Source organism: Neovison vison, chromosome 1 (genome assembly GCF_020171115.1).
Source record: "Neovison vison isolate M4711 chromosome 1, ASM_NN_V1, whole genome shotgun sequence".
NCBI classification, from domain to species: domain Eukaryota; kingdom Metazoa; phylum Chordata; class Mammalia; order Carnivora; family Mustelidae; genus Neogale; species Neogale vison.
This window is the reverse complement of record NC_058091.1, coordinates 105,825,805-105,940,876: the sequence shown is the minus strand read 5'-3', so window position 1 is coordinate 105,940,876 and position 115,072 is coordinate 105,825,805. Positions and strand designations below refer to the sequence as shown.

Below are 115,072 nucleotides of genomic sequence, written 5' to 3'. Positions count from 1 at the left end.
GTGCACTGTGTTGGGTTGTTGTTATAAACCTTACAGACTGACTTGACCTTTTAAACCAGGTACTTCTGTAACTCATCAAATATAAAACAAAACTTTATTTACACTTAACTTTGAAGTCTAGAGTTCTCACAATTGGGCATAAAGCAGGTTCTGAATAATGCCATTGATTCTCTCTGTACCACTAAAAGCATAACTTGTGAAAGTCCACTTTACCCAACCACCATTTATTAATATACTTGTGAATAGAATTTTCTCTCCCCACCCCACTCCACCACTGCGGATGGGGAAAGTAGTTATTGCTGTTGTTGTTTAGGATTTTGAGAGTTTAGTATTTGTGACAATTTGGCCACCAAGAAAGCAATGGAAACCACCAATGACACAATGCACTAATAGGTAGGACTATGTGGAGAAAAAAAAAAAAAGATCTTAATAAGCAACCTGTAGACTTTTGAAAGGAAAAGTACGTAATTTTCTTTTTAAATGGCGAAGAGAGTTTACAAAAAGGACTGGTGCATGGTTAACTTCTCAATGCTTTTAAGCAGGATCTGCCTCTGCAAGTTCCAGTCTGTACAAAGAAACCAGGTAAGCAATTTATCATTTGAAGGATTTTAGATTTGGGGGGCAGGGGTTGTTTTTGCCACACCATTGCAATCAGAAAGCTGTAAATGCCCTTGGAGGGCCCAAGAACTAAAGTGAAGAATTTTGGCACCGTTCAGTGGGACACAAATTGTCCCCAAGTATATTAACATTAGAAAACGTGTGTAAACAAAGATAATGTAAAACTGCAGAATGTCTAAATATTGATCCAAAGTAGTTTTTTTTTTTTAACAAAAACCATGCAAGAAAACTGCCCAGTGTTTGCTGAAAAATTGTGACCTAAATTTGTTTTGCATTGTACCATTTAACTTTGCTGATATCAAGATAATGACACATGTTCTTAAATTGTTTTGATGGCTGATAATTAGATCTAACTTCAAAGATATACATTTTATGGGGGCGCCTGGGTGGCTCAGTGAGTTAAGCCGCTGCCTTCAGCTCAGGTCATGATCTCAGGGTCCTGGGATCGAGTCCCACATCGGGCTCTCTGCTCAGCAGGGGGCCTGCTTTCCTTCCTCTCTCTGCCTGCCTCTCTGCCTACTTGTCCTACTTGTGATTTCTCTGTCAAATAAATAAATAAAATCTTAAAAAAAAAAAAAGATATACATTTTATGTATACAGGTAAGAAAGCTGTTCTGTGTAAGGCTACCAAAGCTTCAATGAACCACACCTCCGTCACAGTAGGCCACGTATTCCCTCAAAATAAATGCAGAGTACTACCCTTAAAGCAGCCCTTCCCCGTAAGTTTTCTGGGGATCCCCAGAGTACTTCTTTTCTCAATGACAATTCCATGCGAAGTCAGATTTTCTTCATGTATTTCAAACAAACAACATATTGCACAACACTGAATGCAGAGGCATGTATGGGAATCCAGCTGTGTTAAGTCAGACTATGGAGATGTGCAAAAGTGAAAACAATGACATTCTTACTGAGATTAGTGTGAGTTATTTTTCATACAAATGTTATATTAACATAACAGGATTATTGTTAAATATTTTTAAAATTGTAACATTTAATTTCTAAATTGCTTAATGATATAATCCATATTTGGGGTTCTCAGTAGTTTTGTAAAGTAAAGAGTTCCTGAAACCAAAGTATGAGAGTTACTGCTTTAGAGCTGCTTCTGACAGCTGCAATTTTACATTAAGATGTGACCACTTGTCTTCTATACCACACGGCAAGCTCCAAGAGATAGGAGGCCAGCTAACGGTACTGCTCACCACTGAATTCCAAAAATCTAGCACAAATTAAGAATCTAAAACAATTCCCTGTAGGTTAAAATGATTTGGTGAAAAAAAAAGTTTACCTTTAAAATCTAAAATATCATGTGATGAATTATCACCATTATTCATTTTTGCTATTATTGGGATGACAGTGTTTAAGATTTCCTGTGATATGCTTTTTCAACACAAAATAAAAATTGATACAGAAACCCTTTAAGATAACCTTACTATAAATGTTAAAATGCCTCTGAAACAGTGTTGAATGTGAACATGTTTTAAAGTAAAGGTGAATTAACTACTAAGCCAGGTGGTGGCCATGTTTACCTTTTTATTTTTTAATTTATTTGAGAGAGAGCACACCAGTATGGGTAGCGGCAGGCAGCAGTAAAGAGAAGAGCAGGAAGCCCGTGGTGGGCTCAATCCCAAAACCCTAGGATCATGACCTGGGCCCAAGGCAGATGCTTAACCAACGGAGCCACCCAGGTGTCCCATTGTTCACCTTTTTGAAAATCTTAAGATTTGTGTATTAGAGAGAGCCCAAGGGGTGGGGAAGGACAGAGAGAGAATCCCAGCAGATTCCCCACTGAGCACCTGCCTACTGTGTGGGCTCAACATGGGGCTCCATCTCCCAAGAGCATACCTGAGCCCAAACCAGGAGTCTAACGCTTAACCAAATGAGCCACCCAGGCACCCCTTAAAGATTCCTTTTAAAGAAGGTGCTGCAAAAAATCATTACTTTGCAGGATCAAGTATTCTTTTTTAAAATAAGGAATATTTTAAAAAAACAACCTGGACAGATATATCCATACACACTGAATTATTTCCCAGAAAAAGCAAAGGCGCTTGGGGATAATTGTAGTTACTGAACTCACTGCTTTAAGTATATATGTTGGAGTTTCCCCTAACTCTTCTCAATCTGTAGACTCACGTTTTCAAGAAACCTTTAAGCTATAAACCTAGTATTGCTTTATACATGAATTACTTAAATTCTTAATGAAGCAGGAATCAAAGAATCAGGGTTGGCACCTTTTTAAAAGAAGTAACCAATTCTATTCATGATTTGCTTGGGAGACAAAGGTCAGTAGTTGATCATGTATATTGCCCTTTGTTGTCATTAGTTAAGTGGTAACCTGACCAATGCTTTAAAGGGATCTGAGGCTGAAATAGTGCAAATGGCATATTTAAATGCTAAAATTAAGTAAACTAAATTAATAATTAGTTCCATTAGCTGATTCATTAGCTCTCCTAATGCATTTAATTCATATTTATCTTTAAAACACAGCTACTGGGACATTTTGTGGTGGGGTGCACAGTAGGTCAAGCATCTGCCTTTGGCTCAGGTCATGATCCCAAGGACCCTAGGATCCAGTCCCACATTAGAGCCTGCTTCTCCCTCTGCTTGTGTGCTCTCTCACTCTGTCAAATAAATAAAATCTTAAAAAAGAAAAAACTAAAAACATGATTTTAAACTTACCAGTTAACAGTTTTCTATAACACATAAACACAACCGGTGCCAAGTGGCTAAACTGTCAATTCCATTTTGTTCTCTGTTACTGATATTTTTCTTAACGCTTAGACATATTTACTATGGCTTGAGATCTGTTAAAACTCCAAAAACTTAGTACACCCACAAATAAGCTGTAATTAAAAAGTCAGTAATTGTTAAGTAGACTAGCCCCTCAAAGTTGCTTACATCCTAATCCCTGGAACCTGTAAATAGGTTATATGGCAAAAAGGAATGGAGGTCACAGACGGCATTTAGGTTGCTTATCCGTGGATCTTAAAATAGGAAGGTTATCTTGGATTATCTGGGTGGGCCCAATGTGATCACAAGACCCCTTAAGAGTGGAAGAGGGAATCAAACAATTGGAGGTGGCAACATGAGAAAGACTGAGCCCATATTGTTGGGTTTGAAGATGATGGAAGGGGCCATGAGGCAAGGAAAGTAGGTGGCCTCTAGAACCTGGAAAAGGCAAGGGGGATGGATTTTCCCCTAACACTTCCAGAAAAGTGATGCACTCTTCTGACCCCTTGATCTCAGCCTGCTGAGAGCTGCTTCAGACTTCTGATCTACAGAAATGTACAATAAATTTGTGTGATTTTAAGCCACTAGGTTTTGAATAATTTGTCACAGCAGCAATAGAAAACAAGCAATAGCAAATAAGACTTGGGAATTAGGATTTGAAGAGAATATAAACTGCAAATCTATACAAGGGAATCACACAGGTTTTTTGTGTCTTCTGTTCACTTTGAGGAGTTGGGTTGTTCAGTAAAGGGTTTCAGACAGGTTGGTGGAGTAGAGAGGAAAGGGGATATGAAAGGGATATACAGTAATCAGGCTCTCGTCTCTCTCTCTCCTGTTCTCAATTCTCATACAGCAGACATGCACATAGACCCTGGAGAAGAATTCAGAGAAACTGAGATAGAATTCAGTTCTGATAGTAGCAGTCTAACCTCGGGCAAGTTTTAAAACTTGTGTTAAGTACAAATTTCCTCAAGAGACCTCTAAGGTAAGTCTTCTTCACCTTTCAGGATGACCAAAGCTTATATAACCTGCCCCAACACAAGGTCTGACATGCAGAGGGTTCACAGAGGCTTTCTTATTGCCAGAAGAATTACAAAAGGTGGACTTTTTAAGTACCGAGACACCCTGGTACGTTTTACTTAACAGAGGTATATATAAACCATCTTAGGATGGATCTAAATTTATTTAAAAAGCATCAAATTGTTTTTAAAGAGCAAGTTTTCCTTAAGACGGGATAAATAAAGATGAACTTTATTTAACTCACATTTAAGTAAGGCTAGTTACAGGTGAGACTTAAAGACTGAGAATGTCTTTGGATCTACTCATCGAAAACCTTTTTCCCTTTTTCCTCGTAAGTTAAAATCCGTCAATATGCCTATACTTTGCCCACTCTCCACAATATTTCAGTCATCGAGGGATCAATAGACTTGGATCTAACACTTAGACCTGTAATCCCAGAAGATGGCCACCACTACTAATAGGGGCCTCTGGAATGTAACATGTTCCAGTGATATATAAAGAACTTTAAAGCAAGCACTGCAACAATATATACAAGAAACTACTACGAAGTAATCAAAAACTAACTTAATGACTTTCTTCCATTGCTTAACCCATTCTTCTTTACTTGTACCTTTAAAAAATAAATAAATAAAATTCAGTGTCTGTCTGCTCAACCCCACAACCGGCTAAATCAGAGAAAGCAGACTTACTAACAACATACATCTGTGAAATCAAAAGGCTAACTTCTGGTTTGAGGTTTTTTTTTTTTTTTCAAAGTAAAACCCTGAAAATAATTTCATAATAGTGCAGAAGATGACTTTAGGTTTTATTTACAAACTGACTAGTTTTTTAACAAGTTAATTCTCAAAAGAAAAGTAGACCAAACTTAAACACACTTTATTTAAATACAAGTCCCCTATTTCAGAACTTTTATGATGATTAATTTCAGAGGATAAGAATAACCAAAAAAAGGGCTGCAAATTATTGCAAATTAGACAAAGTATCTGGTTTTGAATTTACACTCTTTTCTCTCCAGCGAGACTAGCAAAGCTGATTAAATTTCAAAAGCTATATTTAACTGTAATCTTTAGACTTTTTAAGAAAACAAACTTTATCTTTTTTAATCTTTTTAATTTTGTGAAGTGATTTATATTTTTTTCCATTAATATAGATGAGCAAAAACACTGTTTTCCCCCCTCTTTTTTGCTCTCAAGTGTTAGCATTGCTTTAAATTATAGCAATATAGTAGGTAATTTAGAGTGTGAATAAACTTAAATTTGGATTAACAATAGCCTCTGTGTGCTATTTCAAGCAAAATTAGCATTCAGAACTATAATTACCCCTGTCTCCACCAACAAATTAGAGTTAAATACACAACTTACAGAGATTCACACCATGTTTCTTTTAAAGTTCTGTAATGATTAGTGTACCAAAAATTTTGATGTTATACAAGTTTTCAGAAACGTACCTATACGCTGGGTTATACCTACACACTTTTTCATTGGTAGTTCTCAATTCTAACCTCTTTAGAACCCTATGATTTATCTCAATAGCCTGTAATCCATGACACAGAATTGTTTTTCACCTCATCTACTACTGCCTAACGTAGAGAACTATTATCTGTGTGTACTTGGCAGAAAAAGAGTTTAGTATCTGATAAAGCTTTAAAGAAGAAATACTTTTACTACTGAATTTCAAATCACACACACAAAATAGGTGAGAAATTCTTTTATCATATTTAGAATCAAAATATCCCTTAAAATATTTACATTTTACAGTAAAAAGGATAGCAAAACACAAGATCATGTACAAGCTTAAGTATTCAAGTTTCCAAAGAGCCAAAAATGAAAAGGAAAAAAATGGACTACCACAAAGTTGTAGTATATGGTAATAAATGCCTTCAATGAGTGCAGATTAAAGCAATAAATGTATTCCTTGGGCGTCTGATTCTTAGTCAAAAACTGCTCAACTAAATGATTAATATAATCTGATTATGAAGTTGCTTGGCTTTCTGTTGCTCCTCTACAGTTTCTTTAAAAACAGTGCAATTTAAAACAAACTTACAGAGCACACATTACTCTCAAATTAGTCATTATATAAAGGACATTCACTAGAGGCAGTAAATATATTCCATAGTTAACCATATTTACCAAGTAAGGAATAAAACTAAAATTTCTAAGCCTTTATTGCATATTAATAAAACAAATCTTTGAATATACAGCAATGTAAAACTTTTAAAAATATTAAATTCCTAGAACTAGGGACAGTTGGTATGAAGAAAGGATGATGGGCACCGGTACAGAGAACACTCTGCACCAACACACAGATTTCATTGTTCTGCAAACCACCAGTATTAAAAATTTAAAAGATGGCACAATCCTAGCAGGCATTCAAAGTTTTTAAGATACAACATTTCAGTTATTTAAATGTAATCTTGAAGCAGCCTGCAAATTTTACCTTTTGCTTTTAGCTCTGTCAGTGTGGTCCCTATCTTTATGGTACCTATCTCTGTCCTTTTCTCCTTCTCTATGTTTATTTTTCTCTCGTTCTTTGTCCTTTTCATGGTCTTCACTTTTAGGTTTATCTGGTTTCTTGTCTACATTCCTACTATCCCGGCTTGCTTTTCCATCTGCTCCTCGATCACCATGTGATAACCGTGCCCTCTCTTTATCTTTGTGCCCTTCCTCCCTGCTTCTTCTGTCTCGGTCCTTGTCTTGGGTTCTGTCTCTGCGTCTATGCCTTTCAGAGTCTTGCTCCCATTCTTTTTCATGTCGCTCTCTTTTCAAATGGTGTGAATCACTATAAAATCTCTGTCGATCTCCTTTACCCCTATTAAATGGCCTATCCAGTTGCTGTTGATCTGGCCTACCCCAAGGGTCACTATGGCGCCTTTCTGGTCTTCTAATGTCTTTAACCTGGTAAAAATTTTGTGGACCTATATACCTTGATGTTTGTGAAAGGGGACCCATCATACGTTGTGGCTGGCCTGTCAGATGAACAACAGGTGGCCAGGGAACCATGGGATTTTGAGCAAAGCCAAACCCTGGAGGGGGAAGTAAAGGGGGTGGTAAATGTGGTGGAAATCCAAACATGCTTTGTGGGGGAAAATTAGGAGGCCCCGGAAATGGAAATCCAGGGGGGCTAGACTTGAGATGCTGAAGGTTGGGCTGCTGTGGCCTCATGGGTGAAAAGTTTGCACTTGTTCTGGGGCTGGTGCTTCTGGAAGTAAAGTTGATGCTTTTAGAAGGAAATTCTGATTGACAAGTGTTTCCAACTTCAAAATGAGATGATGCTGCTGTTGATCCTCTTCGAAATGGGTGCACGGTTTCAATATTTTGCATTAAAATATCTTCCTGTAAAGGCTTTGCTTGTTCTGTTTGAGAAGTGTGTGTGTTTTCTACTGGCGATGAGTTTTGTGCAACCCCTGAATTATCACCCTGCTGAACACATGAGTTTTTCTCCACAGAAGACAACTTTTCCTCTACATTGCTTTGTTCTGTTAAGTGCTCCTTGTGTGACAGACCAGGCAGGGTGTGTTTCTCTCCATTACGGCAATTATCTCCATCTTTGCTTTCTGAAGCAGTTACATGCTGACTTCGCCCTGCTGCTTGTCTAGGATCCCGTTTCAGGTTGATAAACTGTGGGGATCTTGTTGTATTAGCAACAGGGTTTTCACTGCAGCTGACATTACTGTCTATGTTTCCTTTTCCTACATTAGACCTGCCTGGAGAACTAGTATTTGAAGTCCGATTATCTTGCAAATTATTCTCTTGATCTTGCAGCAGCTGTCTTTTTAATGTTCTCTCTTTATTCTCCACAGTTTCTTCCTGCTTTGACTGAATTGATAAATTTGTTAAGAATGCTTCTGTAGAAACATCTGGTGGCTTACCTCTGAGGCTAAGACTTGTCAAAGGTCCAGGAGAAATGGAAGAAGACCCCATTACTGATGTTTCTTCTCCTACTACTACTGAATTACCTGTAGATTCTGAAAGATCATCTGCTTTAACCTTTACCTCCTTGGCATCACCATCAGTCGCTTCCACTTTATCTATTTTCTCTGCTTTGGGGTCAGCCTGCTCATTTATAAACGGAATTTCTTTGAGTGTGTTCTGTTCTATCACTGACTGAGTCTGTTCATATACCTGACCAGTAGTGCCCAAAAGGCTCTGAAGTATATCGTCCACAGGAAGAGGTTTATTTGCTAATTCCAGAGTAGAAGGCTGATTTTCCCAGCCAATCAATACCCCAGGAAGGAATCTTAGAGGTTTTGGTGGCTCCTGTTTGGTGACTTCCACTAAAGGTTCAATTACTGTTGGAAGGTCTTCCTGAAGAGTTTGCTGAGGCTTATTTCTCTGCTTATGCAAAACAGTTGTAAAAGAATTAAAAAAGTCATTTTCTTCCTCTGGTGTTTCTTCTGTGGAAACATCTATTTTACTTTTTTTATCAGGTGGCAAAGCCACTGGTACACTTTCAGAAGTCTCAGCCATATGACTAGTACTAGCAGTGGCACTATGTTGCCGCTTCAGTTTCTGACGGATAATTAAGCCCAACAATAGATTAGGTCTATGCAGTTCAAGCCCTGTGTGAAATAAAAAACACCAATTAATAGTCACTTTCAGAGCACCTGGGTAGCTCACTCAGTTAAGCCTTCGGCTCATGTCATGATCCCAGGGTCCTGGGATTGAGCTCCATGCTGGGCTCCCTCCTAGGCTGGGAGACTGCCTCTTCCTCTCCCTGCCACACCCCTTTCCCTGTCCACCCTGCTTTTGTGTGCGTGCGCACCATGTTAACTAAATGTTCAAAAAAAAAAAAAATTTTTTTTAAAGTCATTTTCAACCATTAATAATGGTACATTTTAGCATCGAGCTTATTACAGCCTATTGCATAGGGCTTGCCCCTGTCAAGTCAGCTCTAGAGGGCTGGAACCTGAGAAAGAAAGCAGAGTCCATTTTGTTGCTCTGGTCTCACCTCCCACTTTATTTTATTCATACTCTATTACTAAAATGTGTACCTACCAGGTCCATCAAAAGGCACAAGAGGGTGTGGAATTTTATCTGCAGCACCCAAAGGGATAAGGTACATATCTTTAACCTGCTTCATGTTGTTCGCAGCTACTCCATAGCGCTTTCTGCTACTGAAGTATGCAAACAGCAAAGTATAAGAAATTTGATCTTCTTCAGTTACAGGTGTGAAGCGAACCACACAAATTTCCTATTCAAGAAAATAATAAATGATTACTGAAAACAATAACCTGAAGAACAGCTTGGTTTTAAATATCATTTCCCAATTAGTAATAGTCTAGTAAACTGTATAATGATGATTACCAAATAACACGATTTATACCAACTTAAATGCAGATAAAAATAGTAAAGAGAAGCAACTCTTGGGAAAAGATCTTTGGTGATCCACTGATACATCTGTTTCATCTGAAGGTGTCCCATAAGACACTGAGTCCCAAGGTAATTAATTTGCTCAAGGTGACACAATTTTCAGTGATAGAAAACATATTTAAACCCAAGTCTTTCAGTGTCTACACTATCTCCTCATTTATGTTTTTAGATTTATAAGTTACAACCTTCACAAAGGGCTGCCCGTGTTTTCAACATACTGAAAATTAATATCACTTACCACTACCATCCTGCCATGTACACAAAAACACTCAGATCCACTGAGAATCCCACTTATAGGGACTGGATTTAGAAACAGAAGAGGCTGGGTGACAGAACTCAAATACGCAAAGGCCATAAATTTTGCTGACTCATTTGGCTTACTTGGGACCTTATCTGTGTGCCTCTAGGTTCTAGGTTTTGTTTCATGAAGGTTTTGTTCATGAAGGAGAGAACCAGAAGTGCTACAAAGCCTAAATTGATTCAAGTTCCTAAAGGAAACGTGCAAATGAGCTAAACTACAGCTCTGTCTCTTATAAAAGGTCATCTAAACTGTCCTCTTTTAGAGGTACCAACTATTATAGTGTTTCAATCAGTTCAGGAAGGAGGCGTACTATAAAATGCTAGGCAGAAATATATGGGTAGATCAAGAGCGATTCCCAAAACAGCCAAGGGTAACACCTTCCGAATGCTTTCCCAGGACTTTTACTATCATGAGAAAGTAATAGCAAATAAATATTATAACACTTTAATAGTGCTTCAAAGTTTATTTGTATACTAACACTGTATCAAATTAAATTCTAAAATCAGTTATTGAAAAATATATACTCTTTTTAGCTTGAGATCATCCATTTTGAATTATTTCTAATCTTACTAAACACATTTAATCTTAAGAAAAAGATAAAAATTAATGTTCCCTTATTTAATTTTTTGAATGCCTGGTAACTATCATCCATGGAGGGAAAAAGAATTTCTTCTAACATAAATTTTTCTGCGTACTACTATTCTACGAAGTTCAAGAAATGATTAAAAAATAGAAAAGAAAAAAATATTGTGATAGAGGCTACTAATTATCACCAACTATCTATTCTCTTTGTTTCCTCCTATCACAAAAAGACGACTTTTAGCTGGGCACAACACCATCTAATAGACACAACATGTCCAGAGATTACATTTCCCAGCCTCCTAAGCAGCTTACGTAAAGTTACGTTACTAAAAAGTTCTTGCCCATGGAATTTAGAGGAAGTGAAATGGTAACAAGAATTTCCAGGTCTTGCTTTTAAAACAACTAGACAGGCATTCTTCATTCTTCCACTTGAGGTTGATTAAGTCAGCTTTGACCACGTTTGACCAATAAGGGTAACACTCTTGGAAACAACCAAGCAATAAGAGCCTGGTCCGCAAATGATCCTATAGAACCAGAGCCCGGAACTACTCTGAACCACTGACCTATTAAAAAATAAACTTCTGGGGCACCTGAGTGGCTCAGTGGGTTAAGCCTCTGCCTCCAGCTCAGGTCATGATCTCAGGGTCCTGGGACTGAGCCCTGCATCAGGCTCTCTGCTCAGCAGGAAGCCTGCTTCCTCCCCCTGCCCCCCGCCTCACTGTCTGCCTCTCTGCCTAGTGATCTCTCTCTCTCTCTCTCTCTGTCAAATAAATAAAATCTTTAAATAAATAAATAAATAATAAATAATTCTTTGAGCCACTATACTTTTAGGGTCTCTTTTTGCAGCAACTTAGTCTATACCCTAAGTAAACAAATGTCTATAATCAAAGCAAGGAAAAATTCGAGGAGTAATCTCAATACTTAATTCTAAAACCTTTCCTCCAGAACACTGACAAAGATATCACTAAGAAAGCATACCAGAAAGGAAGAAAAACCCACAAAAGGAATGCTGGGCTGTTTTGAGCCTTAGCAAATGGGTTTAGTTCAGTTATGTTAGGTGTAATATGTAGATTTAGAATTTGTATTGGCTCCTTTCCCCAGGGTACCCTGTATAAAGAACTCTCAGTGATTTACTTTTCAAATATTCTCTCATGCTAGTATAACTTAAGACATTTTCCTTACCTTGGTTCCTGATGCTTTAATTTTTTCAACATAATCCCAAACTGTCTGAGGTGATATCCTGCCACCTACTTGAATACTATCTGGTAGATCCTACAGTAAAAAAATGAAGTTAAGCAACATATACAGAATATAAGAGTCATCATTCATTTAAATTTAGCTCTAAGACTAATTTGAAATGGTAATAAAAAACAATAAAAAAATTTGTATCACAGAACATAAAGTACAGGGGTAGCAATCAGGCTTTACCTCAAATGTCAACTCCAAATAACTAAAGTGGGTACCCAAGATACCACCGAGATTGAATCTGAGGTCATGTCAGTTCTCAGCAGGAAAGACAGGTACCATAATGGGGTAGTGGCAAGCATATGACAAACTGACAATCCAGAAAGGATACAACAGATATCAGAATATTAGAGATATTGTTTTTCTTCTCAAACTTCCTCCTATCCTGCCCCTCTTCTTGGTGATAATGGGCAAGGACATCATTTAATCATTAACAGCTGGATTTCAGAAGTTATTAAATTTAATTATAGAGCATATTTTTACACAGTAGAGAATAACACTGTAATAATGCAAATTCATTTTTTAAACGGTAGAATCTTTCTGAAAATAGATGACTATACATAAAAATCAATTAACTGTGTAATTGAAAATATTTAAAACTAATCAGTAAATTTCTATTTTTCTAAGAAGCTGAGAAAATTCATAAAAAGCACAATTAATTGATATTAAATTCAATTACATTTAAATTATTAATTGCTTTAAATGTTTATTTGGGATTTTAGTCCTAAACTAAAAATAAGCAGAAAGCAGAGGTAGAATTCGGGAAAGCAACCACATAGAAACTGGCTCAGAAAGGTGAATAGTTTTGTTTAAAATCAAATTCCATTGTTTAGGACTTCTTCTTCTTCTTTTTAAAAGGATTTTATTCATTTATTTGACAAAGAGAAACACAGCGAGAGAAGGAACACAAGCAGGGGGAGTGAGAGAGGGAGAAGCAGGTTGCCCCCTAAGAGGGAGCTCAATACAGGGCTTGATCCCTGGACCTGATCATGACCTGAGCTGAAGGCAGATGCCTAACAACTGAGCCACCCACTTGCCCAGAGACAACATTTCTAAATAGATTTGTTCAAAAAGAACAACATGGGTCCATTTAATTTTCCTCTTATAAAAATCAATTGTTTCTAAAATACTACTTGCCAAGCAAACTATATATAAAAGTAGTAAGTTAGGTTGTTTAATAAAACATAAGGCTAAACAAATAAACCGGTCAGCATTAGCTAAGCCACATTCCATGTAAACTAATTTCAGCCTAGGGGCACCTGGGTGGCTCAATTCCTTATTTGGCTCAAGTCATGATCTCAGTGTCCTGGGATGGAGTCTGTGCTCAAGGGGAGTCTGCTTCTCCCTCTCCCTCTGTCACTCTTCGGCTTGTGCTTTCTCTCGCTAATAAATATTTATATATTAATTATTTTTTAAATTTAAAAATGTACTTTCTCTAATAAATAATAATTTATTAAATAAATATTAAAAAAATGAAAATTTTTAAAAAACTAATTTCAGCCAAATACAAAGAAAATTAAAGTTTACGTCAGTCTTAAAAAACAAAAACAAGGGCGCCTGGGTGGCTCAGTGGGTTGAGCCGCCGCCTTCGGCGCGGGTCATGATCTCAGGGTCCTGGGATCGAGTCCCGCATCGGGCTCTCTGCTCAGCGGGGAGCCTGCTTCCTCCTCTCTCTCTGCCTGCCTCTCTGCCTACTTGTGACCTCTCTCTGTCAAATAAATAAAATCTTAAAAAAAAAACAGGTATATAATACAATTTAGGCTTTTGGAAAAAAGAATTTTTTGTGTTTAAATTTTTGCTTTCATGGTCAGCAGACTGAGAATGAATGGGAAAAGTTAATGTTAGATACGAACGTAAAGAAAATATAACCTCAGCAAAAATATAGTACACATGACTTATTTTCCTTCTGCATAAACACAGAAAAACACTTTCTTCAAAATAGTTTAAAAATGTCGTATTTTTCTAATTTATCATAATATAATAGTCCAACTGCTTATTTTCCATAAATATTATGTAACAGTTCCTTCCTATTCCTTCAGGTATAAACCCAGGGTACCTGCAGGATCAAAAGTCATTGGTCTCATGAGACTGTCAACTTGCTATAATGTTTCAACTATAACCTGTATATCATTCACAGAAAGAGACAGTAAGAACTGTAGTCATGCAGTTGGGGAAACATAAGCAACAGGAGAATAAGAACTATCCACAAGGAAAAATCTTCCTGACAGGCTAACACTCAAGACCATATTAAGTAGTCAATATTTTATCACATCTATATTTAAAGAAATACTCAAGTAATCCAAGTAGACGTCTAGCTCATTAGTTTTTAATTCTTTTACAAAGGAAAGCACATTTTAGAGTACAGGGCATGTGGGTTTAAAACTTTCAGAACATAGTTATCTACAGTTCATAAACTCTATCTATGAACTCACAGTTCCATTAATTGAACGGTTTAAGAATCACTGTCAAAAAAAAAAAAAAAAAAGAATCACTGTCATCTATTAACAATATTTTTCTTATGAATGAAAATAAATTTATCATTTAGTATCTTTATTATTTGTAGTAATATTTTCTCTCCTACTGCTTTTAGAAACACATACACCAGTCCGAGCAGAAAAGGGCAGAAAAGTTCACAGTACCTCTGTCAAATACTCGGGGGAACCAGACACTGGGTAGGCTTTGGTAACAAATTTTGCCACAGAAGGCATGTTGATAAAACCTTTCCAGATGAAGTTCAATCGAGCCAGGAAGGTAGACTCAACTTCAACAGTTCCAGGCATCTCTGGACTAAAACATGACATTAAAAAATTTCAGCCTTAAAGATCTGCTCATGAATAAATCCATTTTCTACTAAGTCATCAATTATTTCTATTTTAGCATGTCAAGAAAGCCAAAATATGTAAGACTATTTGATTAAAGAGTTTAGATTTTCACTTTTTATAAAAAATTACATTCATATTTACCTTACATGGTTGCATTTTCAAAATCATCCTTCACGGGTTGGCTTAGATGAAGGTACAGAGAAGTACAAGTAACTTTTCTTAAATTGCTATCTCCTGCCTCTTGGGACCAACATTAATTAAACAGAATTTAATGTCAAGTCCCCACATACAGACTCAAATCTCTAAACTAATTTTAGGTCTTATTCTTTTATCTCAATTAGTTTACTGTTTAAGAAGGTGTAGTTACTATCTCAAAAGAAAGATTCCTAAGAAATAAGTTACCTTTTTATTTTTGAAGATCTCCAAGTATAATCTGGCAAAGATCTATAATGATGATTATAGAAATTGTGGCTAAGAGAAAATTACCGTGGAGCAGGAGAGAATGTTGACTTGGGAGACTCTTGTTTCTCTTCTTCAAAGAATTCAGAAGCCAAAATATTCGAGGTTGAAGACAATGCATCTGCTATACTTTCTGCTTCATTATCTGAATGTTTACGAGATACTCCAACAACAACTTTAACTTTTTTTGGAGAAAGATCATCTACAGGTGGTGCCATTCGACCTAACACAAGACGAAACGAAAATAAACCAAATTTGTAAATTGAAATTTCTATATCATCATCCATTTTGCTTCTAACATTACTGTTTTTCTGACTGAATTGTTGCATAACCTTAGATTTCCTGGGGTAATTTTTAACTATCATCTTTCAAACTGCATTGTAGTACACCTCTCTAATTGATGTGAAAATTAAGAAAAGATGATGTTAAGTAACTTAAATAAGCTGAAATGGAAACTTTATAACTAAAACCTAAAGTCAGTTTCTTGATTCCCTAGTAATTTTTAACTAAACTATACCAAATTCCAGGTCTTGAGAAGAACTGAATAAAACCACTCTGTATCCTACTTTGTGTTACATATAGCAGCAGCTCATGACATACATGCATACTGCAGTGCTTACTAAACATGTTACTAAATGTGGAAAATATGAGTAAAGTTTAAAAATGACATTGGTTTTAGGCTATAGCATTAAGAAGGAAAAAAAATCACTCAAACTTTCTCAAAATAGGTTAGGTCTAGTAGTGTTTAACAAGTATTTTTGTGTGCTACCATTAAATTTACCGAAATATTACCACAGAAATGATTAAAATTAATAGAAATAACTAAGAATATTTTTAAAGACATAACTAAATGGGTGTACTTAAAAATACTACTACACCATGGATGATTTTCTTTACGAATAACGAAGTCTAAAAATATTCTGCCCTTTAAGTCTTTACCACTGTACAGATTATAAAATATGTTAACACAATTTTGAAAAAGTAGGATTACTTTTATTATAGGGAAATTGCTTAATTTGTGATACATTTCATCTAGCCTCTACTCCAATGATGGAGGACAGCAAAGAGATTAAGCTAAGAATTTTTCATGCTACCGAATAAGGTGTGTATCATTCCTTAGCATACAACAGTAAAAAAAAATAAATAAAAATTGAGAGCCACATCTCCAGAGTTTACAAAACTCTTGATACTCTAATTTTTAATAAACTGAATATAATTTAAATTCTTTATTACATCCCCATTTTTTATGCCCTAAATGTAGTCAACCTCCAAAACCTACTGATAATACCTAATGTGAGTATCTCAAAAGCCTCCACTTACTTCTATCTCCAATGACCACTCTAATCAAAACTATCTTCATCTCCCATTTGGACTAGCACAAAGGGTTCCTATGGAGTTTCTCTCCTTCCTCTCCTGGGTTCTCCCACTGTAATTCTTCTCAAAGTCAGAGATATCTTCATAAAATACCAATCTGATCACCTCATTCCCTTGCTGAAAAACCCCTTAGTCACTGTCCACTGCTCTTAGATAAAAGACCAAAATCTTCAATGCAGCTACAAAAGATTTTCAGCATTTCTGATCATGATCTGGTAAAGTTGTATTTTATCTCATGATCCATTACTTAAATACACACACTCACGTGTATCTCTGTGGGTTTGTGTGTGCATGTGTATGTATACATGTGTATATGTATTTTTATGATAAAAGTAAATGGAACTAAAGTCTCATAAAATGGTAATCATCTTTATAAGTGCAGTTCACTGTGGTACTTTCTATTTTGTTTTTGTTTTTGAAATGCTAGTGAACTACTTACTAAATTGATTTCACTACTACGAAGAAGTCACAACTGAAGTCTGAAAGGCAAAAAGGTATAACAAGATGTGATCTCCAAATCTCTCTTCAAACAACTCATATTCCTCTCTTCTCTTCTCGAATTCACTTCAAAGCTCATGCCATTCCTAGTATTCAGAATGATGTTCCCCTGTCTTTTCAACCTTCATGACTCAGCTTAAATGTCGATTCCTCAGCCCAGTCTCCCCAATGCCCCAGTCTAGACTGGATCTTGTTAGCTAAATACATTTGTAAATACTTCTGTAACCCAAATCATCACCTGCCTGTCTTTCTCACTAGGCTACAGTTTCTCTTAAAGCCTGGATAAGATCTGACTTTTTCATCACTATATTCCCTGCACCATAAAGTGCTCAGCAAGAACTCAATAAATATTTATTGAATGAATGACCAAATAGAAGAATACTAGAGAAAAGGTATTTTGGGATTTGTTCCATTTTTTATAGATGATAATAAGACATGAATGCTATTTTATTCCTTCACTTAATAAATGACAGTACCACCATGAATGCCCAACATTTCTGATGCCTACTCTAATGCTTAAATTTTAGTCTTTTGCCCTAAGGTTGTTAAGATCAGATCTTACATAGTACAATTAATTCTAGATCATAAAGTATACCACAGTATCAAACTATACCTCAACTCTGAAGACCAGTCACTCAAAAACCGTGCTACTCCTCAATGAGAGTGAGCAGATACTTCATCCCCAATTAACAGAAAACAAAAGCCTATTTAAATTACAAATACAAGTATCTCTCTTCCAAAACGAAAGCAACATTTCAGAATGAAAAATTTCCAATTACCTATGCAAATTTTACAGTTTAGATCAAAAAGATGTTGTCTGTGCTGACTAGTGGTATCTTTGGACATAGAATCAATCTCTTCTTTTTGTTTTTCAGCTCCTTCCGCCTTTTCCAAGGACTTGTTAGCTGTAGGTTCCTTAAAAAAAAAAAAAAAGGTAAAAAGTTTCAGCAAATTTGGCCCCAATTATTAAATTCAACTTCTATTTCATACTGATTTTTTTCTAAAATGAAAACTGTTCCATTCATACGTTTTCCAATACATTTTTTAAAAGATTTTATTTATTTATTTATTTAAAGCAAGCAAGCAAACAGGGGGAAAGTGAGGGAGAGAGAATCTCAAGCAGACTCTACACTGAGCACAGAGCTTGACGCAACACTCAATTTCACAACCCTGAGACCACCTGAGCAAATCAGAGTTAGCTGCTTAACCAATGCAACACCCATGTGCACCCCCCATCACTGTTATCTTTAAAAAATAAATGCGAGGTATTAATTATTACTTAAAGTAGAGCAAAACCTCAGACATTCCTCATTCTTTAAGGCCTCTAACAAGATTCTGTATTATTTCTTCACTGATATTTGAAAATCAGAAAAGCTGTACCAAGCTCTCACACCAGTCTACCTAAGAAGCACTTACTTAGGCCTACTAAAGAATTCACCAAGCCACAGAGACCCCAGGAATCTACAATTTAACAAATGTTTAACAGGTGCTTGTGATGCACGTAGTCTGCACACTACATCCAGATAAAGAGTATTGTTAAACACTCTCAAAAAACCATGGGACCAATAAAATGAACTTTGAAACATATACATTTTTTTTAAAAAATTCTTCTTTCACCTTTAAGAACATTTTCGACAAATCAACCTTTCCTTAATCTTCATGTTTTGAGCACTGCAGAACATGGCATTTTTATTATTTTTACCTGAATCTCCATGGCTGCTTCCTGTTCTTTCATTGGGGCATCACTCTCAATTTCAATTTCACCTTTATGAGTTATTTTTGTGATCGGTCGTCTTTCCACTTCTCTCTGCTCTTTCTCAATCATTTCTATGGTCTAAATGAAATATTTTAAAGAAACACTTCACAACTAAAATATACATATTTCCAAATGTACAGCTTTAAACAATAAGAGCTTATCTAAAAGTGAAAACACCACAGATGATTTTTAATTTTTTTTAAAAGATTTTATTTATTTATTTGACAGATCACAAGTAGGCAGAGAGGCAAGCAGGGAGAGAGAGGAGGAAGCAGGCTCCCTGCTGAGCAGAGAGCCTGATGCGGTACTCAATCCCAGGACCCTGAGATCATGACCCGAGCTGAAGGAAGAGGCTTTAACCCACTGAGCCACCCAGGCGCCCCAATTTTTAATTTTTAGATTTTTGGTCTCTCAAACAAAAAACACATACTGAGTACTTACAAATGCCAGAGACTATTTTAAGTGCTGGGGTTATAAGTCCTGAGAAGTTCTATGTAAATTAATGAGGCAGGCAACTGAAGTGCAATGTAATTTGCAAAGGGTTGAAACATGGTATTTATGGCTTTCTGATTTGGTTTTTTACCAGCTGCCACCAGGGAAATGAGAATTATCTTCTTTAGATTCCTAACTTGATGTTCTTAACATCCCCCTCAAATAATGGAAGTTTATTCAAACACCAGAAATTATCAGGTAGACCCTATCAATTGTCTCTTAAGCATTACTTTGTGACAATGATAATTTAGTTGAACAAATTTGACAAAAAAAAAAAAATATTAAGCAAGTGTAGCAAGAACTAGTGAAAAGTAGTGAGGAGTGCAATGGGTTAAGAAATGTAAGGATGGGTCTAGTCATTAAGCTTGCCTTTGTGAAGTGCAAATCATCCTTTAAAAAAGGAAATCAGATTAAGGCCTAAAGAAAGAACAAGCTGGTTTCCAAAGCAGATGGTACTTGCAGCCACAGTTCCAAAGCAGAAGAGAGGCATATTTGGGATACGGAGGGAAAAAAGATGAGGTGATACTATTTTCACCATAAAAGGAAAAATTACACAGGGTGAAAGCAGAAGAAATATCTGAATATCAAATCAAGGCCTTGTACTTCAAATTAGTTTTGGCAAAAGACTTACATGAAGCTTAATGTCTGAGATGCAAGTATTATGGAAAAAAGAATCAGGTAAATAATGCAGAGTTCATATGAACTATTAGTGACCAGTATCTCCTAGACAAAAAGCTAATATTCTAAGGCTGCTATAATCAAAATAGTGGATAACGTGGTCATCTCACTGTCACAATAACCCTAAGCCACATAGTCACTTAATTTTTAAGGTATTTCAAAGTTCAGAACCCCCAAATTAAAACTCGTGGCATTGGTTACTTTCAGAATTTTTTAGTGGTAAAAATGGACTATGGTACACATACTATTTAAGTTACATAACACCTCAGTTTAGCAGGGATTGAGCTATTTAAGCCCACAACATTTCTGTAGATATGAACATTCATACATGCCAATTTGGATCAGGTTTTATCAATAAACAAGGGAAAGAAAACCTTGTTTTTCTGAGCTTTTGGCATCTGAAACTTTTGAATAATAAGGGATTACACACCTATAAAATTTTCATTCTGACTTAATCTAGTGCTACAAATTACCAATATTCATAACACCTTCAAATGCTATTTTTGAAAAGTACAGATATGATTAAGATGTGCCTATTTTCCCATCTTTCTGATGTACAAGACAAAACAAAATACAAGTTTATTATGTAATCTGATAACTGGAAAAAAATGAGAAAAAAGCAGCAGAGATAAAGAAAAACAAGATTTAAGAACTCAGTTAATAGGGATATGTAATTTATGGAACAAGAAGTTTGTATTACTGCGCATTCTGTGTCTAATTACCTCTGTGTTTATTTCCCCTATGGCTGAAAAATATAGGTTCTGATATAGTCAAACCCATAGTCATAGATAATCTTACATGTCTGTTTTCTCTCCGTCTCCATGCAGCTAACTCTTTAGAAGCCAACTCTTCCGGACTCATTCTTATAAGATGATCAGGGGTTACTTCTCCTTTCAGTACTTTTTTAAATAAAATCTGGATATATTTAAAGATGAGAATTAAGAGGGAGAAAAAGATTTTTAAAATAAAGAAGACATATTGTATAAAAACTTGTAATAAATAAAGATGTAATTTCAAAACCTGATTTACAAATGTTTAATGATTTATACATTATCTACCACAGAGAAATTTAATGACAGCCTTGTATTCTAGGAACCTATCATCTAAGGCAGCAAAATTTATCTTTCATATGAAAATCAACACATAGTGGAGAAGTGTGTATAGTAGAACCATTACATCTATCCAAAAATTCTATTGAGACGGTTACCCACTCCCCGCTTCCCCCAAAATCGACATTTCAGAATATTCCCAGTAATCTCAAGGAAACACACTATCACAATAGCCAACCTATAGTATAGCAATGTACTGCATAAAAAAACTTTACTGAATGTGTTATGGTTCATATTTTTAAGATTTCATATCTTAAATCTTTTCATATCTTTGATTTCTAACCGGCTTAGAGGGGACTTCAGAGCAAAGAACCCACTGCACGAAAGAAACCTAAAGGAAATAAACGTTTACTTACTGAAAAAAAAGCTTCCAGACTATATATTCAAGAAGTATCTGACCCCCTGGACAATAATGACAGACTGCATAACCTAGATTTTTCTTAAGTAGCTGTTAGTATACCTCAAATCACGTTCTATCTATTGCAAATATCGTTACACAAATTGACAAACTGTTATCAATTATATGAAAATCTTATAAAACTTAAGCAAATATACAAGTAGTTTGTATTTACACATACACAGCTTTTAAATATCCTCTAAGACCCAAACAAGAAATGCAGGAAACGATTAACAGTTCAAGTAATGTTCGCTTCCCTGCTAAAGGGTATTTAGAATTAAAATCATATTTAAATTAACAAAATATTTTAAAATAGTATTCTTTTTTACCTAAATGTAACTTATTTTCTTAAGGAGTGTTACTCCATTTTTGGATTTAAATCAGAAGTACCAATACAGTGCTTATTATGAATTTTGGTTTAACAGCAATTTTAAAGAATACATATGAATGAATTTTTTTTAAAAGATTTTATTTATTTATTTGACAGAGATCACAAGTAGGCAGAGAAGCAGGCAGAGAGAGAGAGGAAAGCAGGATCCCCGCTAAGCGGACAGCCTGACATGGGTCTCAATCCCAGGACGCTGGGATCATGAACTAAGCGGAAGGCAGAGGCTTTAACCCGTTGAGCCACCCAGGCACCCCCATATGAATGAATTTTTAATAAACTGGATTAAATAAGGGACAAAAAGAAAAGTCCCATAAATCAGGTTAAGATAGACTTAGTATTTTACATTTTAATACGCTCATTATATAACACTAGCCACCACTATGCAGAATTCATAATCTCAGTTCTGTAGAGAAAGACTATTAAAATGACCATCTCAACTGAAGAAATAAATTACAGATCTATTGTATTATAATCTTAAATTCCAATGTATACAGGAAAGCTGGAAGCATAAATATCTATAGACATGAACAAAATATACTTACATTGTTTTTAGGATCTTTCAGATTGAACATCAAACTTCTGTATTTATTCTTATATTTAGCATCTGTGTCCCGAAAAAAAGAGAAAAGCTCTTTTTCAATTTTTGTGGCAACTTTTGCTGCTTTTTCCTCTGGCACCTTCAAATTTGAGTCTGTAAGTCTTAAAATTAGAATAATTCAATTATTCTTCAAATACATGAAGCATATATTATTCAATCTTCTATATAATAATGTGTGTTACCTTTTCATAAGAATGTCTTTGAGAGAATGTCTGACACTTTGTCTGATCTGATCTGCAGAAGGCTTGGAAGTAGAAGTAGCAGGAGGATGCATATTAGGCATTCCCTTTTCAATTTTCTTCTTTTTTATCTCTTGCTTCTCATGAGCCCCTAATTTAAACAATCATCAAAACTCATTGTTTTTAAAGACATCTTCCTTTTTAATGCATAATATAAGTTTACACACAAAACTGATTAAAAATCACTATTTAGAAATAAGATCAGAACCCATATTCCATACTTAAGTATTTGACTTTTTAAATTCTAATCTGTGTATGGTGACAGATGTTAACTAGACTTACTGTGATCATTTTCCAATATATACAAACATCCAATCGTTGTCATACACCTGAAACTAACAATGTTATATACCAATTATACCTCAATTTAAAAAAGAGAAATTCTAATTTAAATGAATTTTAATGACAAATTAAGTGACTAAAAAATGGCCTAAAGCTATGAAACGCATATGCACTTTTCCCATTTTATTTTTTTCCCATTTTTAAAAAGTTTTATTTATTGTAGTAATCTCTACACCCCACATGGGGCTCCGACTCACAATCCCGATATCAAGAATCACGTGTTCTTCTGACTGGGCCAGCCAGACACTACTCCCCTAACTCACCCCCCACTGACCCATCAATTCTTAAATCTATCATTTTTATAATTCATGTCCTCATTTTCCCACATAAGCAACTCTGATCAGACAGTACAACATTATTACCATACCCTTGCATACTAAACACTTTTATCCTCTCTCCTTTAAAACACCTGCATTTGCAAAACCACAAATCCAATAAAAGCCAACTTTATCCTTCACCCAAATAGCCTACAAACAGCTGAAGGCAACTGGAGAAAAATAAACACTGATGCTAACAGATCTCACTTTAAATTTATAATCACAAATCTGAGGTAGATAACAATCTGCTGTCCTAATCTTATTAAGTTTTCTTAGTAAATTTGCTCTCCCAGTCTCAAAACATCTATTTTACAATTTTTTCCTTTCTTGTCAAACCAACAATATCTCCTTCCCCAACTTCAACCTCATTTGATTTTTTCACTTCATTATTTCACTAAGAAAACAAGAAAATGACAGCTATCACATCTTCCCATCACCAAATCTAGCCTACCTGCATCTATCTGCCCTCCTACCATATACAATCATCTTCCCTACTATTAAAATGGGTAAGCTGTCCTTGTTTATGAGTAACCCTTCTTTTCCCATTACATTCAGAATAAAATATAAACTCTATCAGGCCCTCAAAGTTCCTACATAATTTTCTCTGAACTCATCTTGACCCTTATTCTATCTCATCCCCTCTTGTTTTTTCATGGATTTTGAAGCCCTCAACTACATCACCAAATTCTCTCTACTGGATCATTCCCATAGTCTTCCAAACATGCTATATCTCCCTTAAAAAATTCTGTACCTCACATATCCCTTTAACTACCACACCACTTCTGTTCCCTTTAAAAGCAAAATTCTTTAAAACAGTAATCTCTGATTCCTCACTTTCCATTCCTCCATAAACCACTAGAACTGGCTTTCATCCCTAGTGCTCCACCAAAACCATTCTAGTCAAGGTCACCAATGATTTCCATTTCACTAAATCACATATGATCTGTGCTCCTTATTAGATGTCCAGACAACACTGAACACAACTGACCATTCCCTCCTTCTTGAAACTTCATCATGGTCCCTTAGTTCTCTTACCTCACAGACCAGCTTTTAGTCTCTTTTGTGGAACCTCTTGTCTTCTCAACTTCCAAATGCTGACATGACCCCCAAGTACTGTGCTTCTGCCTCTTCATTATCAAACTCTTTAATAGATGTTTCTAAGTATGTGATTTTAAATAACTATGCACTGATAAATCTCTTGTTTGTATACAACCCCTTGAAGTCTTCTCTAAGCTCTAGACTTATGTCAAACATCCTTACCTGGGTATCTTAAAGGCAACTCAAAGTTAAAACACCCACACATAATTTTTCAATTTTCCTCCCCTAATCTGTTTTTCTCAATAAATGGCACCAACATTTAGTTAATCCTCTGCTAAGACTCTACCTACCTACCCACCTACAACTAATCCAATTGCCAATTCTACTATAAAATTTATCAGAATCTGACCATTTTTCATTCCTCCACTGTATCTCTGTTCTAAGCTAGCATCCTTTTTTCCCTAGGATACTGTTATAGACTCCTAACTACCCTCATTTTTTCCTATTCTCCTACAATCCAACTTTCACAGAAAAACAGGAGTAAACCCATCGTGCCCTTGGTACAAAATCCTCTGAAGTTTTCCCATTACATTCAGAATAAAATATAAACTCTATCAGGCCCTCAAAGTTCCTACATAATTTTCTCTGAACTCATCTTGACCCTTATTCTATCCCATGTATTACCCTAACCATTCCACTGTGGCTCTCGTGCTCCTCAAATACCAAGCTTGTTTCTACCTTGAAACCTTTAGACTATACGCTACCCAGTCCTCCAAAAAAAAGTTCCTATCACTTTAAATTATACCTCACAAGTTACCTCCTCCATGCTATCTAAAACAAACTCTCACCACTCTCCTCAAATGTGACTCTTAACTCCACTTACTTTTCTTCACAGTGCTTAAACGCTGTAAAAAATGGCACACCATTTTATTTGTCTACTTAATGTCTGTCTCCTACTAGTGTTTGAGTGCCATGAAGCTGGGATCTTATTAAGTTCATTAGCCCCTCCCAGAATTTAGAGCAATAGTTATTAATTTCAAGAAAGATCACCTGAACTATTTTTATTGCCATCAAGTTATTAAAATGGTTAAATTTCCCTAAAATATACTAATTGATAGTGTATGAAATATAACTTTATTAGTACATAGGATTTTTATGAATCTTACTACCTGGTTTGGAACCTTTTTCTCCTGTGCAAATAACAGTTGTAGTCTCTTTTGGTATTTTTTCACTTTTTTCTTCTGAGGATCTCCGAGGTAAAACTGGTTGTCCCATCTTTCGAAGAGGAGCTAGCTGCCATTTTTTTATTTCACTATCTCTACAGTCTGATGAGCTTTTGCCTTCACCAGATTCCTTGGAAAAAATATTATTTAATTCATTAGAATAAAAACTACTAAAGCAAGGCTCAAGAGTATGTGGATGAAAAAGATTAAACCTAATTAGTATTATACTCTAGTAAGATAGCAAACATTATATTCTTTAGCCCAATAAATATTTGCTTTTTTAAAAAGATGTACAAAAATAACTCTCAATTAATAACAAAAAGGAGATTCATGCTCTCATTCAAAATCCATTTGTTAAGCACCTATTTTGCAGAACACATAACAGCCTAAAAAGGAGAACTAAAAAACCTGAATACCATTTTCCCATTAATGATATTAGAAAAAAAATTAGATAAAAGATAGTAAGAGTTGTTTTAGCTGGCTACAGACATGGAAAAAAGAGGGAGAGATTATGGAGAAATAGGTATCTATGTTTTTCACTATTTTCTAAAACAAATGAAATCATACCCACCTCTAAGTTTATCAATTAAATTCTCACTGTATCAACTGGCAGTTTTAACTTCTATATAGTAGAACAATCCATCAGGATACCTGCTACTCTCATCCTAATTATAACCAACGAAAAACTAGTGAACTAGAATTCTAAGACCCTTTAAAATAATTAATCACTTCATGGTAATGTTTGAAAGACAGGGAGAAGTTTATCCATAGGTGGTGGAGAAGTAGGAGACCTTAGTTTCATCTGGTCCCAGGAATTCAGCTAGACAACTATCAAGTCATTCCAAACACTTGCAAACTCAATTTGAGGTCTAAGAAAAGAATTAGATGCAACTCTACAAATAGAAAAGCAACCACTTTCTGCAAGGTAGATATGGAGAAGTGAATCTGAGGTGATACATGGGAAGATGAACCACAGCAGGAGGGAGCCTCCGCCATCCAGCACCAGAAGTGATATAGCAGTGGAGCACAAAATCAGAACTTTCAGCAGGCTGCTCCAGTGAGGGACATTCCTGCCTGAAATGCACCTGGTGGCTAAGTAGGTTGGAATCCTAGGTGGGATACTATGGTTCCAGGATCCCTGGGGTCACAGCAAGACTGGGGGTGCCTGAGTGTGGCAGAGTTCCCCAGCATCAGTGTGGGGAAGCTGGCTGCACTCAGCGAGCCCAAGAGTGGGCTCTCAGCACAGGGTTGCCATATACCCTGAACTGTGGTCCATCAGAGTGACTGCTTCTGAGCATGGGCCCAGCAAGCAGCAGAACCACCCCAAGACCTCCTCCTTCCCTCCCCCTGGAAGCTGGGGATGGGGGGCGCAAGTGCACATCACAGGAGTCTGCAGGTTTTGAAGAATCAAAACGGGGTCACATGCCATGAGACAGAATCAGTGGTCACAGTCTGGGTGATTGCAGGGTACAGCCAGAGACCAGGGAGACAGGAGTGATTGACTGCTTTTCTCTGAGGGTGCACTAAGGAGTGCCCCCCAACCTCTAAGCTCCCCCAACCCCAACCCCAAGCTCTAAGCTCTAGGGCTGGAAACTGGGAAGCCGCCATCTTCATTCTCATCCTCTAAAGCAGGGCAGAAAACCGTAAGGAAACATAAAAGTCACAGAGAGTAATCCAGAGCCACTTACTTAGCCTGGCCCCTGACAAGGGTGGTACAATTCTGCACAGAGCATAGATACCTGAGAATCAGCCCAACAGGCCCTTCCCCCAGAAGATGATCAAGAACATCCAGCTAATACCAAATTTACTGACCACAGAGAAATACAAAACTTGAGTACTAGGTAAAATAATATATAGAATTCATGGTTTTCCCCCCACAATTCTTTAGTCTTTTAATTATAATGTTTTTCTCTTTCTTCTCTCAATTATTTTATCAACTTTTAAAAACCTTTTTTAATTTTCATTTTTACACTTACATTGCATCCTTTCATTGTATTTATTTTTGTATATATGGAAGTTTTTCTTTCTTTATAATTTCAGGATGCAGTTTCTTCTAACAAACACGAGAATACACCCAGAATCTATTGTACGGCTCTGTTCTCTTCACCTGTCTGATCATTTTCTCTCCTTTTTTTCTTCTTTTTGTTAAACTCTTTTTAAATTTTCATCTTCAGTAACGTTGTAGCCTTTCATTGTATTTAATTTTATTTTTCTATAGATAAATACATTTTTCTTTCCTTACAACTCTGGGATGTAGTTTCTTCTAACAAAGAGACAAAAATACACTCAGGATATAGTGTACTGCTCTGTTCTGTTCACCTGTTTGTTTATATTCCTTCTTTTTTCTCTTTTGCCTTTTTTATAGTTACATTCTATTCTTTCAATGCATTTAATTTCATTTTTGTAAATATGTAAAGTTTTTCTTTCTTTAAAATTTTGGGGCCTAGTGTTTTAACAGACCAAAATACACACAGGACCAGTCTATTGCTGTTTTCTGTTCACCTCTATTATCCCTTTTTTCCCCCCCCTCATTTCCAGTCTCTTGTGACCCCACTTCTCTGGGGTCATTGTTGCCATTTTAGTATTTTGTTCTCTCATTCATCTATTCTCTGGACAGATGACAAGACAGAAAAGCCTTAAAAAAGACAACAAGAGGCAGTACCAACTGCCAGGGATCCAAGCAGTTTGGATATAAGATGTCAAAACTAGAGTTCAGAATAACGATTATAAAGATACGAGCTGAGCTTGAAAAAAGCATAGAAGACACTAGAGAATACCTTTCTGGAGAAATAAAAGAAATAAAATCGAATCATGTAGAAGCCAAAAAGGCTATTAATGAGATGCAATAAAAAATGGAGATTCTAACTGCTAGGATAAATGAGGCAGAAGAGAGAATTAGTGATACAGAAGACAAAAGGATAGAGAATAAAGAAGCTGAGAAAGAGATACACTACTGGATCAAGAGAGCAGAATTTGAGATATCAATGATACCATAAAACAAAACAGTATTAGAATAACTGAGATCCTAGAAGAGGAAAAAAAGAGAGATAGAAGGTATACTGGAGCAAAATACAGTGGAGAACTTCCCTAATCTGGGAACGGAAGAAGGCATTCAAGTCCAGAGAAAGGCACAGAGAAACGCCCCTCCCCCAAATCAACAAAAATTGGTCAACACCTAAACATATAATAGTGACACTTGCAAGTTGAAACAAAAGATCCATAACCTACAAGGGTAGAAACATTAGGCTGGCAGCACACCTATCCAGAGACCTAGAAGCCCAGGAAGCACTGGCATGATATATTCAGAATGCTAAATGAGAAAAATATGCAGCCAAGAATACTTTAATTTATCCAAAGGATATCATTCAAAATAGGGCAGATAAAATACTTCCCGAACAAAGAAAAACTAAAAGAATTTGTGACTGTAAGAAACATTAAAGGGGATCCTTTAAGTAAAGGCAGAGCCCAAAAGTAACAGACCAGAAAGGAACAGAGAGAATATACTCTGTACAGGTAATACAACAGCACTAAATTAATATCTTTCGATAGTTAAACTCTGAATGTAAATGAGCTAAAATGTCCCAACCGAAAAACAAAGAGTGTCAGCTTGGATAAAAAGGCAAGACCCAGGGGCACCTGGGTGGCTGAGTTGGTTAAGCACCTACTTTCAGTTCAGGTCATGACCCTGTGGTCCTAGATTGAGCCCCATATCGAGCTCTGCTTAGTAGGGAGCCTGCCTCTCTCTCCCTCTGCATGCTTCTCTGCCTACTTGTCTCTCTCTCTCTGTCAAATAAATAAATAAAATCTTAAAAAAAAAAAAAAAAGCAAGATCCACCAATATGCTGCCTCCAAGAGGCGCATTTTAGACCCAAAGACACCTCCAAATTGAAAGTGAGGGGTTAGAAAACCATTTATGACGCTAATGGACATTAAAAGAAAGCTAGGGTAGTAATCCTTGTATCAAATTAGATTTTAAACCAAAGATTGTAAGAAAAAATGAGGAAGGACAATATATCATAATTAAAGGGTCTATCCACCAAGATCTAACAACTGTAAATATTTATGCCCCTAACATGGGAGCAGTAAATTATATGAACCAATTAATAACAAAATTAAATTAGTATTTTACCTCTAGGAATGCAAACACATTGATAATACAATAGCACGGACTTTAACACCCTACTACTCACTGCAATGGACATGTCATCTAAGCAGAAGATCAACAAGGAACAAGGGCTTTGAATGACATACTGGACCAGATGGGATTTTACAGATATATTCAGAGCATTCCATCCTAAAGCAACAGAATACACATTCCTTCCAGTGCACATGGAACATTCTCTAGAACAAATTACATACTGGTTCACAAATCAGGTCTCAAGTGAAACCAAAAGACTGGGATCACTCCCTGCATATTTTCAGCACAATGCTTTGAAACTGAAACTCAAAAGAGGAAATTTGAAAAGAACTCAAATATATAGAGGTTAAAGAGCATACTATTAAAGAATGAATGCATCAACCAGGAAATTGAAGAAGAATTTTAAAAATCAATGAGAACAAATAAAAAATGAACACACAACTGTTCAAAACCTCTAGGATACAGCAAAGGTGGTCCTAAGAGGCAGGTATATAGCAATACAAGCCTTTCTCAAGAAACAAGAAAGGTCTCCAATATACAACCTAACTTTACACCTAAAGGAGTTGGGAGAAAGAACAGCAAATAAAGCTTAATCCAGCAAGAACAGAAATAAAAGAGATCAGAGCAGAAATCAATGAAATACTAACCAAAAGAACAGCAGAACAGAGCAAGGAAACTAGGAGCTGGTTCTTTGAAAGAATTAATAAAATCGATAAAACCCTGGCCAGACTTGTCAAAAAGAAGAGAAAGGACCCAAATAAAATCACAATCTCCCCTTCAGTACAACTGTAAGAACACAGTATAAACAACTATATGACACCAAATTAGGCAATCTGGAAGAAATGTATGCATTCCTAGAGATGTTTAAACCACCAAAACTGAACCAGGAAGATATAGAAAACCTGAACAGACCCATAACCAGCAAGGAAATTGAAGCAATAATCAAAAATCTCCAAACAAGAGCCCAGGCCCTGATGGCTTCCCAGGGGAATTCTATCAAACATTTAAAGAAGTAGTAATACCTACCCTTCTGAAGTTGTTTCAAAAAACAGAAATGGAACAAAAACTTCCAAACTCATCTCGGAGGCCAGCATTACCTTGATCCTCAAACCAGACAAAGACCCCACCAAAAAGGAGAATTATAGACCAACATTCCTGATGAACATGGATGCAAAAATTCTCACCAAAATACTAGCCAATAGGATCCAACAACACATTAAAAGGATTATTCACCATGAATAATGGGATTTATTCCTGGGCTTCGAGGATGGCTCAACAACCACAAATCAATCAACATGATACACGACATTCATAAAATAAAGGAAAAGAACGATATGATCCTCTCATGCAGAAAAAGTACAGCATCCCTTCTTGATCAATACTCTCCATAGTGTAGGGATAGAGGGAACATACCTCAATATCATAAAAGCCACATATGGAAAGCCCACAGTGAACAACATTCTCAATGGGAAAAACTGAAAGCTTTTCCCCTAAAGTCAGGAACATGACAAGGATGCCCACTATGACCACTATTCTTCAACACAGTACTAGAAGTCCTAGCCTCAGCAATCAGACAATAAAAGGAAATAAAAGGCATCAGAATCAGCCAAGAGTATGTCAAACTCTCACTCTTTGCAGATGACATGATACTCTGTGGAAAACCCAAAGGACTGTAGCCCAAAATTGCTAGAACTCATAAAGGAATTCAAGTGGCAGGATCAATACACATAAAATCAATGTACAGAAATCAGCTGTATTTCTATACACTAGCAATGAGACAGAAGAAAGAGACACTAAGGAGTTGATCCCATTTACAACTGCCCAAATACCGTAAGATACCTAAGAATAAACCTAACCAAAGAGGCAAAGTATCTGTACTCAAAAAACTACAGAACACTCATGAAGAAATTGAAGAAGACACAAAGAAATAGAGAAACATTTCATACATAAAATGTCTATGCTACCTAGAACAATCTATACATTCAATGCAGTCCCCATCAACATACCATCAACTTTTTTCACAGAGCTGGAACAAATAATCCTAAGATTTGTATGGAACCAGATTAGACCTGAAAGAGCCAAAGGAATACTTAAAAAGAAAACCAAAGCTGGTAGCATCACAATCCCAGACTTCAAGCTGTTTTACTAAGCTGTAATCTTCAGGACAGCATTATACTGGCACAAAAACAGACACAGAGATCAATGGAACAGAATAGAGAACCCAGAAATGGACCCTCAACCCTTTGGCCAACTAATCTTTAATAAAGCAGGAAAGAAGATCCAATGGAAAAAAGATAGTCTCTTCAACAAACAGTTTTGGGAAAACTGGACAGCCACATACAGAAGAATGAAACTGGACCATTTCCTTACACCATAAACCACAACAGACTCAAAATGGATCAAAGACCTAAATGTGAGACAGGACTGTATCAAAATCCTAGAGGAGAACATAGGCACCAAACTCTGTGACCCACGCCACAGCAACTTCTTGCTAGACATTTCTTCAAGGGCAAGGGAAACAAAGGCAAAAATGAACTATTGGGACTTCATCAAGATAAAAAGCTTTTGCACAGCAAAGAAACAGTCGACAAAACTGAAAGACAACTGAGAGACCGGCAGAAGATATTTGTAAATGACATATCAAATAAAGGGCTAGTATCCAAAATCTATAAAGAACTTACCAAACTCAACACCCAAAGAATAAGCCAATCAAGAAATGGGCAGAAGACATGAACAGACATTTCTCCAAAGAAGACATATAAATGGCCAGACATGAAAAAAATGTCCACCTACTCATCATCAGGGAAACACAAATCAAAACCACAATGAATATCACCTTACATCAATCGGAATGGCTACAATCAACAAGTCAGGAAACGAAAGATGTTGGCAAGGAATCAAGAGAAAGGGAAACCCTCTTAGGATGTTGGTGGGAATGCAAACTAGTGCAGCCACTCTGGAAAACAGTATGGAAATTCCTCAGAAACTTGAAAATAGAGCTACCCTATAACCCAGCAATTGCAGTACTAGGGATTTACCCCAAAGACACAAATGTAGTGATCAAAGGTGCACCTGCACCCCAATGTTTATAGCAGCAACGTCCACAATAGCCAAATTATGGGAAGAGCCCAGATGTCCATCGACAGATGAATGGATGAAGAAGATATGGACATATATACAATGGCATACTACTCAGCCACAAAAAAAAAAAAACCCTGAAATCTTGCCATTTGAACCATGTGTTGGAACTAGAGGGTATTACGCTAAGTGACATAAGTCAATCAAAAAAAGGCAATTATCATATGATCTCACTCATATGTGGAATTTAAGAAAAACAGAGGATCACTGGGGAAGAGAGAGAAAAAATAAAGCAAGACGAAACCAAAGAGGGAGACAAACCATAAGAGACTCTTAATCATAGGGAAAAAACTGAAGGCTGCTTGGGGGAAAGGGGTGGAGGGATGGGGTAAGTGGGTGATGGACATTAGGCATGTGATGTAATGAGTACTGGGTATTATATAAGACTGATGAATCGTTGACTCCTACCTCTGAAACAAATATTACATATTAATTGAATTTAAATAGAAAAATGAAAATTAAAAAAAAGGAAGAATGACAGGGAAAAGAACACTATAATATTTAATCATAGGTTTTGATAGGCTTTAAGAAGACAGAGTTTTTGGAAAAAACTGATTTTCTCTAGACTACAAATCCTCTAATTTTTTATTTACTTATTTTCTATCTCTCCAACTAGATTTACTTGAGAACAGAAACCTATTTCAATCAGTGCTAGATACCCAAGTCTGGTACCATGTTTGGCAGACAACAGAAACTTAAGAAATGGTTCAACATAAAATCTAGGAATAAGAAGTGATATTTAAAAAGCAGATTCTAGGGGCGCCTGGGTGGCTCAGTCAGTTAAGTGTCTGCCTTTCGCTCAGGTCATGATCCTGGAATCCAGCCCCGTATCCAGTTCCCTGCTTGGCGGGAAGCCCCCTTCTCTTCCTCCTACTCCCCCTGCTTCTCTGTCAAATAAATAAATAAAACCTTTAAAAAAATAAAAAATAAAACAAAAAACAGATTCCATAAACTAGTATCAGCAGAGTCCAAATAAGATTCAGCAGTTCACCATCAAAAAGAAAAGGAAGCAGTAATCACTTGGGTTTTTTAAGTACATTTACTTACAAAATCAGACTTACTTCAATTTCTTTTCTGATACAGAGAATGTATAGTGGTTTCTTAAAACACTTAATGTTTCACATGTCTCCTATCTTTTTAGACAAGATGAAGACAACTTAGCTAAATGACAAAACAATGAGCTATATTTCTGAATGGCCAACATATTACATCCAAAACTGATGATTAACAAAGTTTTCCTAAGATGTGCTTTAAGCTCTTCTCAGTGCAGCTCTCAGCTCTATACCAATTACTTTGGTGCTAATCAAATCAACAGAAAAAAGGAAAAGCAAATGTCAGAAGGGCATAATCTGATTCTCAAAATGTATGGGCAGCCAGAAAATGCTGAATGCTACTGTAACTTAATCCAGATTTGTAATATAAGGAGTGTGCCGAAGAACGGAGTTTATAAATAATGACGATTTCGGAGAAAAGATGCTTATGTTCCTCAATCTCAATGGTTGGATTAAAAGATTTCCATGGTTCTTCTAACACTCCAACTCATGTTCATTGTCTTTTGCATTATTACACTTGACTATCCCCATATATTTGTTGCCATTGTTATCCCTTTCCTACCAATTATAAGAACAACAAAATAGAAAAATCATAGGTAAAAAAAACATAGATAATGAAAATTATCAAAACTTAAATCAGATAAAACACTGAATACATCTCTCCTGTAACTGACTAAATATCTTGAAATTTCTATTTAGAAAATACATTTAGAAATTAGTTAAAAATGTAAGGTAAGGGAAAACCGACTTTTTTAAGAGAGAAAGTATGAAGTGAATGTTCCAAGCAAACACTGGACAAAAATCAAAAGAATTAAGTCTACTTTTCTTTAAAGATACAACTCTTCTACCTGAAAATAATGTCAAATGTGGTTCATGAATTAGCAGACAGTTATGGACTGAAGTTTTACCACCTTATCAGCAAGCACAATGAATAGCTCAGTACTACTTTAATACCACAAGATCACACATACATCCTATCAAAGAAAATCCAACTACCAACTACAGACTAGAAACTGTATAAAATTCTGTAAGAAATAAGATACATATATTTTGGAAGATTTCACTACCTGATTTCACCAAGACTGCCAAAATATTTTAATAAAAATCCATTCATTTTTACAGAAAAATACATTTGGAAATGTACACTTTGAACAATGAAACCCAAAGAGAAATTTCATATTGTCAGACCATACAAAGTTCTTAAATAAAAAGAATGCATTAATAAGCTTACCCGTTTTAAAATTTTGACCTTGTGCTTCACTGTATCCTCTATATATTTGGTTTTATCATTTGTTGGTGTGTGCTTTGATAACCCAAGCTTTTCATATTCCATTGTTCTATCTTCACTGTGGACTTCAACTTTAGCCTGGTTTTCCAAAATATCTGAATCTATTATTTCAGTCTTTTTATCTTCTTCAGCACAACATTTCACACACACGTATTCTTTGTCTTCTTCTCCCATTTGTTGTGCTTGACAAAGACTTAAACCAACACAATCACCATGAAACCAGTCATCACATCTCCCACAGCCAACCATAAACCTGGGAAGAAGGGAAAAAACTTTAATACACTTAAAAAAATGTTAAAAGTGAACCTAAATTAACTTTTTAATCATTTTCTGATATTTGTTTTCTGTCTTTACCCATCCTATTGGTTTAACATGGAGCAAGTCTTCAAAGAATATTCTATGAAGACAGAAATTTTAAGTCAAATATATCCCCTCTAGTATGAATGAGAAAATACAAAAAACCATAACGGTAAAATAAAGAGCACCTGATCTTTGTCAGCATACTGCATAGAATAACAAAGTATAAAATTTCTCCACTGAGAAGGTGGGTTAAGAGCTGTGATAATCTGATCAGAGACAATCCGTCAGTTACAGTAACACTTACCCCACACCCCCAAACTCCTACCTAAAAGAGAATCACACATTTGATGAATAATTTTGAATAACAAAAGATCAGAGCAACAGTGCAACTCAAAAACAAAATGGAGACTTGGATTATTTATTAACCATTTTAACTATGTCACTATTCTTTGAGTTCAAAATATTCTGGCTCATGGTGTCACAGTGATTATGCTGAAGAATCTTTTTATGTGCTTTTGAGAGCAGACTTCCGTACTGACCATGGTTTAGATAATAAAATTGTATCTCTGAATAAAGATTATACATGAAGATCCTAATAATTCAGGCTGAATTTTTTTAAATTTCCGATCTCTTCATAAAAGTTTTCCTTTACTAAATTTTATCTAAAAAACTTCACTAACAATGAAAAAAAAATCAATGGATACAAGATTTAGGAGTCTAAAAACCTTCTTTTTCTAACTTTAAAGTATCTGGAATTACTTTTGAATAAAATGGTAAATCAGATGTACAAACAGCAATTTGAGGGACGTTATTTTAATTTTAACCCATTGTTAGGTAGAGAGCTCACTTAATCATGTCTTTTTTCTTTCTTCTTCAGGTAATTCATAATTATGCTTGGAAGGTTAAAATAAGAGATTTACGTATATTCTTCAATGAATTAAAGACTTACTGCTGATTTTGTTAAGAGTGGTACCAACAATGCCAAAACTCATTTTAAGGTAATACAATGAGTGGTATGGCCAACTCTTTTGTACCAGAGGTTTTGAGGCTGAAGTTATAAAAATCACACTCAATCCTTACAAATCTCGAAAAAAAAGTCACAGCACTCATTCCTCAACAGCAGCAAATTTTTTTCTTCCTCTTGTGTCTTTTTATTGTATATCAAACTACTGCTGTCCATTGAGGAAGGTTGACTTCACGTTTATAATTTACCATTCTTCACCCTAATTAGTAATGCCTATGCTAGTTTTATCAAGTAAGTCTTCATTTCTCCAAACTGATGGGGGAAAAAACAGAAACAAGACAACCTGTCTTATGTAAAAACAAAGCAAAACACAATGTTTTGGATTCATAATCCAGCAAGAAAACTTTCAAACAATGTGGTATTTGTTTGCAAGTTAGAATGGTCTATCTAGGCTTGGGGAGATTTAGATGGGTCCATGTTTCAATGATACAGATCTTCCAACCAACAAAATAATTTTGAAAAACCTAAGTGCACAGTTTCTCTATTTCAGGTTGCAAAGTTGTAAGAACTATTTCTTGAAAGAAAGCGGGTAATATGAATGTCTTTGAAATACTGAAGGAAAGCTGGCAGTCATTTCCCTTTACTTCTACCATCAGGGCTATGACTTCTTCAAATCAAAGTCTAGACCAGTTTCAGCAAGACACTACTTAAAAACCTACACACTATGACCATGGCTATGCTGTTACTCCACATTCAACCCTAAGCATCAAATTATAAAGCATATATTTAAATATTTCAAATTCTTATTTAACCAGGGAAGAGTTGTTTTATGATGACAAACCTAAATATTTCATCATGCTTCATTTTAAGCTTACTTTGGAAATGTCTCCTGAAACTTGACATTCTGAAAAGCAAATGTCTAATGCCATCTACAGAGATATTTTAATAGTTTAGGATTTTATATAAAAGATATTGCAGTTAAATAAAATCATTGACAAAAATAATTTTCACATGTCCTAGGGAAAAAACAGAACTAATTCACTTGAAAATCAAACTGATTTTGCAAAAATGTAAATATAAATCATTTTTAGGTCTGAAAGTTAGAAGTACTACAAATTTTATGAACCATATGGGGGGGAAGGCCTATCACGAAAAGAGAGTATTATTTTCTTCCCTTTTTGTATGATTCCTCATGGTTTAAAAATGTTGGGGGGGGAATAGCTGTATGAATCATACAGCTAACAGAATTATTCCCCCTTTTCTGCTGTGGCCATGAATTTCTGATTACTAATAGGCAAAATTACTTACAGAAAAGACTATAACCTGGATGTTAAATATTTCACTAAAAAAAAGGAGTTTACCACTGGACCAGTTAAGTAAACCAGACAGTCATGAATCAGTTAAATAGAAGAGTTTGAAATATTTGTTGTATTCTTTTACTGTTAAATATTCATGCACAAAATTTAAAAGAAACTAAATTAGAGTTGTAAGACAAAAAATAAAATTCTAATCTTTTTGGTAGAAGCCTTTTAAAATATACTCTTAGAAAACTTTCAAGTTTCTTCAAAGTAAATCACAAAGGCAAGCAACATTTGAGAACGCCTTTTCTTAGTATATTTATGTTATAATTACTAACAGTGGACCTGTTACAAGATGGGTGTTCAATTCTTGTTAAGTGTGTGACCACTTACACCATATCACTGTGAATGTTTATCACTCTTCTAAAATGATCTTTTCCACATAAACATTAAATCACTGTTTTTATCACTAACAATCTAATCTGCAGACAAAATACGTATCTGTCAAACTCTTAAAATCTTGAGGAAAATTGAAGAAAATTTCTTCTCAGAAAAATATTTCTTATTTGAGTATAAAGCTATGAATCCGTCCTGCTATGGAGATTTTGTTTTCAAATTTCATCCAATATACTATCATCTACAGCTGGGGCCAGAAACTGCAGTACAAACTAAAAATATAAACACCTTCTGGAGAGGTAGGGAAATACTAGAAAACTGCAAGATAGGCAATATGAAAAGACTCACACTTTTTCCTTCCAAAATGCTAACTGGCATCTGTAAATATGACTCCAAAAATCATTTTTTAAAAATGAGTATTAAGTAGTCCACTTTTTAAAATAATGTATATATTTTTATTACAAGGCTGAATGAAGAAATTAATGGAAGCACAAACAAAAGCTATTGTTAGAGTCCATACCTACTGTCCTTAGGATATGTATAGAAGTTACTTATGGTCAAATATTACATTTGACGATGCCATGAACAAATCTGTATATGAATAAATCTGTATTTAAAAATGTAATTTCCAGCTGGAAGCACAGACAGGAAACTAACTTCAGTTGTAATATACGTAAAATGCTGAAGTTATAAAATTAGTCCTTACACAAGCAAAGCTGTCACAAGTGTTAGAAAATGTGATACTAACAAATAGCTTTCCATATGGCTAGTGCATGACATGAATGAAAATTATTTCTAGATATACCCTTCCTAATAAATTCATAAACTTACACATGGATTAAAATAGGAAAATTACATGCAGTATAACAGGTACTGAGTAAGTTTTCTGAGTAAGCTCAATGTATACAAGCACAATACATCAAAAAAGTAGTGAAGGCTAGTTAATATGTAAAGAAAAAAAACAATCAATTACTTGGGCTTCTTTATTTACAAAACGAAGTAATGTGAAATGTTACTTCCCAAATTGATTATTTCCAATATCATTATGTATTACTCATGTTAATTACATTGGGTAAACTCAAAATACCTACATATCTAATAGTCTAAGTCGTTTTCCACAACGAGGCAAAGAACTCTAGGTTTTATAAAGCAGATACAAAAGGTGGCATTAGGGGGCGGGGGGAACCACAATGGGACTTAAAATTTATTTTAGGAAAGTAACTGATGTTGGTAAAGTGAGCCATGGTCAAAAAGCCTGGGCAAACTCCTACAGACTGGGCCATAAGAAGAGCAGCTTATCTGCAACAAAACTACATGGTAACATACCTAACATGACTTCCAATTCTAGGCTTAAGTTTCATTTCAGAAATTCATTCAAGTTAAGCTTCCTATTCCATTACTCTGACCTATGTCAGTGTAATGATTTTTAAGAAGATTCTGGCAGAAAAAAAGTGTTGGCTTAAAAGAACACTCAGAAGCACCACCCAGCCCTTAATTTTGAAAATTTAGCAGGCCCACTTTATCTGTTTAAGTTGTTTAAAGACAACAACAAAACCTTAAAAGAGCACATATGTGAGGACATTTGTAGCACTATATTTAAATAAATACATTTAAAACTGGAATATGTTGTTATAAAGAGTAACAACTGACTAAAAATAGGACATGGACTGAATCAAAAGAAGACATAAAATTTTGTTATGTCTTTGACAGAAAAATTGACATAAAACTTACTTTTTTATAGAACAGCCCCACGAACTTCCACCCACTCTCCCCAACCAGCTCCCACACAAAGTAATTACACAACATATTTTACTAAATTGTCCCTACCTAAAAAGTTCCAAATTTTTATGTAATTGACAGTACTGGGAAGTCACTCTAATATTTACTTGCATGAGTAAGGATAATACTAAAATGTGTAAGCTATAATGTTCTTTTATCATGTCAATGTTGATAGAAGTTCCTACAGCAATCTCAACATTTGAACAGGACAATCTTATAGCTGCAAAATCCACTTCATCTCCTTTTCCTTTTCTTAAAAAGTTAGCAAATAAAAAAAAAAGTGGGGGAGGGCCAGGCAGTGTCAAAAAGCTATAAAACACTGAATCCTAAAATCATTTAAAAGATTAGAATTCATAAGAAATCATTTCAATCACTAAAACATTCAAAAAAGAAACACAGGTTTTCTATTCTGTGTTACATACACAGTTCACTTGGATAATTTAAGTCGTTTTTTGCTACCAAACTTCATTCCAAGGTTGTTTGGTAATTATGAAGTGATGGTATCAAGTCATGGTAAGTGTGCTTCAATTCAAAAAAGAAAAAATTTTTCTTTAAATCTTTGAAAGAAAAATAGAATTTCCATTATGCCCTTTACACTTTATTACTAGCTCTTCAAGCCAAATAAAATAATATATAACTTACAGACCCAAAATAATTTCCTGATTAGCAGCAAGCTTTTTTTCCTCTTTCAGATGCTCTAACTAAATCACACTCTAACTGGTTACAATCACGAAACACATCAATATATACCACCCATTGGTCAGACTATTCTTTTTTATATGTTCTGGGATAATATATTTATAAATTCAGTGGCTCCATCTTTCTATCAATTTATCCAGGACTGATGAGGGGTTTTTTTGTTTCTGCAAAAGTCTTTAAGTTTTTTATTAAAAAAAGTTCTCACATAACCCCACCCTAAAAATCAATTTCTCTTTAATGCACATCACACACACACACACGCACGCACACAAACACACACACCTGTTGCCATGTGGTTTTTTGCAAAAACCACACTGCTTGCTGGGAGTCCACATATATTTGCTTTCAAATGGAGAGCTATGATCTGAGCCTTCTCTTTTTATAGTAGCTATGTTGTCCGGAATGAACAATGGTGGCTCATCCAAAGAAAAACTTTTGCTGCTTCTTCTTTGGCGGGGTTGTAGGTTCTTCTCAGGTTTTTTTAGCTTCAGTTTATCCTCCTCCTTAAAATGCTCTACACCACCTGTATGTTCAAGCTCTTCCTTCACGTGACTATTGGTTTTCACTGCTGCAGCCAGCTGCTGGGGCTTATGGCATTGTTTCTGGCTGGAATGTAATGAATGTCCAGTTTGTGCAGGATGATGGGGTTCTTTAGAACAACCAGGGTGACCATAAGGCTTATCACTCAAAGAATGAGTTAAGGGTTTGGAAACCTGTACCAAATTTTGATCCTGTGATGTTTTTTTCAATATAAAATGAGCTTGATTTTTCACAGATTTAACACCAGAATTGCAACTCTGAATTTTTGAATCCTTCTCAACTTGTTTTTTTCTCACTTTGACTGGTCTATGAAAATTTTGCTGAGATTCTGGTTCATCAACATTTCGTTTCACACTTTTGACATTAACTTTAGTTTTGTTATGCATTAATTCATGTTTTGCTACAACAACTTTTTTCAGAGTATCTGCGGTTATGTTTTGCTTAGAATGAATTATAGGTTTTGTTTGTTTGGACTTTATGGTTTTTGACTCTAAGCAAGAAACACTACTTAACTGGCTGTTTCTGGCATCCTGAAGGTTTGCTATTTCATGAGACTCCAGTTTAATACTTTCAACAATATTCAACTGTTCTGAATTTTGGTCAGGTGCATCACAAATAGCATTTTCTAAAATATTACTTTCTGGTTCAAAAGCATTAGTATCAACCATCTCTAAGTTTGAGTTATTTAATTCTGTGCTCTGCAACTGCTTATCATTAGATTCTGTGTCTTTACAGTAACCCAATGGTTCTATTTCATTTCTTTGAAGGGAGTTCTTAGCTTTATCAGCAACTTCCATGGTATTCTTCAATTCCAAATTACATTCATTCACTTCATCCACAGAACAAGACAAACCTACAAGGTTCTTTTCAGTCTTATTTGGATTTGTACAAGCAGCAGCATCAGAGAGAGAGGCAGAAGATGCAGCTTCCTCAGTAATTTGGTCATCTTCATGGGATAATTTTATTGTCTCATTTGATTCTTGTTCAACTTTCCCCTTTTCCCTTGCTTCTTCAACAACAGTGCCATCTGTTTTATCTGCAACAGAATCATTCTGTTCTTTATCTGAAAACTTAAACTGTGGGCTACTAACAGTCTCGACTTTACATTCCATCAGAGCTTCATTTTTCTTTTCTTCAATACTAACACAAGTCTCTGAAAGGAGTGAACAATTTAATTCATGAGATGGCACATCCGCTTCTCCCTGATTATTACACTTCTGCTTAGAATCTAATCCAGCTTCATCCTTCATTTCAAGACAAGATGACACTGAAGAATGACTTGAAGACACTGATACTTCTGGTACCACTTCAATTTGTCCACTATGTCGGCTGCTCCTTCTGCTCTCTTTATGGTACTCAGGTTTTGGTGACACAGAAACTTCTTTAATCTGACACTTTTCTGGATGTTTCACTCCTGCTTTAGGGGCAGATACAGTCTTCCCAGATGCCTTTTTTGTGCTATTTAAAGGTACTGCATTTGAACGCTTGGCAATAGTGCTTTGTCGCAAACTTCTTACTTGTTCTATCAGAAGGAAAAAAAAAAAACTTAGCTATTTTGCCATTGTTTTTATTTTAATACAATTTAGAATATATTACTTCTTAACTGAGTTATAGGTTTGCTCATTTCAATGAAAATGTACTGAACAGTTACTCATGATAATGATCACATATATATATATATATACACGTATATATGCATATATACACATATATACCCATGTTAAGTTTTAGATTTATCAAAGTTCTATAAATTCTGGCAGGAGAAAAAAACTACAGAATTCAGACTGATATACTTTACTACAAAACAAGAATGTTTACATCAAGTTTCTTTTATATGGTAAGTAAGCTGGGAGTAAAATAAGTAAAATGAGCTTCCTTCACATTAATGCCCATCAAAAAGCAAGACTCTCATACAGTTTTAATCACCAAATGTCTTTTTTTTTTTTACATTAAATATCTTTAAATAGATAATACCAATTAAGTTCAGGTTTCAGCAAAATATAAACTAGACCACCTATGACAAACAGAATTGTGTGAGTTTGAAAAACACCTCATACGAACTCTAACTCCCTTTTATGAATGTCCTTCACTTGTATCACCATTTTAGCATACAAGCTATTCCTAAGAAATGAAGCACACGCTAGGGTACTAAACACAGATAAAGAGAAAATACAGCCAAAGAAATTTAAGCCAAGAAAACATATCATGAAAGAAAATGGCAAAAATATGAAAATAATTTAGTAAAACTTCCCACCTTTAACAATATTCCTAACAAAGAATACAAACTTTTCCTCTTTTCCCTATCTGGATACACCCTCCAGAAGGACAAAGTATGGAGTGAAAAGAAACCAGAAGGAAAGAGAACTAAAGGAGATTAATTAGAAAAACCCACAAACTGAAATACAAAATAAGCTATTTCCAAGCCTACGCATATCCAATGCCTCCAAATAAACTCACATGAAAACCGAATACTATCAATTATTTAAAAAAAAAAAAAAGCCTCCTTTCCTTCAATGCAAAACCCTACTATGAACCAATACTTGAAAGAGTTCCTTATTTGTCATATACCATGAAACTCTTAAGGAAGGTATCATGTGTCTTCATTTGTCTGTAACAGTCCTAGGTGACACATACAGTCTTGATGTGATTATTAATAGCACTCTTTTACTCTCAAAAGTGTCCCAGTTTGAAAAAAAAAATTATTCAATCAACCTTGTCTTAAGAGACCCTTTCTAATTCCCCCAGAATATGACACAGTATTTCATCATTAAATAAGCACCCAACAACTTTTTAAAATTAATACTAAGTGTGGATTATTAACTATTTATCACATGTTCAGATATATGACATTTTAAAATAACTAAAAATGTAATGGTTCATTATCAGTATCTGAAAATTTTTATATACTTTAATGATATTTTTATATATTTTAAGTTTTAAAGACAGCCTGAAATAATTTACAGCTCTTTTTCTGCCTTGAAATAAAATAAATGAACTTTATTACCCATTACCCAGGCATTGATAAAAATAAAAAATGAACAGCATATTCAACTATAAAAGCAATTAAGATGACAAAAAAAAGTTTTCCAATAGTAACTGATTATTGAGCCAAAGATCAAGTTGTTTTTCTTCCTCTAAATATAAATGAATATGAATCCTGCCTGAACAGGCCAAATGTCCATAATGTTCATCCTATTATTTTCATTACTCAAAGTCACAAGTATTATCAAATAACAGATTTAAAAACCTGATAAAAAAACATAAACTGACAGTAGGGAGACTGGGTGTCTCACCTGGTTCAGCATCTACTCTTGGTTTCAGCTCAAGTCATAATGTGAGGGTCCTGAGATCAAGCCCCGTATCAGGCTCCACACTCAGAGTCTGCTTGAGATTCTTTCCCCCTCCCTCTTCCTGCCCCCTCCGTGACACTGCACTCACTCTAAAATAAATAAAATCTTCATATATATATATACACACACACACACACACACACACACACAAACACATATAAATTGAGGAAAAGATAATAAAGTAAATACATGCATCTAACTTAATCCACTTCTGAAAACCCCACACTAAAGCTATACAAAAGATATAAATCTAAAATGAAAGGAAGAGGGACACCTGGATGGCTCAGTCTGTTGAGTGTCTGCCTTCAGCTCAGGTCATGATCTCAGATTCCTGGGATCAAGCCCTGCATGGGGCTCTCTGCTCAGTGGGGACCCTGCTTCTCCTCTCCCTTTGCCTGCTACTCTGCCTACTTGTGCTCGCTCCCTTGCTCTATCAAATAAATAAATAAAATCTTTTATGAAAATAAAATTAAAAATAAATAAATAATAAATTGAATGAAAGGAAGAACAGGAGAAAACAGTGACAATTCTGGAAGTCAAACAAGAGATGCTCAAGAAGTAAATGGTTTAGGAGACCCAAAAAAGATAAACCCTAAGACGGCAATATTGGTTCTTGCCAATTAGTACAATTAATACTTCAAAAGGGCTAGGAACTGGTAATCCCAGATGATTCTAAAGTGTGGATGAAGGGAGACAGTTAAAATGAAGATGAGATGAAAACTATTTTTAGATCTCTAGCTCCCTCTCCCCCACTCCATCTGCCAGGTAACTGCCTTTTCCTGGTCCTAATCTAAGACTGGAGGCTTGCTCTCTGGAAGAGTATAAAACATGGTTTCTAGATTAGGGAACATCAGGCACAGAAAAATGTGGCAGTAAAGTACAGTGAAATTCGTGACATTAAATGAATTTACATACTGAAAGCTGAGACACCCTGTCAGCTTCCCTGAAAGGTTCCCATAACATGCTACCAATTTAATGAGCCTAAAGGCATAAATAACCTCAATTCTGACATCAGGGATTCCTCGACAAACAAACAAACAAAAACAAACAAAAAACCCTGCATGAACAGAGAACCATACAGTGAAGCTCACAGCAGACAAAATCCAACCCACCCACTCTTTCAAGTGCTAACCTTTTATACAGTTTTAGTTCCTACTCTTAAACATGAGCAAACAATCATTTTAGAAAAGTCTCCAGCAGGAAAAATGAAGAAGGAGAAAGCGAGAGAGACAGGCAGACAACATGGAGAAAACAGAAACTATAACTATGTGAATAAAACACTTTTTAAAATGTTAAGTACTTTGTGAAAGACAGAAGATATTGTGTCCATGAAACAAGCCCACAGTACTACAAAAAGTACTACTCCCAAAACAAACAAACAAAAAAGAATATTCAGAAATTAGAAATGTAAAATTTGATGGGAAAAGTTGGAGGATAAACATGAAAAAATTTCACCACGTAGAGAAAAAGACACAGAGGTACAAAGTAGGCAACATAAAGAAAATGGAAAGGCCAGTCCTTCCTACCTAACACCTGAATAATGAGTTCCAGAAATCAAGAGCTGAGAAAATAAAGAGAGGAATTACCAATGAGATAAAACAAAAAATTTCCCCAGAGCTGAATAATACTCTTCAGACTAACAGGACCTACGGAGTAGCCAGAATTCAATACTTAAAATACACTTACAACAAGATACATTATCAGAAATACAAAACACTGGGCGCCTGGGTGGCTCAGTGGATTAAGTCGCTGCCTTCGGCTCAGGTCATGATCTCAGTGTCCTGGGATGGAGCCCCGCATGGGGCTCTCTGCTCAGCAGGGAGCCTGCTTCCCCCTCTGTCTCTGCCTGCCTCTCTGCCTACTTGTGATCTCTCTCTCTGTCAAATAAAATAAATAAAATCTTCAAAAAAAAAAAAAAGAAATACAAAACACTTAAGCTTAAGAGGAAGATTCCATAAACTTCCAGAAGAAAGTAACATATCAAAAAAGAAAAAAAAGGAATCAGAATAAACTTCTCAACAATACTGAAGTTAGAAGAAAACAGAGGAACACTATCAAGTTTCTGAGGGAAAATTATGTCTAACCTTGAATTCTATGTTCAACCAGACTATAATTCCAATGTGAGGCCAGATTAAATATATTTACAAACACACAGTTTTAAAATAACACATCTCCATGTTCCTTTTTCACAGCAAACTACAAGAAGTGTCACAAAAATGAAGAAGCTAAGCCAAAAGAGAAAATAAGAGCTACACCACCAAAGAGAATCATCAGAAGAATAATAAAGGGAGATCCCTACATACTAGCTATGCATCAGGTTTATACAAGGCCAACAACTATTACACATAGGAGCAGATCAGAAAGCTCCAAGGGACTTCTTCAATAAAATGGAAATGACAGAGTATCTGATATGCACACATATTTTTTTTTTTTGCACACGTATTTTTAGGAAAGATTTAGACAATCAGTAGAGTAGTTGAGGTGTTAATACTGATATGTACAAAGAAACCTGTGTGTACAAATGTACAAATGTACAAAACGGTAAGCAAATAAACAACAAAACAATTACTAAAACAGAAAGACAAAAAGTTGTATAGGAAAAAAGTAACCTTAGTTTACTAAAATCAATCATCTCTAACAGCAAACATAGTCACAATAACAAACAATTACTACTGACCTAACAAAATTACTTTTAAGAAGATGAGAAAATATATTTTTGTGAGATGAGGACAAGAAGACAAACACTAAACTCAGACCTGGAGTGGGAAATCAATAAATACCTACACATATGAATAATCAAAAAGTCTCTGTTACTCAGAGACATGGAAGTAAATACCAAAAACAGTAAAACCAGCTGAGAAAGCTATTAATGATTTCCTCTATGAAAAAGAAAATAGACATTACAAACTTACAGAATCAGTCAATCCTTCAAATTTTATAAATACATAGTTTCAATAAAAATTTTTAAAGATTATACCAACAAACTGATATAGTCTCAAAATTCATTATTATCAAAATACTCAGATTAGCAAACATGATGAAAATACGGTCTCTGCTTAGTGAGTTTACAAACTATCACATCTATTCTTAGCTAGATTTTCTAGCTCAACCTCTCTGGAAGATTACCTTGTGCCATTAAACGAGGTGATTTTCTTGGTGATCTCACTGAATTTTCTTCTACTTTGTCCCTCAAGTTCCTGTTGGGTAAAATCAGTTCTTCTTCATCAATGGTATCATTGCCACTTTCTTTAACAACTCCTTCATCCATAATATCGTCAAGACCAACAACTAGAGAAAATACAAAAACAAGAAAATTAATTTTTAAAAATACTGAGTATCTTAAGTATTTAAAGGCAGTTACAGAAAACACTGTGAGACATTTTAATGCAATACTAATACTACACAGTCTTGAAAATCTAGGTCTATTTCTATTATGTGATACTGCCACTACCAAGCTCCCAATTCAGATTTACAAACTTTTACCTTATGAGGTAACTAGTCAAAGAGTAGATTAGCTATAATTGTTCTTGATTTGACCTCCACTGTCATTCTCACTTATTATTCAATGAACCTCTGTGAACACTGTAAGCAACTATACCTGAAATACTCAATTATCCCAATTTTAGTTAAAGTAGTATAAAATTTTAATACCCAGAAAAACTTGTAATTCTAAGTACATGCTAGACCCCAAAGATTCCAGTTCGAAGTATAATTCTATTACTTAAAGACTTTATACTACATGTATAGAAAGTAATACAGGTACACCTTAAGCAATAGCAAAAAAAAATATACACAGAGAGAAATGAAAAACGTTTAACTTCCCCCTCTCCCAAATGCCAGGTAAAATGGTAGGTGTATAGCTATATAATTAAGTGACCTTCTAGTCAAAAGAGAGAGCATTTCATTTAATGGGGAGGGGGAGATATGGAAAAGGATTGGGGGATGTTGAAGAAAATATAAATATCGTATTTATACTGTCATTGGGTTTATTTCTGTATATAAAAAATTTATTTTACTTAACTAGCTGACATATAGCAATTCTAAATGTGCAGCTGTATGAAATCTTGTAAAGGGATTCTGATTATTTAGATCAGAAGGCCTGGATTCAAATCCCAGCTAAAACACTTAAATAAAACTTGACCAAGTCACTTAACCTCTCTTTCAGTTTACCTCTAAAATGAGAATAACAATACCTGTCCTACCTACCTCACAGAGCTGTTGTGAGGATCAAGTGAGATGATGTATGAGAACTCACTTTGTAAACTTTAGAGCACTATACAAATGTTAGTTATTATCTTCATCCTAGGGGTTAGAAGGAACCTCAAGAAGTTATCTAGTCCTCATCTTTGTATCCAAGAAGAACTTCAATTAAAAGAGCTCAACAAGATAGTGGTCTATCCTAAAATTTAAAGAGAACAAAATTCTTTATAAATATACTTTCAAATAGTACAATCTTTTTGAAGAGCACTTTGACAACAAACAGAATAATGAAACTACTTATATACTTTGACCAATAAATTATAAATAGAATAAATTATGGAAAAAAGTTGGCCAGAAAACACACTGTGATCTGTTAGTAAAAAACAAAATGCATGTGTATGTACATTTAGACAAACAGAAAAAAAGATTAGCAGGAAATAGATGAAAATTATAATAGCTATTCTATAAAAGATAATATACTTGTTTCCTGTTTTCCAGATTTCCTGCTATATTCATGTATTACTCTCAAGAATAGTCTATACTTCAATCACTAACCTACGCACTAAAAGCTCAGAGAAGAATGTATTTAAGGAAAATTCATCAGGACTCACTTAAGATATAATTAGGAGAAAATGGGTGGAAGTTCAATTAGAAGGCTATTTTGCCATGATGAAATACTTATGCTGTCACACATTCACACACATTCTCAAAAAATTTTTAATATTCATTTAAAAAAGTAAAATTTAAGACTACTTTTCATCCCAATTTTATATAAAAGCATATATACAATGTATGTACTACAAATATGCACAGAAAGAAACGGACAGGGAAAAAAAGGACTGGAGTGTTATCAGTGATTATCTCTAGTGGTAAGGTAGATAAGGAATTCAGGTTTTCTACATTATTGTTATACTGTCTCTGTGTTTTCCAACTTTTTTTACAATCAGCATGTATTCTGTATTGTAATCAGGAGAGAAAGGAAAAACTCAAAAGAGGAAAATAGTCCAGAAGAAGGGTAATTAAAGCCTAATCAACAGTGTTGGCAGGGAGTGAAAAGGTATTGTCTGGATTTGAGGGCTACACTGCAAAGCAAAAATCAATGGGATTTAGCAAGCCAAATCCAAAGGTCAATTATTAGGTTACTCCCTGTCCTAGTAGCCTCTGACATAGCTGACCCATTTCTCCTTTCTGAATCCCTTTCTCCTCACTTAGCTTTTGAACATCACACATCTTCTTCTCTCCAGCTACTTCTCAGTATCCTTTGATACAGCTTTCTTTTCTTGCAGAGGTCTACACAATGGAGGACTTAAAGGTTCAATCCTTCCATCTCTTTCTTATCTATACTCAAACCCCACTAAGTGATCTCATCCAGTACCACCTATACTTGGACAACTCCCAAAATTATTTTCTCCAGGCCCAAGCTCATATCTAACCTTTGGAAGAATATAATTTAATATCTCCACGAGGTCTAACAGGTATTTCAAGCTTAACATACTGAAAATAAACACTGCTTCTACCCATCCCTCCTCAATAAAACTGTCCCTCATAAGGTATTCCTGGTCATGGGACCTCCATTCACCCACCTGTTCAAACCTAAAACTCTAGAACTATCCTTAGCTTCTCTCTCTTCATGTACCACATCCAAGTGATCAGCATATCCTGCTAGTTCTATCGAAAAACATAATCACTCAGGGTACCTGGGTGCCTCAGTCAGTTAAGCAGACCAGCTCTTGATTTCGGCTCAAGTCATGATCTCAGGGTCCTGGGATGGAGCCCCGCACTGGACTCTGCTTGAGGATTCTCTCTCCCCCTCCCACAGCTCATGCACACAAACTCTCCATCCTCTAAAATAAATAAATCTTGGGGTGCCTGGGTGGCTCAGTTGATGAAGCACCTGCCTTCAGCTCAGGTCATGAACCCAGGGTCCTGCTTCTCCCTCATCTGTTCCCCCTCCTTGTGCTCTGTCTCTCTGTCAAATAAACAAATAGAATCTTTTTTAAAAAAATAAAAATAAATAAATCTTTATAAATATAAAATCTATCACTTCTGACCATTTACCACATTCACAGCTAACATTCTACTATAAATTACCATCATCTCAACTATACCATAATAGCGTCCCAGGTTCTTCTACTGACATACCCCACATACACACCTCACATACACTATGATCCTTCTAAAATATTAAGTCCTATCTTGTTACCATTTTTCTGTTCAAGACCCTCCAAACTCGACTACTACACTTATATTTATATCCAAAATCCTAGCCAGGGCCCACAGGATCCTAAGATCTTCCCCAGCCAACTTTTCTGACTTTTCACCTACCGATTTATGACTCACTCTACTCTAGTCACACTGGCCTTTCCTGATATGGGAGAGGCAAAGATTATCTCAGGGTCTTTGTCCTTGCTAGTCTCTCTGCTTGGGGTGCTCTTCTCCCACATTTCCAGGTGGCTCACTCTCTTTAAGATTTACCCAAATATCACCTTCTCAGATAAACTTTTCATAACAATCTTACCCAAAACAGCACATATTCCCATCACTGCCTACTGATGCTCAGTGTACTTTATTCTTTAAAACATGTTTCACACTACCTGATTTAAGTATCTGTTTAACTATCTTCTCCAGCAGAACGTAAGCTCTACGAGTCAGAACTCTATCTCTTTATTTGTTGCTGAAACTCCAGAACCTAGAATAAGGACCTGGTAATACAGGAAGCACTCCAGAATTATTTGCTGAGCAAAAGAATGAGGGAAAAGAAAGGGTCAGGAAAATTTAAATGTTGATGAGTGAGAGAAAAATGTTTTCAATAACAGAAAGAGATAAGTTGGAAAGAACAAACTTGGAAGTGAGGTGCTGACTTTACCTTTTGGATATATACTGATGATACAAAGAAAAAGAGCAGGCAAAAGAAGCATCAAGATAATACAGTATCACACACAAAAAAAGGGTAAGGAAAATTTCAGTGAAGTAGAATCAGGAAGGTTAATGCTACAAGAGAAAACAATGGAGAAAAAATCCACTAATTTGACACAGAGAAGCAGAGAATCAGATGACAAGAGGTTCATTCTGCTTGAGTAAAGAATGACAACTACAGTCTCTTTTATTTTTAAGACGTTTAATGGTAAAAGACAGAACGGGGGGGGGAATCAATTAAAGAAGTTAAGAGGGACAAAAGGTGATTTTTCTATATAAGTGACAAATGGGAAAGGGGAAATAGAAGGAGGTGTGGTAGGGAGAATCACCTCTACCAAAAGAAAGATGAGGGAATGGGAATGGGAAGGGAGAGAGAATGTGGCAAAAAAACAGTGAGGGGCAGGAGGTAGAGAGAGGAAAGGGGAAGAAGGGAAAATCAAAAAAGACCCCAGCATGTTTGTGTGTGCTGGAAAGTAACTTTGAAGGTAAGTGATGTTTTGAGGTCCCATCATCATACAAAAACCTCCTATGTCAACCTACAATTAGAATACCTCAGACTTCATCTGAGCTATTTCTGAGTTGAGATTTCCAAGAACACAAGAACACAGCCTTTTTTGTACTCCTGCTCTACCTGGCAACACATACATTTCCTTCACCTCAAAAGCCCAGCTTTATATTAAATCAAGCTCTACATGGTCTCTAACATTTCCAGGGCTCATGTGAACAAGTGCCCCAACAAGTAAAGCACCTACTTAACCTCTCTGTGCCTCAATGTGCCTCAAATTCTTCAATAAAATGGAGAAAATACTAGTGGGTCAGAGGGCTACTGTGATGATTAAAGTAATATGTATAAAAGGCTTGGAACAGTATCTGGCACTTAGAAAGCCCTATATTTACTGTTTACTTCTGTTTCAGTCTCTCCCCATCCCATGTACCCACCATAAAAATTATGTATTCCCTCTCCCTCACTGCTTTTCTTCAACTACCCTTAGAACAAATAAAATTTTAAAAAGTATCTGATATTTCTTCTGAAATAAATTTCATTCATCTGACTAAAGTAATTCACAGTGCAGAATGAATACTCTAGGGCAAACCCCTCCCAATCAGGTATTCATATTTTTTAAAGAGTTTGATCCAACTAGTTCTGCTAAGAAAATAAATATAAATAAAGGAGAATCTGGACTTTTTTCAGAACACTGCCTATTCTCAGGGACCTCCCATACTTCCCCCTCCTTCCGCCACAAGGCCAACCAAGATTCAGCATCTGATATCCAGCTCTTTAAATTCACTAAAATGGGAACTTTGAGTTACCAAAATAATGTAATGAGCTGGATTCTTTAGGACAGAGGTGTATGGTCATGGCATACAGAAAGAAACTATATACTTTTTCCTCCCTCCCAGATTCCAGAATTAGATGTCACTCTCATTTTGAAATTTTGGCATAAAATCTATCATCATACTCAGAAATCCTTGAGCTTGAATTCAGATCACATTAAAATTCCTCCCATCCCTATCCACACATGGGCCTAATTAAATCTGCTGAGTTCTTGGCACCAGTCAAGTCTATGTAAAGTCCTCCTGACACTAATATTACTTTATTCCAAATTATTTCCAATCTATCTTTCTGGGAAGAGGAGTTAAATGAAATAAAGAAAATAAAACCAAATGATTTGGAGTTAAACTTACTGAATTTCTCAACAACCAGGATTAGTTTAAATCACTTTAATACCATATTAAAAAAAAAAATACCACACACAAATACAGTAGGAAATTCTTCACATCTGACATCCCTTAATTCACACTGGCAGTACAAAGGCCAAACTCTACTGTTTTATCTCCTCAACTACAATTATTTCCTCTATTATAAAAGTTGGCATTAAATATCAGACCTGAGATAAACCTAAAGAGCAAGCATGATGTTGCAACGTTCCAATAACGGTTAGGTATCTATTTACAGGACTTGCGTTTGAAGTAGAAAAAGAAATTATATGGTTATATTCTCCTAACAGAGGCACCAGAGCTTTTTCCTCTAATATTGCAGAATACCACGCAGCCTCTACTTAAGACTCCCTTCAGTGAGAGTTCTTTCCTTCATGGATGATTCATCCACTCACTCCTAGAAGTGGTGGTGTGATATACATCAAGTTGTATGTTACATAAAATGAACCATTTTGATGCACTTATCATTTTAGATATTAGATGTTCCTAATGTGAAAAATATAAATATTGCTATCATGCACACATATCTTTTTTCCTCTTCAATTCTTTCTTTATAATAAACTTTAAAACTATTTTATATATCTCATGTTATGTTTTTCCATAAAGATTATAAAGAATTTTGACAGCACAAAGAGCTTTGTGTTAATAAACCTCACTGGCATTGAGTTCCAGATTTTCAAAAGAAACAATTACTTAAAAAACCCTGAACACTTCAGATGTGTATACTGTCTTTTTGTATTTCTTTATCTCTGCTTACTCCCCCACTCAGATGTGGGGTTTTTCTCTCCAATGTATATGAATTCTTCCTGTAATATCTATGTTACCTATTTGATACAAGTATTTTCCCTTGTTTACCTTATTTTATTATTATTTGGTGTCACTTTAAGCTAATTTTCCTCAGAATGTTATCTTCATTTACTCCAATACTATCAAATTATGCATCCTTTCAGCTGTAATTTAACACTCTGAAGTTTTATATTTAAGTGTGCACAAATATTTCAACTTTTGCAAAACTCAACTTCATACTGTGGGTTAAACTTATCAGTATGTCTTGGAAAGGAGATTGTCTATCAAGTATGTATAAAAGACACTGGGTTAAAGCAAATTGGAAGAGTTTTTTCACTGCAGATCTTCAGACCTCAATATGCTAAACAGGCATTAAATGAGGGAAAGAACCATATGTGGTATGGCTGTCTTCCAAGCTTTATATTCAAATTCACATTCACTCTCTCTCTTTCTCACACACACACACACCAAAAAGCTAATAATGGTTATTTCAGAGATTTTCCCCTTTCTTCTTTTTTACATTTTCTAATCCATCTCACAAAAAATAGTTCTAGAAAAAGAAACTAGAAAGACACACACTAAACAAATGTTTTCTATGTAGAGGTTAGTAGTATTGGTGCCTCTTTATATTTTTCTTTTTTATCAAAGTTATACATCCAAATGGTTTTACAAAGTTGTCTCTACTTTTATAAAGTTTGTTAATAAAAACATTAATGCCCAGGAACCACCTCTCCCACTAAACTTCAAAAACTTGGGGCATCTGGGTGGCTCAGTGGGTTGGGGCCTCTGCCTTTGACTCAGGTCATGATCCCAGGGTCTTGGGATCAAGTCCTGCATCAGGCTCTTTGCTCAGCAGGGAGCCTGCTTCCTCCTCTCTCTCTGCCTACTTGTGATCTCTCTCTGTCAAATAAATAAATAAAATCTTTTTAAAAATAAATAAATAAACTTCAAAAACTCACTGGGAAAATGAAGACATTGAACCCCGCACTGAAAGGTTGCTGTGAAAACTGAACTAACATGACTTCTAATACAGTGTTTGGTGTGCAAATAATATCTTAAATGGTAACAATTATTAATGAATTTTGGCAGATTTTTTCAAATAACTTTCTGTAGTCCTAAGCACCCTGCATCTGACCCCCTCTCAACTGTCTAAATAATTTATTTTCAATTAACATTCTATCAAACTAATGTAAAAGTGAGATCATAATCATTCCCTAAAAATTTTTAATTCCATCCTAGAATATTATAAATTACTTACCTTCCTGTTAATTCCTTTAAAAACATTTACTTAGTACCTACTATATGTCACTTGTTGGCCTAGATTATTCTAGATTATCAATGATACAGAATACTTAAAATGAAATGACCTGGTTTCCTCAAATAAATATCAAGAAAGGGGATGAGAGGGAACTTACATAGACTGATATATACTTACATACTAACCAACTTAATATATTGACCTTATTTCAATTCCAATTCATACTTTTAAAAAAATATTTAGGGAACTGGGTAAAACTGAAAGCTGATGGACTGCACACTTGAAAATATTAAGAACTATCTTTAAACATTTTAGGCTGGGTAATATTATTGTGGCTATTTTTTAAAAATAAAGACCTCTTTTTTTTTTTTAAGATTTTCTTTATTTGAGAGAGAAAGAGAACACAGTTTGGGGGGGTGGCACAAAAGGAGAGGGAGAAGCAGACTACACAATGAGCAGGGAACACGATATGGGGTTCAATTCCAGTACCCTAGGATCACGACCTGCGCCAAAGGCAGATGCTTAACCAACTGAGCATCTCAGGCACCCCAAGAATTCTTATATTTTAAAGATACATACAGAAATACTTACAGATGAAATTATACGACTTCTGGGAGGTGCTTCAAATAATCTTGGAGCAGAGGGGTAGGTAAGGAGAAGCAAGTAGGGTATAAATGAATGAAATAAAACCAACTATTAACTATTTAAGCTAAGTAACAGGTACATGTAGGTTCATTACACTATTCTTACTGCTTTGCTCTTTTCCATAAATTACAAAATTTTTAGGGTGCCTGGGTGGCTCGGTTAAGCGTCTGCCTTCAGCTCAGGCCATGATCTCAGGGTTCCAGGATCAAGTCCAGGACTGGGCTCCTTGCTCAGCCGGGGACCTGCTTCTCCCTCTCCCTCTGCCTGGCACTCCCCCTGCTTGTGCTCTGTCAAATGAATAAATAAAATCTTTTTTTTTTTTAAAAGATTTTGTTTATTTATTTGACAGAGATCACAAGTAGTCAGAGAGGCAGGCAGAGAGAGTGAGGGAAGCAGGCTCCCCGCCGAGCAGAGAGCCCGATGCGGGGCTCGATCCCAGGACCCTGAGATCATGACCTGAGCTGAAGGCAGAGGCTTTAACCCACTAAGACACCCAGGTGCCCCAATAAATAAAATCTTTAAAAAAATTTTTTTAAAACGGTTTCCATGAAATGGAAACTTCATTTTAATGAGAGTGAGACAAGCATACATCCTGTTAGATAAGTCTTAACACTTAAAAGGAAAAAGTAATACAGAGTATGGAGAGGGGAACGAAGGATGGTTTGTAATTTTAAACAGAATAGCCAGGGAAAGCCAAGGATAGCCAAGGATACTTGTATTGGTTGTTTCTTCACAATAGCTTCGGGGCCAAAGGAAAAGTAAAGACTGATATCCAGGCCCCTGTCTGCTCTCCAAGTCTTTTTTTAATTCCCAAAATAACACTGTATAGTCTAGAATGGGCCAGGGGACAACAATGCTGAGATGATTTTGCAGCAAATACCTGAACAAGTTGCGGAAACAGCTATCTAGAAGCATATTCAAATACCTGGATTCTGAAGAAGGTACATGCCTAGGATGTCAGAACAGAATGAACGGTGGTCTGTGTGGCTACATCAGGGAAAGTGAGGAGGAAAATAGCAGATAAAACTGCAAAGGTATCAGGGGAAACTAAGAAGGGTCTAGGCCACAAGGACTTTAGCTTTTTTTCTCTGTGTGAAATAGAAAGTTACCAGAGCACTATGAACACAAGGGTGATATGACCTAACGTTGTAAAGGATTACTTTTGGTGCTCTTTTCAGAACAGACTGTAACAAATCCCCAAGGGCAGAAGCTGGAAAGCCACTTATAGGCTAATGGGATAATCCAGGTGAGAGATGGTAATGGCTTAAGACCACAGTGGTAGTGAGAATATGAGAAATCTAAGTAGTCAGATTCTGGATATATCCTAAAAATAAGGTCAACAAAATCTGCTGACCAACTGAATATCAAAATGTGAAAGAAAAGGATAGGTAAATAACGACTCCCAAATGTTTTGCCATGCAACTCAGAGAGATGTTATTTACAGAGATAGGAAAGACTATTGAAGAAGTGGTACTAGGAGAACTGGTGAGGGGGAATGAAAAAGAAAATGACAAAGAAAGCATTAACAGTTCAGTTTTAGATATTAAGCTTAAGATGACCGATAGACATCCAAGTTTAAGTTGAGACTAAAAATATAGATAAATACATAGAAAGATACAGATATTATATAAGCTTAATTATAAAGAGTATGTTTTTAAGATTTTAATCTCTACACCCTACGTGGGACTTGAATTTAGAACCAAGTTCAAGAGTCACATGCTCTGCCAACTGAGCAAGCCAGGCACCCCATGCAGAGTTTTTTAAGTTATAAAACTGGATAAAACTAGCACAACAAGAAGTAGGAAGAGAGAAGATACTTAAAATCTGAACCCTGAGATACTCCAGTGTTAAGGTCAGGAAAATGACTAGGAGTATCAAAAGAAACAGAGAAAGAAGACAGGAAGGCAACAGAATAAGGAAGGAAGCTATAAACCAATCAAGTGAATAGATCATTTCAAAAGGCTGAGATCAACTGAGTTAAATACCACTGGCAGAACAATGGCCTTGGAAGAGTGACAGTAATTATAAACCTGTGGATTAGGTAGAGCAAAATCAGATTTTGGAGGAAAGATACTGGAGATAGCACAGAAAATTCTTTCCACGAGTTTTGTGCAAACAAAGAGCAAAAGAAGAGGATAATGTAAATATATGACAAATATGAAAATGTACATAAAATGAACTTCCATGTTGTGTGATAACAATGAAATTCAATTGTAACGACAGGCATGCCTTGGTGGCTCAGGTCATGATCCCAGCCCACATGCTGTTCCTTGCTCAGCAGGAGCCTGCTTCTCCCTCTCCCTCTGCCTACTGCTCCCCCTGCTTAGACTCGCTTGCTGTCAAATAAATAAAATCTAAAAAAAAAAGACTTTGACAGAGTGTGTGTATGTATATATGTATATATGTATATATATATATGCATGCCCTTTTTAGACTTCAATTCTACCAAGCACAAATAAAACAAAAACTACAGTGGATACCCCATCATGTTACCTACAAATCATGCCTATGGAAAAAGAAAATAAAAACCTATGTTTCAAAACATGAAAATCTAATTTCATAAATATCTAAATATAGGATATAAGGACTAAAATCATACCAAAGGTTTTTCTTTTTTTTTTTTTTTGAAACTAACCAGGAAATATTTATTATGAAATTAAGGAAAATAGCAAAATGCATGTAACAGGGACACCTGGGTGACTCAATCTGTTAAGCGTCTGCCTTTGGATCAGGTCATAATCCAGGGTCCTGGGATTTAGTCCTTCATCAGGCTCCTTGATCAGGTGGGAGCCTGCTTCTCCCTCTGCCTGCCACTCCCAGGGCTTGTGCCTACTCATGCTCTCTTTATAACAAATAAACCTTTGCGGGGGAGGGAATGCACATAGCAAATTTTCACATGGATTAGATTAGCTCCATCCCATTCTTCTAAACACAAGTGAAGAGAAGAAAGCAACTTGCAGCCCACACCTAACCCTGGTAAACTTAGTGACCATGTAAACACTGTTAATATGAGCTTGAGTGTTTAGGGAATACTGGGGAGTATTTAGTTGCTTAAGAATTGCTTCTGATTATCTAAATTTTGTTTTTATTTCTTAGCTTCTTTTTTTCTTTTTTGGTGGGACAGTACAGGGGGAAATCTGTGTTTCACTGTTCATCTGTATATTCTATCAAATAGAGACACACCTCAGTGAAAAACTAAGTGCGAATGTAATCAATCATGTAATCACAATCTAAGGGGATACTAGAGTTACTTATTAACAGTGGATTACTTTAATCTGACAAAAGGACTGACTAATCGCCACTTAAATTAATGAATACTTTTCATTTGCTCTTTCTCTACATGGATGTATTTCGCTTACTCAGGAACCCAGGAACTTCAAAGGCTGGCCACTACCAAGTCTCTAAGAATGCTGCTTCTTTAATGTTACCTCCACACTGAGACCTCTGACCAGCCCAACTCAAACCGTGGCCTCCAGCACCAAACAACCAGATATTTTCTATTATATATTACACTTTTTGTAAGCTCCATGAGGACAGGGGCTTTATTTGTCTCAGACAAAACTGTACTCCCCAGCAGTGAAAACAGTCTGGTACCTGATAGATATGCAATAAATATTTATTAAATAAACAGAGAGTACCAATCATTTTTATGCCAAAGCAAATCATTATACCTCACACTATGGATTATGCCATAAGCTCCTGATGCCCGGAATACTATTTAATGAGATTCCATAAAACAAAACTTTTTTGAAAAAAATGTGATTTAACCATCCTGTAATATGTGTCTTACCATTATTAACTGAGTTTCCCATTTCAATGAATCAGATTCCAGTTATGCACTTTGTTCTATTACATTTGGTTTGCTTTTAGTCATATATAAGAGAAAGCCAAAGATAAACGAAGCCGAGAAAAAGTTCTTAAAGGATTATGTATCTTTCAGTAGGTAACACTTAAACAATTAATATTTCTGATCTGTAACGGCCCAAAGAAGACTTTTAATGACATTATAAATAATATAAAATAAAATGTAAATTCCATGAGAGCAGGAATTTGTCATGCTTTCTAATATATCCCTCATTCCTAGAACACACCTGAACATAGTGTTCAACCTTAAACACAGTTTGAATGAACTACATAAAAACATCATTGTTCCCAAGTTTCCATCTCAAGAGATTAGAACCTCCACCTTAAACAAGACTCTCATCAGGAAATTACCCTTAGCAAGCAGAGAAACAGAAAAGAACACCTCTACTTCAGCACAGTAGTGTTGATTGACACCTTGCACTGTGACCCCTTGCAGGACTCAGAGTAAGAATGCTAACAGTTTAAAAAACAATAATCAGAAATATCCCACCATGGAACAACCAAACAACAACAAAAACCTACTCACTCAAAAAGATACAATTAGTAGCTTTTTTTCCAGGATGTATGCATAGGAACTAATTCCCCTGAAGAGTAGAACTGATGGAGTCTCTAAAAGGAACTTTGGCCATGTATATTACTTACAGATTAAAGACATAACCTTCCATTTACAACTGCTTTTTGAAGCAGTTGTACAATACAATACTTAGGAATAAGTTTAACAAAGGAGGTAAAAGATCTGTACACTGAAAACTGTAAGACACTAATGGAAAAAAGGAAGAAGACACAAATAAATGGATAGATGTTCCATCATGGATTAGAAGAATTAATGTTAGGGGTGCCTGCATGGCTCAGTCAGTTAAGCGTAAGACTCTTGATCTCAGGGTCATGAGCTCAAGCCCTGTGTTGGGCTCCATAAAAAGAATTAATGTTAAAATTTCCAAACTACCCAAAGCAATCTACAGAGTCAATGTAAGCCCTATCAAAATTCCAATGGCATTTTTCACAGAAATAGAACAAACAATCCTAAAATTCCTTCGGAACATAAAAGACCCCAAATAACCAAAACCACCTTGAGAAAAAAGGACAAAGCTAGAGGCATCACACTCCCTGATTTCAAGCTACATTACAAAGCTATGGCAATCAAAACAATATGGTACTGGCAAAAAAAACTACACACAGATAAATGGAACAGAATAGAGAGCCCAGAAATAAACCCATGCATATATAATTTATTTGCATGATTTATCTGCATAATTAATTAATGCAATTAATTTAGGACAACAGAGCCAAGAATATATAATGGAGAAAGGATAGTCTCTTCAATAGATAGTGTTGGGAAAATTGGATAGCCACATGCAAAAGAATAAAAGTGGACCTCTGAGATCTCACACCACATACAAAAATCACCTCAAAATTAATTCAACACTGGCTCATAAGACATGAAATCATAAAACTCCTGGAAGAAAATATAGAGGGTAGATTCCTCATATAAGCCTTAGCAATACTTTTTTCAATTTGACACCAATCAGAAGGGCAACAAGAGCAAAAATATATAAGGGGAACTACATCAAACTAAAAAGTTTCTGCACAACAAAGAAAACCATCCACAAAATGAAACAGCAACCTACAGAATGGGAGAAAATATCTGTATATCATATATCTAAAAAGGGACTAATATCTAAGGTATATAAAGAACTCACACAATAGCAAAAACAATCCAATGAAATAACAGGCAGAGGAACTGAATAAACATTTTTCCAAAGAAGACATACAAATAAATAGGTATATGAAGAAAAGGTGTTCAACACCCCTAATCATCAGAGTAATGCAAATCAAAACCATGATAAATTACCACCTCACATCTGTTAGAATGACTGTCTTCAAAAAGACAAAAAATAACAAGTGTTAGTGAGGATGTGGAGAAAAGGTAACACTTGTTCACTGTTGGTATGAACATAAACTGGTATAGGCACTATGGAAAACAGTACAGAAAATCTTCAAAATACTAAAAATACATATCCAAACCAAACAAAAACAGGATATCAAAGAAATATCTGCCCTCCCATGTTTGCAGCATTATTCGCAATAGCTAAGATACACAAACTGAAGTGTCCATCAATGAATGGATAAAGATGTGGTGTCTATCTATTTAGATAGTGTGGTATGTAGATATAAAGATAGATAGACAGGAACGCAACAAAATATTATACAGCCATGAGAAAAGAAGGAGATCCTGACATTGGAGATTACATGGATGGACCCTGAATACTATACTAAGTGAATTAAGTCAAGAGAAAGAGAAAGACAAATACTACATGGTATCACTAATATGTAGAGTCAAAAAAAAAAAAAAAGTCAAACTTATAGAAACAGACTGTAAAAATGTGGATGCTGGTGCGTGGGGGAAATAGGGAGAGGTTGAGCTTGGTAAAGGGTACAAACTTCCAGTTATAAAATGAATATGATCTGAGGATCTAATGTAAAACACAAGGTCTATAATTGATACTTTATTCCATAACTGAAACTTAATAAGAGAGATAAAATGTTCTTATCAAAAAAAATGTATGAACATGAATATATCAGGTGATGATGTATTAATTAACGAGATGGGGAATCCTTTCACAAAGTATACATATATCCAATTACCATGATATACATTCTATATGTCTTACAATTTTATATGCCAATTATAACTTAATAACACTGAAAATTTTTTAAAAATACATGACTTAAAAAAAACCTGTCAACTCTGCAATGAATTTAGAATACATAAGAGAATTATTACGACTTGAAAAACACGAGAAAAAAACATGAAAATACCCGCCAAGCTTAAATATACCTAGGTAAAGGTCTTGACTTAATGAGCAAAACATGAATACTGTATGTATTTAGTCTTCAAGCAACTGTATATATAGTAAAACATATATTACATTTGATAATGTAGGTTGAAAGGTCAGTACACACTTTCTGTCATTTCAGTAAGTCTCCCATACTCTTACAAATAAACTGGACTGGGGGAGTCCTGATCAAGTTCATTTCAGTTAAGGTTCTAATTCTAGAGCCCTTCCTAAGGAAAAGTAAATAGCAGGCATCAGTGAAAAACTTAAAGTTTATTTTTGTCTGTGTTACATACATGCACCTTTATTTACAAGCATGCACCCCATACTTTTATTTCATGTATTTTTAATCTCATTTCCCTAAGATTTAAAAAAATCCAAAGTTCCAAAGGCATTATTTAAAAAGGAGAAGTAAATCATTAAAAAGAGTTTGTTCCCCAAGTATATTTGTCTTAGGTCCAATTAATGAAGGGACCAAAAGCCCTACCTACTAAAACAGTACCTAAGGATACCCCTAATACTGAATGATGTAATAATTTGTTTCCTAAGATAACTCAATCAACAGTTACTAAATTCATGTTCGCTACATTGATATTAAAAAAAAAAAAGTTATGTAACATATTTTAGAAAATGACCCACTCAAAATAGTTTTTTAAAAAATAATTTTAAGGGGCACCTGGGTGGCTCAGTGGGTTAAAGCCTCTGCCTTCGGCTCAGGTCATGATATTAGGTCCTGGGATTGAGCCCCGCATTGGGCTCTCTGCTCATCGGGGAGCCTGCTTCCTCCTCTCTCTCTGCCTGCCTCTCTGCCTACTTGTGATCTTTGTCTGTCAAATGGATAGATGGAATCTTTAAAAAAAAAAAAAATCATTTTAAAACTACCTCTTTCTTGGGGACTACCTTACATGGGATAATTACTTTCATAAAACATCATCACATTGGTATTTCTCTATTAAAGTCAGTATCGGGGTGCCTGGGTGGTTCAGTCCATTAAGCATCTGTCTTCAGCTGAGGTCATGATTCTGAGGTCCTGGGATCAAGCCCTGTGTCAGGCTCCCTGCTCAGCAGCGAATCTACTTCTCCCTCTCCTTCAGCCCCTCCCCCCACTTGCGCTCTCCCTCAAATAAATGAATAAAATCTTTAAAAAAGGTATTTTGAAAAAGTCAATATTGCTTGTCCATTAGTCAAGCTCATTTATTTGACAATTCTGTGACCAAAGTGTATCAAATTTATTTAAAGAATTTCTATCTATGTTAAACCTTAAACCTAGATAAATTTTTCCATCAACAGATCACCTATCAAGATGACTTTTTACACATTAGATACACTTTTGTAAAGCTGCTTATTAGGAAATCTTTCATCAAGAAATTAACTATAATTACACATGTAAAAGAGGAAAATATGGTCCTAAGGCCAAAATTTAAATAATATTTAACTTCAGAATAAAAAAGGAAATCAGTAAGTACTTTAAGAAGCACTATACCTCTGTAACAAAGCCCAAGTATGTAAATTCTCCCTACAAAAATGTATACAACTGGACATCAATACATACATTTAAAAAGTATTCCATCTCCCTGATTACATCTAGGGCAATCTGAGCATATGAAATAAAAAGGACAATTTGAGCATCAAAAAAAGTGTAGGGGCGCCTAGGTGGCTCAGTTAGCTGAGTGTCTACCTTCAGCTCAGGTCATGATCCCAGCCAGGATCCTGGGATTGAGTCCCACTGTCAGGCTCCCTGTTTGGCCAGGAGTCTGCTTCTCCTTCTCCTTCTGCCTGAATGCATGCTCTCTCTCTTTGTGTGTGTCAAATAAATAAAATCTTTAAAAAAAATAAAAAGGGGGTAACACATTTAAGGCAATTTTTTAAAATCTGTGTACCCATTAAGACAACCTAAAAGGAAAGATCCAAAAAAACAATCGGCCACCTTTGACACTGGATGTGATCTAGGAACTGAAATCAAATGTTCATTCTTTCCCTTCAATCTGCCTCTTCAGGAGAAACTGCAGTTCAGAATAACCAGATAATAAGGGAAAACTTTCCTTTGCCAGAATGCCAACAAATAAATGTAAAAGAAAATATAGAATTAGAAAATCATCACTTTACTACAAATGATTCTACCAAGTATCATCAATGGCTGCATAAAACCATTAGAGGAAAAGTTAATAAAGAACTAATATTTAATGTTGCCAAAGTTCTATCCCTACAGATCACTCGCTATCTTAAGTATTTAGGAAGCACAGTGTTGGCTATTGCCAAACCCAGTAACTGAATTTAACAACACAATGAAACACTGTAAGACTTCTTAATTTGATATAATATTAACTAAACAGCTTCACCTATGACGGAATCTTGCCAAAGTGTTTAACCTGAATCTGATCAAGCTTTTAATCCTAACCTCCAACTTGCAGGAAATAAAAGGAACAGAAAAAGCTAACTAACATCACAAAGGAACAATATTAAAAATCTAAAGCCTGAAGCATTCCTAAGAAATACCTGGTCTTATTTCTTCAAAAAGTCAGTATCTCTGGAAAAGAAAGTGTTTCTCTCCAGAAACAGAATTAAATAGAACACTTAAATCCCTTGATTATATCTTGATTTGAACAAACCAAATGAAAATGATTATTTTGTGGACAAATGGCATACTTGAATGTGGACAGGATATTTTAGAGAATTATCTATTTTTTAGGTGTGCTTATGACACTGTCATGTAGAAATACTTTTTTTGTAGATGCATGATGAAGTTACAAACTGATTAGATGGAAGGAGTGGGTACACACTGATAAATGGAAGTAGCCTTTACACAGAACAGTAATAGTTGAATCTTAGTGATGATGCATGTGTGTATACATTCTTCCTGTTTCAGTATGTTTTAAATTTTATGTTTCAAACTTATGGTTAAAATTTTAAATAAAGTTTTAGATTAGATTAAATAAATTTTTATAAAAAAAGAAAAGCTGAGGACACCTGGCTGGCTTCAGCTGGTAGGCAGGGCATGTGACTCTTGTTCTTGAGGTTCTAAGTTTGAGCCCCATGTTGGGTACAGAGATTACTTAAAAATAAAATCTTTAGAGGCACCTGGGTGGCTCAGTCATTAAGCATCTATCTACCTTTGGCTCAAGTCATGATCCCAGGGTCCTAGGATTGAGCCCTACATTGAGCCCCCTGTTCTGCAGAAAGCCTGCTTCTCCCTCTCCCACTCCCCCGCTTGTGTTCCCTCTCTCGCTGTGTCTCTCTCTGTCAAATAAATAAAGTCTTTAAAAAAATAATAAAATAAAATATTCAAAAAGAAAAAAAAAAGCTCAAAATAAAATATATCTTTAATCAGGTTATCTGAACAGCATATATTTGATTTATAGCCCATTTTGCTCCAAAACAGATTTAAAGTGGTCTTATAAAAGATAAACAAGATAATATTTAAAAGGAAAAAAAAAAACTAAACAAAAAAAAGTAAGAAACTAAGATAAAGTCAAGGATGATGTAAGTACCTAGAATGAGTTACATATATTCACATTTTCTGAAGCTTAAAAGTCAAAGTTTGTCAGGTATTTATAAAAAACTCTTTAAAAAGAAGAATATGAAAAAATGGTCAGCATACATTAAAAGGTGCTGCCTCTAAATAAAATACCGTTTCAATAGATAGCCTTTTAACAACTTCCATGAAACTTCAAGTATATACTAAACAAATGGTCTCTTGAGGTATAGAAAGCTAAAGGCACGAACACAAAATATCTGGCCAGGAATGAAGAATTACTGTGTATACTGTTATCTAAAAACAAACAAGAAATTGAACTTCATCAATATTTAATCAAGCTGACACTAGTATCCCTGCTGAATTGTCAGTCACAACTGAAGACAGATAACCTAAGAGTGAGAATTCCATAAAGTGGTGGAGTTGGCACCCTTAAACCACTTGTTTGCCTTCAACATTCTGCAATTATAGGATGTCATCAACACAGTTCTTTTAATATTTAAAAAAGAAAACCCTTTATAAGGGTGGACTGTTTACAGTAAGTTTCATAAGATAGGAAAGTACTATTAAAATCTTTCTACTATAGAGAGATTCTCCATTAATTCACAGCTAAGTCCTTAAGAAATGTTATACTTAAGGGTTAAGGGTAAGTTATACATTCTTAGACTAATGTTTTATAAATGAGACAAATTACAAGCCTCTTCTATTATAAGCAGCTGAAAGGGATAGGTCATATAAAAAAATAAGCACCCTTAATCTGTGCTTTTTAGATAAAGGTGACGTTTTTAGTAATGAGTAAGAAATTGTCAAAAAGAAACTTGGACTAACAGACTTATCTTAACTGTAGAGAACAGACCGACGATTACTAGAGGGGAGGTGGGCAGGAGAAATGGGTGAAATAGGTGATGGGGATTAAGGAATGCACCTGTCATGATGAGTACTGGGTGATATATGGAATTACTGAATCACTATATTGAATACCTGAAACTAACATAATACTGTATGTTGTTAACTGTAACAGAATTAAAAGAAGAAGAAGAAGAAAAACAACTTGGGCTAAGAAAACTGATGTTTAGAAATGCTTCCATCATGATTTGTAACTAAAAATGAAATTTGGTACCTACAAAAAAAAAACTTACTAGACACTTTAGATTTTATTTATTTATTTATTTGAGAGAGAAAGAGAGTACAGACAGGAGGAGACGTAGAAGGGGAGGGACAAGGGGAAAAAATCTCAAGCAGACTCTGTGACAAGCGTAGAGCCTCATTTCAGGACCCTGATCATGACCTGAGCAGAAACCAAGAACCAGACACTTAATGGACTGAGCCACCCAGGCACCCCTCTTACTGGACACTTTAAAATTTTTCCAAATAAAAAGGTTTTGTGAGCTCAAATGATAAAAGGTAAAAACTTCCTGTTGGTTTAAAAGAATAACACACTGAAAATGGCAGAAATGTTCCAGTTTAGCTGCAATAAAAGTCTCTGTATACCTGATAGGAACAAAAACCTAGGATTATAATCTGTTTTGTAGAGCCTACAGTGAATTTCTTCCACTTAAATATACGTATCTTGGGGAACCTGGGTGGCTCAGTGGGTTAAAGCCTCTGCCTTTGGCTCAGGTCATGATTTCAGGGTCCTGGAAACAAGTCCCACATCAGGCTCTCTGCTCAGCGGGGAGCCTGCTTCCCTCCCTCTCTCTGCCTGGCTCTCTGCCTACATGTGATCTCTGTCTGTCAAATAAATAAGTAAAATCTTCTAAATATACATATCTTCCTTGAGTTATGGCTTTCATCCATGAGTGCCATTAAAATTAAGCATCAAAATAAACTCCCCTTGGAACCAAACTGTATCAAAATAACAAGATGTAATTTTCAAAAATAAGTATAATTAATCAAACTGCACTCCAAAAAAGCTCTTGTACAATCGATAATCGAGACATAAAATAATGTCTCTATTTTAAAAGACAATTCAGTCACAGTCTTTTAAAATATCTTCATAAAAATGTTATATGTTATATAATGGACATTAATATATTAGTACAGTAGGACAAGTATATCAATACACGTACAAGTACTGATGAACACTCCAAAATGTCTAATAAACATGTATAGTCAAAAAAGTTTAGACATCATTATCTTAATGAAATAAAGCCTCAGATATACAAGGAGCAATTCTGATACCCACCCCTCAGAGTGAAGCAATATAAGAATTCAATCTCTCTTGGAATTTTTGAAATAAGCAGAAAACATGATCTATGAACAGAGACCAGAAATTTTATGAACTGAGACCCGAGTTCTATTAGTTGGGGGTCAAAGATAGATATGCAACCTTGGAAAATCTCTGGTGAGTGAAGCAGAATCAACTATGAAAATAAGCCAAGTATTCAAACCTCCCAGGATAACCTATATGCTGAGGCCAGCTTACCAAGAAAAAGATCCTGATCTTACCCTCTCCAGAGTAATCTACAGAATCTGTGCTTGCAAGGGCTGGCCAACTATTGCCCAGTATCTGTTCATCCACCCTTCCTCATGGAGAATTTCAGTTTTTTAGCTGAGTATAGTCACCCAAAATAAAGACTATACTTTTCAATCTACCTTACTGCTAGATATGGCCACTAAGTTATGGCCATTGGAATGAAAGGAGAAATGGTATATGCAACTTTCAGGATACAATCATAAAAGAAGTAGGCAATACCTTCCCTTTCCCCTTTTCTCTTTTACTGACTTGAATCCAGCTTCATAACTGGAGGAGCCATCTCAAACTATGGGGAGAACCTGGAATTAGGGCTCATATATGATTGCACAAGGTAGAAGGAGCTTAGGTCCTTTACACTGTAAAGCTCCTTCCTCTGGCTACTATATAATAAAATACGTTTTTCTTCATATCACTGTTATTTGGAGTTTTCTGTCACTCCCAAGCTGAACTTAATCCTAGACCAAAAAGCCAAAAATTTTTATCAAGATGACCCAGTAAATCATAACCCATGAGAACCAAATCTATCACAGCAACAGACTAGGGAAAGAACAGAGCCTGGAATAGGGAAAGTATTTCTGGGATCAGCCAGTAGGCTGAGGATGCCTACCTAGGTCTATGATTCAAGTAATTCTAGGTAATTCAGCATTCCTAATTCTCCAATAACAGGAATCTGTCAGTGCCAAGGAATTATGAAATTCAATTCTTCTAGTTGGCAGGTACAGCAATCACTAGGACAGGGAAAGTAAGCCAGGACAGGAACCTCAAACAAGCTAATCTCTCTTTAGGGTCACTACAAGTCAGCCAAACTGTCCCACCATTGAGATCCCATAAGAACTGCAGATGTGCCTCTCACTCTTTTATCAGAATTCCTTTTGGTCAACATCCTCAAGAGAAAAATCAAGAGACAGCAAAATGAGAGTTAATTATTTATTTTTCTTACAGATAGAAAAAATGGTAGGAATAAAAGTTACAGAATTAGACAAAGGTATAGAAGATCAAAACCGAAGCCAAGAAGCATTTGCTCAAGGAACCTTGATTTTCTTTTTATATCCAAATTTTTAAATTACGAAGAATTCACTACTTTAAAGATTAAAAAGCTGTACACAAACCATCTCGTGTTGGTTAATAAATAAGCTAAATATCAATCTTTTCACATCAAGTATATAACAAATATGAAGAGAAGTATATTTGATCAAATTGCTACCATACTGCTACCACATTAAACTGTCAAATTAAGAACTCAACTTATAACTGCAAAAAGTTTAAACTTTTAAACTTATGATCTTAGCTTTCCTGCCCAAAGAATACTACCCATTATTGACATAGAGTACAGAAAACTTTTTTACCCACCATGTTAGAATGCACAAACATTCAATAACTGCAAAATCACCTGCATTAGAAAACACGCTCTTTTAATAATATAAATAGTTCTGGAACTGTTAAAGAGTTATGAATCATGTTTAAATTAGCCAGATACTAATGTGGTAAGCTTACTCTACTTAAATGGTGACCTGAGATCACAAGACAAGACATAAAAATGTGTTTTCGGGGCACCTGGGTGGCTCAGTGGGTTGAAGCCTCTGGCTCAGGTCATGATCCCAGGATTCTGGGATAGAGCCCCACATGGGACTCTCTGCTCCACAGGGAGCCTGCTTCCTGTCTCTGCCTGAGTCTCTGCCTACTTGTGATCTCTGTCTGTCAAATAAATAAATAAAATCTTAAAAAAAAAATGTTTTGATAATAGATAAAGTAAGCAGTTAATTCTGGAGGGGGAAAAAAACTCACAGATAAAGAATGAGGCTAAAAGGAAATCAGCTGGGAAGAAAGAGGTAGGAAGGTGAAAAAATTCATATAATAAAATATAAGATGGTCAAAATAAGCATATCACAAATTTTCAAAATGCACCAGGATCAGGGGTTTAACAACACCTCTCTTTCATACTTCCTCACAAAACCAGGCACCAAGGTCAAGCTTACTCTATTATTCTAATTCAAGAGAGTATGCGTTTTAAAAAAGCATATGAAAGCTAGTATGAAAATCTGACCATTCCTAATCCGATTAATGAGAAAAATAGATTCGCATTTATATATCAGAACAGATTCGTTTATGTTCCTCACTTTAACTATAATTAGGGTATCTTTAATATCTGACATTTTTCTCTTCAAAATATTATACCAGCCGTATTTTATAAATTTTACATTTTTTAAATAACAAGAGTATTTCCTGTGAGGGAAGTTTTTAAAATTAAGACTATATTTAGCTGTGGGAAGAGAAAAAAACATCTTGCCCTTCTGACTCAAAATGCAGGAGGTACTTTTCTCTTTTCTTGCTATTAGAGTACACCACCAATGAGGTAGTCTAATCATCACAAACAGAAGTCTAGTTTTCAAACTAGTAGTTTTTAAACAAGATTTATCAGATACGATGTTCTTTTTTAAGAAAATTTTAAAACTATTAAAATAATCACAATATGATTAAATAATTATCAGACATCATTTTAAATAAAAATATCCAAATATAAATTTAATGTTTACTCCCTTGAACTATCCCAGGCAGCTGTCCACTCAACTTAAGGAGGTATTACTCACACTGTATTCCTGGACTGGTACCTACTGAAGGTGTGCAACCCAACTGATGCTTTCACCCTAATCTGAAACTCTGATTACAAGAAATAGCTTTACCAGGGAAAAAGGAATTAGATCAATTATGCTCAGAACAATTTTGATATTTCTCTGCTTTAGTAAATAAATTCTGGCTAATCACCCCATGACAATTTACCTCTTTTATTCTACGTATACATTTTGTGACTACCATTTGAGATACACTTAGACTTAATAAAGTCTATGAACACAGAACAGCAAAATTAGAGAACGACAGTATTTTAGAGAAGAGATGGCAGAGGACAAAACCAACACTAGTAGCTCCAGCTAAGAAATCTTTTCAAAGCATTCTCAACTAAGGCAAATAAATATGGAGAGGAGAAAAGTACAAGGGGCAGAAGTAGAAAGAACAAGCCTAAAGAATTCCAAAGGAATCTAGGCAGTGATAATAGTGGAAGTAGCCACAAGGGATTATGCAATCCTCCCACGACTAAAAGAGAAGAGCCAAGAATAATCAACTGGAACTAAAGCCGGTAGAATCGTAGAATCTATTAATTTTACTCAACAAGTTGCTACTTAAAAGAAGGGCTATAAAAAATTAGATTATATCAAAATGATCTTCATTTATGTCTGAAATTACAAGGCTTCTCCTGTTCATTTATGCGTTATGGAGGATCCCAAAATCATTTCTGAGGAAAATAATGGCTCTGTCCTCCTCTGCTAGAGAGGGAGAGACGCCTCTTATTCAAAACAAATACCCCCATCGGATCTTTGAAATTTACAAAATCCCATACACAGCCCTGTTTACTCATAAAGCTATGTCTATGCATTTACACTGGCCAAAGGAAAAAAGGCGGGGGTGGTTAACTGCATTCCCACCAGTTCTCAGACAGTATTAATAAACTCACCTTCACATGAATACATTTAAAAATATGGTGTAAGAAATGACAGCCAAGTAAAGTTGTTTGAAAGACAGCATAAAATGTTGTTAAGGATTTTTTTTAGTTGCATCACACATTAGGACAAAACTGGGTAAAATTTCTTTCTAGTTTTAGTGTCAGAAATAGTTTTCCTTTTCCTGGGTAATGGATTTGTTTTCAAGGACACCTATTTCTCACCTTGGAATATCTTCCTCTTCCACAATGACTGGTAGAAATCTGAGAGCCAAAGCTGTGCCCCACCTGCAGCAAACATTTTATTTACTACCTTAACTTCTGGTTCCACTACCTGGCCCTACTTTTTCCCTTTCCTTGTATGTTCTCCCCCTCCCCCGACATTAAAATTTACTGAACACCTACTACATGCTGGATGGGGTACTATTCTAATGTCTGTATGAACAACATACTGTATATAGAGCTATCACTGCCTTCACAGATGTAAATTATTTTTTCATCTTTAATAGTTAAAGTGTTTGGTAATAAGTCCTCATATTATCATTTCTGAACTTCAACACAGTAATGATGAGAACTACGAAGGGTCTGGGATTTTACCCTACTTGTAAACTAAAGAACGATCCTGTTACTGGTACATGGCGTTGACAAAAGACATCAGACTACTGGGTCAGAAACAAAAAATTCTGTCATCATGGCAGAGCAAGCAGCAGACCACAGTGTTGTCAATTCTTTTTGCCCTCTCCCCCACCCCAAGTTCCATAGGGGCAAAAGGTGAGCCTACATACTGGGTAGAGATACAGGAGGGGAACAGTATGGGGAATTTACTATATTCATACTAAGTAACAGGCAAACCTGCAATTTATCTGATATAAGCGGGGGGTAGGAACGGAAAGGTGGGTGTATGAAGTAATAAATGTTATCTTATTCTTCAAGGTTGCTTGCTTCAAACACAACCCTAAAAAATAGCCCAGTTTCAGAGTGGTTAAGACCTTGCATTCTTGGAGTGCCTGGGTGGCTCAGTGGGTTAAAGCCTCTGCCTTCAGCTCAGGTCATGATCCCAGGGTCCTAGGACTGAGCCCCACAACGGGCTCTCTGCTGGGCAGGGAGCCTACTTCCTCGTGTCTCTCTCTCTCTCTCTCTCTGCCTGCCTCTCTGCCTATTTGTGATCTCTGTCAAATAAATAAATAAAATCTTAAAAAAAAAAAAAAAAAAAAGACCTTGCATTCCTGCCACACTCAGCAGGAACACACAAGACCCATGGCAGATGACCTCTCACACCAAGTGCATGTTAAATAAATAACTAGACTTATTAACCATCCTCAAACATCAGAAAAATTATTTCTAAACTTAAAGATCTATTAAAAGAGAAACTGAGTTTTTGTTTTACTCACCACTGTATATCTACTGTCTGGTACACTACCTGATACGAAATAGACACCCAGTAAGTGAATAAAGCCAAAATGACCCATTTTTAACAAAACTTCAAGTTAACGTTTATTTTTAAGTCTCAATTTCTTCACCTGTAAAGTGAGAAGAAATTAGGTGTTTTTTTTTTTTTCTTCTTGTATCTAACTGAATACCATCCTGAATCAGTACTTTACCTATTGAGGAAGTTTTTATGTAGCTTGTAGACCACTTCTACCAGCTAACACTGAGTAAAAAGCACATCCTTAAAGCAACTTTCTCGTATATACGACTGCCTAAATCACTGGCTAATGACTCTCTCTCTTTAGAACACCTCATCTTTAATAGTGAAGAGTCCTATTAGGTACTCATAAATCTATCCTACAAATCCACACATTGTTTGAAAGGAAGACAACTGTCTCCTTTGTTCTTTTAAAAATGGAACTTAAAAAAAAAATTCCCCACGCTACTTTTGCTGATTATGAAGCCAAATAAAATCTGGGATACAGTTTAGAGCCTTGATCTGAACAGCACTCATGTATTTTAAGGCAGGAAGACTGAAATACTGAAATTTTTTCTAGTCTAAGTACTATGACCTACTTATTAGTGAACCTGGAAAATTACTTAACTCTCAGAATTTCAATTTACCTATGAGATTAATAAATTATTTACAGCTTTTAAGGTTTTTGTAAAGAGTTAATAATACTAGCCAAATACTTTTGTACAGTACTTGTTACATTAACATCCATATATATTAGCTTTTCTATCAACTTCCTTCACACATAATCCCTTACAAAAGAAAAGAACCTGGTGGCTTTGTAAGATAGATACCTCTGCTTGCAAACGCCCCATGAAATCACTTTCCCCAAAATCCTGAGATTTCAAGGTCATTATGCCACAGAACTTAAGTTCTTTACTAACATGCCTATTAAGTGTTACTGTGAATATATTTTTGATGAGATTAACATTTACACCAGTAGACTTTGAATAAAGCAGATTATCCTCCATAACATGGATGGGCCCCATCAACTCAACTAAAGGCCTTAACAGAAAAAAGATGCAGGTCCCCCAAGTAAGAGGGAATTTTATCTTCAGACTCAAGATACATCAATTCTTTCTATGGTCTCCAAGCTACCCACCTACCACAGAGATCTTAGAATTGCTAGCCTCCACAATCACAGAAACCAATCTTAATTTTAATCTCTTTCTCCCTATCTCTCTCTCTCTCTCTCTCTCTCTCTCACACACACACACACACACACACACCCCACTGGTTTCTTTCTTTAAAAAACTCTTGACTAATATATATGCAAACTCTGAGAAGGTTGTTTATACCTTTATTACTAAGAAAAAACTTGCGATAGGTTAAGAAATCTTAAAAAGAAGGGAACAAATGCAAACTGACCATAGAAGAAATAAAGAATGGTAAAATTCTACACTGACAAAGGCAAAATAATAATGGACAGGATTCCAAGTCTTAGGTAGGAATTACTGGGTATCGGAAATTTTATCCAATTTAATTAAAAGAGTCACTGGCTTCATATGGCCAACTTTTACACCTCCTATTTCTCCCTAAATCCCATTAAAATGAGAAAAAGGAATAAAAGGTAAAAGCCCATAATAACAAAGAATACGCAGAATTCCCAAAACAGATGAAAGAGTGTAACACACTTCTGAAAGATGAAAAGAAAACTAAATAGGACTAATGAAACAAAGCATGAAAAAGTAACAGTTTAGAGCCAAAAGGAACTGCAACTTAAGAGGAAAAAATCCTACCCAGCAAAGGGCATTTGTAGCGACTGGGCTAGAAATAAAGAATTAACATAAGGACCAAGTGCTGAGTGGTCAACCTCATCTTTTCTCCTGACTTTAATACCACCCAACAAAGTCTACAGACAAGCATTAACTCCCAAGCAAGAAAATCTTTTCTTAACCCTAAACTGAAACTGAATGAACAAGACTGAGAGACAAAGACAGCTAATACCTAAGGAAAAAGCACCTCTCACCTCCATTCAGAGGTTTCCTAAAACAAGTGCAGGCTATTTAACTAAGATTCACTTAGCCCACAGCAAACCTGTCAAAAATTTCCAATTCTTCAAGTTTAAACACCAACAAACTACCAAAAATAATTTGGAAAAAGTATGCAACACAATGAGAAAGATCAAAATATACAAATACAAAAACCAATTCAGACTATAAAGAGACTTTTACTATATCCCTATAACAAAGAATACTATTTTTTTTTTTTAGATTTTATTTATTTATTTGACAGAGATCACAAACAGGCAGAAAGGCAAGCAGAGAGAGAGAGAGGGGGAAGCAGGCTCCCCGCCAAACAGAGATCCCGATGTGGGGCTCGATCCCAGGACCCCAAGACTATGACCTGAGCCGAAGGCAGAGGTCTAACCCAATGAGCCACCCAGGTACCCCAAGAATACTATTTTTAAAATGGTATGAATAGAGAGTCCTGGCTGCCTCAGGACATACTGCCTGTGACTTTTTTCTTTTTTTTTTGCCTGTGACTCTTGATCTTAAGGTTGAGTTTAAGTCCCACACTGGGTACAGAGTTTACTTAATAAAATTAATTAATTAATTAAATTATTTTTTAAAGGGTACAAATGAAGACAAGAGTTCTTAGAAACAGTAATGTAATTGTCAAAATTAAATATTCAAAGAGACAGGAATATGGTAGTGAACTCTAAAAAGACAAAAAAATAGCTGGTAAAGAAGCAAGAAAGTGATTTTAAAAAACCCATGGGCCCTAGAAAGGGCCAGAAGATGTAGGGGGGAAAAAAAAAACAGGAAAATTTCACAGAGCTGAAAGGAACACTTTTCAAATTGAAAAGGCCCACCAAGTACTTCACAACATGAAATACTAAACACCAGAAGATAAAGAAAAGATCCTAAAGCAGGGGTGCAGGGATGGCCACTTAACAAAGCATAAGTCTCATAGAAGAAATCAGACAACCCATACACAATACCAGATACTAGAAAGCTAAGAAGCAATGCTTTAAAATTTTTTTTAAAAAGGTGATATTCAACTTTGTTTTCTATATAAAGCAAATTATTACTGAAATATGTCATCAGAAAGTTACTAAGTATGTCATTAGGAGGACACAGAAAGTAAATAAAATATAGGCAAACAATAACTCTCTACTCCAGGACAGCAGGAGAGATCAGGGATGACAGATATACAACAGGCCTAGAGAATGGCAAACCCAGACAAGAACAAGACAAAGGGCCCTATGGGGCAGACCTCCACAAAAAGGTAGATGCAACAGAACCAAATGCCCAAGACCTTGAAAAAAGAAGCCTGTATAAAAGCACAGACATGCAAGCTTAATTAAAAAAAAGATTCAGTCAGCGACCCAAAGAATAAAAACTGTTCTAGTCTTAATCCAAGGTCTTTATTTTGTTTTTAAGTTAAATAAGCAATGGACTACAGGAATAAAAATGAAGTGAATTTTAAGTAATAGATAAAAGAAAAAACTAAAAGACATTAATTAGGGATAGAGTGATGAAGACGTGATTTCAGATTTTGTTTTTTAAATTTTATTAATTTGAGAATAAGGGACAGAGCATGAGCGAAGTGGAGGGGTAGGGGTAGGGAGGAAGGCAGACTCCCTGCTGAGGAGGGAGCCCACCCAGGACCCTGGGATCATGACCTAACCAATTGAGCCACCCAGGTGCCCCATGATTTCAGATTTTAAATTAAAAAGAAAATTAAATACTCAATGCAAAGTAAAATTAAGATATACTTTGCTTTATACTACATCAAGCTAAGCAGAGCAAGTCAATTGTAACCAAAAAAAAAAAAAAAGAAAGAAAGAAAGGTGTAAATCTCATATCCCCAGGAAACTATTACTCCGTATTACTCCGTTTTGGGGGTAAGAACCCCAAGTTCTTCCTTTTATCTAGTTAAACTGTTCTTTCTGTCTAACTGCTACATAATAGACCTAGCTAGCTCTTTCCCATTACCCATTAAAAAGTCAAATATCTTGCCAATGTGACAAATTTTCAAGGATCTATGGCTGCTACTATATCCTACTCTTCCCATCTTCCAGCATTTTCTCTCCTCCACTAAGTTATATCTCTAATTCTACAAACTTTTCTGTTTGCTCTCTTCTAAACATACCCACTTTAGTCAAATTAAGCATATAAGCAAGATACCTATAAGAATTTAACAACTTTTGGGGCTGTCTAATCTCCAAACACCATGATACCGGAAAGTTTTGGGTTTTGGCTGCGTTTTTTGTTTTTTTTTTTTTTTTAATTTAGTGAATGAAGATTTGTAAGCCACGATGTAGCCTGGAAAGAACACCTTGAAATTACTGAAGGGTATAGTAGCCATGAGTGCTATCTGAATGAAAGGCCACTCTGAATACCCATGTATCTGTCTTCCTGGTCTTAAGAAAATAAACGAAATTACAGCCACTGAACTTTTCTTTTCAATATCCCATGTAAAGATATAGTTAAATACAAGATTTACTTCACTTTTATGAATCCTAGCCATCTATATAAAAGGGGAACATGTTTGTAAAATGATAAAGTATTTCTTCATGACACTCTTTACCACCAGTTTTTCAAAAACCGTTTCAATGATTTTATATCTATTCTTCAAGTGTTTATATAAATAATGTACTTGGCATCCTGACCCTATTACCTGGGCAAATATTTTAATTTTAAGTTTAATTTTAAGGATAAGAGGATTTTTAAAGAATACCAATAACTGGCTTGATAATAAAGACCAAACATATCCCCAATACTTAATGATTTCCCTTACTAGAGTTAAATTTAAAAAAATGTTTACTGGGCAAATCTACAAACCATATGTAAATGTGGCAATACGTACATAAAGAAATACTTTAGAGTTAAAAGCATTAAAAGGGGGGGGAGGGAGGATAAGAAATCCACTGGTTATTTCCCAAAATGAAACAATTAGCATTCTAACTTTTTTGCCTTGAATAGAACCTTATAAGTAATCTTCCATGTTTCTTTCCTATTTTTGTAATTTTTAAAGCTATTCTATGATTTCTGGAGACAACTGAAATACATGCAAGCTGCTCAACTATGTCAACAAAAACTAATCTTTAACAACTACAGCAAATCAACTTGGTTCACCATAGCAGAGAACAAAACAGTTATCTGTTTGCTAATTTTAACACTATCTAAGGCAAGGTCATAAAATAACCATAATCTATAGCTTTCTTGACATGGGGAATACTGCCAGGGTGATTTCCCTGCTGAAGACAATTAGTAAAAACCTATGGACCCACAAACATTTGGGTAAAAACTATGTCCTTTTTATTTTATAATAAAATACCTGTAGTAGTATGTGAATAGCTAAACTTAGAAAATTTGTCCATATAAGGTTTTTACTAAATAGTTTAAAATAAAAATTACTTCTTTCCAACTTTCTCTTAAATCTAAAATTATGTCAAAACAATTTTTTCAATTCAAATGACTTCAATTTTGTTGTCATTAGAAAATACACAGCTCTTTCACTCAACTAAATATCCCAAAGGGCAAAAGGAACTTTGAAGCAATTAAGATAAATGCCCCACCTTGTGGGAAAGAAATCTCAATAATCCTAAGCACAAGAGTTTTATTATTTAAAATTTCCTCCACAAATTCCCTACATATTTAAAAAACACATATACTACACATACATGTTAATACCAACAATTCTGCTTCAGAACCAAGATAAATTATAGCAATTTATAATAAAAAATTTTAGAAAATAATTCACTTAAGTTCTTAAATTAAAAAGTTAGTTTGTAGATAATAAACAAAATCACAAACAAGTATTAATCATACCTCAAAAAAACTGTTAAGTAGTTCAGTAAAGATGTTCTAAGTCATCCAATATAAGAGATGTTCATCAAACTGAAGAGACTTTTCACATCAGTAAAAACTTTTCATAACAGCAGAAATCATTTTTTTAAAAAAGTGGGACAGCAAATAGGAATACCAGTAGCATTACTAAAGGGCTGAAATTTTAAAATTAAGAAATCTAACAAGATGATATATTTGTCAATTTCAGACCTAGCATAACATCCTTAAGAATGTTTCCAGTAACAAGCACAGAAGTATTCAATAAATGTTTTTCCTGAATTTGGACTGAACTGTGAAACTATGTATACAACCAAGAACTGTCAAAAGCACTTGACAATAGAGATAATTAGGTATACTGTACTGACACAGGAACCAAAGTAAAAAACTTGAACAATGCATACATAAAACAAAATTTTAAAAGCTTTGTAACATTTAGAATACAACAGAAACAATGTAAACCTATGCAATAACACAACACAATGTATATAATTCAGAGATACACCATTAGCAAGCAATTCAAAAGATCTCAGCATTAAAGAGTTGTTAAAATCAAGATTCCTAATAGTCAAAGTGTTGAGGTCTTCAAGCAGAATAATCTGACAAACTTATGGATCAACAGCAGGCCAGCCTAATCCAAACTTTAAATATTATTAAAATATTAGATAGAAAATATTAAAAGGAAACAAAAACTATACTGAAAAACTACAGTGCAAAAATCTACAGTCATTGAAAGATCAAGACCACATAAACCTGTGAACTACTCTAGGGAACAGTGAGGGGAAGTCTAATTTCTCCATGTGAAGCTGATTTTCCTTTATTTAATTTTAGGTTAAGGAATAGCTAATTGCTCCGAAGTTTATTGTAGTACTTGCTTTGCTTTATAAAAGAAAACCTACATGTTCTTCCACATATTAATATATCTCTGAAGTAATTTCTTATTAAGAATTAGTTTAGCCTTATGGAAAGTTACTAACCTCAATCTTTCAGTTACTTCAACTACAGAACCTAGAGCAGTGTTATCCAACAGAAATATAATGCAAACCACTTTATATACATATATATGTATACACACTACATATAGCCACTTTAAAAAAAGGTAAAAATGTGAAATTAATTGTAATCATATTTTTTTTAACCAAAAGTATCTAATACATTGCAAATGTAATGAACATTTAAAAAGCTCTGGTAAAATATATTTTACATCTCTTTTCATATCGAGTCTTTAAAAATCTAAGGTGCACTTCACAGCATATCTCAATTAAGACTGGACTCCTCTTAAGTGATTAACAGTTTTATGTGGCTAGTGGTTACTAAGTTGGACAGCACAGGTCTAGAGTTCTTTCTCTGATTTTAAGATACATGTATAAAAAGTCAAAATATCTGAAAAGGAAGCACACAATATATTAAATTTAAAGGGCTGGGGGGGGACACTGAAAAAGCTCAACACAGCAGTTCCCCTTGAGTCCAGCAGGCCTAGGGTGATATAATGTCCCAATTTGCTAGGAAATCCCTAAATACTAGAGAGAGTCCCACCTTACACTTTTTGTCATGATGTAACTATTAACAGCACCCCTGTAAATCTCAAAAAGTATCCCCCTTTAGAAAATAAATTATACGGTCACTGGTCATCCTATCTACATCCATATCCTCAAAGATAATTCCACTTTCCTCGGAAGAAAATTTAAAGTCTAATTCTGAAGTCAAGAAAAGCAGCTCTAAATTCAAATTAAAGAATCCTAAATTCACTCCCTCACCAAAAAAAAAAAAAAAGAAAAAAAGAAAAAAAAAAGAAAAAGAAAAAAAAAAGATGCTGCTGAAAATGTTTTATTTTAAATTGCAGACTAAAAAAAAAAAACGAAAAAGAAAAAAAAAAGTAAGTATTACCTGTTGAACAAGGCATCTGGAAATTGGGATCATTGCTATCCAAAACAGGCAAACAGAACTGGTTACTTGCAGATCCTAGCATAGGATCCTTATCGCTGAGCATGTTCTTCAGCGAGTCCTCTAAGACATTTTGACTTGTACTAAAATCCTCACAGACTTCATTCTCCAGGTTGGATCCTAGAAATAGGGCATCATCTAAGTGTTCAGTAGGAATTAAATGATTAAATGTATCAACTATATCCATGAAGACTTCTGTGTGTCTTTCAGCCCTATAGAAAGACAAAAAAAATACCATAAGAAATAAAGCTATCAATTGAAAATCACCTAAAACCAAATTATTTTAATAGTTTTGAGTCTAAGAACACACTTAGGTATTTCTGAATTGTTTTTTAAAAAATCCTCACTGTTTTTAGAATAAACATTTGGACATGTAGAATGAGTCTTTACTAAAATGTTTATCACACATGTAGAATATCATTTTACCAGAAATCCTATTAAATGTTTACTCAATTCATTATTGGGGGGGGGAACCTATGTATATAATCCATTAATTTCATACAGTTGAAAAAAAATGACATGGCTTAAACCATAAAAACCGTATGTTTTTAACCATAATCTTTTCATAAATTAAGAATGACACTGCTTTTACAATATATCAGTATAAAAGAGCCAAAATCAAATTATTGTCCCATACCTACTAAAACTGCAAAATAGCCTTGTTTTATTTACAAAGCATTTAAATTATTTATAGAAAGGTAATATATAGCGAAAAGGTAGTTTTTAGGGGTAGGAAGAAAAATTGGAAAGAAACTATTAAACCCAACAAATCAAAACTCAAAAAACTACACATATGCAAGCAGAGACATGAATATACATGCATTTAAAGGGACTCCTTTTATCCTTTTAGTATAAAATGAGATAAATGAAAAGAAAACAATATATCAGAGATTTAAAATCATTTTACTGAGTTATGTGAAGTATATACAGATGTAAAGCTAGTTGCCTACTGATACTAGGTACTGCTCAGAAAGGTCATCCAATGCCCAGAAGAGACTTGTTTAGTCAAAAGTTCAGTAATTTTCAATACTGGTTCAGAAAAAACTGAACCAATATACTTTGGAAGGTGGAGGGGAGGCATCAACAAAAACATCTAATAATATTCAGTCAGCTAGAAAATTGACTGAGAACATCTTTGGTTCAAAATTCCAAGGATTTTCAGACTGGCTCCAAAGCCAGCAAAATTTCCTTAAACTGTCTTTGATTCTTTCCCCTATAAAAATGATGAAAGAAGGGGAAGTCCAAAAACTCTCAACAATTTACTGGTAATATATTATATGCTGCTAACCATTTTACTTAAATTTAACCCATTTATTTCGAATAGTAATAGGCTCTATATAGAAAATAACATGTAAATAATTCGTTTAAAACAAAATTCATTTAAACAATTTAAATGTCTTTCCCCAAAACCACAAAACAGCCAAGATTCAGTCCTAGGTCAAGGCTCCATAGCCCATAGCCATACTTCTTCCTTTCATATCGAGCTACAAGAGCTAGAAATTGACTAGATTTGACTCATTAAAAGCTCTTCTTTAAAAATAATTTTCCATAATTTCCAGGTAAATCAGTGGTTGCCTGGGTCCTTGGATAACAGAAGGCTAGAATGCAAAGGGACAAGAAGATACTTTGGGAGATGGAGAAAATGCCTTAAATCATGAATGTATACCTCTGCTGAAATTATAAACCTGTTCATTTTAAGTGGAAAATTTACTGTAGCTCAGTTTAAAGTCCTGAAACCAAAAGAAAGAGAATTTCCTCATTCTCATAAAAGTTCATCCCCTTCTAAATAGAAGGATTTTAGTATTACTTCTCAAATTTTGCAATTTACTCATGTTAAAATATAATAAAACACTGAAATAAAATATTATTTGATTGATTTGCTGGTTATTTTAATTGCATTTTCTAACTATAATATTAAAAGAAAATTATAGTTCACAATGCTGATGAAAAGTCGGGAAAAGTTTTAATTCCCAAACGTTACCTGAGTCTCAGTAACTGAGAAAAGCTCAATTATCATACTTCACCAATACTTCCACTAATATGTTTTTAAGTTCCAAAAAAATTTTAGTATAGTAAATTTTTGTCAGTTAAAAACAATTTACAAAAATGTTACTAAATGTTTACACAAGCAAGTAGCTAGAACTACAGACAAATTAGTTTATCTGAATGTGCTGGAATCCAAGACTACTTCCTCTTCAAAGCTGTATCCCAATTAGCAACCTTTTTTCTCAGATGAATCAAAAAGAAAAAAAAAAAAAAAAAAAGGACAATTCCAGTTCTGAAAGCAAATAGTTAACTTCCCTTCCAAAAAAAAAAAAAGTATGCTAAATCTACTAAAAACACACTCATTCCACTAGCAACACAAATCTGGTAAATTCTACAAACTTCACCTGAAGTCAGTTTTCTGTTACTACTGGCTGTGTGCTTTCAAGTGATGGAGATATTCAGAATATTCAGAAATTATGATCACACAACTCAAAATCACAAAGGTAAGGAAAGCCAGCCCATTCTAAATAACAATCTAAACATGCAACATATTTTTTTCAGTAACACTGCTATTAGTAAACCATGCCAAAACTCCTTTATAAAAATTACTTTAAAAGCCTGTGGCATACTTTTTAATCTCAATGGTAGACAATATTTAGTCTTTAAAGACCAACTAAAAAAAAAAAGTAAAACATACTGTAAATAAGATGGTAAGCCAAACTTTCCAGTACAGGTATTTGGCCAAAACTGGTATATGACTTACAAAGTGTGTTCTATCTGGATTTAAATAAGCACATCAGGAAAAAAGCTTCCATGGTCAAATGTTGAGAAGGACTGGCATAACAAAGTTACATTTCTTTAATAATACTTTTAATTCATTCAATGAACGTTTGCTAAGCAGCTACCATTGAGACATCTTTAATATTCCAACACAGAATAAGGTATAAAGCATCCCAAACTTAAGGGTCCCAAGAAGACAATTTCTACACAGCATATCACAAGACTAGTTTTCTTGTAAAACTGTTGTACACTAGTAAAACTGACTTTTCATAAGCAGTTGCAACTGGCTCTGGGGGTAATTCCAAAGAATTCCAAAAATGATAACATATAGTCATCCCACAAAACTACCTTGAAAGTATTATTTAATGGAAGTTTAAAGTCATTTATTTTAAAAAATCAGTTTCAAGTGTTCAATATCAAAAATAAAATAATAGCATCTTCCATACTAAACTGGAAAACAAGTTGATTGCAGGAATATTAATTCACTTAACATGAACATACTAATCTACTAAATGCAGAGTGGTAAACTGGGTTGGATCATGCAACAAAAAAGGACAGTAGTAGAAAAACTAGTAAAATCAAAATAAAGCCTGGAAGTTAGTTAATAGTAATGCACCAATTTTAATCTCTAGTCCTGATTAAGGCATTAGCATTATGTGAGATGTAACAATCAGGAAATTAGGATGAGGATATATAGGAACTCTACACAGTGTCGACAATTTTTCTATAAATCTAAAATTATTCCAAAATTAGTCTTTTTTAAAACACTAATCTAAAATTAGAGAAGGGGCAGCTGGCTGGCTCAGTCAAAGAGCACGTGACTTTTGGTATCTCAGGGTCATGAGTCTGAGCCCAAAGTTGGGTGTAGTGATTACTTAAATAAATAAATTTTTAAAAAATGATACTGTTTAAAAGTGTATTTAAACGTAATAATAAAATAGAATTGGGGAGATATTTAATAATGTGGATAAACAATCAGATCTAATTAAATAAAAAAAGAGTTGATTCAATATCTATTAATTAAACAAACTGCTTCAGTTAAACAAATTTCTATATCTTACAATGAAACTATATTTAAATGCTTCCTTATACTTGGCATTATAAATTTAATAATTAAAACAGGGGAACTTGGCTGACTCAGTCAGTAGGGCATCCGACTCTTGAACTCAGGGTGAGAGTTCAAGACCCACACTGAGTGTAGAGATAATACTTAAAAATAAAATCTTCAACAGGCCCCTGAGTGGCTCAGTCACCTAAGCGTTGAACTCTTGCTTTCAGCTCAGGTTATGACTTCAAGGTTGTGAAATCAAGACCACAGCAGGCTCCACACTAAGTGTGAAGGCTATCTGTGATTCTCTGTTTTTTCCCTTTGTCTCTCCCCACCTCTAATAAAAAAAAATAGTAATAAAATAAATCTTCGAAAAATAAAACATAACAAGCCTATCTAGGGTTGCTAAGTGGCTAATGATACATATATATCCAATTAAACTGATACATATATATCCAATTAAAAACTGATACAGAATATATATATGCTAAAATCAGAAATTATTTCTCAGTTCAGTCACACCTCATGTTTACAGACCATAAAATATATTCAGCTAAGTCAGAGAATTTGGATAATCCACTTAATTAGTTATCATAGGTAACAGTGCAACAAATACCACTCAATAGTCAAGGAACGCACAATATAAAAGAATATAGACATATAAACAAATACAATACAGAAACATCACAACAAAATATGAAAGTGTCATACTGAAGGACTGCAGACATCTTCACAGAGGAAGGTGAAACTTACGAGGTCAAGAAAAAATCTAAGCAGCTGGATTCTCAAAGTCCAGAGAATACTCCAGACAAAGGCAATAGCAAGCACTAATTATAAACAACAGTCTGGTCCTAACAGACCATTTAGAAAGACTCAGAATACAATTTAAAAAATAAGTATTACTACCAACATTCTGAATAAAATTTAATCTGAGTTTGAAGATATTTACTGCTTTAAAATACTTGTTTTATCTTAACTCATAAAAAATTATACCGCAGGGGCACCCGGGTGGCTCAGTGGGTTAAAGCCTCTGACGGCAGCTCAGGTCATGACCCCAGAGTCCTGGGATTGAGCCCCGCATAGGGTTCTCTGCTCAGCAGGGAGCCTGCTTCCTCCCCCCTCTCTCTGCCTGCCTCTCTGCCTACTTGTGATCTCTATCTGTCAAATAAATAAATAAAACCTTTAAAGAAAAATTATACTGCAGCCAAATTTAGTTTACGCTAAAAAAAACCCAACATGTATTGTTCCATGTATGAATAGAAAGCAGAAAGATTTAGAAAGCACCAACAGATATATTTTATATATATACTTCTACATAAATCCCCTTTTACATTAAAATTATCTCAACTTTCCAGAAGCATCTTCAAAGTAAAACTATGTGTTTTATAATGTTATCTCCTTAAAAAAAAAAATCTAAATCTAAATCTAACGATAAACCAGTAAAGCTATCAAAGGCCCTAAGAGGTTATCCCATGATGAAGTTCTGTCTCATACAGTCTAAGTTTGTGGGTAAGTGTATGGGGGGGGTGGTATCGGGGGTACAAATGTATTCAGAAGATTATAAAATATATGATGAAAGATTAAACAGGGTCATAGTTATAGGGGAGGAGGGTTTCTACATACAATGCTAAATGAAGACGTTGCTTATTATAGGGCAACATGTAATCCAAAAACTGGAAACCATGATCTGTATAAAAATGGAGAAGAGCAATCTAGGCAAAGACCTAAATGCAAAGGCCCTGGGAGTGGAAACTTGGTGCCTCCCAGTCCCTACACTACAGTTTAAAGTAAGCCATTAATTGATCAGGCATGCTTACCATGAACAAATTTCTAATAGGCAGTAGTAGTAGAAACATAAAAATACCACTACTAATGGTGATGAAACACATAAAATGATGTGCTCTAATTTCACACCAGGTAATGTCCTACACGCTTTACATCAGTAATTCTCAATCAGAGGTGATTATGCCCCTCTAGAGGACATCTGGTAATCACCAACTGGAGGGCAGGCTACTGGCATCTAGTAAAATTACTACAATGCACTAGGAAAGCCCCACAACAAAGAATTATCCAGCCAGAAAACTGCTAAAGAAACTCTGCTTTACATTTACTAATTTAATCCTCACAACAACGCTATATTATAAACAAAGAAACAAAGAAAGAAAGAAACAAATGGAGGAAAGAAGGAAGAAATTAATTGGGATCAAGGAGATTAAATTACTTGCTATAGTAAGCGATGTAGATGAAATCTGAACCCAGAAAATTTCATTCGAAAATTATGCACTTACCACTACACCCTATACTACCTGTTTATAAAGTAAAATGGATTGAATATTTATTCTGTGCCAGGCACTATGCTAAACCTAAATGCATGTCATTTAATCTTCACAACCACACAATTAGGAAGATACTATTATTATTCTTAAGTTGTAAGAGTAGGGATAAAGTTTAGCAACGTTACATCCAATAATACAGAATAAATAAGTGACAGAGCTAGGACTCAATTCTGCTCTGAGACAAAGGTTAGTTCTTAACCACCATAATAAAACAATATTAAAGATGAATAAAGGTTATCCTTCCAGGATAGAGGTAAGGAAAATCACTAAATGGTTAGACCATGTGGTATGACACAATTCTAGAAAGCACAATTCTATAGAGCAAGGCAACCTTAACTGACTGCTCTAAACACACACATCAAATTCTACTTCAGTTTCATTGGTTAGAATCTATAAGCAGCAACAAGGTTCATAACTTTTCTGAATTTATCAAGTAAAAGAATATGTAAGAACCCAAGGTGTCTGCCATGCTAATACTAAAGACCTAAGAATCTAGAAAAAGAACTAGCAGGTTCAAGTTGAAACTGGCAAAAGCGGAATTATACAAGCTAACTGTATTGAGTTAACTTCAAAGTTAACAACTATATTCTATTGATATTATGGGAAGCATTAGCAGTTTGGATTAACCACAGAAACAGTGGAAATAGTTCACCATTAAAACTATGGCCGAGGTAATAATAGTCCAAGCTAACATGGTACTTTTAGCATACACTATGAGCCGGGCCCTATGCTCAGTGTATTGTATACATTATCTCATTACTTCCTCCCAACAACACCGTGAGGTAGGTGCAATTATTTTATCTATTTTACAGAAGAGCAAACTGAGGCCCACACCATTATGTAATTTGCCCAAGGTCACATATCCAGTACACCCCAACTGGAACCCAGGCAGTGTGATTCCTGAGTCTGCACGTTTAAACTACTATACTTTATGCACTCTACTTACATACTAATTTTTCTGTTCTTAATATATCATTAATGAAATCCCAAAAATACTCAAAGTAAAGTGATATACACTTCTTCCAAAATAGCTAGAAAATACACACTTAGCCACTCCCTACACATAAAAAATACAGTGGCTATCCTGAGTGTGTATAAACATCATTTTGAGAGTTATCAACTACAAACTGCAACTTATTTTTACAGTCTACAATTTAAGAATTATTTCATGTGGCCAACTCACACAAATTATGAATGAACCAAAACTGTTAAGTTTAGCCTTTTTGTACAATCTACTATGCCATTTAAAACTTCTTCTAACAGACTGTGCAGATTAAAACTTCCGGATAGTATCTTGAAATTTTTATTAAATTCTTTCTCTTCATCCATCACCTCTCTTCATAGTACAAATGATCGTAAAAATGAAAATCCCATGACCATCAAAAAATGATCTAAATTAAACACACTGCATAGGGTTAAGTGTCCAGCTTATACATTTTGACAATTCCTCACACAATGCCTTTTGTAACTCTTGCAAGTTCTTCTTTTAATTCTACTGCAATGATTTAACACCTCATGTCTTTGAATCTTGTTTCTCAACCTAGTCCAGATTTCTTGAGGATACAAACAGCACCTGGGTCTCAGGTATTTTGAATCAAACCAATACCCTCAAATACCTCTTCCCAGTAATCAAAGGGCAGCAACTAAAAGGGAGTATCTTTTGCTGTTCAACATGAAACTGTATTGTTTTTAAGTGTCTAACAATTTGCCAAGTCATTTTTGTAATTTAAAAAATAAAATGTCTAAGCCTCTGCAAAGATACTCCAGGATTCTCAGAGGTGCTCCAAGAAGAAATGAGAAACAGAGCCCAAGATGTACTGTTCCACACAAGAAAGAAAGCAGCAGCCACAAGTCAGAAAGAATTCCTGAAATGGGGACGTAATGAAAATATTTAGAAATCAGCCCTCCTGGGGCACCTGGGTGGCTCAATGGGTTAAGCCTCTGCCTTGGGCTCATGGCTCAGGTCTTGATCTCAGGGTCCTGGGATCAAGCCCCCCATCAGTCTCTCTATTCAGCAGGGAGCCTGCTTCCCCCCCTCTCTCTGCCTGCCTCTCTGCCTACTTGTGATCTCTCTCTGTCAAATAAATAAAATCATTTTAAAAAAAGAAAGAAAGAAATCAGCCCTCTTCCTGATACTTCATAACACTGGTGAAGTAGGTATGGGTAATGTACAAACCTGAGATGCTTATCAACAAATCTCATTAACTCACTAAAAAATAGAAAAGATCTTATCTCTAGACAAATAAATAAAAAGGATTTCATGAGAAATCGGTGTAAAAAACAAGGAAAAAAGTGCACATTTAAGAAAGCAAATTGTATCAAAAAGGTAAATACCATATTAACAAGGAAGATAACCATTGTTTTAGCACTCAAAAAAGCCCAAACTGTATGCATAATTTACATTCACCAGTTTTTCCCAAATAAAATCCATACTGTGTAAAAATCTAAATTCAAGATAATTTTGCAATAATCCAAATTGTCAACTGCTGCCTTCCAAGCCTTTATCAGTAATAATTTTACTAACAGGTTATTACTTAAGTTAAAAATTATCAACCTTTCTTAATTAATTCCATTCTCAATACATTTTAAATTTTAATAGAATGGTTTTAAACGATTTTAACATAAAGACAACTTCCTTTCCACTCTTCTATTCTGAAATTTGCATTTAACCAACGCTAATTTTCACCTACATTTACACATCACTCCTCTTAGATCTGACTTATTTGCATATGCAACAAATGAGTACATCCACTCATAAACTAAAGTTATGTGAAGTCTGACCCAACGTCATGGAATGCAAAACTAATCAGTGTGATAGATAAGGAAGTTCACTGCCCTCCCAAAGGATGCAAAAGCAGTATAATAAATCACATTTTCATGCTCATCAATAAACAGACCTATAAAGCATGCAAGGAAAAAGGGAAAACTGGTCCCATCAGTAACTCATTTGTTACCCTTTTGACAAATCACTAGTACAGCTATCAAATAAAGCTTAAAATCTATTGTTGTAATTCTGCATACTTAAATAGTGGCCCACTACAGTTGAGAAGTCTTTCTGCAGCTCAAGAACGGACTGAACTGTGTGTGTGGCTTAATCAGAGCAACAAGAGCTCCCGAGGCCCCTCAAATTATGTAACTATCATAGGGAAATGAAGTTTATAATTTAAAATAGTAATAGTGATAATGATGGAGAAAAAAATCATTATTGTAACATAGGGCTAGTAAACACAGTAACTGGACAGAAAATAATTATTGTAAATTAAGAAAAGGTCGACTAGTAGTGAAGGTAGAAACCACCCGAAATAATAATCTTCACACATCTCCTGTGCTCTGGAATGAATATACAAATTCAAAAACAGCAGAAGAATGCTGCAAAGATTTCCAGGTTCTTTTTAACTCACGTCCCTTTCCAACCACAAACACATCTACAAACATTTTCACAATCCCAAACACTTCATTCAAGAATCAAAAAATGGTAGGAAATGAATGAGTAATGGAGGCGTAGTTCTGGAAGATCTCAAACAACCAGTTTGTAAAAAGGAAGACAAGCTCGACCCCAAAATAGTAACTAAATAGAACAATGTACTATATAAGTACTCCCTAAATAGTTTACTGTATCTTTTTTTAAATTTTAGCTTAAAATATGGTAGTAAAGCATTTGGGAAAGGCCCAGTAACCAATGTCTCTTCTAAAATTAAGTATCTCTACACGTAATGAAGATTTTAAAAAGGTAGATATCGAAGCGTTGTTGCCACTTACATTAATGATTATCCATGATCATAATCTGCGAATGATTCCTGAATAGCACCAATAATCATGCAAACTACCTCGAATCACAGTCTCTAGGAAATAGCATTTAAAAATCCAAAGATAGGAAAAGGTCATCGGCAACACATTGCTGGGGGAAAGAAGGGAAACAGGACTGTGCGCGGTACCAACATTCTCTCCCTTTCTCCCTCCTCCCCGCCCCCCCCCCGTGTCAGGTGATCAGTTATTTAGCACCATTAACACGCACGTATCGACAAGTGGTTCATTAAATTACTCGTATTATCCGAGGGCCAGATTCTAGGCTTCCCATTTCAAACTAAGCAAAAGGAGTCGACAGTTTGGGTCCCGAGCACAAAAGCGCGCGGTAGCGGGAGGATGGATAGAGCGCCAACTCCCCCCTCTCCAAAAGCTGGGACGGGGCTCGGCCTCGCGGCAAAGGCCAATCCTGGCCTCCCAGACCCGGGGCCCAAAGCTCAAAGCCGGACTCCTTTGGAGGGAAGAGGTCCGAAGGACCCGTTCCGGGGGCCTGCGGGCCAGGCCTTCCTGGCAGCGCCCGCGGTCCCTCCGGGCCTGCGCGCCCGCGCGGCCGCGGCGGTAGGGCACACTCACCGCCAAAGGCCCGCGAGCATAAGCCGGGAAGAGGCCGCGGTCCCGACCCTCCGCCTGGCGACCTCGCCGCCGTGCCTCCCTCCCAGCCCGCGGTCCAAACGGTCCCGGGGTACAGAGGCGCCGCCCGGGCAGGCCGAGGACGTTGCGCAAGAGGCCGGTGAGGTTTCCCGGCTGCGCGGGAGAAAGGCGCGGAGTGTCCGCCGCGGGAGGGGCGGGGAGGCCCGCGGAGGCGCTGTGCGTGTGGAAGGGAATGGGGGAGGGGAGGATTGCCCGTCTCCCTCCCTGGCCGCGGCCAGAGCCGCAACTCACCCAGCTCCGCCAGTCGAGCGCTACCACTGGCAGCAAGAGGAAGATGGTGGCCGCCGCCGCCGCCGCCGCCGAGGAGGAGGAGGAGGGGGCCCGGTGGGTGCCGAAGAGAGGGGGTACGCGCAGGACGTCGGCGTCGCTGCCACAGCCTCTTTTCCTCACCGGGCCGAGCGGCTGCCGCTGACGACACTAGCCTGGTTTCCGCGCCGCCCTCTTTATCTTCGTAGCAGCCGCCGCCGCCCAGGGCCCAAGGGTCGCTCGCCTTGTGGGGACCGTGCGGCGGCGCGAGACCCCGCAGCCATCGGCGTGCGGCGGCGGCGCGGGGGCAGAAGCCGGGAAGCGTCACGTGACCCCACTGTTTACCGTTCCGGGGGCCGCGGCCTGCACGCTGCGCCTGCGCAGTGTGGGCCCTCCCGCGCCGCGCCTCCGCGGGGCCCCGACAGTCGCACTCCACTCCACGGAGCTTCTGCGCCCCTCCCAGTCTTCGGAGGGCGCGGCACGCCTGCGGGCCTTTAGCTCTCGTCTCTCGGGCGGCCCGAAGGGGTGAGGCATAGATCGGTTTTTCTCTATTGTAATAAGCACGAAGGTTTCATAGTTAAGGTAATATTAGATGATCACATTTGCTCCCTCCCGATGCTTTTCATTAACTGGGTGTTCTTTCAGGAATGGTAGACTAGAGCGGAGTAGATGAGCCCTTTGCCGAAGAATCCCTGCGGGGTGTGCACCACAGGCCCATCATTAAACACCTCCACTCTCACCTTGTCTCCAAATAGCTAGTCTTTTTCGGGACGCAAGTTGCCTTCTCCAAGATTCATTCCTGGTCGAAGTCAGCAGTTCTGGAAATGTATCAAGAGGATCCTCTGAAGGATTCTTGAGACCTTTTAGAGAAGCTTTGACAGCTACAAATGTTTAAGGCCAAATTTTCTTCATCTTCTTCAACCAAAACATGTAGCAAATGATTAAATGCGGAAGCAGATAGAACAATCCAACCATCTATTCAGCCAGACATTGAAGAAATGTGCAGAAATTTAAAACAATGCCACTCTTCATTAAATTTTGTTGGAAAATATTTTTCATAACATTATAACAATGAATTTTGTTGTATTTTTTTTTAATGTTTTCCTCTTAGATTGAATTCCTATGGTGGTAAATAACCCATATAAACAAAAGCTCTTGGAAGTCCCTCAGTAATTTTTAAGAGCGTACCGGGGTCCTGAGACCAAAAAGTTTGAAAACCACTGGTCTAGACTAGGAGCTTCCACAGCAGCTTGGGCTGACCTCTATCTCAGCCCATTAAAAGCACTATGAGGTAATTGTTGCTAGTCATCACTAGGACCAAAATGAGCCCCTTTAAGGACAGAGACTGTGCCTTCTCTTTGCAAGAACCATTACAGTACCCACTAAAGAATGATAGCCAGCACCTGCTGTGGTCTTCAGAAACTTTTACTTGTTGATTTAAGCCTTATGCCAACTGTAGTCCACATTGTGAGATTTGTGCGGAGTAGAATAATAGCTCACAGGCATGCGGTGAAGAGCTGTTCTTTTTACTCTCTCCAGACTTCTGGTATTTCGAGCACTCCCAATACTAAATGCTCTTCCACAAAGGAGGTTTAAGATTGTCCTAATTCTACTGGAATCCTAGAATTCCATCCACTGCCTTGACCCATCCATCCCTGAAAACTTGGTTTTACAATGCGGTTTTTTTGTGGGTTTTGGTGGGTTTTTTTTTTTTGGGGGGGGGGGGTGTTTGTTTTTTGAGAAAGGAAAATAGAAATGAGTAATCACATTTTTTTTTTCACTTGGAATGTTTGGGGTGAATTGCACAAATAAGTCTTAAATTTATGTTTACTCTTCTTCTGGACCTTAATGTGAAATTTGAAAAAGTCATTGGGAAAGAATAAGATTATAAACAAAATCCAGTCCTAAGGGACTTAATAGAGTAGAACTCCAATGGAAAATCATTAGATGGAAAATTTCCTTGGAAGAACTGGGGAAAACTTACCTTGCCTAAGAAATTTTAGTAAATCTATGAAAAAAATGCAATGGAGGTAAAAGGAAATATAGAAATGATAAGCCTGTCACATTCACAAAGCAAAGGTTTCTAATCCTAAAAAAAAAAAAAAAAAAAAATAAGCTTATTACAAAGCATGATGCTTTTCCTCTATTATTTTGAATCAGGCAAGCACCCAGGTTCACATGTGTTCATTAATAATCTTTGTTTTTTGCTCCCAGATATAAACACAATGTGTCTTTTACCCAGTCTATAAAAAGGTTACCAGAAGAAAGAGCTATCATAATCATACTGGGAATGGCTTTAACAGCATGAAGGATCCTGCTTTGGTTAAAGGAACTACTGGAAAATCAGATGGTATTGATAGTGTTGAAAACTTCAAATTAACTCAGGAAAATTAAATTTGGTAGAAAATAAGACAAGACAATGGCTAATACTGACCAGTGTACTTGTAATTGACTAAGAAATTATGTAAAATGAAAATTGACAAAATTTGGATCTTGCAAAACTTGAGAAAATTGAGCCTGGCAGAAAGTGAGATCATAGAAGACAGCTCACAGTACTGTACACAGATTAAGTTTGGTATGAAAGATGTTTGTCATCACTGAAACATTGGTCTCTATGGTATCAGTTCACTAAAGATGATAAAATGAGAAGAGTTAAATATAGCAAACAGAAAACCAATAAAATATCAAATATATTTAATGGTTTTTTCCTGGAAAACACTTTCTATATACACAGACACACTTCCCTATTAGTGTGTAATAAATGTGAAAGTTTGTATTTCACAACTGTGTGAAATACAAATGTGCTTTGTATAAAGCAAAGAAGTGGAATCAAAATATTCTGAATTCATTTTACTAAGATCACTGTGGAATTTAGAGGCTTAACCCAGAACACATTGTTCCTTATGTCAGGCTTACTTTCTTTCCACACAGTTTTTTACCTATTTTCTCCAGAAAGATTGCTCCCAGCTCCTTAGGCTTTCAGCAGGAAACAATAGGTAAAAAGGAAGTGCATGTCCTGACCCATGGTAAATAGTTTGGACAGCATGTAGAGATCAGGGGGGCATAGAGAGGCTGGGTCAAACAATAAAATAAAACTTTTCCATGCACCAGTTCTGCACAAGGCATAGGAACCACCTTTGCAAACTTTAGCAACTATAAGGAGGGATCAGCTCTGTCATTAACTGCTTCGACAGCACTTGGCACAGAGGACATGTATTCATGTTTTAACAGGCCTAGAGTGGATGCCTTCAAGGACAAGAAAGTTCCAGAAAATATATGTGGTTCTGGAGCTGCAAAAATTAATTATCTGGTTGGATTTACTACAAATGAAAATAGTAAAAATAATTCAAATTCTTTTAACAAAGGAAGTGTTAATGAGGGACACTAGGATGGCTCAGTCAGTTAAGTATTAGCTCTTGATTTTGGCTCAGACAATGGTCTGAGGGGTGTGAGATCAAGCCCCACGGTCAGGCTTTGCACTGACCATGGGGCCTCTCCCTCTCCCTCTGCCCCTCCCTCCCAATTCTCTCTCCCTCCATAAAAATAAATAAATAAAATAAGTGTGATAATATCCCTCAATGACAAAATAAGTGTGATAATATCCCTCAATGACAGTGTCACCTCCCTACTTGTAGTCTTTCTCTGATTCTCCAAAATAGAGAGAATAAAATCCAAACTTCTTAATATGGCCTTTAAGACACTTTAGGATTGATCCTTGTCCAGTTCTTCAGCCTCTTTTCTCACTATTCCCTGCTTTTTAAATTTATGACACAGCCACAGGTAAGTTCTTACTGTTTCCTACACATACACATACTATCTCTCAACCTAAAGTCTTTGATCATGCTGTTATCTCTGACAGAAGTGCCCTCTTCTGAACTGACCCCAAACATCACCACAGACCCTTCCACCATGTTAAGTGGTTTGCTCCTGCATCCTTTCAAGAGGCAGCTCAACATTAGCTATCTGAATCCATCACACTAAATGGTGAAACATTAGAAGCCTCCTCACTCAAGCCAGGGATAAGCAAGGCTGTGACTACGGCCACCGTTATTCAATATTAGCCAATACGAAAAGGCCAGGAAAGAAATGAAAGATAGATATAAAACAAGAAAAAAGCACAATGATTTGTTGTTTGCATATGCTGTAACTGCCTGCCAAAGAGAGTCAGTTAGATGACTTCAGCATTAAGGAGTTACTGGAGTGCGAGGAGTGCGAAAGAGTACTGCTAGGAGGACTGAGCACTGGAGTGCTCAGTTGCTAAAAAATCAGCACACACACAAAAAAATTAATAGGTTTTCCATAAACAGCAAGCTTTGGTTACAATACAGTTGGGAAAACTAATTCCAACAGGAATATATAACCCTTAAACAGCCTAACAAGAAAAAAATTCTGCTTTTTTCACTATACAGAAAAAAAAAAAAAACCAACTTTACTTCAAAGGAAACCTGACCTAGAGTAACCAAAACAATCTTGAAAAAGAAGAATAAAGTTGGAAGACACACACTTCCCAATTTTATTTATTTATTTTTTATTTTTTACGAGTTTATTTATTTGAGAAAGACAAAGAGAGCACATATGGGGGTGAGTGAGGGGTGGGGGGTGGCGGGGAGGTGGTGTAGAGGAAGAAGCAGGCTCTCCACTGAGCAGGGAGTCTGAAGCAGGGCTCAGTCCCAGGGCCTGGGGATGGGGACCTGAGCTGAAGGAAGACACTTAATAACGGACTGAGCCACCCAGGAGCACCATCATATTTCCCAATTTTGAAACTTAACCACAAAGTAACAGTAATCAAGATAGTATGATACTAACATAGGATAGAGTTATTAATCAGTGGAATAAAGCTGAGAATCCAGAAATAAACCCATGTGTCATGGTCAACTAATTTTGAGCAAAGATATCACTGTCATCCACTGAGGGAAGAATGGTCTCTTCAACAAATGTACTGGAACAACTGGTTAGATACAACCAAAAGAATAGAGCTGGCCCTAACCTCAAACCATATGCAAAAATTAACTCAAAGCTGGGGTGCCTGGGTGGCTTAGATGGTAAAGCATCTGCCTTCAGCTCATGATCTGAAGGCATGATCTGCCTTCATGATCTCAGGGTCCTGGGATCAAGCCCCATGTTGGGCTCTCTGCTCAGCATGAGTCTGCTTCTTCCTCTGCCTCTGCTTCTCTCCCCTGCTCATGCTCTCTCTCTGTCTCTCTCTCTCAAATGAATAAATGAAATCTTTAAAACAAACAAACAAAACAAAAAATTAACTCAAAATGCTCGAAGACCTAAATATAAGAGCAAAAATTATAGAACTCCTAGAGAAAACAATAGGGTAAATCTTTATGCTCTCAGAATTGGCAAATTCAATATGACACCAAAACAAAAATAACAAAAGAAAACAATAAATTTAACTGCATCAAAGTTAGAAACTGTGCTTCCAATGGCAAAATCAAAAAATGAAATGACAATTCAGAAAATGAGAGAAAATATTTGCAAATCATATATCTGATGAGGGACTGGTATCCAGAGTATACATATATAAGAAACCCTTACAGGGCCACTTGGGTGGTTCATTTGGTTGACTGTCTTGACTCTTGATTTCAACTGTCATGATCTTGGAGTCCTGGGATCAAGCCCAACATAGGGCTCCATGCTCAATGGGGAGACTGCTTGAGGATTCTCTCTCTCTTTCTCCCTCTGCCCCTCCCCACAACTCACACTTGTGTGCACTCCCTCTCTCTCGCTAAGGTGAATAAAGAAATATTAAAAAAAAAAAAAAAAGGAACTCTTACAACTCAGCAATAAAAGACAACCTAATTTAAAATGGGCAATGGATGGGGTGCCTAGCTGATTCAGTCAGTAGAGCATGTGACTCTTAATCTCAGGGTCATGAGTTCAAACCCCACATTGGACATAGAACTTACTTAAAAAAAAATGGGTGAAGGATGTATATATGTGTTTCTCCAAAGCAGATATCATATAAGCAAGTAAACACATGAAAAGGTGCACAACATTAGTCATTAGGGAAAATACACATCAAAATCACGATGAGATACTACCATATACATACTGGGATGTATATAATAAAAAAGATAGAAAAACAATTATTTGTGGGGTTATGGAAAATAAGAACACTCATACCCAGATGGTGGGGATATAAAGTGATGCAGCTTCTTTAAAAAGGAATCTTGCAGTTCCTCAAACTGTTAAACATAGAGTTATCATATGATTCAGTAATTCCACTCCTACATATGCATCCAAGAGATATGAAAACATGTGTCCATGCAAAACATTGCACATGAATGTTCATGGCAGCATTTTTCGTAACAGCAAAAGGTGGAAACAAAGTAAAGGTACATCAACTGACTAATAGATAAAATGAGCTATATCCATACAATGGTACAGGATATGGCAATAAAAAAGAATGAAGTACCAATATGCCAATATGTGCTACAACATGGATGAACCTTGAAAACATTATGCTAAAAAAAAAAAAGAAAAAGAAAAAGAAAACGTTATGCTAAATGAAAGAAGCAAGTCACAAAATATAGTGTATTTTATGAAATTTTCAGAATAGGCAAATCTATAGAGTCAGAAAGTAGATTAGTGATTGCTTAGGACTGTTGGTGAAGGAATGATAGAAAGATGTAAGGTAGAGAGTTTCTTTTCAAAGTGATGAAAGTGTCCTAATTTGACTGTCCTAGTAGTTACACCTATCTGTGAATCTCCTAAAAACAGCTGAATTATACACTTCAAATGGATGAATTATACGGTATGTAAATTTTATCTCAGTAAAACTATTATTTTTTTAAACAGAAACTTGAATAAAGACGTATTATGTTCTAGTCAGAGAAAAACAACTTAATGAAGATGTCAATTCTCCCCAAAATAACCGTGAATGTATTGTAATTCCTTTTTTAATTTGGCAAGAGAATTTTAATCTAACAGAATGGAAGAGCTAATATAGTCATGGAAATTTAAAAAAAATGTAATCTGCAGAAGTGGAACATGGGCATTCAATTTGAGTAGAATATAAAAATTTTTTGAAGATTTTATTTATTTATTATCAAAGAGAGAAAGAGAGAGAGAGTGAGTGAGCATAAGCAGGGGGAGTGGCAGGCAGAGGGAGAAGCAAGAGTTATCATATGATTCAGTGAACTTGCTGACCAAGAAGGCTGAGAGGATGTGGAATTCCATCCCAAAACCCTGGGACCATGGCCTGAACTGAAGGCAAGAGTTATCATATGATGTCATATCATTTCATGACCTGAACTGAAAGCAAGAGTTATCATATGATTCAGTGATTCTTCTGAGCAAGGAGCCTGATGGGATGTGGGATTCCATCCCACGACCCTGGGACCATGACCTGAACTGAAGACAGACGCTTAGCCAACTGAGCCACCCAGGCATCTCAGAATATATAAATTTATCATAATAAAAATGGCATGAAATTGTCTGGAGAACAGAGACATATTCAATTAACAGGATAGGAAGTCCAAGAAGAGTGGGAATGAGGATTTGCAATTTAATGGTTACAGCGTTTCCATTTGGATGATGAAAAAGTTTTAGAAATAATGCAACATTCTGGATGTAATTAATGCCACTAAGTTGTACATTGAATCATGGTTAAAATGGCAATTTTTATATACCACAATCTTAAAAATTTACGACAATCTTCCAAAATTAGTAAGATACCAAAAACAATTAAATTGCACAGTTTAGATGGGTTAATTGTGTGATTTGTGAATGTACATCTCAATAAAGCTTTTTAAAAAAAGTCTGGAAGCAGAAAAATGAATATAAATAAAATTTTTGTCTCTAATAAGTCTGTAGGGAAAGGATTATTTGCTATATGGCAACAATTGGTGGAAAAGCTGAAGTGGAATCCCAATCTCACGCTTTATGCTAACAGTATTTCCAGATATGTTTAAGACTCCGGAAGAAAATAAATCTCTAATAAATGTATCAGAAAATTATCAAATGTGGTGCCCGTGTGGCTCAGTCAGTTAAGTGTCTGCCTTCAGCTCAGGTCATGATCTCCAGGTCCTGGGATAGAGGGAATCTGCTTCTCTCTCTCTCTCCTTCTGCCCCTCCCCACTGCTGGTTCTTTCTCTCTCTCTCAAATAAATAAACAAAATCTTAAAAAAAAAAAAAGAATCAACTTCATATCATATGTCATCAGACAGATAGGTAAAATATTTTAAAAAGTCACCATTCAGTGTTGATGTGGGCATGGATAAACTGTCATATACTAAAGATGGAATACAAGTTGATAATTTTCTAGAGGAAAATTTGGCAAAGTGCGTCAAAAGCCTTTATTTTTTTAAGATTATTTATTTATTTATTTATTTATTTATTATAGAGCAAGAAATAAGCAGACACTTAACCGACTGAACCACTCAGGCATCTCTCAAAAGCCTTTTCTTTCTTTTTTTTTTTTTTTAAGATTTTATTTATTTATTTGAGAGAGAGAGACAGTGAGAGAGAGCATGAGCGAGGAGAAGGTCAGAGAGCGAAGCAGACTCCCCATGGAGCTGGGAGCCCGATGTGGGACTCGATCCCGGGACTCCAGGATCACGCCCTGAGCCAGAGGCAGTCGTCCAACCAACTGCGCCACCCAGGCGTCCCTCAAAAGCCTTTTCTTTTAAATTTTTTTTCCCAAAAGCCTTTAAATGTGCACACTGTTTGATACAGAATTTCTATTCTTAGGACTTAAACTAAAGAAATAATAAGAGAGGAATCTAAAGATTTATGTATAGGGATGCTTATAATATAAAATTGAAAACAACCTATAAGTTCAATCATTATATGAGTATATATCTTACAGACTTTTGTTCTATATAACAATATATATGCACACGTGTGCACGCACACACACACACACAAACTGTACCTCATCCCATAAGCATTTTAAATTTTTAATCTTCTGACCTTAGAATTCAGCCTCCAGAAATTTATGTTAAGAAAATAGAAGTTGAGTATGAAAAGATTTATATACAAAATAGATTTACTATATATGTTGCTTTAAGTTTGTTTTTAAAAACATCAATTATATATAGTAAAGATTCTTCCCAGTTAATCATGTAGCTCTACAACAACTTTTTTTTTTTAATTTTTAAATTTTTGTGAGTAAAGTGATAGAAGCTTAGTAAGAGAAGATACAGAAAAATCCCTCAAGACTGAAAGGGGTCCCAACAGGGTTGCCCTACAACAACATTTTAAAGAGTGTGTAAAACATGGGGCACCTGAGTGGCTCATCAGTTGAACATCTGACTCGATCTCAGCTCAGGTCTTGATCCCAGGATCATGGGCTCATGCCAGACACTGAGCCCTGCATTTGGCTCCAGGCTGGGCATGGAGCCTACTCAAAGGATGTGTAAAATTTTATTTATAACTTCTCAATATTTTGAACATCTCCTCTGAAGTAGTGATTAAATTATTGGAATGACCAAATGATCAAATCTTATCCATTCTTCCTCCTAGATATCTCCAAAATCTGCCCCTCCTCTGGACTTTATTGTGGAAGTAATCTCCCATCTAGTTTCCCTTCAATCTGTTAACCACAGGCCAGGATACAATCTTTCTCAAAGACCAAGGCTAATTTAACAATGTTACTTCCTGCACTTATGACCTTTCGAAGTTTCACACTGACTAAAATATAATCCTATGCTTAATTTCTTAGCATGATTTATAAAATCACCCATGATCTGATGCCAATTTACCAGTATCCTTTTCTTGCTTCTTATGGTCCAGCCACCAAATTCCTTATAATTCTGTGAGGCAATCTCCTGCTTCCATACCTTTTGCACATGCTGCTTCCTCTATTGGAAAATTCTATTTGGTAAACTCTTACTCACATGTCTCGTTCATAAAATCTTTCCTAATTGTCTCTCTCCCACAGCAAAATACTTCATTCTCTGCTTTGTATCCTGTATATACTTCTTGTCTCTCTCCCACAGCAAAATACTTCATTCTCTGCTTTGTATCCTGTATATACTTCTGTTATAGAACTTATTAGGCTACTGTCTTTCCCACTAGAATTTGAGCTCTTAGAGGTGCCTGGATGGCTCAGTCGGTTAAGTATCTGACTCTTGATTTTGCCTCAGGTCGTGGTCTCAGGGTCCTGAGACTGAGTCCTGAGTCGGGCTCTTAACTCTTCGGGGAGTGCACTTGAGATTATTTTCCTCTCTTTCTTCCCCTCCCCCCACTGCTTGTGAACTCTCTTGTCTCTCAAATCAGTGAATAAATCTTTGAAAAAGAAAAAGAAGAAGAATTTGAGCTCTTCAAGGACAAAGACATAATTTCTCTCTTGTGTCGCTAGCAGTAAGCACATTTATTGCCTGGCTTATTGGGTTAATGTTGCCCCACACAGCACTGATTTTTATGTCACTTGGTTCTGAAATATTTTTCTTTAAAGATATGTATATTTAAAGCAGCCATTAGTAGACATTGATATATTTATGTATTTATTCATGTCCTGAGTGCTATTGCACACCCTAAGGCATTGAGAACTAACTTTGGGTATACTGAAATGTAAACCTTTAGTCAATGTGCATTAGCACAAATCATGTTGAACCCTCTCTTGGGCACTGTCGGTTCTGCTGCTCTTCTCATAATTATGCTTTACAAAGGGTATGTTTTGTTTTGTTGGAAGATTCTTTCTGTAATTTATCTTAGGTTCATGGAGTACAGTTTTTGACTCATACTGTCAATATGAGATGTGCAGGTCATAGTGATGGCTTTGCCACATAAGAAACAAAGGAGTAGTATCAAGCTTGATATTAAGAAACTAACTGAGGGCAAGCCTCTGGAACTATTCTCTCTTTGGGAGCTTTGTACTCTCATTCAATAAACTTCTCTTTGCCGCCCTAAAAAAAAAAAAAAAACCAAAACCAAAAATAGAAAACAAAACAAAAAACCTCTCTGATTTGAAGCTAATGCTCCCTCCATAGAAACAGAAGAAGAATCAGTAGGTAATGAGCACTAAAAGTGGAGGCAGAGCTTATGTGCATAGCAGCTGGTTTGAAAAGTTTTGTTGTTAAGGGAAGCATAGAAATGGAGCGACAGCAAGAAGCAACAGAGGTCTACTCAAAGGAGAGTCGTGCGTGTTGGATCAGTTTGCTGATTTAAGCACTGACCTAAATCTTTGGAGGTTGGCCTTGTATAAGCACAAGGATACTCTCACCATTTTAAAGAAGGGAAGAGTGGGTAAACCTACAGTTAAAACTGTTGTTTTTTGTTGTGAGAAGATGGAGGAGTTCTTCCTAATGACTGATAGTAAGCAAAGGAAGCATGTTGGAATATTTGAAGAGAATGGGAGAGCAATGAAGTTGTTGTTTCTAGGGGTGGAAAAGCAAGCTTACCAAGGAAAATGGAAGAGAGGTTTTGGGTAGTGTTGGGTGTCTGTTTAAGGTTTGTGATGATAAAATTAAGTCAGTCAGCCTGGTTGTGCGATTTACCTCGGCAACAGTCTACTACGCAGTGATAGGCATTGAGGATGTGGATAATTGAATTCAATTACCATTGAGGTTTTGCCAGGCAAGTATAGTGGAAGAGAGAAGCAACGAGTGGTAGATAATATTTAGGGAGTAGTAACATTGATAGGCCATGGACTATAAACAGAGGGACACAGGAAGTAAAGTTGAGGAGAACGTGATAGACAATGAGAAAGTAGTGAGGTTGAATAGGAAGGCATCTGAATGAGATAGAAAATTACAGTACTACAGATAGTAAAGTAAGGATGGTGGAAGGCCAGACTAAATTGAGAATTTCTGAAATCAAGACTATTGGAAGTGGTATCATTTCAGTGATGACAAGTTTTCAGATATGACTATGGGAATGAATACTGAAGGTGAAGTGGAAATGAGTGTCAAGGATGTGACAGTTCAGTATATTAAATGAATCCTTTAAATGAAAACTAACACTGTGAAAATTACATGACGGTAGGAGCGCAAGTGGCCGAGCTAGACGCTAAAAGCATCATCAAAAGACCAGGAACAGATATATGATGGCAATGAGGAGGGGGATAGAGGGAGTGTTAGCACTCTTCCCCACCCAAAAGGGAAAGAAATAAATGATCTAGAAGAAGCTGCAGTGGAGAAATGGAAAGTCTACCCCAAGGTAAGAGGGGTGTGAAAAATAGGGGGCTCTGCTTGAGAAGGTTGCAGAGCAAATAAGGGCCTCAGGGAATAACCAGATTTCAATTAAGTCAAGAGCATGAAGGGGATCTGCTGACAGGCAGTTAAATATAACTTTCAACTAGTTAGAGACTGATTTCCCAGTTGCTAGAGCTGTGATTTGTACTCTGAGTCGTAAAGAACCAAATTTATCAGATATGATTAAGATAAGTATTATGCTGCCTACACTAGGCCCAGTCACAGTGGGAAGACAAAAGGGTAGGTCCATAGCCCAGAGGCTTGGGAAAGATTACAGCTCTCTTCACACCAAGCAGAAGATAAAGAAGGGGACGGTATGTGGCTTCTGCAACTTACAGTTTCCCAAGATGCACTGAGTCTGTGTCACTCAGTCCAGAGGTGAAGCAACTTCAACAGGAAGCTCAACAAGTTACAACAGAACATAAGCCCAAGAGGCAAGACTGACTTGGAATGAGGTATGATGGACTTCTTTTTTGATGGTACTAAATGTACACTGGCTTTGTTCAAAACGGACCAGCCCTGGCATTCCTAGGCTACATAGCTATTTAAAACTTTTACAAATTATATCATCGAAAGCTAATACCTGGTTTATAATTTATGTTTGAACTCAAACTATCACTGAAGAAAATAAGCAACAAAATATTAGGTACAACCTAATGTCTATAAAGATAGAGCCTCAAGAAAATGTAGCATTTGCTAGAAAGGTACAGGCTTTATGAGAAAAGTTCCCTCGGGTAGTTCACTCTATAGAAATATGTAGGAAACTGGAAAAAAAAAAAAGAAAAAGAAAAAGGAAGAAAAGAAAGAATAAAGAAGGAAACATGGTAACTTTAAAAAAGTTGGGGGAGAGGCATATGTCCCTGGCTGGCTCAGTTGGTAGAGCATGCAACTTTTGATCTCGGTGTTGTGAGTTCAAGCCCTATGTTGGGTGTAGAGATTACTTAAGAAATAAAATCTTTCTGAAAAATTAAAAAAAGAAATATGTAGGAAACTTTACTGATCCCAAGTTGGAATTTAGAGCACATATAGGAAAAGTTGGAAGGGAGGACCAGGGAAAAGGAGTTCCTCAAACAAGAGGAAGTAAGCATATGAGACTACGTGACAACCAGGGAGGTCACTACGGAAGAGTACTCTAGGGAATGAAAAAGGTAATTCAAGACTATGATGGTAATGAATTTGGGATGCTCTAGAAAAAGAAAAGGCTAGTGTGACTGGAGCATATGGTGCAAGATAGAAAGCTGAGAGACTGGCAAGACCTGGTAGGCAAAAGCAGAGAATTTAGAATCTATTACTGAATTCCACTGAGCATTGTGTTAAGCAAGGAATGACATAATCTGATGGGTTTTTTTTTTTTTGGTGTTTTTTGTTTGTTTGTTTGTTTTGTTTTGTTTTGGTAACAGCTTTATGGAGACATAATTCACATACTATATAATTCGCCCATTTAAAGTGTGTAATCCAATGATTTTTAGTACACTCACAGTTGCACACCATCTCCACAATTTTAGGAGATTTAAATCATTTCAAAAAGTAATCTCATATCTTTTAGCTATCACTGCCCAATTCCCATCCTCCCGCCAGCCCTAAGCAACCAGTAATCACTTTTTACTAATCTAATTTCTGTCTCTGTAGATTTGTCTATTCTGGACATTTCATATAAATGGAATCATGAAACTATATAATTTTTTGGTTCTAACTCAAGCATTGTTTCTTTCAGGACACCTTCTCTAACTCCCTACATCACAGGTCCTCCATTATATTCTGTTGGTTACCCCTCAACTTTTTCCTAATGCTGCTCACTTTTAACTATTTTATTAAGCATGTGTATATTAATTTAGTGTTCCTTCTCTTTTCTGGATTGCAGGCTTCAAAAGAACAGAGACTATATGCAGCTCAAATCTTGGTCTCTAGCCCTCAGCACAATATTTGGTTCATAGTAGTAATTCAATAAACATTCCATGGCCTGATGACTTAAATCTGCCAAGAATGAGTTTGCAGGAAGACTTTAACCTCTATGAATTTTTATTGTGTTTCACTGTCATCCTTTCTTCTGTCTTTACCCCACCAATGCCCCAATCATACAACTCCAGTATCCCCCAGGCTAGGGGTCAAAAAGAGTGGTGTCTGGACAACATATTGGCTCATGAGCCAAGGAGAGTCTAATTTTGCCCCAAAGTTTCTGAAGGTAGAACCAAAGTTGTTTTCAATGAAGGAGCTCATAAAATGTGAAGATACAAAGCACTGCTTCTTTGATATCCAGAAGACTAAGTGTGGTGTGGAAGGGGTAGAAGGACATTCCTCCATGCCTGGAGTAGAACATAGAAGCTTTGACGTCTACCTTCAGGAAATGTGGGGCTTTGTCAGCATCTTAAGTGTTCCCAGTTTTAATAGCTCTGAGAGACACGACCTTCAGCCCTGACATCTCTATTTTCACAGTGCTTCCCCCTCACCAAGCATAGTTTTAGTGATTTAGCAGACAGTGAACATGAGGAAAAGTGGGGCATAGTAATAGAAGACTGTGAACTTATATGAAAACCACTGATCTTCAGATTAAGGCAAATATATTTAAACCAAAAATTTTAGGAGCGCGTGGGTGGTACAGTCAGTTGGGCATCTCATGTTTGGTTTTGGCTCAGGTCGTGATCTCAGGGTCTTTAGATCAAGCCCTGCATCAGGCTCTGTGCTTGGCATGTATCTGCTTGGGACTTTCTCTCCCTCTCCTTCTGCCCTTTCCCCTGCTCTCTCTCTTACTCTCTCTCAAATGAATAAATAAATCTTTAAAAAAATAAAAACAAATATTTTGGCCATTGATACTTCTTATGGGATCACTAGATTCTTCTCTGTCTCACTCTCTCCCCCTGCCTCCCAATAAAAGTGATGAAGGATGTTTAGTTCAAATATGTTATCACTAACTAGAATATAAGGAAATTGAATTCCTATATACTGAAGATGGACTGGAGCACCCCAGTTCCAGCTGGGGTAGGAGGAAGTGGACATCTCTTTCAAATTACAATAAAATGAAATAAGTATTTAGTCACACAGAGGTTAACATTTTAGGCAAATGAAAAATGGCTGAATGGTAAAGTGGATATGCAGCAAAAACTGATGCCAAACCAAATGATACCTTAAAAGAATAAACCATGGGGTGCCTGAGTGACTCAGTGGGTTAAAGCCTCTGCCTTCGGCTCAGGTCATGATCCCGGGGTCCTGCATCTGGCTCTCTGCTCAGCAGGGAGCCTGCTTTCCCCTCTGTCTCTGCCTGCCTCTCTGCCTACTTGTGATCTCTGTCTGTCAAATAAATAAATAAAATCTTTAAAAAAAAAAAAAAAAAGAATAAACCTCTACGGACAGCTGGGTGCCTCAGTGGGTTAAGCATCTGCCTTCAACTCAGGTCATGATCCCAGTGTCCTGGGATTGAGCCCTGTGTCAGGATTCCTGCTTAGTGGGGAGTCTCCTTCTCTCTCTACATGGTGCTCCCCCTGCTTGTGTTCTCTCTCTCTCTGACAAATAAATAAATAAAGTCTTTTTAAAAATAATAAACCAGGGCACCTGGCTGGCTCTGTGGGTTAAGGCCCCTTCCTTCGGCTCAGGTCATGATCTCAGGGTCCTGGAATCGAGCCCCACATCAGGCTCTCTGCTCAGCCAGGAGCCTGCTTCCTCCTCTCTCTCTCTGCCTGCCTCTCTGCCTACTTGTGATCTCTGTCAAATAAATTAATAAAATCTTTAAAAATAATCATAATAAACCTCTAGAAAACAATAATTCATCTAAAACTTTGAAAATTTGACTATTATAAGTTTATTATTAAAGGTATTAGCCATTCAGGGCGCCTGGGTGGCTCAGTGGGTTGAAGCCTCTGCCTTCCCCTTGGGTCATGGTCCCAGGGTCCTGGGATCGAGCCCAGCGGCATCAAACCCTCTGCTCAGCGGGGAGCCTGCTTCCCCCTCTCTCTCTGCCTGCCTCTCTGCCCGCTTGTGATCTCAGCCTGTCAAATAAATAAATTTAAAAAATCTTAAAAAAAAAAGTCTGTTTCTTGATTTAAAAAAAAGTATCATTAGCCATTCAATTTCAATTTTTTTCAATATTTTATTTTATATTTATTCCAAGTAGTCTTCACACCCAATGTGGGGCTCATAATCACAACCCTGAGATCAAGAGTCTCATGCTGTACTGACTGAGCCAGCCGGGTACTGCAGCAGTTTGATCTTAGGTGCAGGAAAAACTATTGTTCATCACACAGCAACTATGTTGCCCTTAGGGTCACCATATGTGCATTTGTGAGACTAAGTATCATATTGGAGTTCTTAAATTTACTTTCAACTGAGATCTTTAGAGAAGCTACAGATTTTTTTGGGTAAGTCTGTCAGTGTAGGTACTGGGGATAGTGATATTGCTACTGAGGGGATTAAGCTTTCCTTCTTCTCTAGCAGTAATTGACTAAAGTAAAGATTTATTTTTATTTCTGGCTTAAAGCTTTGGTTGATACTTTTGATATATATATATATATATATATATTTTTTTTTTTTAAAGACAATCCAAGGACATAAGACATCTTGCTTTTCCTCAAAAAGATGTTCCTAAAAGTTCTCATCACAAAGAGAAATTAATTTTTTCTTTTCTTTTTAAATTTATCTGTGTGAGAGATGGGTGTTAGCTGAACCTATTGTAGTAATCACTGTATATATAATACATGTAAATCAAACCATCTTACTGTACTTCTTATACTTACATGGTGATGTATGTCAATTATTCCTCACTTTAAAAACTGAAGGGAAAAGATGTTTCTAATTATTTTTAGAAGAGTCTTTTAGATTTACTTTTTATTTTTATTATTTATGTATTTATTTTTTTAGAATCAGTCTTAAAATTGTTGTTTCCTTCACTATGAAGATACAATCAGGCGAATCCAGAATGTGGAAAATTCTACAATTCAAAACACCCACAAATTTCTTTGACAAATTAACATTACAAAACAATAACAAAAAAGAAGGAAGAAATATTATGATTAAAAGAATCTTAGGGGTACCTGGTTGGCTCAGTAGATAGAGCATCCAACTCTTTATCGCAGGGTCATGACTTCAAGCCCCATGATGGGCATGGAGCCTACTGAAAAAATAAAAGAAAAAATAAAAGAAACTTAAAGACATGTGAAACAAATACAATGTGTAGATCTTACTTAGATTCTGATTTGAACAAGCTAATAAACAATTGGCCGAACTAATAACTAAACCACAAAAAAGACTTTAAATGCAAGTGGTGAAAATCGAACACAAACTGGATGTTTATGAAATTTTTTTTTCATTATTTAATTTTTTTTATTTTTTATAAACATATATTTTTATCCCCAGGAGTACAGGTCTGTGAATCGTCAGGTTTACACACTTCACAGCACTCACCAAAGCACATACCCTCCCCAATGTCCATAACCCCACCCCCCTTCTCCCAACCCCCCTCTCCCCAGCAACCCTCAGTTTGTTTTGTGAGATTAAGGGTCACTTATGATTTGTCTCCCTCCCAATCCCATCTTGTTTCATGGATTCTTCTCCTACCCACTTAAGCCCCCATGTTGCATCACTATTTCCTCATATCAGGGAGATCATATGATAGTTGTCTTTCTCCGCTTGACTTATTTTGCTGAGCATGATTCACTCTAGTTCCATCCATGTTGTCACAAATGGCAAGATTTCATTTCTTTTGATTGCTGCATAGTATTCCATTGTGTATATATATCACATCTTCTTTATCCATTCATCTGTTGATGAACATCTAGGTTCTTTCCATAGTTTGGCTATTGTGGACATTACTGCTATAAACATTCGGGTGCACGTGCCCCTTTGGATCATTACGTTTGAATCTTTAGGGTAAATACCCAGTAGTGCAATTGCTGGGTCATAGGGCAGTTCTATTTTCAACATTTTGAGGAACCTCCATGCTGTTTTCCAGAGTGGTTGCACCAGCTTGCATTCCCACCAACAGTGTAGGAGGGTTCCCCTTTCTCCGCATCCTTGCCAGCATCTGTCATTTCCTGACTTGTTGATTTTAGCCATTCCGACTGGTGTGAGGTGATATCTCATTGTGGTTTTGATTTGTATTTCCCTGATGCCGAATGATATGGAGCACTTTTTCATGTGTCTGTTGGCCATCTGGATGTCTTCTTTGCAGAAATGTCTGTTCATGTCCTCTGCCCATTTCTTTTTTTTTTTTTTTAAAGATTTTTTATTTATTTATTTGACAGAGAGAGATCACAAGTAGGCAGAGAGGCAGGCAGAGAGAGAAAGGGGGAAGCAGGCTCCCCGCTGAGCAGAGAGCCCGATGCGGGGCTCGATCCCAGGACCCTGAGATCATGGCCCGAGCCGAAGGCAGAGGCTTTAACCCACTGAGCCACCCAGGCGCCCCTCCTCTGCCCATTTCCTGATTGGATTATTTGTTCTTTGGGTGTTGAGTTTGCTAAGTTCTTTATAGATTTTGGACACTAGTCCTTTATCTGATATGTCGTTTGCAATTATCTTCTCCCATTCTGTCAGTTGTCTTTTGATTTTGTTAACTGTTTCCTTTGCTGTGCAAGAGCTTTTGATCTTGATGAAATCCCAATAGTTCATTTTTGCCCTTGCTTCCCTTGCCTTTGGCGATGTTCCTAGGAAGATGTTGCTGCGGCTGAGGTTGAAGAGGTTGCTGCCTGTGTTCTCCTCAAGGATTTGGATGGATTCCTTTCTCACATTGAGGTCCTTCATCCATTTTGAGTCTATTTTCGTGTGTGGTGTAAAGAAATGGTCCAATTTCATTTTTCTGCATGTGGCTGTCCAATTTTCCCAACACCATTTATTGAAGAGGCTGTCTTTTTTCCCTTGGACATTCTTTCCTGCTTTGTCAAAGATTAGTTGACCATAGAGTTGAGGGTCTATTTCTAGGCTCTCTATTCTGTTCCATTGATCTATGTGTCTGTTTTTGTGCCAATACCATGCTGTCTTGATTTTGACAGCTTTGTAATAGAGCTTGAAGTCCGGAATTGTGATGCCACCAACTTTGGCTTTCTTTTTCAATATTCCTTTGGCTATTCAAGGTCTTTTCTGGTTCCATATAAATTTTAGGATTATTTGTTCCATTTCTTTGAAAAAGATGGATGGTACTTTGATAGGAATTGCATTAAATGTGTAGATTGCTTTAGGTAGCATAGACATTTTCACATTACTTATTCTTCCAATCCAGGAGCATGGAGCATTTTTCCTTTCTTTGTGTCTTCCTCAATTTCTTTCATGAGTACTTTATAGTTTTCTGAGTATAGATTCTTAGCCTCTTTGGTTAGGTTTATTCCTAGGTATCTTATGGTTTTGGGTGCAATTGTAAATGGGACTGACTCCTTAATTTCTCTTTCTTCTGTCTTGTTGTTGGTGTAGAGAAATGCAACTGATTTCTGTGCATTGATTTTATATCCTGACACTTTACTGAATTCCTGTACAAGTTCTAGCAGTTTGGGAGTGGAGTCTTTTGGGTTTTCCACATATAGTATCATATCATCTGCGAAGAGTGATAGTTTGACTTCTTCTTTGCCAATTTGGAGGCCTTTAATTTCCTTTTGTTGTCTGATTGCTGAGGCTAGGACTTCTTGTACTATGTTGAATAGCAGTGGTGATAATGGACATCCCTGCCGTGTTCCTGACCTTAGTGGAAAAGCTTTCAGTTTTTCTCCATTGAGAATGATATTTGCGGTGGGTTTTTCATAGATGGCTTTGATGATATTGAGGTATGTGCCCTCTATCCCTACACTTTGAAGAGTTTTGATCAGGAAGGGATGCTGTACTTTGTCAAATGCTTTTTCAGCATCTATTGAGAGTATCATATGGTTCTTGTTCTTTCTTTTATTGATGTGTTGTATCACATTGACTGATTTGCGGATGTTGAACCAACCTTGCAGCCCTGGAATAAATCCCACTTGGTCGTGGTGAATAATCCTTTAATGTACTGTTGAATCCTATTGGCTAGTATTTTGGTGAGAATTTTCGCTTCTGTGTTCATCAAGGATATTGGTCTATAGCTCTCTTTTTTGATGGGATCCTTGTCTGGTTTTGGGATCAAGGTGATGTTGGCCTCATAAAATGCGTTTGGAAGTTTTCCTTCCATTTCTATTTTTTGGAACAGTTTCAGGAGAATAGGAATTAGTTCTTCTTTAAATGTTTGGTAGAATTCCCCCGGGAAGCCGTCTGGCCCTGGGCTTTTGTTTGTTTGGAGATTTTTAATGACTGTTTCAACCTCCTTACTGGTTATGGGTCTGTTCAGGCTTTCTATTTCTTCCTGGTTCAGTTGTGGTAGTTATATGTTTCTAGGAATGCATCCATTTCTTCCAAATTGTCAAATTTGTTGGCGTCGAGTTACTCATAGTATGTTCTTATAATAGTTTGTATTTCTTTGGTGTTAGTTGTGATCTCTCCTCTTTCATTCATGATTTTATTTATTTGGGTCCTTTCTCTTTTATTTTTGATAAGTCTGGCCAGGGGTTTATCAATTTTATTAATTCTTTCAAAGAACCAGCTCCTAGTTTCGTTGATTTGTTCTATTGTTTTTTTGGTTTCTATTTCATTGATTTCTGCTCTGATCTTTATGATTTCTCTTCTCCTGCTGGGCTTAGGGTTTCTTTCTTGTTCTTTCTCCAGCTCCTTTAGGTGTAGGGTTAGGTTGTGTACATGAGACCTTTCTTGTTTCTTGAGAAAGGCTTGTACCGCTATATATTTTCCTCTCAGGACTGCCTTTGTTGTGTACCACAGATTTTGAACCGTTGTGTTTTCATTATCATTTGTTTCCATGATTTTTTTCAATTCTTCTTTAATTTCTGGTTGACCCATTCATTCTTTAGAAGGATGCTGTTTAGTCTCCATGTATTTGGGTTCTTTCCAAACTTCCTCTTGTGGTTGAGTTCTAGCTTCAGAGCATTGTGGTCTGAAAATATGCAGGGAATGATCCCAAACTTTTGATACTGGTTGAGTCCTGATTTAGGACCGAGAATGTGATCTATTCTGGAGAATGTTCCATGTACACTAGAGAAGAATGTGTATTCTGTTGCTTTGGGATGAAATGTTCTGAATATATCTGTGATGTCCATCTGGTCCAGTGTGTCGTTTAAGGCCTTTATTTCCTTGTTGAGCTTTTGCTTGGATGATCTGTCCATGTCAGTGAGGGGAGTGTTAAAGTCCCCTACTATTATTGTATTATTGTTGATGTGTTTCTTTGATTTTGTTATTAATTGGTTTATATAGTTGGCTGCTCCCACGTTGGGGGTATAGATATTTAAAATTGTTAGATCTTCTTGTTGGACAGACCCTTTGAGTATGATATAGTGTCCTTCCTCATCTCTTATTATAGTATTTGGCTTAAAATCTAATTGATCTGATATAAGGATTGCCACTCCTGCTTTCTTCTGCTGTCCATTAGCATGGGAAATTCTTTTCCACCCCCTCACTTTACATCTGGAGGTGTCTTCGGGCTTAAAATGAGTTTCTTGGAGGCAAAATATAGATGGGTTTTGTTCTTTTCTTGGGCTCCTTTCAGGATTTTCTCTTTGTCACTAAGACTTGTAAATTTTACGATTAGGTGACGGGGTGTGGGCCTATTCTTATTGATTTTGAGGGGTGTTCTCTGCACCTCCTGAATTTTGATGCTCGTTCCCTTTGCCATATTGGGGAAATTCTCTCCAATAATTCTCTCCAGTATACCTTCTGCTTCCCTCTCTCTTTCTTCTTCTTCTAGAATACCAATTATTCTAAAGTTGTTTCGTTTTATGGTGTCACTTATCTCTCGAATTCTCCCCTCGTGGTCCAGTAGCTGTTTGTCCCTCTTTTGCTCATCTTCTTTATTCTCTGTCATTTGGTCTTCTATATCGCTAATTCTTTCTTCTGCCTCATTTATCCTAGCAGTGAGAGCCTCCATTTTTTATTACACCTCATTAATAGCTTTTTTTATTTCAACTTGGTTAGATTTTAGTTCTTTTATTTCTCCAGAAAGGGCTTTATATCTCCCGAGAGGGTTTCTCTAATATCTTCCATGCCTTTTCCGAGCCCGGCTAGAACCTTGAGAATTGTCATTCTGAACTCTAGATCTGACATATTACCAATGTCTGTATTGGTCCCTCGCCTTCGGTACTGTCTCTTGTTCTTTTTTTTGTGGTGAATTTTTCCGCCTTGTCATTTTGTCCAGATAAGAGTATATGAAGGAGCAAGTAAAATACTAAAAGGGCAACAACCCCAGGAAAATATGCTTTAACCAAATCAGAAGAGATCCCAAATTGTGAGGGGGGAGAAAGGGGATAAAAAGAGGTTCAAAAAAAAGAAAAAAAAAAGGAATTAAGAAAAGAAAATGAATAAAGAAAAGTATGAAAAAGAAAAAATATATATATTAGATAAACTAGTTAAAAAACATTAAAAATAAAAGGGTAAAAGTTAAAAAAAATTTTTTAAATTAAAAAAAATTTTAAAAAATTTAGCAAAAGAAGAGAAAAAAGAATGAAAAAGAAAAAAATTACTTTAACTGCAAGACTAAAAAATCACAGGGAGAAAGCCATGAGTTCCGTGCTTTGCTTTCTCCTCCTCTGGAATTCTGCTGCTCTCCTTGGTATTGAAACCGCACTCCTTGGTAGGTGAACTTGGTCTTGGCTGGATTTCTTGTTGATCTTCTGGGGAAGAGGCCTGGTGTAGTGATTCTCAAGTGTCTTT

At 36.1% G+C, this 115,072-nt stretch overlaps 1 protein-coding gene across 4 annotated transcripts; it reads right to left on the bottom strand.

Annotated features, from left to right (window-relative positions):
• Positions 1-6,057: 6,057 nt before the first annotated feature.
• PHF3 (PHD finger protein 3) lies at positions 6,058-92,508 on the bottom strand. 4 transcript variants are annotated; one of them, XM_044253713.1, is made up of 16 exons: positions 92,217-92,508; positions 81,324-81,592; positions 47,661-47,822; positions 40,927-42,706; positions 35,152-35,461; positions 25,539-25,722; positions 22,616-22,763; positions 22,378-22,534; positions 20,740-20,856; positions 18,718-18,849; positions 17,795-17,930; positions 15,171-15,366; positions 14,502-14,649; positions 11,800-11,889; positions 9,360-9,555; positions 6,058-8,923 (listed from the first exon to the last, which is right to left on the bottom strand). In XM_044253713.1, the coding sequence occupies exons 2-16, from the start codon at positions 81,565-81,567 to the stop codon at positions 6,798-6,800; spliced, it is 6,126 nt and encodes a 2,041-aa protein (XP_044109648.1). In that variant the 5' UTR covers positions 81,568-81,592; positions 92,217-92,508; the 3' UTR covers positions 6,058-6,797. The 4 variants fall into 4 exon arrangements, with proteins under 4 accessions (XP_044109648.1, XP_044109657.1, XP_044109674.1 ...); XM_044253722.1 differs by having other exon boundaries at positions 81,324-81,500; XM_044253739.1 differs by lacking the exon at positions 81,324-81,592.
• Positions 92,509-115,072: the final 22,564 nt, after the last annotated feature.

Coding starts and splice junctions, on each gene's coding strand:
- PHF3 (XM_044253713.1), bottom strand. CDS start 81,567: ATGGATATAGTTGATACATTTAATCATTTAATTCCTACTGAACACTTA. Junction 15,367..17,794: donor AAACTGTAAAATTTGCATAG/GTAATTGGAAAT, acceptor GTCTTGTGTTAG/GTCGAATGGCACCACCTGTA. Junction 11,890..14,501: donor CCCCCGAGTATTTGACAGAG/GTACTGTGAACT, acceptor TTTTTACTGTAG/GATCTACCAGATAGTATTCA.